The sequence below is a fragment of the Limanda limanda genome, chromosome 8 (genome assembly GCF_963576545.1).
Source record: "Limanda limanda chromosome 8, fLimLim1.1, whole genome shotgun sequence".
NCBI classification, from domain to species: domain Eukaryota; kingdom Metazoa; phylum Chordata; class Actinopteri; order Pleuronectiformes; family Pleuronectidae; genus Limanda; species Limanda limanda.
Window position 1 is genome coordinate 27,730,600 of NC_083643.1, and position 144,179 is coordinate 27,874,778.

General features: G+C 40.1%; 4 protein-coding genes across 9 annotated transcripts in view; 3 read left to right on the forward strand and 1 right to left on the reverse strand.

Annotated features, from left to right (window-relative positions):
* The first annotated feature begins 16,659 nt into the window (after positions 1-16,659).
* On the forward strand, positions 16,660-35,223 carry slc6a15 (solute carrier family 6 member 15). Its single transcript, XM_061076684.1, has 11 exons — positions 16,660-16,960; positions 21,303-21,460; positions 22,280-22,406; positions 22,558-22,739; positions 27,047-27,157; positions 29,145-29,386; positions 29,893-30,091; positions 31,096-31,288; positions 32,680-32,839; positions 33,307-33,469; positions 34,759-35,223. Exons 1-11 carry the CDS (start codon positions 16,660-16,662, stop codon positions 35,131-35,133), a joined length of 2,211 nt encoding a protein of 736 aa, XP_060932667.1. The 3' UTR covers positions 35,134-35,223.
* A 1,183-nt stretch (positions 35,224-36,406) lies between these two features.
* On the reverse strand, positions 36,407-79,831 carry lrrk2 (leucine-rich repeat kinase 2). Its single transcript, XM_061076089.1, has 52 exons — positions 79,696-79,831; positions 78,976-79,061; positions 77,086-77,195; positions 76,463-76,551; positions 74,916-75,050; positions 74,255-74,389; positions 72,087-72,218; positions 70,797-70,916; positions 70,440-70,600; positions 70,258-70,337; positions 70,009-70,115; positions 69,562-69,691; positions 68,992-69,116; positions 65,803-65,930; positions 64,025-64,169; positions 63,680-63,819; positions 62,868-62,996; positions 61,399-61,569; positions 59,302-59,566; positions 58,969-59,157; positions 57,528-57,643; positions 57,272-57,344; positions 56,438-56,631; positions 56,088-56,338; positions 55,248-55,396; positions 54,453-54,546; positions 54,177-54,363; positions 53,914-54,095; positions 53,405-53,622; positions 52,978-53,105; positions 51,972-52,190; positions 51,680-51,881; positions 50,920-51,008; positions 49,894-50,081; positions 49,618-49,772; positions 49,378-49,524; positions 48,255-48,446; positions 47,988-48,134; positions 47,780-47,892; positions 47,367-47,557; positions 47,005-47,165; positions 46,604-46,774; positions 46,020-46,120; positions 44,870-45,082; positions 43,239-43,432; positions 40,717-40,789; positions 40,346-40,536; positions 39,389-39,541; positions 38,972-39,189; positions 37,622-37,690; positions 37,390-37,522; positions 36,407-36,851 (listed from the first exon to the last, which is right to left on the reverse strand). Exons 1-51 carry the CDS (start codon positions 79,829-79,831, stop codon positions 37,398-37,400), a joined length of 7,617 nt encoding a protein of 2,538 aa, XP_060932072.1. The 3' UTR covers positions 36,407-36,851; positions 37,390-37,397.
* A 3,462-nt stretch (positions 79,832-83,293) lies between these two features.
* Positions 83,294-94,138, forward strand: LOC133008780 (proton myo-inositol cotransporter-like). 4 transcript variants are annotated; one of them, XR_009680523.1, is made up of 12 exons: positions 83,294-83,355; positions 84,426-84,889; positions 85,412-85,571; positions 86,185-86,393; positions 86,539-86,647; positions 86,937-87,100; positions 87,577-87,691; positions 88,531-88,656; positions 88,891-89,009; positions 89,304-89,456; positions 91,036-91,337; positions 92,789-92,840. XR_009680523.1 is itself a non-coding variant. In XM_061076085.1 (12 exons), exons 2-12 carry the CDS (start codon positions 84,451-84,453, stop codon positions 92,879-92,881), a joined length of 1,860 nt encoding a protein of 619 aa, XP_060932068.1. In that variant the 5' UTR covers positions 83,294-83,355; positions 84,426-84,450; the 3' UTR covers positions 92,882-94,138. The 4 variants fall into 4 exon arrangements, 3 of the variants coding, with proteins under 3 accessions (XP_060932068.1, XP_060932071.1, XP_060932069.1); XM_061076085.1 differs by having other exon boundaries at positions 91,036-91,208; positions 92,789-94,138; XM_061076086.1 differs by having other exon boundaries at positions 83,310-83,355; positions 84,423-84,889; positions 91,036-91,208; positions 92,789-94,138.
* Positions 94,139-100,580: 6,442 nt separating this feature from the next.
* The window catches only part of kif21a (kinesin family member 21A), a 56,295-nt gene continuing 12,696 nt past the window's right edge, over positions 100,581-144,179 (forward strand). For 2 of the 3 annotated variants that reach the window (XM_061076123.1, XM_061076124.1), the window contains exons 1-23: positions 100,581-100,895; positions 124,647-124,869; positions 127,256-127,438; positions 128,582-128,722; positions 129,079-129,210; positions 129,695-129,865; positions 130,395-130,510; positions 130,872-131,067; positions 131,225-131,414; positions 131,569-131,635; positions 132,651-132,854; positions 135,040-135,127; positions 135,223-135,337; positions 137,091-137,279; positions 137,760-137,959; positions 138,133-138,240; positions 138,331-138,399; positions 138,846-138,991; positions 139,297-139,441; positions 140,062-140,256; positions 140,581-140,682; positions 142,899-143,064; positions 143,441-143,461. In XM_061076123.1, the coding sequence (XP_060932106.1) occupies positions 100,852-100,895; positions 124,647-124,869; positions 127,256-127,438; positions 128,582-128,722; positions 129,079-129,210; positions 129,695-129,865; positions 130,395-130,510; positions 130,872-131,067; positions 131,225-131,414; positions 131,569-131,635; positions 132,651-132,854; positions 135,040-135,127; positions 135,223-135,337; positions 137,091-137,279; positions 137,760-137,959; positions 138,133-138,240; positions 138,331-138,399; positions 138,846-138,991; positions 139,297-139,441; positions 140,062-140,256; positions 140,581-140,682; positions 142,899-143,064; positions 143,441-143,461 (3,211 nt within the window). In that variant the 5' untranslated portion in view covers positions 100,581-100,851. The remainder of the gene's footprint in view (positions 100,896-124,646; positions 124,870-127,255; positions 127,439-128,581; positions 128,723-129,078; positions 129,211-129,694; positions 129,866-130,394; positions 130,511-130,871; positions 131,068-131,224; positions 131,415-131,568; positions 131,636-132,650; positions 132,855-135,039; positions 135,128-135,222; positions 135,338-137,090; positions 137,280-137,759; positions 137,960-138,132; positions 138,241-138,330; positions 138,400-138,845; positions 138,992-139,296; positions 139,442-140,061; positions 140,257-140,580; positions 140,683-142,898; positions 143,065-143,440; positions 143,462-144,179) is intronic. The other variant, XM_061076126.1, reaches the window with a different exon arrangement.

Consider the following 144,179-nt stretch of genomic DNA (forward strand, 5'->3'; position numbering starts at 1 on the left):
TGAAGGGATCTCATAGCCATTCTCCAAGGACTATTAGTTAAATACACCAACATCCATAAGAACATTTAAAATAGACTTATTGTTACTCCTTCAACTTTAATATATTGTTTATGAGTTTTGAACTTCTATGGTTTAAAAGCATCAGTGCATATACTAGACAAAGGACAAACAAAGCTGTACACAACAAACAGCTACTGACCTACTAATTTTTAACCAAGTTTTTTTCTCATGTCTTCAGTGTTTATATGAATTCAGATAACTGACTGAATCCATGAAGAGTAATATTGATACAGACTGGCTTATCCTGTTAAAATAGTGAAATGTACTGATATTGAAGCAAACTTTTATTTATACTTTTCTGGTTAACCAGTGATTTCCAAGTGTTACCAAGCACAACTTGAAAAATAAATTGTTTTTGCTTTGGATGATAGATAGACATTAAAAATGTGTAAATAATCACCTTGTATTTTTTTGGTAATTTGTGCAAGTGCATATCATAATAACTAAATGAAAGCATTAAATTATAGCATTGTCTATTGTAATGACATATTGTGTCAGTGATGGTAAATGGTTTTGTATTTATATAGTGCTTTTCTAGTTTTGATGACCACTCAGAGCTCTTTACAGTACAGTTTTACATTCACACACACATTCATACAGTGCCTCAGCCACAGCCGCCCTAAATGTTAATACTGGAACCTTAAAAAGGGCTCCAGAGCTGCAATAACCGACACCAACAGAAGGTTTTACATGTGTCAAAGATAGCAGGGTACTACGTAAGGACTAGCTTAAAGTGACTTTAATAATTTAAAATCTTTGAAATTCACAAGGCACGACCATTAATTGGCTAATGACATTAGTAACAGCTTCTCAGCGTCTTCATTTTAGACAAAGGAGTAAAGTCATAGCAGATTTAAGTCTTGTTATCTAACTTAAAGCAGTGTTCCACTTTCCGTCATTAAGCATCATGTTCCATTGACATCACTGCCAAGTCCTACACCGTTTTAACAACAGCTCAACTCTATCAGCATATATAAATGATGCCTGGATAAAGGTCTTTACACAGGAGGACACACCATTCCCCATGGTATCACAACTGGTTACATCACATTGTCAGTCTTGACGTGATTTGCCCCAAGGCTGTTCCATGGATCGGAAAGTACAACTGACTTAGTATTTGTAATATAAACACAATAGGCTAACACACCTTGGATTTGGACCACATAAATGGAAACCAACAATACATTCTGATTTGCACATCTGCCGAAAAAGTCCAGATATTGAATCAGATAAAGATATGCACAATAGGCTACATAAATATACATATGGAAATACCGGAATGTTCAGATGGTAATGCAGTGAAGTGTCCTCTTGTCACTTGCTGCACATTGTTACAGTGCAAAGTAATAATGATGTCCTCAAAATAACATGTAATATAGTCTACAAGTATCCAACAGTAATATCACTTAATTTTTAAATGCAGTCAAAACACACAATTACTATTATAGTATAAGAGAAAAAAGGATACCTTGCTCTCCTTGATCTTTAGGGAAACCTAGTGTGGGTAGCCTAAAAAAAACTCATTTACATTATGTGCTGACTAGTCAACTAATTTTTCCATGGAGACTGGATTTCTTTGGCTTTGACAAAAAAATGATTATGCTATTTGTTCTGTCGCTGCTAGGTCTGAAGTGTGGCGCAGGCACATCTTATAAATGATCAGTAGCCAAAAATGAAAACAATTAATATGGCATCGACCGCAAAATGCTTAATAAATCTTATTAAAGTTGAACTAAACCCCTAATACATGTTTTTGGATGAAACCAATATATCTGGATATTTAGAGAAAATATTTATTTTGGAATTCGGCCGTACATAATAAGTTGCAAACAGTGGTAGTTACCGTGAGTTACCCATCTTCCTCAAAACAGAGCAACTGCCTTTACAGATCAATGGCAGGTTCTGTTACCACCGGAAGTGCCCCTACGAGCTGCCGCTGCCACGATTTGAGCTTGCTCTCTCTCGTCTCTTGGCGTCGAGATGATACTTCCGTCTCCAAGGAAACAACGCTGTGAACTACGTGACCCCGCAAGGGACAAACCGTGCGAAAGGAAAAGTTTCAATGTAGCGTCGTGTCGAGTTTTAGAAGAGGAAGTCTGTATTGTCATTGTACACAACGAACTAAAATATGTCAAAAAAACACACAAAAATGAGCTGTGCACATTTACTGAAACAATAGACCAGAAAAACTATATAATAAATAAATAAATCCTAAATACTCTATCAACATATCACATTTATGAATTGGTGGCCCTGCAAGGGAAATAAACTGTCCTTGTTTCAATCATTTTATTTATCATAACAATGTAATGTAATGTAATGTAATGTAATATAATATAATATAATATAATATAATATAATATAATATAATATAATATAATATAATATAATATAATATAATATAATATAATATAATATAATATAATATATTATCCTACCAGAGTAACAGAAAAGCAGAGCAGTTGGATGCATAATTTTCTTTGTGAAAACAAAATGTAGGGTCACTGACTGCTGTGGGCATTCTGGGCCGCCATAGGAGGTCAGTGAGCCTGAGACCTTGTAGGTGAGTCACAGGACCAGAAGAACGAAAAACGTGTGGGGCTGTGAACAATGTACACTTTTTTCATGGCATTTTTGATCACAAAGACCGGTATCTCTCTCCCATGGTGAGGGCTGTGCACTCGTTCTGTACTCGATCCCTTTGAGGAGATTCCAGTGGCCCACACAGGCTTTCCCATACACATTCCCGAGGGCTTTCTAAAAGGAACCCAGTCTCCTTCCTCAGTTTCAAAGAGAAACAGCATGTCCTCCATCCCAAACTGTTTGGTCTGGAGACACTCTGAGGCCTGTTCTCCATTCTCGTGATGTTCCACGACAATAACAAAACAACACAATGGCGCCAGATCAGACTCATTTTTCCTTCAAAGGCCAAACTGAATTCCACAATAACAATGAAAAGCATCACATCTACCACACTTACACCTACAAAGTTCAACACCGCCAGGATCCTCACAGGTTCGGTATGGACATGCTCTTATAAAGGTCATTGAGGGTCAAAGCACAACTTCAGTGTTGAAGCTGATGAGCAAAACAGGACAGTTTGGTGCTGCCCTCGTTGTTGGAGTCAAACTGCCTGTCCCTTATGTTTCATTAGGTCCTCTAAGATTCATTGACCAAGTTCAATTGCTCAAAACGGCTCCATCAGCAAGCCTTGTCTGCTCCGATTAGGGCCAGGCCCTTTGTCAGTGGGCAAGGTGTCCGTCGCTTTTGTCCAAGTGCACGGAACCCAGACAGCAGCCAGACAGGACCATGGTGCAGATTTATACAGCAGATTACGCCGGTCAATGGTGGCCCCGGCTCTAAAGCAATGGTGGTTTAGATAGCGGCCATGTGTTTACACTGTCAAGGGTTTTCTGTTACTCGTCTGTAGCCATTATCTTGGCAGCCACTGGGCGTATCAAGCCTATCATTTCCATCTGGGGGCTTTGACGAAAGAAGGGATTGAAGGGAAAAATGACCACCACCCCAACTGCCCGTCATTCTTCTCTCACTGCACATTCTGAATGTACAGGTTGAAAGGCATTGATTTATTAATGATGCATTAAATTAACTGGTGAATCTCGCTTTTGGTTTGCAACACATACACGTGTCTCTTGTGTAGACCTGGTTAAATCCAGTTGTTGTATTTAGTCATTGGAAGTAATCACAGAAACCTAAAGTGTATGTTCAATCCTGGAATAATATGCTTTCCATGCATGAACTCCAGCTGACATTCCAAATACCAGAGCTGTAATGTGGATGATTCTTCTCAATGCCCTGAGCCAGATTATAGGCTTCTGCGAGTAAGGCAGCTTGTATGTGAACTGATCATAGTTAAAACATATTAAGTGCATGTGAGGGGGGGACATTTTCAAGCAAGCTAATCCTGCACGTGTGTTGCTGTAAGCCTGATCACAGTAGTGTTGCATTCTTGCGCTAAAAGTTACAGTTACACATTTGCAGCATTGTCTCAAAATGGGGGAGTTCACCTAGTTCATCGTCAGCAGCCTCCGACCTGAGATTACCTCTCCTCCGGGGGGTGACAACACTGCTGAATCAGTTGGACTTGGACACAGATTTGGATTGCCTTTCAAAGTTATCATTACGCTGCCAGTGTGACCTTAGTACATCTAAATCTGCTTCAAATGACTGTGGGATTACTGCAATCAGAATTCCAAGAGCTGGGGGCTGGGAATATTCTACCCCGGGTTCAGTGCGTGAGACAAGCATGTTACCAAATGTTTGTATTCATAATTAAGACATCTTTTCCTTCCCGATATCTGTGTTGTAAACTCTGTGCAGCAGCAGTACAAGGTTTACAAACGTTTTCAAGGTTAAATCCAACCATCTGCACACATACTCTTTGCAAATAGTCACATGCTGAATGCAGCTATTTCCCCAGAGGCTTATCAACAGTAACATTGATGGCCATGGGCAAATAGAAATGTGAGCTCTTTTGTTCTCTTCACAGGGAACATGAACACTGTAAATGTACAAATGATGTCTCAAGTTAAACTGGGTGTTCTGTGCACAGCCACAGTCTATGTACAGAGACTCACTGTGTGGAGGCAGAATGGCTCTCAGTGAACGCCCACAACTGTTGAGGACACTCTCTGCTGTCCCTTGATTAGCCCATGTTAGGTCCAGCTACCTCTGTCCTCATATACAACTGCACATATATTGCTTCTTCCATTATAGTGGGCAGAATAAACAAACAGGCTAATTCATTAATGGTCAGCAACAGTGGCTGTCTGTCTTTTCATTTTTCATTTGATAGGTTAATGGGGGCAGAATTATTATTATGAAATTATTTGTAGTCATGTTTCTGGCCACCTGATGTATGTTACATCAAAATTCATTCTATTTCAAGCTCTGTTTTGGCTATGTCTTACCGTTATATAAATATAATTATATATTAACATGGTAAGAGGAACTATTTAATCTGAAATATTGCATACATTAAAAACCATGTGTCAATTGCAGTAACATGTGGTGGACAAAAAGTAATAGGTATATGTGTTTCACTTATATTCAAATGCGATATTAGCATTGAGTGTTAACTCGATATCTAATGCATTATAATATCAACTGTAAAAAAACATGCATTGTATCAAAGGGGTTTTAGTGAATATCAGAGAATCGAGAATGTAAGTCTTTAGTGCAGTCATGTGATTTGACAAAATTCAGTTCAGTGACGTTGTTAGCACATATATTGGTATATAATATTTGATTATAGTGTGCCGCCGTGCGTGGTAAGACCCACTCCCATGATGCCGGGTTGAAACAAAGCATAAAGAGAGCACTTGGCCCAGGTCTGGTGTTAGTGCTGTGATGTGCTCTGTGGGTCTCATGACTTGATCTTGGCTTTGTGTCACAGTCATATTGAGAGCAGGAGGCTGTGCTGTGGTTAATCTTCTTTATCTTAAACAATTCTTTCTGTGCGGAGTTGCAGGAGGCTGGAGTCCATCGCTGACTATAGGTCCCACGATGAAGAGGACCGCTCGCTGGTAAACATGAATCTAAACAACGTAGGTTTCAAACATGTAAGAAAAATGGGCTTTGCAAAGGTTTTATGAGGAAGGAAATGTGTTCAATAGGTTCGACATGTCCCTGTTGTTCATGCATTTTGGTGCGTAACAATGAATGTAAGCATATGTTTTGTTTGTTCATATGAAAACTCTGCAGGGCACCTTTAATCAAGAGAAGATCTGAGGAAAAGACCTCAACAGTTCTGGCCACATTGTTGTATAACTTACTGATAAAACTTAGCTGACGCTTAGATGTGCACTAATGATCAATTCATGGGTGCAGAGATAAAAAAAAACAGTGTAAGCACTAGTAGAATGGATACAGCTGTTAGACAAGGGCACCAGAACACAGCCTGGGTCGGGAGTCGTACCAACAGCTGCACCTTCTGCGTGTTATGTGAGGTGGCAGGATATTACTGTGGTCAGCTGCTCGACAAAAGAAAGTGGACAGTTTTGAAACAGAGGCCACCAAACACCTGAGAGTAAAAACCGATGGAGAGTGACCAACATATACGCACCAGATCACTCTGACTTGGACGAGACACAACACTGTGGGAGCAGATAGCAATTATCACCATTCAGTGATAAATTCAATACTTCGCCGATACAAACTCGAGCCATCAGCACTTCTCATGGCCTCGCGCTCTCACACCAACCCTTATCAAGGCTGTCACAGTGGACGTCATGTGCACAGCACACAGGCCTCTCTGTTATTTGAAGCGGCTCCCAGACAGTACATGATACACACTCAGCGTCCAAGACAATAGCACAAACTCTTTGTTAGTTTAAGAGTTTAGTGTGTAATTATGATGTTATAAATAGTTTATCTAAATATAAATACCGTGATATGATTAGATAACAGTTGCAGGATGTTATCTTTTTATTTGTTTGAATACTGGCTTTGTTACACAAAAAGGTTTTTGGTTGAAAGTTCATCTTCCACAGTTTCACTTACATGACTGTAAACAACCTGCTTCACTTAATACTGGTAGCAAAATTAACTAAATACAATATCTTACATATGAATCACTTGTTTGAGTTGTATAATCAGTCAACTCATGGTAATCAATGGAGGTTGGAAACAACACACATATTGTGTTCAAGTTCATATTTGTACAATTAATTGAATTTAACAAAAACATTTTACACTTTACCCCAGTGAGTTTAAACATCAGGTGAATGAAAGGCATGTAAATACATTTAAGTATCTTGGTTGCCTGTGAACACAGTGCATCTACACCATTTATTTGTATTGACGATGCTTCATATCTTTCCCAGTTAATTTAGTGATGCTTATTACAAAAGTATCAAACATTTATCTGGATCAAATGGTGACAAAAATCAGAGGTGACGATAAATGAGAGAAAATCTCTTCATTTCTGAATTCACTTTCACAGAATAAAAACTCAATCTGTTGTGTTTATGTTCAGCGTTAGTTATTTGTAAATATGAATTTGTTATTTTATAGAGGGGCAGAATTAGTATTATAAAATAATATGTAGTTTCTGGACACCTGATGAACTTAACTTCAATTTTTCAATATTAAATGATCTTTTAAGCTCTGAATTGGCCGACTCCCTGTCCGGCTTTTTAGCATTTTTACTTTCTGTTTTTCAATCCTTTCTACTTAGTAGTTGTTTACTTGTTTTGCATCTGTGGTTTAGTGTTGGGTAGCCAGTAAAGAAAGAAAGAAGAGTTAAAGATACATTAATGAACCGATTTTAGGACCGCTACTACCATTTGATAGAACAGAAATACAAATATTTATTGCTGTAGCTTTAATTGTAACTTTTCTTTTCCATCTAAATACTGTAATAATTAAACGTGATAATATTATTCTCACAGCTACAAGACTTGTTTCTTATGAAGTTGTGTCTGAGGAGCTGAGGGGGAAGAATCAGTATCAGCATCAAGTCACTGACTTGTTCATTCATGTCAGCTGTGGGGCATTCCCATTGGCTGAGGGCTTTCATTTCAGTGACATAGTGAAAACCAATACGGCTTAACTTTCCACAGGTGTGGGAGGGGTAAACCCGTGACGTCCGGATGGCCTTGTGTTAGCAAACTCAAAGACAGCTCATGAAGAATTCAACAGGTCATCTGGGTAATCCACCATCTGTGAACAGCTCTGTGTTTACCATCACAAAATCAAAACAAGAACAGGGGAACACCAAGTACTCAACAGTTCATTATTAAAACCACCTGTTTTATTCCTATTTGAAAACATGCTTAGAAATTTGTGCTAGTTTTTCATAAACAAAAATTTTACGAAATTCAAATGGATAATGAATTCAAAATAAGGGCAGAAAATATAGACTTGTCCTGAGGCTTTCTCTTAATTTAAACCTACACCATATATTGGGTTTAAATACCACAGTGAATCCACTGAGTTGTCACAGAGAAGACTGATGCACAGCCTCCATGTGAGACAGCTGTGATGTAAACAGGTTTATCACCTGGAGAAACATTGAAAATAGGGTCTAACAAAACAGAAATAGAAAGAAAAGACATCATGAAGTCTCTTATTATTGTGTGTTTACCACAAACTGTGCCTGTGACTCACGTCCAATGTGATTCACATAATTTTCATACCAATCAAACCAATTTGTGAGCCCTTATGCTGTGCTGTGAACCTCTCAGGATACGTCTCATCCTACATGAAATTAATTAATTAATTACTTTGAATAACTACAGATTTGCAATGACGGTTCCCTCCAAGGAGACAAGAGGACCCAAACAAATTGCCTTTCACCACACTTGCCTTTGAAATAATGCAAAAGTGGGCTACTTTTTTTTTACTTTTATTTTTCCAAACCTGCCTCTGATATTTATTTTGTCATTGTAATTATGACCCTTGTGCCCCTGTCTGTTCAAACAATTGACATCAACTTGAACTGAATAGGTCAGAGCTTGTTATTGCTTAATTGTATGAGATGGAACACGCACACAGAAGCATTTGTGTTTGTCATGTTTTACTTAATCATGTTTTCACTTGAACTTATAATGTAGTGATGAACATTAAAGAGAGGCAAGATATAAAGGGGTTTCAGATCAATACATAATGATTGAATGAATGAATTATTTATCAACTATCTCAACTTTAAGAACCCAACCACTGAGCCACTCTATGTAATTGTACATGAGTAAATCAATCAATCAAAAATCTATATTTATCAAGTAGTATGCAGGCCATTGTAGACAAGATGTTTAGTACAGATTTGTCAATTTACAGTCATCCACTGTATTTCGCTGTATTGTGTCAGTCTGGTGGTACATGCTTCTACATGAACATAGCATTAAGGTCTGCTCTATGGGTGTGCCCCGCAGCCTCGTCCACCAAGTGTTCCGTGGGTTGACCCCACTTGACCTTTGGGAGATTGGTTTCTCTATTATTTTCCTCTTTGTCCTTGAGGTGTGAAGTGAACTAGCACAAACATACGTCAGCGTTGCAGTCAGTCTGCCTCATGCACCCAATCCTACTCACAGCCACACAATGACTTCACCGAATCCTTGAATGCCAAGCTGATATAAAAACAATGATAAACAGAAATACACAACTCATTTCAGGGAATGTCCCTGACACGTAATTCATGGGTGCTTGTCGAGATATGACAAAAGCTCTTATCCAATCTGTAAGACTGTGGCCTTCAGAACAATAAAATAGGAGAATGTTAGAGAATATAATTGTCATTAAGTTGGTTAAGCAGATGATAAGATCACAATTAAGAAAATATTGAACATGAGCCCAGCTATTAATTGATAAGATTGATTGCTAACCACTATTGCAAACAATATGGAATAATGAGAGCAAGTAAGATCCAACTTACCACAAAGGTGCTAATGATCTTGTTGTGCTGTCATCTGTTTTGTTGGTCAACTCTAATGTTTCTTTAGTTAGAATGATTGATTTTCAGGAGAAGCTGGATAAACATATTGTCATGTGCATGTCTTTAGTTCAGCTGAGATACTGACATGCAGGTGCATCATTCCTGAGGGGACGGGGTGGATTTTGTTTCCCTCTTTTGCTCTAAGCACTCTCAATGGCTCAATTAGAGGTTTCAGTTTACCAGAGGCTTCTCTCTCTTTGCAACCTTCAGCACTGATCAGACATTAGAGGACACGATGCTGTTCTTAAAGACTTCTTAACTTCTTGTCTGCAGTACTGTGGCAGAAACACTTTGTAATGCAGATTACGCAAAGATTATTTCAGTGAATTTCTCAAAATTAAATGGTGGGAAGTCCATCATAATCAGATCAATTGACAGATTCAACTTCTTGTATCTAAATAGATAGATTAAATTAAAATGTTTATCAATAAAAGTAAAATAAAAAAATATGGTGTTACTTTGAAAGTTTATATCTTCATTCATGTCAATAAACATGATTTGTTATTTGTTGTTGTCTTCTTGTGTGTGTTGTACTTAAGGCAATTTAGTCAAAATATGTTTTCTAGCCACAAATAGTTGGTTTATGTAAACCACTTACATAGTCATCATAAGACAAATAAATGACTTAAAGTATTGTTTACAATGTTCATCAATAAAGGTTCACCTCGAGATAGGAACCAGGGTTCATGGTCAGAGCCCAGGCCTGTGACACCAGGGAACAAGACATACTGTGTCCTCACCAGAGACATATTTGTTCTTCTTTGGCTCCATACATTGAGCACTTGTCTGCCTCCGAAGCCTCTGACAATGAGAAATCTTCATAATCACAAATAGCCACAACTACCACATTAGCCAAAGCCACTGGCTGCACTCCTCTGCTGCTGCTTTAGGAATTGACAAAATTCCGAACCGCCAGAACCTCCAATCACTCACAATCACCATCATACATAATACCACACATCCACTGCATTTGTTCCTAGTGGCTTGTCAGCCTTGTTGCTCAGCTCCCACAGGATTGTGTACTCTGTAACTTACCCACTGCATCTCATGAGAATACACAGAGGACGGCAACTGGCTTTTTAAACTTGTGCTGCGAAGCCTCAGACAAGCATCACCTTTCACTTCCCATTTCCTCGACCCCACATGAAACCACGATGTTTCGTTTTCACTGAAATACACTTTCCTCTCATTCAAAGATGAAGCTACAGAAGAAAAATAGTATTTGCCTTTCAAGAGAAAATGGTCATATGCGGTGATAATAAAAGGTCAACATCTTTGGTCCAGACCAAAACATTTCAATAACTTGGTTTGAATTTTATTGCAATCATAGTGGTCAGAGGATGAATCCTAATGACTTTGGTGAAACTGTTGACTTTAAGCCGAAATGCATGTTCAGTTGCAATTACCAACGGTGAGCATGCTCTACCTAAATGGTGAAATACTAAAACCTATGCCTGCTTAACATATTCTGCATATAAACATGCTGATGTTAGCATTTAGCGCAGATAAATGCTGTGCTTGTGCGCAATGTCATGGAGGTTTGGGCCTTCAGATTCTGAACTTGTAAGTGTGGAAATTCACAACACTGACACACTCCAACCTGGGTGCTGACCACGGTGGATGGTGTTAGCTACGGCCAGGCTAAAATTAACAACCACTTTTTTTATAGCTATTAACACCAAACCACGCTACTACCCTTTGAACAGAGCATGATTGTGTTATCATTACTCCTCTCCTAGGGGGCCCGCTGTGGCTGAGGTGGTAAAACGGTCAACTTCTATCCAGAAGTTTGGCAGATTGATCCCAGCAGTGTTGCCAGATATATGATAATTATGGAATTTATTCGATAATTTTGCCTTCAGTACAATGTATCATCAATAATGCAATGTACGATAATTTAATCATGTTGTGAATCTTAGCATTATCAGGTGTCAAATTTGGATCACGTCTATGTAATGTTTGTGGTGATGAATGTGCGGCATATACCCATAGTTCCTACCTACGGTGGGATGCACTGAAGCGTCACTTAGCCATGGTCAAATCAACTGCACTTTGACACAGCTTTGAAACGACAGCATTGAGCTTCTCATCCCTACCCTGATCGTGTACGATCATTTTGTTCGATTTACGATAAATATAAGCTTCAGGTGCAATACTTCAACATTTCCATCTGGCAACCCTGGATTAAAGTCTTCCCAATTCCGCATGCTGAAGTGTCCTGAGGCCAGCAAGATACTGAACACAAAATTGCCCCTTCTTATAGATAGATGTATGCTGCACACAGATGCACTGTATTATTGTGTGTGAGTGAGATTATGGCAATAACTGTACATCAAAGCACTTTGAGTGGTCATCATGACTAGAAAAGCTCTTTATAAATATGGACCATTTACCTTTCCTATTACGCCACACCTAAATGAGTGGGTATACACAGCTTCTTTAAACACGGTTAAACCAGCAAAAATTGACTCCTCTTCCATTGCCAGTAGAGAAGTTTGCCTTTCAGTTTTTTCCCCCGTTTTTCCCCGGTTCAGCATGTGACCATTCACTTCAGAGGCAAATGACAGATGTTAGCGAGTGGGTTTTGTAGTGGCAGTTACCTCAATAATGTATAAATAAACTACACTTTCATCAGTCAAAAAATATAATATGAGCTGACAGACGGCATAAGCCTCGGTTTCTTTCACTGCTCTCATGTGCTGCCCTGCTGCTAAGATGGAGGCTATTAGGAGTAATCAATAAGTTTGTTCATTCGGCAGGTCTCTCTAAGAGAGCAGGCAACGTCCTGGGCAATTTGTAGGGTGAGGAGAACAGGCTATACAACACAGCGCCTGAGATACATCCCTCATCAGGGGAGAGCTGTGAAGAGCAGTGGAAGTCTCGATGAACTGGAAGTAATCAGATTTGTGTGAGCATCCAATACACCCTCTCACACACACATTTGGGCCTGACAAAGACCTACTGACGAATAGTGTGAGTGTGTGTAGTCAGGTCTTTGGTGCTCCTCAGACACACAGTGGGTGGATATCATACAAGGCACTGGGGCAACTCAGGTCATGAGCGTGGGTGGTGTTTGTCTCTCATGTTCCATTTACACTTGCATGAATTACACAGAAAAATTGAGCCCAGCATCGAGAGAGAATAAGATAAAACAGACTATTTAGTTCTCTCCTCCTCGGATATTTTAAAAAATCAAAACAAGGCAACAGTTATATCACCTTAAATGTGATTCCTCTAACATGGCATCCTAACCTTTCCACTTCATTTGGACAATTTACGACCTGTGTGTCTGAGGTATCGTTCAAAACAAATACCAGTACATTTTGTAATGGTATTGATTTAAAGATATTTTATTAAAGAACAGGAAAACAAACATGAACAAATCGTGGGGGTAGAAATGTATTCTGTTGTCTAACAGTCTTTATGCACAAACTATTACTAGATTTAAAGTGAGAGAAGTGCGTCTTTGCTGTTTGCAGTCAAACTAATCCGTTTCTCCCATTTTATGAATTTGTATTTGTAATACTGTCATATGTAGTATTTGGAGGAAAATATACCTTTGTGTCTCAAACAAAAATAGCAGTTTTATTTGTTTCATGTAAGATCATGGTATCATCATCATAATTCTACAAGCACCAACAATGTCTTTGGTATAGATAGTAAATTGTATTATTTATTTATAATAAAAAAATTAGTAAGATAAGATTTCTTATTGTCCAGAAAATGCCTTCCTTTCTTATGCAAGGGAATGCTGTAGCGTAGCATGTCGTAGCAGGGAGCATTCTTCTGCTCGCACCTGCACAACTAAATAGGATGTTAAACTCAAACTTTGTATTATTTAAATTTGATCAAGAATATATTGTCTTGTCTCGAATACAGAATGTGACCATGATGAGGCCAAATCTTATAAATTAGCTCGTAGATTTATCAAATAGTTAAATTAAACATACAGACCATATTAAAATGTATAGACAAAAGTTATATCAGTCTTTTGGGGTTGCAGATGATTGAGACACCAACCATGTGTCCCAATATCACTTGCATGTGGCCCGTTACTTACCTTTTTTCCCATGATGTGGTGGTGAACAGGGAACATTGTTTTTGTTGTTGTTGCATTGTTACATTGTAATGCACTACGCTCTATTTTCTGTGTGTTCATGTACGCATGTATGATGCATTGTCCATAGGTTTAAATTGTCCCAGTCTTTTTAAACCAGAACACATTTCTTTAATAGTCTAGAAAATGCAGCCTCTTCCTCAGATTCTCTTAAAATCATCTTTTCCATGAATCTTTTCATTATCTTAACACGTTAACAATAGTGTAGAGTCAATGTGAATTGCATTCTTCCTCCTCTGAATTAGAAAATACGTCTCTGTCTGCTGCAGGATATATGTAAATGTGACAGAGGGGATGCGCGGGTGGATGATGCGCACAGAGTCGACCTTCATCAAAAGCAGTGTTTTCATCAGGGTGGACTCATGCATGTGTGTGTTAGGTTATGGGGACACAGCAGGGTCATTAATAGGTATGATGTCGAAATCTATACATATCCAAAGAGGAAATGAGCGTTTATAAACAGAGGCACATTGCATTCATCCATGAGCCACCCCCCTTCCTGGTAGTAGTGGAATGTACCAAGGAGGCTGGAGGGGTGGTTACAGGAAGATAATGCGCTGATTTTCAAATAAATCTTTGATTGTCAATACTTATAACATGTAATACCTTCTAGTGGGGAACTCTGGTTTCTCCTTGGTGACATATGGTGTGGATTAAACGTGACCATCGGGTGTGGTGTCCGTGCGTCAGAGGCTGAGCCCCCCCTCCCTTTGAGTGGGCCGCGCTCATATTTAGGCAATCTGAGGCTGAAGCTGCACACACCGGCGGGACTGGTCCACAGAAAAGCAAGTGATAATGCCTGCCCCATGCATGTGCTCTCACAATTTCATTCCTTGAGACCAATCATTTCTGGAAGAGGACGACTGTTTCATCCACACGGGTGAGTGCCCTCCACAGCAGGGTAAAGGCATGGCTGTGTGTTTCTGTGCGTGTGTGTGTGTGTGTGTGTGTGTGTGTGTGTGTGTGTGTGTGTGTGTGTGTGTGTGTGTGTGTGTGTGTGTGTGTGTGTGTGTGTGTGTGTGTGTGTGTGTGTGTGTGTGCGTGAGAGAGGCTGAGTGGGGTACCAGTGCGCCGGATGTGTCTGCATGGCCAGAGAATGATGAAACCCCTCACACGGATGTCATGTAGACGGTGGGGACGACGACGACTCTCATTATTGCGCCTTCCTCAGGGAGCGGCTCGGGCCACATGGCATCGCTGTGAATTCATTTCTTTGTGTGTGCCCAAACGCATTTTTCCCAAACCAGTCCGTTTCTTTTGACTCATCCTTCCTGAGTCATGTGCGGCCGCAGGAAGATGGTGAAGCGCGTGTGTCTTTGTGCGCCTCCATCAGCCCCCCCACCCGGAGCGTCCATCCAGGGACCGCGAGGCCGTGTCTGACTCCAGGCTCCATGATGAGTGCGGTGAAGGTTACTCAGCATCACGGCTGTGTGGAGCCTTCACTGGATCATGGAACGACGGCCTCTGCCTCACACAAACCAGGCCAATCTAGCAGCGGTGAAGGGGATCTATTCATCCACTGATCCGCTACACGGGGTGCGCATGTTGTTTCTGCCACCTCGGAACATTGATGCGTTTCATAGGAATTTTTTTTTAACATTTACATTTGTAAAATGTGCAACCAAAACGCCTTGTAAGGGTGATGAAATCCCGAGGAGAGAGAGATGATGCGTACTTCATCCCACCTCAGTCTGGATTTATAGTGTCCACACCCTGGAATGTTTTCATGCTGGAATCCAAGGGATTTGCATGTTATTATTATCCACAGTAAAACAAACCCCTGCACATTGTCCCGAAGAGATAGTAATAATAATAATATTGTTATTATTGAAAGTAGGCATCCGGTCATGTATGACGGGTTTGTCCATCACTCAGAGCCGTGGAGCAGCTTTCCCCCGAATATGATCCTTTAGTTGACAAGTGGCACCTGTCAGCTAAAATTTGTATTTAATTGAAATCCTTTGATATATTAAATGTTTCTCTATCCCTGACAGCCGCGTATCACTATGATTCCCCCGAAGACTATATAGACAAGTGCCACATGTCTGCTCATGTTATTATTATTTTTTTTTTATTGACATCCTTCGAGGTTTCCCCATCCCTGACAGCTGCAGACTACTGTGATCACTCCGAACATTATCCCTTGTAGAAGATGCATGCGTGTCTGCTCATATTGGTATTTCTTTTGTTTTAAATTCGTCATCCCCTCACATATGACAGGTGTCCCCATGCATCCCTCACAGCTGAGGTGAAACCGTGTTTGGGTTCGTATGCAAATGGCCTCCTGCCTTCAATTATTCAGAAGGCTTGAAACTTGATAGTCTCCACACCTCGACCGGTCACAGAGTCACCGTCCCCCAGGCTAATGTTCCAGAGCCTCTTTCTTTCCTCCTTCAGAACATCAACTTACAATAAAATGATCCCCATTCATTGATTCTGCTGCCCCAGCCAGACCATGTGATTTGCATGTGCACACAATTGTATGGACTCAAACACTCTGGCCTGGGAGAAGTAGGGAGGGGAAAAGTTAAGATTTAATGACTGCAGAAGAAACATATGATTGAAATCAGACTGAAATATTTTAATAATCAGGTTGGTGTGTACAGGTTTAATTTTTTTCTTTGTCTTCGTTTGCCAGAAACCCATCAGTCAGCAACTTAGTAGGGAAATTAAAGGCTGACTCACAAAACTCACTCAAACACACTGATGACTAGAATAAGGGTTTGTTCATCAGAACTGGTTGGGCCAGTGCTGTAACCACAGTTTTTTACTTTTAATTGTCCTGTTACTCACTGCAGTTTCCTCTTTTCTGCCACAGACATTTGGTGATAATGAAGAACTGAAGTCCTTTATCAGTCAACCTCTACGAACCTTCTTAAACCCCACGTGCCCTTGAACCCAAACTCCATCGAACTTGTAGCTGTGAAGAGACTGGGTTGAAATAGTGAGGTTTCACAGACGCCGGCCCTGCCCTTCCAGCCCACTGACTGAACAGACTTTCCACCCTTCGCCTTGATTGCTTTATCAAATGCCCAAAACCAGCAAGGCCGTCAAGAGAGAGCTTGACGACGATGTCACAGAGTCTGTCAAGGACCTGCTTTCCAACGAGGACGCCTGCGACGATTCCTTCAAGAAGAGCTCGCTGATCGTCAACAACCATGATGGGGAAGGGAAAGAGTGCGACGTGGAGGAAGGGGGCTCGGACGGCGAGGAGGAGGAGCGTCCAGCCTGGAACAGCAAGCTCCAGTATATCCTGGCCCAGGTCGGCTTCTCTGTAGGCCTGGGTAACGTCTGGAGGTTCCCCTACCTGTGTCAGAAGAATGGAGGGGGTGAGTCCCAGTCACAACATTAACACAATGAGCAGTAGAACTTTTCCAATGTTGATGGGTAACATAAACTTACTAAAAACTAAGACATTTACAAGGAACAGAAACATTTGAATCATCAAGTTTGTATTTGTGTCACAGTTTTGCACAACTCCATGTGTCATAATCTTGTCCATGTTTTTAAACTTAAATATATCCGCCATACAGTAGTTAAGACAGAAACTGTGCATGTACACAACCATACTCAGAATGAACTGGTTGGGTAATAACTACAGTTTGCTTTAGTTTTCTTGACACTGAGTGTTTAAGATTCTTGTCCCATCAGAAAGACAATTGTCGTAGTCTAGTGATTAATACAATTCCAGTTGTGGTTGTGTAAAAGAGTTTACAGCAGAAGAATAGACTTCGGTTACAAATTCAGTAACATTAATTAATTAGTAACATAAATAAACTTGATTAACATTAGAATGAATGTGTAGTAAACCTGTGAGTATTTTACTGTACTAACATGCAACAGAGGAGGATTTATCAGATCCAAGTTTACAGTATCACATCAAAAATGGTGGGTCGGAGTCTTAATGGAACTCTGAAAAAAAGAGATGACTTAGCTGCCAGTTCTTGAGGCTGTATAGATGCCTAAAAGTGTTGGCACATCTTTATGTTTCATGTATTATTAGTGAGATAAAATGTTGACTCAAGAAACCACGTGACTGAAAGTAACCAGAAGTTTGGCTTTACTCTTTTGTTGCTTTTTTTAATCCGTCTGAATATTATCAGAATAATAATTAGGCCCCAACTTTACAAAAAGACCAGGCAGTTTTTATTATTACACTGAGGTCCTTTCCAAACTTCTTTCTAATATTAAAAGAACTGCTGATAGAGTTTGGCCGCACATGACTCAGAAACTCCCAAAGTTCCTAAAATAGACAAATATACCTTGAATGACTGTGTGTGTGTTTGTGTTTGTGTGTGTTCCAGGACAATAATAATGTGTTGCACTTCCCACCTGGAGATTAGGTTAAGCCATTGACTGCCTTGAGAAAGCTGATTAGATGAAACTGTCTCACAGACGCTGGCCAGACAAGACAGAAGCTGTCGATACAAGTCATTTTAGTTATAAGATACAATGTCACAACGGGCTCTAAAACTAAGACCCATTGAAATTAAAAGATCAGTATAAAAGATTCCATGCCATTTCAAATTAAAGAGTGGGGGGTAGTTGAGACATTCAGTGGACTGAGGACTTTATTATGAGTGGTTATGGATGACAAATATGCAATTTCTGTGTGTGTGTGCTTGTGTGTGTGTTTATCCATACAAGTGTGTTCTTGTACATAATTTGCATAATATCCATCTGTTAATATCTTCCGTGTGTGTGTGTGTGTGTTCAGTTCAAATCAACACTCTTTCGACCCTGACATGTTTCAGGTCTGTTTTAAACACCTCTGGTCCCCCTGCTGTGTTCAACTGTATTTAGATTAAAATGTCAGATCTGGGGCTAGGACAGGTCTGTGTGCGTGTGTAAGTGCGTGTGTATGTTTGTATGTAAGACTGGATTTTGTATATGTTTTAGTAGCATTATCCACACACAGCAGGAACCTGTATGCTTCATGTGCTATGTAAAGTACATTTGTAGTGTTTTTCATAAGTTTATACAGATTGAGAATCAAAAGTTATTAATGAAACTTTGTTTGTACACTCATTTTTATGGAAACAATGTTAAACGAAAGTGCTTTACAGAATCCAAACACCCGACAATCATGCACAAACATTATTAACAGGGACTGAGGAAATGTTATCTTAAATCTCCTATATTGGAAATGCGGAAAATGTTGAATACAGGTAAACAAAGAAATATAAAATATTAAAGATAATAGAACAGAGACAAAATAAAACAGGCTATTTAAAAGTGAAAAAAATTCAGAAACAATTCATAGTAAATAAGTAAGTAACTTATTAAATAAGTAAGTAAATGATTGAATATCAAAGATTAAAAGGATGTAACTGTTGAAGATGTTTATAATAGAAGGTTTTTCAAGGTAGTTTTGATATGAATCATCTCATCTCATTGCTTATAAAACATGCATGCAAATCATACACTCCCCTTTTCACTGCACAAGATGCCTGACTTGCTATTTCATTATATTAAAGATAATAGAACAGAGACAAAATAAAACAGGCTATTAAAGTGAAAAAAATTCAGAAACAATTCATAGTAAATAAGTAAGTAACTTATTAAATAAGTAAGTAAATGATTGAATATCAAAGATTAAAAGGATGTAACTGTTGAAGATGTTTATAATAGAAGGTTTTTCAAGGTAGTTTTGATATGAATCATCTCATCTCATTGCTTATAAAACATGCATGCAAATCATACACTCCCCTTTTCACTGCACAAGATGCCTGACTTGCTATTTCACCTGCACAGTATAAGTGAAGAGGACTGCAGGAAACTATTTTAAGAAAAGATAGATTTGCTCTTATCAGGCTTATCAAAGTGTTGCCAATGTGTGGTTGTGTTTGGGTGTGTGCATATGTGTGAGTGTGCGTGCGTGCGTGTATCTGTAAGTGTCTCTGTTTGTATGTGTGAGAGAGACGCTGTCGACAGTTTTAAAAGACAATGGAGACCAGTGGGGGGTTTGAGTCTGACTGATGTTGAAGCCTCCCTCTACTCAGTGAACCAGAATTAGACGTTTTAATATTAGAATCCAGTGAGTATACTGTACAAACACAAACACACACACACACACACTGGAAACAAAAGATAGACAAAAAAATATTTACTTCCTGCCTGTGACCACTCCCACCTAAAGCAAAGCTGGGAGGGACAGCAGCAGGACTCAGGAAAGGATCTGAATGAGCGTCCGGCCAGATGAAACAATATACTCTGTCTTAACAGGGATGAAAAAACAATACACCCATGGTGGAAGTTTGAATGTTGTCATCAGTGACTCACACTGCACTTCATTGACTCACCTATTGTAGTTTTTGATGTTGGGATTGAGAAAGGTGAAAAAAAGTCAGATCTAGGCCTAAAAATATCATGTATGATGTAGGAATGTCTCACAGGTTTCCGTGGTGGAAGGTCCTTTCAAGACATGCGTAGAAAATAAAAACCTCCTCGCTGCAATATTCTTTGCATCACAACGTATGCAGCAGGAACTTAACAGCCACATAAATTCAATATCTTCCACTGCACACATGTAACCACCAGCCATTTCCTTTAAAGAAATGTTGAGGTTCTCTTAGTTCTCTTCAGAAGGTCATGTGCACAGTGGTACGGCTCATGAGTACTCTGACCGTCATGAGAGATGTGCCCCCTCTGTACTTCATTACATCACACTCATTACAGACGGTCCTAATGTTAGTCATCCGCCCTGAAACCTTAATTGTAGAGAGCAACGTCGTTTGTGTAATGTTGCCCAAAGTAATCCCACAGTCATTTAGGTAATTTCAGACTTCTGCATCGTTGCTGGTTTCCTGGATTATTTGATTGCACCACACACCGTGGTGAGACGCATTAGGTGGAAACACACAGTTGCAGCTCAGCAGTCGTGTGTATAGTAATTTGTGTGTGTGTGTGTGGGGGGGTACTTATGTCTGTGTACCTACTTATGTCTTTGTGAAGACCATTGTGAGTAAAAACGAAATGCAATGAGGACATTTGAGAAAGTCAGGACAAGCCGTTCCTCACTTTTTCAAAGAGCTGTTTGGAGGTTAAGACTTGAATTTAAGGTAAGGGTTTGGTTTGGATTAAAGTAAGGTATTTTGTTGTAATGGTTAAGGTTAGAGTAAGGAGCTAGGGGATACATTATGCCAGTGTTCTCACTGAGACAGAGGTATGTGTTTGTCCAAATATTGCTCATGTTGTGGGGATGTAAATCTGTTTATATTGTTGCATTATATGGACTTGACTTCCTTTTGGGGACACAAAGTAAGTCCCCACAATAAAAATCATTAGATTTTATGGTGGAGACATGTTTTAAAGGTTCTGTGTGTAGAATCAAGTGACATCTAGTGTTGAAGTGTCATGTTGCAGCTGATTACCTTTCACCTCACCCAAACATGAAAGAGAACCTGTGTTAGCCTTCAGTTGTCATACAAACTCAAATGGTGTTTAGTTTGTCCTGTCTGGGCTACTGTAAAAACTGTGATACACTGTGATTGTGAATTTGTATACAGCGTGCCGCAGATTTAGAGATGAAGACCAGTTACAAAGTCTGTTGTGCCCATGTGCTCCAGGGCTGATTTCAGGAGCTAAAAGTGGTGTCACCTCACAGTTCCAGTTTCCTCTCCTCGTGTGTCCTCTGTCTAACTTGCTGTCTGTATTTTTTCGGACTTGCAGGAGCGTACCTGGTGCCCTATCTCATCCTGCTGATATTGATTGGCATCCCGCTGTTCTTCCTGGAGCTCGCCGTAGGCCAGCGTATCCGCAGGGGCAGCATTGGGGTGTGGAACTACATCAGTCCTCGGCTGGGGGGCATCGGCTTTGCCAGCTGTATGGTGAGTCTTGACACTGTGTATTAGTTTTATTCCTGAAAGGTAGAGTTGGTAAGTTGTTTCTGAACCACTAATTATCTTTTTATGGAAATCCATCAATAAAGTGGTCTTAAAAAAAGCCTGTGTCTGTGGCCCTCACATGACTGAAATGAACACAACCAATCATTCAATTTGTACTGAATGAAATAACTGATTGGCTGACGTACCTGCCTGTCACTTACCTGCCAGCCTGCATGTGCTCTTACTGCACATGACCGGAGTCTTCAGCTGGAGAGACATACACCACTGAAACAGAGAAGATAATCAGAAGTTAGTAAGCGGGTCACAGAAAAGTTGAACGAGGCTTAGCTGTTGAGCACTGCTATTTTGATAAGATATTCTTCATTTTGTTTTTATAAACCTATATGGAAATGACCATTAAAAGGAATCTGAATCTGACTTCCAGCAGTTGTCAGTCAGTGCACGTTGATGTGTTTTGGGGGGGTAGCCTTCACGAGAGGGCTGACTGGATGGTGTGGGATGTATCAGTTGCATATTTGCAGTGCAGCCTTCTTATCCAGGAATACCAACCCTAGCTTTCAAGACAGATTCTTTGGGACAAATAATGTATTTTGAAAATAAAATTTTTTTGTGGAATCACAAATGGGAAACCATAAGGATAATGTCCATTGGTCCTTCATGTGAAAAATGGAAGTAACTCTTAATCATCGAAGGGGATTCCAACAGAACATCATGTTTGTTACTATGTAAGAAGGTGATAACATTAAAGAATCCTGTTTTTGGTAAGTGTGTCTGAAGTCAACTCTGCTCTGTTGCCTGTAGGTTTGCTTCTTTGTGGCTCTCTACTACAATGTCATCATCAGCTGGAGCCTCTTCTACTTCTCCCAGTCCTTCCAGCAACCTCTGCCATGGCATGAGTGTCCGCTCGTCAAGGACAAGAACAGCACATGTGAGACACATAACAAAGAAACCACTGAGCAATTCATTGTCACTCTAGCTTCCAACTCCCTGTCATGCTTGAACTGTGAAACCCAGAGCCTATAAGAGCGGCTAATTTTAATAAACAGGTCCAAGGCAACTCTTTACATTTCTGTCCGCAGATGTGGTGCCGGAGTGTGAGAAGAGCTCGGCCACCACCTATTATTGGTACCGTGAGGCCCTGAACATCTCCGACAGCATCTCTGAGGGAGGAGGCCTCAACTGGAAGATGACGGTGTGCCTGCTGATTGCGTGGTCCATGGTTTGCCTTGCCATGATTAAGGGAATCCAGTCTTCTGGGAAGGTAGGCACAAATTGGATTTTTGTTAGCGTTTTTCATTTCCTCAGTAGATTCTGTAGTCAGAAAATATATTTTTGATGGTTAGATAGCTGTTCAGCTGCCCTGTGATGGCTTGGCCAGCCTGGCGTTGATAGCCGCTTAGATGCAACTCTTGGACTCTTTAAAATGACAGAAACAAATGGCCATTTCTTGCCAAGTGTTTTGAAAAATCCTCTCACATAATGAGCTCACTTTAAAGTAGAGGCCTTTAAAGGGCAAACAGAATGGGCGCCTGGTATTAACACACTGCTGGGTGACTACTGTAATGTGACTTGGCTTGGCTTGTCTAATGATACAGTCTCTGATATGAGCTGGGAGCTCATGTGATCTTTAGTGGGATTCTGGCTCAGCTTACTTCAGTGTAGTATAGCGAAGCTGACAGTAGCGTGACTAGCATCCGGAAGGATTAGCCCACTGGCTAAAGGTTGGCGTTTGCTTGCAAACTCGCCCTGCTGCTCTTCTCTTTCTACCGGTGATCTTTATCATTCCACACTTTCTCGGATCATATGATAAGCATTAGCCGAGGTCACAGTCAGGCTGCGCTAATTGGAGAAATGCTTGCGCTCTTAAATGTTCCCAGAGTAATCTTTGATGCAGAAGTTATTTGATTTTGATATTATCCCAACATCTTACGTTGGGCATCGGCTTGGCTACGACAAAGAGTGGGGTCAACATTAATCCGGTGTATTTCTGCGATTACATTTTTTTCCCCCTTTCCAAAAGAAAAAGGTCCTGATGAAGTTCATACATGAGCGGGAAAGAGCTTAACCCAATGAAACAAGTCTTTCCAAAATCATAGAGAATTAACATCCCGTAGCTCTATTGGGCTTTTCAGCCTCTTATAGCTGATTATTTTGGTTTTACAGCACATTAAATGTATGATTTAGTCTCAGCTGCAGCTGTAGGGAACTGTTTCCAACACAAAGGTTCTGAAAAACCTATTGCGTGCAACCTGTCTGTCACTAGATAGACAACTTGGTGGAGACCAAACTGGAGTTCTCAGAAGGTGAGCATATTGAACTGACATCTAACAACGACCTGGAAACATGGACTTATGGGATCCTCATGTTGCACTCTGGCTGTTGAAATTTAGGTTGGCAATGGTTTTAGCTAATGTAATGTTAGGTTGGTGATGGTTTTTGTTGTCTGCCACTCAGTGTATTGCTGCCTTGGTGTCAAAAAAGTTATTAATTATTCACTTATAAACTGGATAATTTCTCTCTATTAGGCGATAAATACAACTGACTCAGCTCCTGCAAAAAAATATTTTGTTATATCAATACATCACATGAAAACCAACATATCTTCATATCACATCTCATCAACTAGCATTTCTCCTCCTTAACAAATGATATGGATATGTTGTTATTATAATAAATATCCAAATGAGGAAAAAGTGCCACCATTATCTACATTTATACTGTACTTTTTATCTAAAGCAATCATGATTGATAGCCTTGAGGATCAAAAATAAAAATGTATTGTATTTTGTACAATACTGTGACAATAAAGGCTCTCAATTGAGAGACCTTGTTTGCACTGCTGTGTGTTGTTCTACCTTTATGTTGAATAAACTTTATTATTTCAAATGTACAAAACAAGACTGGGAGCAAGAAAACAGCAATAAACTAGAATCATCTTTTTTGACCGTTAATTGTGAAAAAAAAATTTGACAGCTTTAACATTATTGTCTTCAGGTTTTTAAACAAATGTGTTGAATATATTTTAGGTGAAAAGATTCTACTTTGTGGAAAATAACAATATAGAACCCTCTAGAAACTGTCACTGTAGTTTCTTGAGATGGTGTGATGAACGTGGCTGTCACGTTGGCCTTCTGCAGCTCATTCTCCACAACAGTCTCAGACAAAACAAGATAGATGTCTGCAGCAAAAACACAGCTTTAACACCTGATTCACAAAGCTCCACAGTCTCATTTCCCTTGTCTGCCACATACTGCTTCCTGGCAAGAAATGTCATAACCACAATCACTTTCACACTCACAGTCACCACTGCCACTCTGTCAGAGGAGATGATTAGAACTAATGAGAACTTCCATTGCCATTGTGAAAATAAAATGATTTGTTAAAGCGAGAATATACGTTTATTTTGTGGTTTATGAAAAAAGAAACCCAAGCTTCTGGTGAATTGTACATTTGGAGCTCAATGGTCGTCCTCCAACTACCTGGTGTGTCTGGATGGCCTCTCAAGTTGGCCAGAATAGAAATGGGAATGAACTTTCCCCTGAAGGGGCCAGATTCAAGTGTCTTTGAAGTTCAGTCGAGGCCTCGTGGTACAAAAGAATAATAATGTCCCCTCCACCCATGTTCACACAAAAGCCTTTTCCAAGGAATATCCCTAACCACGATCTGCATTGCTGTCCCATTTGTGTGTGTGGGTGGGCGTGAAAGGGATCAGACTGTTTTGGTTGCCATGGTTATACGCGCTCTTTTTGGCTTTGTTTGATTGTCAAGAGTGTGGCCCAAAGGAGAGGGAGCTTTTTTTTTTTTTTTACAACTTATGGTGAGGGAGAGAGCAGGCTTGTCATAGATGAGACGCATTGAACGTTGGTCTTTTGGTTGTGAAGCAGTCTGCAGAGTACTGGCTCTTTGTGTATGAAGAACGATTGCGTGTGAATTTCTGTTCTCAGGGGGAAATCAAACTGTTAATGATAAAACAGTGATAGCAGTTCTCAGAATATGACCTTTGCAGGAAGGAAATGCTGTCTAACTCGACACATTATGTTTCAAAACATGACAGAACATTTAACTGACATCATGAAGGAGCAGATACAGTATATCTGCTTATCACAGAGAATAGCAGCCTGTTTGACTTAACTGGGATTGTGTTCTTATAAACTCAAAACACAAAATCAGTCTATCTGTTGGTTTTAAGTTACAGAATGTCTTGATGTCAGATTTCTCGCCTATAATCCATCATGTTACAATTAACAGAAAACTATTTTTGTATCTGTGATGTCATAAATAGATTGTGCTTTAAGGCATTTCTTTGAAACTAAAAGAAAGAACAACTTGTGATCACTGCAGAACAGGAAAATGCCCCAGAATGATTTCCTTTGGCAGTGGAACCCTAACCCTAGGTTTCAAACTGTCTATAACCAGAGAACATAGCCATGGGACACTTGCCTCACAGTGAGTGCCACAAAAAACTTTTGTGATCACTGATTAGAGACTCTGAGTTTGGTGAAACTTTCAAATATATGAATGAATCCCACTTAAATGCATTGTCTACCTTTCCCTTTACGATGTGACACTATGCTGCCTCCCTCAGTTCTACATATGGACCACCATGTAGGAGACGCAGTGGGTCTGAATCACCAACTCTGCACATGACTCAACCCCAAACCATCTCCCAGTGCCCACACCCCTCTGTTAGTCCTGTAAACCCACGTGTCGCAGGGTAGCGCCTGAGTCGGGCTCTCATTACAGCTCTCAGTCTTTAACTACGTTCTTGTCTATACAGACGGTGGCCTCGGGTTACAAAAGTGTAGTGTTCAACTCAAAATGACATGGGGCCCAGAGTCTGATTAGCACAATAATGAGAAAAGGGGCTTGCAAAGACCCTGGAGCTACCAGTTATATCAGTTAACTACCTTGCATGGTGCATTCTTTAAAAATGATCAAAAGAGATCAGATATTTTAAAACATACCCCAGACTCATCTCTCAGCTGCCAACCTAGATCCGAGACCGGGATATAAATAGGAAACAAAAGAAAATGTAATGGCCTATCACCATTTCCCCTTCTCATTTACCAAGAAGAACACATTATTTATTTTTACAGCTTTTTAAAGGCATAGGCTACTCACTCTCAACATGTGATCAGGAACTGAGCAGCAGTTTGTTCCCCCTTCATAATCCAGAACTTAAAATGTTAAACTTTGATGTTAAAAAAAGGTGAATAGTAAAACTATTTAAGAGTAAAACTTCCATAACCAGCCTGCAGTTGGGATAGTGCTGTTGTGCCTACTTCAAATCTGTGCCGGCCAAACATAATCTGGAAACAAGTTCATAGCTATGAACAAAACATTTATTTGAATTCAGCTTTTTTTGACTTTTAGTATCTTGTGTTCACTCAAAACTGATTTGGTCCTCATACAGCTGTAAGTGACAGTCTTTGTTTTCGCTATGTATCCATGCTCCTAGTTTCCAAGACACTATGTAACTCTCTTGACATCTTGAACAATGCAAAGTGTCTATTGAGGTACAAGCTTACAGGAAAGTGTTTTCTAATTCAATGATGTGTTTGTTTGCAGGTGATGTACTTCAGCTCCCTGTTCCCATATGTTGTGTTGATATGCTTCTTGGTTCGGGCTCTGCTCCTGAAGGGCTCCGTCGATGGGATTCGGCACATGTTTACACCCAAGGTAATGCAAGTCAGCATGTCTCTTTACTCTTAAAATACAATTCAGAGCAACACTACTGTTGGGAAGTCAATGAAATTTACTAAGGTGGAATATTTCCACGTGATATTTAACCATTTGATTGTTGTTCTTCAAGTAAAATGTTTCATTATCAAATAATCAACCCATCCCTTTGTCTATAAAATGTCAGAAAGTAGTGATTATATTTTGTCAGAACCCAGGTTTACATATTTAAATGTCCTCTATTGTGCAGCTCAGTCCAAAACCTTGCAGATAACAACCAAAAGATTAAAATCTCCATTTAAAAAAAACAAAACCATAACCACCAGATCTGTGTCCTGTTTACTTGTGAAATGACTGAAACATCAATACAACTAATCTCAAATTAGCTTTATTTCCTGTCAATAAACAAACGGATCACTCGTTTACGTTCTTCATGAGAGAGCAGCATGTGTCAGAAATGTAGAAATGCTTCTTGAATATTCCCACCTGCAGGTCAAGTTTTTTTAACCAGCCAGTCTCTGTTAAATTGGATCGACTTCAATGTGTCGCACTCCAAAATTCAATCTGCAGCGTAATAGGCCGGCTCCTCTGCAGCATCAAGCCAATGGCACTTTGGGCTGTGAAACCATGTCACCATGGCAACAGGAGTCACTGAGGCTTTATGTAAGCGACCAGCCCCAGACGCTCATCCACAGCAGAGTGTGTCTGTCATGTCCCATGTGTCGTCTCAGTCTCGTTGGCTGATATTTTACAATTTTAGCCAACATGTGCTGCCACCGTCTCCCGCGCACATCAAGGTCCTGCTGCGAGCTGCGAGCAGTGTGAAACCTTTTGTAATAGAAATACCAGGTGGAAACTGTCAAGACACCAGCTGTCATTTGGCAAGACACAGTGTCATGAGAGGCTGCAAAACACAGACTAATAGATGTTGATTATTAAAAAAACATTGTTGGATGAACAGGTGAGTTTAAAGCCACTTACAGTAGATCATTCTGTGCACTCAAGGATTATTATTGTTTCAATTATTAACTTTTAACCTTATTGTTGAAGGGTTTTTATGCTTCGCAGCAAGTGAATCATAGACCACACACAGTCTTAGTCATAATACGTAATAACATACACAAAGCAAGGAACTACACTATGTAAAACATGTGCTCACAACCCCCCCTTGCCAGCCAAAATAACACAATGTGCTTCACTGACAGTGAAGCATCATAGTCCCATCCAGATTTTAAATACTCTTTTTTTTATTTACAAATCTTCTAAAATACAACAATCAGTTCATGTATTCACAGCTGTGGGTTCACGGTGCCTCAACTGTCACGGAGTTACATCATCAGTTTGTTTAATGACAGAAAGTCACACTATAGCACCACATGTTAATGTTATCACTGTATACGTGTGAGTCTTTACAGATTTTGTTCAATCTCAAAACACAAACCTCACATCTTATATGTTAAATGTACAGAACAGTAAATCTTTTATCACTGACTTTTTTTTTCAATAACATTTTCACCTTTGTTTATCAGTAATACAAATTCAGAAGTAAATTCAAGGTTTAAAATATATGTTTTTAATATTTACAATCTGCTCATTTCAATTAAGCAGCAGTTTTATTAACATGTGTTAAGTGCCTTAAGTGTCTATGTTAAAATTATTTAAAATAATAAAAACATCATAAAAGGTAGCTCATTTTCAGATTAAACATCGATGATATCAATCAATTTAGGCTGGAATCGAACAAACATTCAGCCAATCACTGTACGCTCCATTGATCATGTGACACTGGCGTTTCTAATTAGGGGAAGTGGTCAGCTATGTCTGTCGAAAAGTCAAAATGCAACTTAGCTGACCTCTTACTTTTAACTTTTTAACATTAAAAAATAAAAAGAGAAGATTTCTAAATCTGGTGAGACAGATTTACTGCCATAAAAGACATTGCTAAATGTGGACTGTGTCACTGAATCTGTCTGCGCTCTGTTTTCAGTTGGAGATCATGCTGGAGGCCAAGGTGTGGCGAGAGGCGGCCACGCAGGTGTTCTTCGCCCTGGGTCTTGGCTTCGGCGGCGTCATCGCCTTCTCCAGCTACAACAAGCGGGACAACAACTGCCACTTCGATGCCGTCCTGGTGTCGTTCATCAATTTCTTCACCTCTGTGCTGGCCACCCTTGTGGTGTTCGCTGTGCTGGGCTTCAAAGCCAACATCATGAGCAGCAAGTGTGTCGCACTGTGAGTATTAACTTGTTACATTCAGATATTTATAGCTTTGTGTCTACTGTCCACCAGTAAAGAGCTGATCTGAGAGTAAGCGTCCCTCACGATCATACAGTTAGATATGGTGTTGCTCTTTGAAAAGCAAATCAGACTTCTAGTGTTTGTGTTTTTCACGTAGGTAGTGGAGAAAAAGAAACTTTTTTAAGTCTAAATTTCAATTGTATGAATAAAACATAGGGCAGGGCAATAAAACAGTATCAGTAATTATTGAAATATAATAAAAGTTCAATATATACTGATATATTGCTCATTTACTGCTCAAGTGTTGATCATTTTCTGCTCATAAAGAAGAGTTTTATACATTAACTTAACTCTCAGCCGCCTAAATCTCTCTTAAAACAGATATTTATTGAAAACTCATGTGAAAACTTTTATCTTGATATCATTTTTGGCCTTATCGACCCAGTCCTATCAAGACATGGTTCTTTTTTAATCATCACTAACTTGTGTCTGTTTTTTAGGAACATTAATAAGATTGTGGGGTTGCTGGGTAACGGCATTGAGGAGAACCTGATCCCGCACCACATCAACCTCACTAAGGGTGCTCTGGTAAGTGTGGAGGACTACGGTCAGATGATAACCATCTTCAAAGGGGTGAAGGAAACCGACTACCAGAGCCTGGGTCTGGACTCCTGCAGCATCGAGGACGAGCTCAACAAGGTTTGTGCAAAAACACAGAGAAAAACACATCCAAATATTGATCGACTGGAAATGATCAATATTTCTTTAAAAATACTTATTTGTTTTCTTAGAGTTAATTGAGAATCCAGTAAATGTGAAGCAGGGGCACCCATTTAGATTAGCTCCACTCAAACACTGTCAAGACAGGAAAACAAAACAAAAGCATCGGTAAAGCTCACTCATTACCATGTTACAGCTCATTTGTTTAGTCTCTACAAACACTAAAGGGGGAAAAAAAGGGTGCTGAGGGGTCGGCAGCACCCCCTATTGTCAAGGGGTGTTATTGACATATCAATTAAAAAACATTTCATTTTATTTTCTAAGAGTAACATTTTAAGAGTAGGGCAAACACTTTTTGCTTCAGTATTTTTTTGACAATATTTTCTGTGTGGCCAATCTGATGCACAATAAGATAACATGAGGCTCCAACTGAAGGGATGTCAGTTGTTGTAGTTCTGGGTTAGATCTTTCTTTAAGGGCCCAAGAGCCAAGTTGCAAATCGCCTGCTACATTACATTACATTACATTTAGCTGACGCTTTTATCCAAAGCGACTTACAACCAGACACTACTCCAGTACAACGCTTTCAATGATGACAAGCTGCTGATAAAATCTAGCACTTTCATGATTTTGTATTAAGTTTTTCATTAGACATACAGGAAAGCCGTTCTCATACATGATCTCTGGAGAATGTCTGCAGAGTTTTTACCTGACTTTTTCCTGAGTTTGCTTTTTCACTCCCTCGTGGTGAATACTGCAGAGGATCTCCTGCTGTTTTGTCACATTTGCTCATTCGGACATTCTTTAGAGTTTTTACTAGAGGGCTGGCCGGAGAAACTCTTACTCAGTACTTGTCTGAAAGGAGCTATGAAGACTCATAATGTATATGCATTAATCTACCCCAAGTAAAGGCCTGGATCTTAGTTTAAGTAAAGTGAAGATGCTTACTTCCTTTCCTTCTTCTTCTTCTTCAACCCTGACAGGCTGTCCAGGGCACAGGCTTGGCCTTCATCGCCTTCACAGAGGCCATGACCCACTTCCCAGCATCGCCCTTCTGGTCCGTCATGTTCTTCCTAATGCTGGTGAACCTTGGCCTCGGCAGCATGTTCGGCACCATCGAGGGCATCCTCACTCCGTTGATTGACACTTTCAAAGTCCGCAAGGAATTTCTCACAGGTCAGAGATGATGAATAATGCACAACAATGTTCCTTCTTTCTTTCATACTAAGATCAATTTGACCAAGTAGCCTTTTCAATCAAGTAGCATAACATTTGAAAGCGTTTTGTTGCATGTGCAGGATGTCTAGGGGCTGTAATTGCCTGGGTTGTCGCATAATCATTCTTTTATTTTCATATTTATAAAGATGATCATCAACAAAGCAATGACAGTTTATCAAACGTCTGTCCTTTTCTAGCACTGCCCTGGTAGATGAGCACCAACAGTTAGAGAAGATGAGAGGGGAAATTGGTTTATTATAATGTTACGATTCCAGTACAAAGTCTCAAACCCTCAGCAATGAGACTTTCTCTTAATTTTGGAACATAAATGCTACTTTTCACTGACATCAAAAGCTAAGACAGAAACATTGCCACAATTAGGGCCATGTTGAAGTGAAATGCTGTGAGATTTCAAAAATAAAGGTCTTATATTATGAGAAAAAAGTTGCAATTTTACAAGAGGTAAAAAACATTTTTTTAAGGAACTTAGCAGCTACAACTCCCTCTGGATCCAACGCCATTGTCAAACTATGAAACCTCATTAAAACTCACACAGATGTAATGTGGGAAAACCTTACAGTTGTTTTCCTCCTCCACAAAAGAGTTAACTTCTATGTGGATCTTTCTTTAGAATAGATTCAGTTTCTTACGCAGTCTTTACAGTCCAGATACTTATGATAAAGTGGTGCTTATGTGACAAAAGGTTGAGTAACCTAAAAAGATGCTCCACATTCCTCATTTTAACAAACAGCAGATTGATCTTCAGATATTTCCCCTCTAAAATGAGACATACCCAAAATTATGACTTTATTATGATGATGATTTATTATTGTCATCCCTGTAGATAAAAACATTAATCTCTTAACATTATGACTTTGAAATATTAGATTTGTTTGTCTTCTACGTTGGCAATAGATATAAACACATATTGAGAATAAACAAAATTTAAAACTCTGCCATAAGCAACTACATAACTGTTTGATAAATGAGGCTTGAGGCTCAATGGCCACTGCACACTGCAGTGAACAGATCTGGGCCATGCGGCTCCTCATTGGCCTCCCACAGCTTTAAATGGTTCCCGCTCTAATAAAACATGTTGCATTTTAGCTCTGTTCATTGGTGTAAATTAATGACAATAATTTACGGTACAACCAAAAAATATCATTGCACTTACCAGCCAGGCAAAATATACAAGTTATATGTATGCATGTATTGGCTGTTCTGAGTGCTTCTAATACTTCTTATTTGAACAATACAATCTGAATGTGAACTCAGTGACCCGCTCTGTAATGAAGAGTATCTGCGAGTATTCACACTAACTAACTGCAGTACCTGCATCTCTCCTGCAGTGGGGGTCTGCGTGCTGGCCTTCTCCATTGGCCTCCTGTTTGTTCAGCGCTCAGGGAACTACTTCGTGGCCATGTTTGACGACTACTCGGCCACTTTGCCTCTGCTCATCGTGGTCATTCTGGAGAATGTGGCCGTCGCTTGGGTTTACGGATGTGAAAAGTACGTACACAATATCATCATCTGCATATAGTCTGAAGTTTGTATGAATTACGTAGCATGCGAAAGTAAGCACGTATGTGCAAAATCTAACTTTGTACTGGCAATTACCCTTTAAACCAATTAAAAAGCAGATCTTTTTTATCACGTTTCTAAGTGAGATAGTGTTGAACAAAAAACTTTCATACAGCATTCTGATGATGTCTTGAAGAAAAGCCAAATTGACTATGATCACATATGCATTTTGTATTTTGGCAGTTTTGCTTGGAATATTTTTTAAATAATTATTAAAACATAAATACATCTGTCGTATTCGTGTACCTGAGTTTATCTATTTGAATGAAGCCGTGAAGGCAAGACATACACGACATACAGAGGCCATCAGGTTTACAAAGAAGAAACGATTTGGGATTCTTTACCACAAACTTCTGATCTCACCCCCCACTGCTTCGCTGCCGCCGCTCTCTCAGGTTCTTTGAAGACCTGAAGGACATGCTGGGCTTCACGCCGTACCGTTTCTATTACTACATGTGGAAGTACATCACGCCCATCCTGCTGCTGGTGCTCCTGTGCTCCAGCTTCGTCCAGCTGTCCATGACGCCGCCCAGCTACAGTGCCTGGATAGAGGAAGAGGTGAGTAAACGTCTCCGGCCGGTCGCTCCCGGGACCAGAGATCAAGGAGGGGGGGTGGAAGAAGTAGAAAGCAAATTAAAGGGTTCAAAGTAAATGAGACGTTAGCTGAAATAGAAAGGCAGGGGGATGACCAAGTTATCACTGATAAACACATGTTCAGGCATCCTCTAACCCAGGGAAAGTCAACAGGATGTGTAGTCTACCACTCAGACACACAATGTTTGATCACAGAGCCATTTTAAACCTTCAGTAAGTAGAGCAAAGGACAAAATGGGACGTAGTGTCCCGTCCTGTTCTCCTTAATGTGCAGTGATGCTCACACTACTCACCTGCAGAATGATTGGGCATCATTTTGATTTAGGCACAGACTTTCAACATAGCTCTCATTACAATAGCTTTGATTAATACATGAAAATCGGCAATGTAAGATTTTTATACAAAATGTATAAAATCCCCAAAACCATTTGATAGTGTCCAGGGTGACATCTTTATATTCCTCCTCAGTCCAACCAAGAGTCCTGAAAACCAAAAACATTCATGTTGTCATATCAGTGATATGAATGCAGAGGGAGGCAGCAACTCCTTGATAAATCATTGTACTGTTGACTCAGTGATCAATGGCAATTTATCAACATTTAAATTCTCACATAGCAAAATTGTTTTGGCCCAGATTCGGCTCATGTCCCTCACAACTGGGCAGGCTGCTCTTGTTTGCCAGATCTGGGCCGCAAGGAAGCCGTAGCAATACAGCATGTCAACCAAAGGTGGACCGAATTAGTTTTGTGCTATTTGGGACTTATTCACCATCCGCCTCATGGAGCCACTTCAGCTTTGCATCTGTATTCCTCCTTGTTAAGAGTGATTGGATGTTTGCTAAAAGTGACCCACATTTGCTTTTTAAAAAGTAAGCAACTTTAGGCTCACATCCATTTTGTTTTGGCCACAAAGCCAAAGTGCTGCATCATTGCCTAAAGTGGCCCACATCTGTTTGCTACATATAGAACAGACTTTAATTACATCAACTTCATGGAAAAAAGAAATAAACAATTAAGTGATTATATTTAATAGTAAATATATTGATTGATTACAAGATTGGTTGTTTCACAATCTGGATGGTTTACCACCTGTCTTTTGTTGAGGGAAACCTTGTTAATGAGTCACTGTCCACTTGCATTGAAGCACTGAGAGGATTTGACTTGTTGTCAACTCATCATTATATTTGTTATTCCACATGTCCGTCCTCCATATTTCCTTCTTTATAACTTGTTGTCCTCATGTCTGTCCTCCAGGCCAAAGAGCACACTGTGATCTTCCCGTTGTGGGGCATCGTGGTCTGCATCTCCCTAGTGGTGATGGCCATCATGCCCGTGCCCGTGGTCTTTTGCCTGCGCTACTTCAACATCATCGATGAGAACACCAGCAGCATCTCCACCGTCTCCTACAAAAAGGGACGCATCATCAAAGAGACCGCCCTCCCGGGGGAGGATGACGACACCAGCCTGATTCAAGGCAAGTCGCCCAGCGAGGCGCCTTCGCCGATGCCCGGCAACAGCATCTACCGCAAGCAGAGCGGCGGCCCTGACGCTGACACCGCACCTAACGGCCGTTACGGTATTGGTTATTTGATGGCCGACATACCGGATATGCCCGAGTCAGACTTATAGACTGACTATAATAGTAAGCTCTATGCGGCCATACCGGCAGGCCACTCCCCCCCTCTGTGTGTGTTTAGTTGGCTGTATCATCAATGTATATTTCACTTGTACTATATATCCTTTGTAGATATCGTAGCTGCTCTCTATTTGTCGTCTCTGAACCTTTATGTGATTGTCTACTTTACAACAAGTGGGAGGAAACATCACCCTTATCTGACCCATGCTCCATTCACCCGGCTGCGTCCCAAACTACTCAGCGTCTCCTGCTCCCTCTGCTTCCTCCTCAGTGCAGATCCTGCAGGAGGGAACAGGTGTAAGCAATAAGGTGGATGTCCCACCAGGCCTACTTGAACAAGGATCTGCATTTAGGAGTCTGCAAAGGAGCAGTTGCGAGGGTCGAGAGTTCCTTTTTTAGATCGAGCCTGTATCTGTTGGGGGGTGTGTTAATCAAGCCAGCGTCTAGTCCTGCTGCAAAAACTGGGCATGTACATTATGACCCTTAACTGCTGGCTTAGAAGTCCTGAGATTAGCGGCAGTGTATTAACACTGCAAGACTGATCCTCTTTTTGTTGGTGAGAGTTCACGAGTTGAGTTCAAACAGCGAGAGGATGGCCTCTGGAAAACACTCCCATGAATGTTTGAGACAAAAGTGTGCCCAAGTAATTTATATTTGTTTATAGAATACATGATGGACGCTGTATATTTAAGGTATTCTGTAAATATAATATAAATATTATAAATATATTTATCTTGATAGTTTGGATATCAGAGCACCATGTTTTTAAGGTTCAGAAGTACTTCAAACTTCCTTAACTCTCGTCTTTGTTTTTTACTAATGTGTTGTCAATGTTTGTGAGGAATGAATCCCTCTTGTAAATATTTTTTCCATGAAATGGCTTCAAATGCAATGTCTTTTTTTCCCTGTCGAGATTAAAGATCAAAATGGTCCACACCCTGCCACAGATGTTGCTCTTCTTTTTTGTGTTTGTCTTGTCTGGTTATTCCCAACATGGCTGTCACCATTCCTTTACTCTAAATGTTAGTAACAACATTAATTAAACAATATGAATCTACACATACTAAGAATGAAGATACTGGTAACTTTAGAATTAATTAGGAGTATTGTATAATTGTTTAAGTCAATAAACTAAAAATATGTTTTGAAGTGCTTAAGCCTGTGATAACCATTATATTCCATCCACCTCTCTCCATTCACCATGGTTCTTTCTGAAAATAATACTCTGACAACAACATGTACACAGGGCCAGGACAGTTCATAAAATATTATTTAATTAGCCCTGTTTGACACCATCATGAACACAGTGACTTCAGGGAACGTAGTAAAAAACGTAGAAAGCAGGCAGCACTATGAGAAGTCTGATGTGGCGTGACTGAGCTCACTGCTCACATAGACATGATAATAAATAATCACATATACACTTAAAGAGGCTTTTTTTCCTTTGGCTTTTTTCCTGTTTCATCCTCCAGCTGAACAAGTTGCATTTAGAGGAGCAGGAGGTCGTCCTGAATGACTGCGGTGCAACACAAAATAAATCGTCCGTGTCCCTTTTAGAAAAATGTCCATCTGGGCAAACGTGGCACATTATTTCATTAGTGTTCATCTTAAATAAAAAATCGAATCAGCTCCTTAGGTGAACCCTCCCCGTCAATGTGAACTGCTGACACGACGATCCACAGGAGAGATGATCCCTTTTCCACCAGCAATTCTGTGGAAAATAATGAAAAACAAAAGACTTATTACTGCCACCACCACTACTACCACTACTCCATCCATATTGATGAATAGCAAATGTATGCAAAATCAAACATGAAATAACTCTAGCACTCATTTCTTTATTTCTTTCTTTATTTAATACCTGCTTGGAAGCATTCATTTGGACCATAACATATGTAGCATCACGAATAGTAGATAAAGAAGATAAAAACACTTTCAGTTCCCATGTCAATATGGTTTTTTGGGATTAGTTTTTCCTAAATCTTGATGGGGGTAAAGAGAAGAGGAGGCCACACCTTGTTAAGCCCAAATGATTTGTGAATAACTTTTAATAATACAATACAGATAAAATGAGATAGACTGATTGATTAATAGGGCTGACTGCAGCTACAAGTACATCTGACTGTGTTTGTGTTGGTACAACCACTGCTACTGCTCTCATGACAGCTCCTGAAATGTGTTAAGTTCTGCAGTGTTATGATGAGAATTGAGAAGTGGGAAATAAAGGGAAAAAACCAGATCATGCAAACCTCTGGGCTCAGTGGTGCTGAAGCTGCTCTCTCATTCTGGCTGCGACCAGCTCTCTCTTCTCGCAGTGTCTGTTCAGGTCTCTGACCTCCTTCGGCATCGTGCCGTTCCACACCATCAGCACCGCCTCCTCGTCTGAGGGCGAAGGCAAACGTGAACGTTTAGGTCGACACAGGGAAACTCACGGCGGGACAACTGACAAGTGTGAGGTAAACAATGAACCATCGGACTCACCACTCAGACTTTTACCTTGTGGGTGTCTTCTGCCCAAAACCAGCACCACATTCTTCCAGTTCAGTGTTGCTGTAGATGGAAAAAAAGATGATTACACCTGGAACAGTTCATGAACAAAGGCTGATATAAATACAGTGTTTCATGTGAAGATTACATCAACAAGTCCAAAAATATCAGGGCCACAGGAAAATAAACATGATACACAAAACTTTAAACTGTGCAGCATGCTGGGTTGTTTAACACAATTCTAAACACAAACATAAAACCTCAGTGTGTGAAACTAAAACGAAAGAATCCCCCAGCTGTTTAAAGCAGGTTTCTTTACCTATTCAGCTTCATTCTTCGATTTCCCCCCTCACTACAAACTGCATGCTGTATCTTATATTTATTCTGAGACCAAATACTTCAAGGGAAACAGAGGCATCGCCATAAAAACTAGTGAAAATAGTCTACATGTTAGAGTGGGGATAACCGACCCTGTCAGCCAGGACCCGTCAGACAAAGGTTTTTTAAGGTTAATCGGGATTGGGTTGGTTACATTGGCTGGTCTGATATTTAACACTGCACGTGTCTATAATCAGGGAAATCAACAATAATCATGTGTAGGAGGGTTACACAACCTCAGTGCAGATTACATGGACTGCTTTGGACTCAGAAAGGCTCAGTTAGTTTTCTCTCCGGCTCGGACACGTTCACAGAAGAATGTGGCCTGAGGTGAACTCTAGGCTAATACATATGGTTTTAACGACCAGAGGAAGAAAAGTACTGCGAGAAAATGCTAAATTATCTGTGGTAACGCAAAAATATATTCTTCGATGTGACCCTTTGGGGGCTCCGTTAGAAACGAGGAAGGACACCATTAAAGATTCTTATTGCAGAATGTCGTTGGAGTAATGAATAAATCTTGGACTTGCATGTGGATCAAAATCTAACCATCCTTTCTCTCATCTTGTGGGTGACAGTCTACCACAGGGCTGACTTAGAGTGACAAACAACACCTGAAGCTCACATTCAGATCTTTAGGTTCTTGTTAACCACTGCACCACAGTGCTGCTTTCTATAATATATATTAATTTATATTATTTAATAGTGTAATATGAACCCCTTACCCTTCAACACAGGGTTCTCTATTCTTTAATATTCTTTCTTAACCAAAATACAGTGAGATCATTTGGTGACGCGTGCCTGTGCTGTGAGTATGAGGAGTCTCTCACAATAAAACAAATGTCTGCCACACAGACAACCTGGCAACATCCCATAATGACCTGCACAAGAGGCACGTTGTGTCTGGTGTGATACAGAATAAAAAATATATACATTCAGAGATAAACAGGTAACTTGAGGACCCACCTATGAGTGCGGAGGCTATGCAGCGGATGGAGTCGCAGCGAGGGCCGATGACCTGCAGGGTCTGGTGTTTGGAGAGCTCCAGCAGCAGCAGGTGGCCCCCTCTAGTGCCCACCCAGAGAGCTGCAGCGCTCTGCACCAGCAGGGACTTCACTGTGGCCTGGGAGGGGGCTGCCTCAGCCGGCAGGTCGGCCTTGCTGCCCTTCCTGCCAGAGTCGTGTCTGCAGGGAGAGGACTCATTAACACTTTGCTGCTGCTGGTGAAAGACAGTGATGGCCTGCACTTTTCACCTTCTGTTCAAAGCAGCATCTATCTTCAAATGGTAATGACACAAATCAGTTGAAATGGCATTTTGTGTGTGTGTGTGTGTGTGTGTGTGTGTGTGTGTGTGTGTGTGTGTGTGTGTACGTGTGTGTATACCTAATGATCTGAGCACAGTCGATGGAGTCCACCATCCTCTCACTCCTCTTGTCCCAAACTTCAACTGTTGAGGAGCCAGCTTTGCTCAGGTATACGTATTTATCCACAACCATTCTTGATACACAAGCCTCACCACCCAATGACCGCTGCTGCCTGGAGAGCACACACACACACACACACACGCGCACAAACACACACACACACACACACACACACACACACACACACACACACACACACACACACACACACACACACACACACACACACACACACACACACACACACACAAAACAACACTGTTAAACACATTACTGTTTCAATCTAGACAGTTGACAGACTTTATTTTAACTTTTAACTCAGGCTGCACTTACAGGTTCATTGTGTAGGATTTAGATGAAGGGGATCTATTGGCAGAATTTAAATATGAAATAATCCAGGAGATGTTCTCACTGGTGTGTTTCATCTAAATTGCACAAATTGTTGTTTTCTTTACCCTGAAATGGGCCTTTATAAATACATACTTTATATTTACCCAGGGAGCAGGTCCTCTCTACAGAGGCCACCATGTTTTTTTCACAGTGTACCAGACTGGACAAACTAAACACCTTGTGAGTTTTTATGACAACTGAAGGTTTCCACAGGTTCTCTTTCATGTTTAGAAGGGGAGGCTGAGGTGAAGGGCATTCAGCTGCAGCATGAAACTTCACCACTAGATGTCCCTCAATCCTACACACTGAACCTTTAACTACTAATTCTATTATAATGCAGAACCTTCAGAAAAATATGTAAACAAGTCAAAGTTCTCAATATTTATGACCTCCTTAGAAATATTAGTTATGAAAATCCACATTTATGTTTGAGGCAACATGTTTCTCTGTCCGTCTTCATATTTGAACAAATTACTTCTCAGCTCTGCTACAGTACAATGTGAATATGATTGTGACATGGACTCACTGGAATACGAGGCTCTGTCGAGTATCTATGGTCTTGGAGACATCATAGTCGGCCGCGAAGGAGCGGATCGTGGTGCCGCAGCCCGCCCACACCGCTCGGCTGTCCAGGGGATGCACCGATTGGCTCAGACACATGACAGGCGTGCTAGCGTTCCCCACACAGACAGTTTTCACCGGTTGCCCGTTTTCCTTCTGCAAAGAGGGGGAGTAGGAAATAAATATCTAAACTTACATAATGTGTCGTTCAGCATGAGAGGACACAGCTGGAGTAACATCTCAACGAAATGTAAGAATATCGATGGCTTGACAAAATAAAATCATCCTTTCAGATTAAAAAAAAACATGTTCTTTTATTTAATATCTTAAGTTTACCTTGAGAACAGAGTCTTCATAAACAGTGAGAAGTCCATTGGCTGTCCCCACCAGCAAATAATTCTTTCTTTGGCTGAAAAAAAAAAAAAAAAGAGATTAATACTATTTGCTGATTGTTTTTTTCAACATAACCTTACATGTTACACTGTGATAGATACAGTATTATACAGATCATTCCAGATTTTAGATCTGTACACGGAATATGTAGTCACAGCAGTCACATTGTATTTTACTGGAATTATTATGGATTTCTGGCCATTCCCCAACATAGATAATCATCTATTTTTAAAAAAGTAATAAATGTATGCTTCTAAAAATTCTGCATATAATTAGACTGATCTTTTACAAATATACATAAACATTTGCTAGAGAGTGTTCATAATATCAGTAGACGTGTAAAATTACAACGTTACCTTTAACCATCCTACAAAACAATCTGGCTTTTTTTTTCTTGTTTTTTTACCACATTTACTTAGTCATTGGGTCCTATTGTTCAGTCTCACAATGTTATTGGATCGTACATTTGTTTATAAGTCACGCCTTCTGGCCATGAACTCACACAACCTCTCAAGGTTTCCTTCCAACAACATCTATTGGTTTCATTGGACTGGATTCATCAGATGCATGTAAGTAAAATGTCTTTTATATTTTTTTTGGTTGTTATTATAATGTCTAGAGCATGTACATATGTAGTTAGTGTGGAATAGATGCATCAAATTTCTTTTAGAGCTTATTATATAATTGTTGCAATTATACAACACTGGGTGAATGTGGTAGTCAAAATAGCTGGCTTGTTGCAGTGGGCTCAAACAGGTTGTGTTCCCTCCACTACACCACTGCCTGAAACAGAGTATTTTCTTTATACATGGATAGTATACATTCTACCCTTGTGTTGTGTTCTGGTCAAATTTGACTGATTTAAAAGTTTTATCTCTAAAAAATGTTTTAATTTGATCAGCCTGACCTAAAATTCCATGACTTTGTCCATGGAACAATTCAGTTCTGGGGACAGGAATGTTCCTGAATGTGGGGTGTGGATGTAAGGGGGGGGGGGGGGGTGCATGTTTTCCTTTTAGTATGATAATTAGAGCCATTAAACCATTTACATTTACATTTAGGGAATTTAGCAGACGCTTTTGTCCAAAGCGACTTACCAGGCAGACAGTATTGTCTGCATGGAAAACATTTCTACCCTGAGCACTTGGTCCACCACCCTATCTATTCCTTCAGGTTATTTACTACAATATATAAAACATATATTCATGTTAATTAAATGATATTTTATTTTCAGAATGCCACCAGCAAGGAGAGAGCCGCGATACACGGTGCAGGATGTTATTGACCTGGTCCAAAATGGAGAGAGTGAGGTTGAGATTGAAATCAGTGACACAGATGAGAGTGATGAAGACTCCGATGAAGATGTCTGTAAAGAAGTGGACAAAGAAAACCAACCACCCATGGTCTTTCCAGCTGATAATTATGTGGACATCGAGCCAAAAACAAGGAAAACACACCATGCCCCGTGACAGGTATCGCTGGCTGAAAAAAGATTTCATCAGTCCCAACACAGATTTTTCTGGTCAGGAAAAATCTGACCAGAAAAATCAGGAAGCCCTCTGAATGCTCAGAAGAGGCCATCCAAGAGATGTGCAAACCTCCCATTGGATGTACGCAAGGACCTAGTTGGTAATTTCCCAAGGAAGACAGGGAGAGGACGCTGCAGACAGTGCAATAAAGGATACACCAACACGCAATGCAGAAAGTGTGATGTTCGCCTTTGCTTTTTAGACAACAGGGACTGTTTTTGGGACTTTCACCACCAATGAAGGTCTTCATGACCAATGTCATAAAAAGAAAAAAAGAGGGAAAAAACGCGCTTTTTAAGAGTTTTATCTTGTGTAATATTTTTAATAATTTTAATAAATGACTTCATAAAAATATGACTAATGTGTGATTATTATTAATGTTATATACCGTTATGGGGCTAAGTAAGCAATCAACCCTGCAAATGAACCCTTAGTCGTTCTGAATTGTTCACACAACGTGAGTACAAATACAGAAATCCTGCTCCCAACTAAGCCCAATGTTGCAATATTACAACATTTCTCTAAAAACGTACATAAACTTTTTTTTTTTTTAAATCTTTCATTTCCGCATCAAAGGCCTCATACAACATGATCTGAAAGGTCAAATAATTTTTTTTTTAGGTTTTTCTATATTTGGGTCTTACAGGGTTAACTGTATTCAGATTTGGATGTTTAGCATTATCATCTTCAAACATGTAATACTGGTTCTAATACCAAAGTTGGTTCGTTTACAAAAACTTTGATCAACATCAAGATATTGAAAAAAAATATGATTTTATTAAATGTTTTCACCATGTATCCCCTGACTTATATTCAAGTGTCCCCCACCAGGCCAAAGTGTACTTTTTAGTGTCGAAGGAAACAGACCCCAGATCTCACTGAGCACCTTCACCCACACTTGCAGAATCCGTCTGTGGTGTTTTTACAGATACTCACGCTCGACAGGGGTGCACATGGAAGTAGAGCGAGGTGACAGCGTCCGGGACACTCTGCAGGTGGTGCCCAGCTGACGGGTCCAGAGTGCTGATGACCACCAAAGAGCCGGACTGGGTGCCGGCCACCAGCCAATCGCAGGCCTCGTTTGGGATTTGCACTGTCACAAGACACAGGACGGGACTGGTGTCGATCTCCTGTAGGAGGCAGAGAATTGGTCTGTGAACATTTACGACAGTACTGATGTGTGTTTGTACTCTCTGATGCTCTGATACGCTTAGGTCTAGTATTTTTATCATTGTAATTATTATTTTATGATCGTTTTAATTTGATAAATTATTTTCTCTATGTATTTTACTTGTGTGTATTTTATTTATGAAGCACTTTGTTACCTGCTATATAAATAAAATGATTTAGATTATTATTTTTATATCATTAAGACTGACTGATGAACAAAAATGGTATGTGTCTTAATGAGTAACAACATCACAATAACATTGTGTAATAGAACGTCTGTTAAAGCCTCTCCAGTGTCTCTGCCCACTAATGTCATGGCCCAGGAATCACATACAATCCAATTGTTGACGTCCTTTCAGTTACCATGCTGGGTAACATTGCACAAGTCTATTAAAACATATGTATTTAATGTGAGAGTGTAATACAGAGTGATAATTATTCAACTGAAACAGGTCAGATTAGTCATGAATTATGATTAGGCCTTATATAAACCTGGACATGTCAATATTAAACTTTATTTCTAGACTGCCTTTCAGAACCAGAGTTACATGGCGCTTTACAAAATACAAGTGCAAACATAGCAAATTGTAGGAAACCAGATCCTACTCAGCAAAGCAATTAAAACAGATAAATCATCAATAAAACAATAAAATACAAATCTTTTTTTTAAACTATAAAAAATAAAGGCTACAAAAAATGCTAGTCTATAAAGTTTTAAACTGATGCACTGATTCTGCGGATCTGATGTTGAGGGGGAGTTTGTTCCACAGCGTAGGAGCTAAAACTATAAAAGCATTATCCTCCTCTTTCGTGGGACTTTCAACAGCATCTGATCTGTGATCTCAGTGGTCAGGGTTTAGGGGTTCGGAGCACAGTAAGGGGTTAAAAGGCTGATCCAGATGATGTGGCGATTTAAAGTGTTCAAAATAATCTTGAACTGAATTCTGAGGATGGGTATCCAGTGTACTTTGGCTTGGAGTGATGTGTTACCTAGGTTCAGTGTTTATAAGACATCTTTTTGCATTCTGTTTAGAATATAGGCCGGGAACTGCTGCTTCATTTACGCTGGTTAATAAATAAATTGCAATTGAGGAAACAAGGATGTGGATATGTTGTTCTTAATCAAATTTAATGGGTGCTAGACTCACTGAATTATTATTTTATTGTTATGATAATAGAGGCATAATAATGAAACTATTTAAAGTTGGTGCACTAGTGAATTTGAATTTGATTTATGTTAAATACAACACAGATATATGGAAATGTTTACATTCTGTATACTTCCTCAGGTTCAGAAGGGCAGGAACATTAAAATGAAATTACCTTTTTTAGCTGAAATATGTAAACTCCAGTAAGGGTAAATTGTTGTTCCACAATGTTCAATCTGCTGTCCATACCTGAGTAGTGACTGTGTTGCTGTCCATGTCCACAGCTGTGATGGAGCCCACCCTCTGCGTGCTGCTGCCCCCTCCCAGCCAGGCTGTGTGGCTGCTGAAGGGACAGTCGCTGCCGCCAGAGCTCACTGTGAGGCACTCTGCGTTGAAGGCACTGGGAACGAGCAGCTCCTTCATCAGACACAGCATCTCCCCTGACTTCAGCCGGTCAAACACCTGCACACATCACAGTACACAAGAGGTATTTCCAATAGTGTGTAAAATTGGCTGGATTTGCCCAGAAATCATGAAACCTGCTTGAATTATAGCAGCCCTGGTATCGTGCATATCCATCTGCCTTGCCACTATCATTGTCGAGCAATTCAGCACAGCTCGACTGCTCTGAGCCAGCAACCGCTACAGACTGTGTTTACATCTACACTACTATCCCACTTGTTATCAGGCTTTTAAAGAATCCTATTTTTGAGTGTAAGCATGTAAACGTCATATCCTGGTTTCAGTATCCTGGAGAAATCAGATTTTACAGCTGGAGTACTCCGTTAGCAAACAGGACAGTGGTGCATGAACACATCTTGTTCTTGTTCCTGACCACTGTAGACTGGTTCTCGTACTGTTCCCCAGCTCTCATGAACGGTTCAACTTTGAAACAGCCAGTAACAGGATGCCCTTATCATGTGGACATTTTCTCTCAATTCGCTGTCACTGATCTCCGACGATCCCACCTCACTTTTCACAGTGGCGTATATCTTCATCCACTGCTTCCTGGTTCTGTGCAGTGGAAGTGACAGCAAGAAACCAACCAATATGGATGACAGGTGTAATATTTGCTGTCACTCTCGTCTCCCATTGCTGGCAATAAGGTGGATAAGCCAAATCCGAAACACAATGTTGGCATTTAATAGAGCTAAGCCAAAGCCTCATTTTCATAAGGCACCAAATAGGAAACAATTGCCGGTAGGCTGTGCTGTGGTTTAACTGGCGTTATGTTAAACATCACAGGCGCCTGCACTTACAGCACACAATTATGAGGGACTAAAATACTTGCATCCACCAAGAATAGGGTGAAATGAATAACCAGATTTCGTAATGTTCCATGTAAACACCACATCCCCAATATGATCAAAATTAAATTAAACGGTGTTCAGGCTCTAACCTGAGTGGAAGTGGGTCGATCCTGTGGACTTTGCCTCAGACATTCCTTCATCAGCACCTGGAAGCCCGGCCACGGTGAGCAGCCATAGTGTTTCACTGGATCTGTGTCGAGAGAGTGAAGGAAATACTCTCTGAGTATACCGTTGATATTAGGTCTTTCATTTAACAAAAAACTAAAAAGCCCAAACAGTTCCCGGAGCTGGAATTACTGTTAGACATTTATTGGAAATGGGTGGGAAGGACTGAATTTGTAAAATAAAATAAAAACTGAAAGGAGCAAGTTTGCTGATGTTTTTTAAAGGTAAAGAGGAGCAAAAAACCCGAACCTTTAATGAACAGCTGATTAAATTCAATTTATATGTATTTTTTAACTGATATGTCCTTAATGACGCCATCACTACGTGTCACATTCAACATAAAAAGTGTACAATATAAGCAAGATTGATAATATAATGCTGTATGACCCCTTGTGTCAAAACATGGCCAAACTAAATACTCACGCTTATTTATAACATACAGCAGAATTGATTTAATTTTACAGACGTCTTCTTAAATTCACATCGACTCTCATATAAAATAACTCACCTGGTAGTTTCCCCTGCACTGCCACTTCATCGAACTCACTGGGGAACTTCATCCCATCAGAGATGCGCTCGCCACAGGTCAGGAGGTCGTAGAGCAGCAGACCGAATGAGAACACATCAGCCTGCTGGTTATAGATCACGTTACCCCGGGCGACCTCCGGTGCTCGGAACCCTGTGTGGTACACAGAAATCACAGCTTCACATACGGGGTTAAGCTCTCTGTATCTCTGACCTCACTTTACTGATAAATACTATTGCAAACACACACTTAAGTCAACATATGAAACTTCATTTTATTAAGAGTATTAAATGTTCCAGTACAGTTTAGCAGCAGCTCTTTACATACCCAGGTTCAATGCTAAATAGAAACCTATGAACTATCGGATTGAGGAGGTGTCTGACCTGGAGTGCCCTCTGAGCTCCTCACTCCCATACTGCAGCAGTACTGGGAGATGCCGTAGTCTGTGATCTTGGCGATGATGTCGCAGTCGGTCTTCAGGTTGAATAGAAGCACGTTGTGGGGCTTCAGATCCCGATAGATGATCATGGCTGAGTGGAGGTACCTGATCACACAGATGATGGATTTCTTTTCAAATTAGCTTGGTAAAGTTATCTAGTTTGTCTTGTTATGAGTGACGACGCAGCACACACACATCCCCAGCCGTTTTAAACCACTGTGAGTTGGGAATCATCATCATGACAAAATAGAAAAAAGAAAAGAAAAACAAAATTAGGAACCTAAAACAATCATCCATATTTTCTACCTGAGTCCATCAGCCACTTGCAGGGCGATCCTGTGCTGGAGCTTCTGGTTGAGGCTGCTCTTCTTATGTTCAAAGAGGGAGTCCAGTGAGCCATGCAGAGCCAACTCCATCACCAGGACCTGAGAGGCAGAACCAGCTGCCAGCAGGCCGACCAAGCTCGGGTGACGGAGGCGACCCAACACCACCAATTCCTGAAAAAAACAGGGACCAATGAAAAGAATTAAAGTAACTTAACCACTTTCATTTCTCAATAGTGCATGAAAAACTCAAAAATCAATCAGAGACATTATTTTAATGTTGCTTAACAATATTATCTCAGTGCCATGCTGAGTTTATTTAAGCAAGGCACTTAAGTGAGGACACAGCATCTGTAGCCGCCCCTTCGTTTTTTATTTGAATTACTTCAGCGGTACCTGTCTGAGGAGTCTGTGGATGTAGAGCTCAGATGCATGCTTGTTGAATATCTTCACGGCTACTTCCTCATTTTTGTAGACACCTCGATAGACTGTTCCAAAGCCACCGTCCCCTGTGGCCAAATATACAGTGTATCATACTTCAAGAAAAACTATTTACCGTTTAAAATGTATCCCACAAAAGCAACACAGGAAAATAAGAGTATACCCAGTTGGCTTTCCTTTGACAATTCCACATGCAGCTCTTCAGTGTCCAGCATGGTTGCTGCAGACTGGTCACTTAGTACTAAGTCAGGGGCGATCTGAGAGATGGGCAGTGTGCACCACGGGTCCTCTGGATTCACCAGCAAAAAATCTATGACCAAACATAAAATATTTCAGGTAAATTGCTGCATTTTGTACCGAATTTTATGTAGAACCTTGTTGAAATTACATCAGCAACAGAGGTGTTCAACTTCCGGAGTGATTTATGTACCATTGTCAAAGGAAGTGAAGAGGTCCTCCAGCAGGATCTTGCTCCACTCCTGTCTGTCATCGAAGCTGTACAGAGCCCACTTCTTCAGCAGAGCCTCACCGCTGCCGTGCATGTCCATGTTCAGCAGGCCAGGAAACCACTCTTCCAGCAGGGAGTCGATGTGATCCACCACCTGACCCAGCAACACATGGCCTGGAGGGAACAGAGAGACACAGGTGAACATCGAGCACAGCAGCAACAACAACATCAACCCAGACGTCATTATCACAAGCTCTCCAGAGATCATAATTGTCAGTGTGACCATTGAAATATAAATGGTATATGGTTTTGTATTTATATAGCGCTTTTCTAGTCTAGACCACTCAAAGCGCTTTACAGTTCAGTTTTACATTCACCCATTCACACACACATTCATACAGTGCATCTATTCGCAGCACTTTGTTGTTCTATGGTGGGCAATTCAGGGTTCAGCATCTTGCCCAAGGACACTTTGGCATGTAGATGGGTCAGGCTGGGGATCGAAACGCCGACCTTCAGGTTGGAGGACGACCATTCCACCCCTCAGCCACAGCCGCCCACATATAATCACTTTATCTGAATATCTTTATCCAAGTGACAGCTGATGAAAAGTTGAAGAAATTCCCAAAAGCAGTCTTGAGGTACTGTGTCATTCAAGAGGCCAAAAACAAGTGTTTTTTAATGCCACAGTGACCTTGACCGTTTACCACCGAAATTGAATCAGTTAATCAAGGAGGTCAAGTAAATTATACCAGATGTAATGAAATCCCCTACAATCAGTTCTTTATATCTCATTCACAGGAGCAGGAGGTCACTGTGACCTTTGACCCCCAAGCATTGAATGTAATCACTTCATCTTTAAGTTCAAAACGTTTTGTACCAAATTTGAACACATTCCCTCGAGATTAAAAGCAGTTTTCATACAATCGAAAGGTTCTCATTTCTGCATAGCAGCCAATTTTGCCAGTTAATGGTTCATTTACATTCAGATGATGTCGTTCCTTCCTGAGAACCCCTTCCATCTCTTGTATATATGGAGAAATGTCCAGTTTTCATTCAATTGTTGTGTGACAAAACTTTTAACAAAATTTTTTCTAAACATTACCTTTACGTGAAGAGGGCACAGTTATTCTGACGAAGCTGGAGGGATTTCCCTCCTCTGAGGCAGCTTCCACCAGACAGTACGCCTCAGGGCACCAGCTCAGGTAAACGCCTCTCCTCCAGTAGATCCGGTTGGGTCGCGTAGCTTTATCTGGACAATAAATCGTTTTAGATAGTCTTTCATTTTTGGGGGGGAAATAGTACTGATCAAACAGTGACTGTGTCTCTTATACTTGTATTTTACCTCTTCCACAGAGCAAGTAAGAAGAAACATCCAGTAGGCGGCTGATGAGTCGAGACCAGTAATCCATAGGGAAATACGGCATCTCATAAAGACGCACAATGACCTCTGAGTTCTCACTGTGAGGTAGCTCTATGACCGGCCTGTGTTTGGACAAACTTCAAACAGATGAATGAGGTGTTAGGAATATTTATTAACTTTCTACTTACTATAAGATTTCAACACAGAATCTGGTCCATAGAAAACACAAGAGATCCATAGGTGTGAATCTAAACGTACTTGTTGGGTACCAGCAGCTGGTCCTCTCCGAACGGCAGCGCGATCTGGAACTTCTCCAGCAGCTTGAAGAACTGCATCAGGTGACTCTTGGGGAAACATTTGGTCTCAATCAGGAACTTTTCGACCACCGAGCGCTGAACAGTTCCTTTAGGCTGCTCCCAGAAGCCACAACTCTTAAATGTCAGTTTCTATAGAGAGAACACACAACACATACAATTCAATATAACAGGCATGTACCTACATATGAGGGTTGATGAATAATAGGCATCTCTGAATATACCCTAGGATCAGCTGTTCAGCAGAGCAGCATTCGTGTGAGGGATTAATGTTTTCATTTGAATAGCATCTGTTGTCAATTTTATGCAGATGATATTCAGTTGTATTTATTATTATGATTATAAGTTACTTCCTCTATTAAAATGATTGACCCCTTGTCCAACAGCTCACACTGTGTATTAAAAATCGTTGTGTCCTCCTAGACATTCCTCTTCATTTTGATAAAGACCTGGAAACAATGATCCACGCTCACTGTACATGGGGCTGTCTAACTCTTTCACGCCTTCACCCTCAGCTCCCCTAAGCTCTGGAACATTCTCTGGCCCCAAATTGATTATTGACAACAATCTTAAATCCAATTTAAAACCAAACCTTTTAATCTGGCTTTTTATTAAGCCACATTCTGTTTTATGATTCTGTTGATGTCTGTAAAAGCACTTTGACTCAACTCTTGTTGTATGCTATATAAATCAATCTCAATATATATCCTCTGAAAATCTACAGTAGGATATGCTGATGAACAATGTCTTGATACATGGTTTAAAATAATAACAGATATTATTTTGGAAATGTTGATATTAAAAAGGCAATAACTATAAAATGGACACAAAATTGTAGGCTGCAATCTCCTATTCAGCATCAATATCGAGTCCAAAAAGGAGACTTGTATCTTTGATTATGCAGAGTCAATTCAGTTAGCCTTAACATAGACACAAAGCGTCTGTGTGTGTGTATCTGTGTGTGTGTTACCTGGGAGATGATGTTGCAGAGCCACTGTGGGTCGATAAAGTAGAGCTCTTGGAGTTGAAGTGCTGGATCGTCAAAGTGCAGTAAAACCCCTGCAGACAGAGAGACAAAGTCCCACTTGGTTTATTTACTGTGGATCCAAACAGTAATAATAATATTTAAAGTGTAAAATACACCTCAAACTTTAAATTTGTGCATGCATAATTCAATTACATTACAGGATGTAACTGCACGGTCATAACAAAAGGAAGATTTGAATTCATACAGTCACACATCTCTATGTCATCGTGTTCTCTGCCTGCTACATGTATCAATGCATTTCTTTCGATGATATTTAAAGGAAGGGTGGGTAATTAGTTTTTGTAACACTTTTGTTGAAATACACTTTACATCCAGGTAGCCAGCAATAAATACAGTCGTTTGAAAAAAATCAAGCAAAAAGCCAGTGTCTGTGGCCCTTGCAGGACTGTAATAAACACGACCAATCATTTCATTCAGACCCTATGAAATGATGAGGTGGCGTACCTGTCGGTCACTAAACATCATGCCTGCCTGCATACATCCTGAGCTAAGTGAGTAAGTCATGGAAAGGTCGTCTCAGAAGTTGCTATTGCACGTTTATATGTTATAGGGGCATAGCTTTGACCAGCGGGCTAATGGGAGGGCTTGGGATGTATCAGTTGCATTTTTTAAAGTGTAGCCTGCTCTTGCAACCTTCTCCAAGATTTTTTTTTTATTTAAAGCAGCCAAGAACCAGACTGACCTGCTTCACTCAAGAAGTGGACGGCGTGGGGCATTTCAGCTTCCTCCAGTTGCAGCTGACTCTCCTGGATGAGCTGCAGCAGCTCCAGGCGCCTGAGGACAGGGAACTCTGGGGGAACCCTGGTCCGCTCCAGGAGAATGCGGCGTTCCAGCTCAACATAGCTGTCTGGAACCGGCTGTCCCATCACAGGCTGGCCCTGGATCTGTGAGAAGGAGGAGAGGTGGTGAGTCAGGAGGTTAACTCTGGACAAAGGAAAAGAAAACATTTAACCTTTCTGCTTTTGCCCCTTTACCTTGAAGCTGGTGACCTCTCTAACGATGGCCTTCCGGAGTTTGGCAATGGAGTCCGAGTCCTCGCAGACGGAGACCATATGATAATCCTTGATGGTTGGGAAACCCTGGTGGTTCAGCAACTCCTTTCTGATCTTGGTCAGGCAGTCATGAAGCTGCTGCTCGTCGCTCACATCTGTGTGTGTCCCCACCAGGATGACCGGGGAGAGCGGAGCCACTGCCTGAAGTGAAGAGGAGTGCACACTTAGACTCTACCACTGCTAAAGGTTTTCTTCTATTGCAGTTGTTGGCTATTACAGTTATCTCAACATAAACACAAAATATATAGAATTCTAGCATATAACTATAGAATTTAAAAGATGATGTAAATGAATACAGTACTGTAACAGCTGTTTCACTACAGACCCTGCTTACTGTGGCAGATGAATTTGATTTGAATCCATGTAACTGATTCAGGAAGTATTTAAACGGAGCTACATGAATTAAACAATCTGTCCAATGAGGAATCTTCCAGTCAGAATTTTTATCAGTAACAAGAGGTGCTCCACAGGCTCAATATTAGGTACTTTTCACAATTTACATTAACACCATTGTTTCATCTGTATGTATCCATATGTTTTAACTTTACATATCGATCATCTTGATTCCTCTAATTGGTCTAATCCAATGTTTTTCTTAATGGCTTTTATATGGGTAAATTGTAAAACTTCTTATTAGTATAACCCTATGTTTTTGCTTATTCCCTCCTATTTTACCGTCTCTGGGATTTAACTTTATTATATAAAATTAGGGTCACCCCTCAATGATTTATCCAGTGTATATTAAGGTAGTAATCATTTATAATGGTGTAGTTTTACTTTGATCAAGAGGATCAATATATTTTAAATTGGATTTTAAAAAGCTCATTAAATCTCAACCTACTAGCATCTCAGCTGAAGTTAGACCAGAACATTTTATTTACTAGAACATATTTATCACGACAGGATGAATCTTTGGTTCATGACTTACTTTGATGTTGAAGAGCCATGGTTTGAGGGTGTCCACCTGACCAGCTCCTTTGCTGAGGTTGTAAACCACCAGGTAAATAGCTCTGGAGGTCAGGAAGTGAGGGTGAGCGCCACTGAACTCCTCTCCACCTGGGTAAGGAAGCAGAGAGTGAAACTACACCACAGCAGCTGAATAAAATACAGAAATTTCACTGTCAGATATGAGATATCAGTGTCTTACAATATGCCTATGTCGTGTAGTAAACTCCATTGCACACATGCCTGCAGTTGCGACCTGACTGCTCAATAACAGGATCTGCTGCCCCCTGTGCCATGTGTGGGTTAATGTTTCTAAGCTGCTGGACCACTTGGCTATTTGTGATTAATACAATTTCTTTATCGCACTGCTTTGCATATTAATTTATCAAGGTTTGAAAATGCTGGCAAACCTGAAAAGTCCCAGACATTCATCACCATCTTCTTCTTGTCTCGTTCGCCGATGACCCAGTCCCTGATATCAACGGTGGTCCTTTTTGAGTTCGACTGGCAGCGCTTCAGCTTCATCAACTGCTGAATGAGGGTGGTCTTCCCGCTGCCGGCATTCCCCACCACGATGAGCTTCATCCGATAGTAAGGCACTGCCTTCTTCAGCCGCTGCTGCAGGAACCTGGGGTGAAGGGCAAAGTAAAAGCAAGGCTTATTACATCCGCCAACAAGGTTATGTTTTCATGGGTGTTTTTAGTTATCAGGATTATGCAAAAACTACCAAACCGAATTCTATGTTTGATTCTACGTTTGTTACGAGACATCTATCCTTCAATAAATTCAACAATGAGCAACTATAAACTTTGGTTTACATTGAGCCAATGGGATTTAATATGATGGGGTGGTGGCGAAAAGCTTTTAATATTTTTATGAATATGTATAAAAAGCACCTCAGAATTGTAAAGCCCCTGACCTGACTATGTCTTTTGTCTTGTTGCCAATTAGTTTAAGGTCCAGCAGGAGCCGAAGACCATCCAGTGGCAGGTCCCACAGTCTGCTTAGTTTCCCCATCTCATCCGGGAAGTACCGCAGGTTAATGTTACGGCTCACATCCAGGGAGGTCAGGCCTTCCAGGAGGCCAACCTGTGGAGGAATCTGGAACAACAGACATTACATTACATTTGCAGTAATGTGAATCTTATTTCTTATCAAGCTTTGCTCTAAATTTCCCTTTACCTCACTGAGGTTGTTGTCACTCAGGTGAAGTTTCTCCAGTCTGATCCATTTGGAGGTTGGCCCGTTCAGATCCAGAGCTGCGATACAGTTCTGACTGAACATCAGCTCTCTGAGATTGCTGGATGCCCAGAATCCCGGGCCGGGAAGAACGGCGATGTGGTTGGTTCTCATGTCCACAGACCTTAAGCTAAAAGAGGCAAAAAACATCCGCTCCATTACAACACACTGACTCACAAAATCCTAGAAACAAGAAAAGTAAGTGTGAACTTGGCTTACTTTGGAAGATCAAGTATAGCCTCAGAAACACAAGTGAAGTTGTTGTTTGCTAGTTTTAATGTCATGATCTTGGACGGCAGATTCGAGAGGCAACCTGGAGAGGGAAGTAAACTCATGATAACAATCACTGTGTTCACTGTGTTAACATAGTTAAAATATTGCCCACACTGACCGCGTTTCAAACTGCACAATGATATGTTATTAAACTTTGTGTGACCAATATTACAAAGTACAAAAAAGGCAAAAGAGGAAGTCACAAAGCTCCTGAAAGCAAGATCCTGAATGCAACAACTAGGGTCTGGTACTGAACTCTGTAATTTTAAGGGAACCTGTACTACCGGGGACCGATTCACATTTAATCAATCTATGACAAATTTAGTTACTGGAGAGGGCATCTGGGTGGGAGAGTATGTATACGTGACAAGAGAGAGTACACGTTAGTTAAAGAGTGAGAGAGCAAGACCATGTGACTCACGCCTGGAACTTCATTAATTTCTGATCATGATCATTCGGATGTTTTTACCCAGTCTGAGTTTACATGTGTCTGATCATACAGTTTGTGTGTATGAGTTCGTGAAGGCACGGGAGACAAGCTGAATTATGAATGAATGCGCAGCTATGAAAAAAGATTTGACTCATTAAGAAAAGGGTCAATCATTATGTGGGAATGTTAAAAGTGAAAGGTACCGTTGGGTACCGATACAGAATTCCAGCTACAGGTAGCAGCTACAGGTAGCAGCACCAGTAGCGGTTCAAATGTGAATTGTACCCAACCCTGGCAACAATAGTACTCACAGATTTTGTTCATAGCGGCATTGAATGTTTCCAGCTTGGGGCAGCCTGTCAGAAAGTCTGGAGAAATATTCTCCACACTGTTCTTGCTCACATCCAGCAACTTGATCTCCGACAGGTACAGTGGCGTGCACAGCTCAGTTATATTGTTCCTGAAAAGTTCGAAAAATGAAGTTATATTCACCATTGTGCCGTTAGATAAGTGGACACATGATAGAGTCATTAAATAACTAAAGCTATAAACTTAGCTACTGCCAAGGACACTGTATGAATTTAGTTTAATTCTCCAACTTTCTCTCAAAGAAACTTATTCAGATCATGCTGGAGAGGTGTGTCATGCATTAAGGTGGATATATTAGTGTGGAACATTTTTAGAGTAATTCTTTACACTGTGATTTATTTGAGCTTCTGATATAGATGTTTTTCGTGTGAACTTACTCAAATACGGCCCTATGCTACGACATACAGTAATTTTGTGTTCAAGTTTACAGTTTTTTGTAATTTAAAATGTTCTTAACTGGTGTCAAATGTTGTTGATCACTCAACCTAATATTAAAATCACAAATGTGGTTATATAGACTTTCTCTCAGCATCCCCATCCCTTGTTTTTGTTGTTTTCATAGCAACAAACACATCAGAACAACAACACAAACATATATATATGGTTGCATCTACTTCCTCTCTATCAGAATGAGGAGTCTCTTCTCATAAAAACACTACAGTACAAGTGAATTGGATATATTCACTTCACAGTATGAAAGAACTACTATCGTCCATTTCCAACACTTTCCTGCTCATCATAATATTCAAACCCCAAAACTGCTCTGTTTTCCACCAGCCTACCCTTCTAGAAGCAGCTCCTCCAGGTGATCCATGGCACGGCCCAGCTCGTGAGGAAATGCAGTGATTTTGTTGAAAGAAAGGTTAAGCTGCCGCAGTGACGGACAGATGGCTGCAGGGTCAAAGGTCAGAAGGGGACCCACACAGTTACGAGAGACGTTCAGCGTGCCAAGCGACGGCAGAGACAGCAGCTCCGAGGGTAGTGACTGGAGCTGGTTGCCCTGCAGGTCCAGTCGCGTCAAACTGTTCAAACTCTGTGCCAAAACAAAAACAATAATATAAGCTCTAGCGTAAATATCTTTCTTTTTTTATCATTTAATCCTTGGCAATTCAGTAAAGATCAGATCCATCACCTGGCAAAGAGCTGAAGGAAACTCTAGCAGACTGTTGTGGCCCAGGTCGAGGCGGAGGAGATGCCCCAGCTGCTCCTGCACCAAGCCGCTGTCCATCAGACAAGACAGAGAGTCCAACTCATTCCCGGACAGGTCGAGCAGGCGGATCCTCTCCCTCTCTCTGAACAGAGCAGAGTTCTCCACAGACCCCAGTGCTGAGGAAGTGGCACATATGTTTTATTATTTCGTCCACTTCCAAAAGATTCACCCTACACTTCTTTTTGCCTAATTTCATTTGATACATCCAAGTTCTATAGAAATACAGTTTACTGTATTAGAAGACAGTTGAGGTGGTTCGGGCATGTAGTCAGGATGCCTCCTTGGCGCCTTTAATTGGAAATGTACTGGGCCTGCCTGACCGAGAGGAGACCTTGGGGTAGACCCAGAACTCAGTGGAGGGACTACAGGCCTGAGAAAACCTCGTGATTACCAGGATGAGCTGGAAAGCTTGGCTAGGGTGAGCAATGTCTTGGATGCTCTACCTGAGCGACCGGAACCTAGATAAGCTGAAGACTGACAGATGATTGTTTTGTCTACCTAAATACTGACTCCCAGTCTCAAGACGTTAGAGAGGGAAAGAATGTCACATGACAATGATCCAAAAACATGCACGGTCTCAGAGTTTTTAAAGAAGAAAAGAAGTGAAAACTATGACTAGGCTAAGCATGTTCCCTGACTTGAATCAAACAGAAAAACTTTGAAGTAGGTTACAGACAAACATCACAGTACACATCGAGCAGCTGTGTCTGCAAGAATGACAATAAAGCTTAACTGCATTCAATTTAATGGAGTTACATTTTGGGGTGGAGCCATTCCTCACATATCGCCTGTGTACAGGTTCACAGTGTTCACTCTCAGTCTGACCACTCTGGAAAAAGACAAAACACATGAGAGCAAAACCAACAGTGAGACAGCAGGCTCACATTTGAGATTCCTAATTCAGTATTTAGGCTAAGAACTGCAAGGTATATAGTTGAGTTTTACAGCTGTAGTGCTGTAAAATGGTATCACCCTGAGCATGAAATACTAAATAAATATGAAGAGCTTTTACCTCTGCACTGGCATGTCTGTGACGCCTCTGCTTTCTACTGAAGGACCCCATCTTCAGCTCCTCTGATGAATTATTATGTGGTTTGGGAAACAGAGCCCCCGACAATGAATCACTCCCTGCAGAGAGAAAAGCACACAGGAGAACAACTGATAAGTAACAGTGGTGGTGACAAGTGTATTTTTCCTTTTAGTTGTGAGGTTCAATTTAGATCAAGACAAAACACTTTAAGTGTAACAGTGGCAGATCCAAGTTTTTTCTATATCAAAAGGTGTAAGTTATCATATGTAAACAATTCTATGTTAACCCATTGTTGACACTGTTGGCTATACATTTATACAAATTTTAATATATTTTTTCTAAATTTATATATCTTATTTAAACTAAGCAGAACACATTGAACGTGCCTTAAAGCTAATAGGTCAAATGTAAAATGAACAAATGCGTAACACAATTACACTAAAAATAAACAGAGACTAATCATGGGTCAAAAATATCCATAATGAATCAATGTGACTCTCTGAAGAACAAGAGACATTGTATTGAGCTGAGTCGAATATAATGTGTATGATCTTCAGTGGTATTTCAAATACAATGACAGTGAGGGGATATTAGTGCTTCAGCTGCTGCAGTACAATAGGGCTACAGTCTGAAGTCCAACATGTTCAGTCAGTAATAGAACTGCATTGTTGTCTCAACAGCACTGCTGTGATTCCAGGATATAAATCTAGTGTCCTGACTGTGTTGGAATTGTAGTGGATAATATGAATTTACAAACTTTAAACTTTTAATTCATTTAAAAGGGAATTTGGTTATTTTTCAACTAGGGCTCTATGTTTATAAATGTGGGTGTGTAGCTGAATGGTACTTATAAAAACTTCAGTCAGCTGTGACTCGGCGGCAGTAGTCACAATGTAATCTTATTGGCTAGCCGAGACAATAAGATTGAAACATAAAAGGCTCAAATTATTTTTCTGGCATCATTATTTCACTTTCAACTGTCATGAGAACTGGGTTGTTGGAATAAGACGAGATGGAAGAGTTGGAGAGAGGAGTTTGGCTTTAACTGAAGGAAACTATTATGGATGAATATTTTTCCGATGTGGACGATGTCCATGAGCCATTTGATGGCAGTCCCTACTTGTTCGAGCATGAGTGTGGATGAAGAGCATGAGGAGGGTGAGAGTTGGGCGCAGAGCAGGGACAATTAGCTGCTGGAGAGTTGAGAGTGAGACTTCTCGTTGAGTCAAATGTTGCAAGACTCTTAAGATTGCAGCCATTGCAGCGGAGACGATCTACTGGACCGATTTCAAAAGTAAATTTGATTTACTCACACATTTATAAAAAGAGGGCCCAGGTTGAAAAATTCCAGTTTAAAAACTTAACTATATCTACCATAGATGAATACACAGCAGGATCAGCTCCAACAACTCTTGAACCTTACCGTCACTTTCCATGTCGTCGTTGAAAATCAGGCTGTCCTCCATGGAGAAACAGCTTAAGAGAGAGTCGTCACTCTCGTCAGAAATGTAGCCAGAGGTCAGACAGGAGTCGGCCAATGACCTGGAAGGACCACTGATGCTCTTGGACCTCTGGATAGATTGAATGTACCTGGCTAAACTCATGCCTTTACCTTTAAAGAGCAAGAGCATTGTACGTCAAAATCATGAAATTTTCCCATTACAACTGCACCTTTAAATAATTTCTTTTGTCCAAAATCCAAAGATGGTGAATGTACAATAATATAAAAGAGAGAAAGGCATCAACTCTTCCTCACCGTTACCATAGCGGAGACTTTGCGTTCTTCCTCTTTCGGCAAACAAGGGGCCGAGCCAGTTGGGATCCATGCGACCGAGTTTGAAGCCCCCCAGACACAGGGCACTGTTGTTGAGGTCCAGACCCAGACGGCCCAGCAGCTGAATGACTGTGGGCCCATCACACAGCTTCACACTCACAGCCAGAGCCTTGCGGAGGTGCTGCTCGTGTGCACCTCGGCTGATCAGGAGCTCCACCAGCTCGAGAGGTCCGCCTAGCTCACACACCTGCAAACACAGCACACAGGCCATGACGGAGAGGCAGGCAGGGCTGCAACTGATTAATTTATTCTGTCAATGATGCTATCAAACCTCAATTCTTCAAGTTCTGGGACCCATAGACCACGGACCGCTCTACTGCCCCGGTCAGAGAGCGTACAGCTCTGCCACAGAGCCACCAAGCCACCAAAATCAGCTGGCAGTGATCATTTTGGGTCTATTCATACATATTGGACTCAAAAAAATATGTTTTTTTTTAAGTTTAACCAGGTCTGTCAGCAATTTACTGCTCCTCTCTGCGTCTCTATCATTTCTGCAGTGCACTGCCAACCGAATGGAGCCGCTGGGGCTCCGTGCACACCACTGCGTACCCCCTGAACCACTTTGCGTACCCCGTACTCCAGTTTGGGAACCGATGGTCTATGGCAGGGGTCACCAACCTTTTTGAAACTGAGAGCTACTTCGAAGGTACTGAGTAGTACGAAGGGCTACTTGTTTGATACAAACTTCCTGAATAACAAAGTTGCAAAGATCACATTTTAATAATAATAATAATATATGTGAAGAGAATGTCTGATCACATCAATTTAAATTATTTCTCGCAATAATCATTAACAACGATTTCCACAACAATAATGGTAGGAAACAGATATATTAAAACAGGCTTTATTTTTTTGTTAAGCTGTTTCAACTTTGCTTAAATTCAACCTTATTGAAGTACTTTTGGTGCTATTTATCACTACATTCCTCCATCATTCTGTTCTTTTTCAAAAATAGAGAAACAATAAATTAAATTAGAATCACTTTGTTACAACGATGTTGAAGTTCAACCAAAAATAACACATGCATGTGACTGGGGTGTAATGTTTCTAAGTGTCTTCTTAATTTGTTGGGTCTCATATTGTCAGCTGTCGGAGTTTTCAGACCTAAAATATACACTAGTCTCTCCTCATCCCCCCCTTCATTCACTGTGAACCCAAGAGCAAGACAGGCTTCATCATACGTTATTTTCAACTTGGTTGGCGGTTTTGAATTTTTTTTTTTATTATTTAAAATTTAAAAAAAAAATAATAATAATAATTTTTTTTTTTTTTTTTTTTAAATTTCAAGCAAGCCTTGCATCCGGCGGGCCAAGCTGGACCCCCTGGCGGGCCGTATCCGGCCCGCGGGCTGTATGTTTGACACCGCTGCTATAAGCGGTTTCAACTCTATTAGAATTTTATTGGGACGATCCATATATCAGCAAATATATCTTCTAACATGTTACAGTGTATTGTGTTAAATGCTCAAGTAATGAATAACAACAGGGGAGGCCCATAGATGCAGTCAGAGCAGTCAGGCAGCATTAGACCCCGCCTTCTGCAGCAGCAGCATCACTGGTGAACACCTGAAATGCACTTTGAGACAACCGCTGAGACTTTGAGGCTACACTCTGCAAGTTCTTTTACTTTCAATGCTTTTAGCACAGTATATTGAAAATAAAGTATTTACTTACTTTCACTCAAGTACAAAGTGTTACTTTTCATTTGACTTTGGTTATGATTTGTCTCTTTATTAGTACATTTAATTAAGTAAAATGTTTGAGTACTTCCCCCATCACACTCGCTTTTCACACATCATTGGAATGTCAATTTTAGATTTTTCACATTTCCTATTTTCTCTGACCACTCAAAGCTGTGTTTTTTAGATCTGTAGCATTTTGGCAAGTTTGTGGTCAAAACAAAATCACAAAATCAAACATCTTGACAATTTATGCCAAAACAGACATTGTCAAGTTAACACATGACCTGCTGGATTCTAAAGGTCCCTCATTCGGCCTGTGATGCTTTGTGAACTCTGACCTGGTAGATGAGAGACTCTTTCTTCGTCTTCTGGTTGACGTCGGCGCCCAGCTCGATCAGACACTCAGCCATCATCGTGTCTCCATCCCTGCAGGCCTTTTCCAGCATGCTGTAGTGTAGCTCCGGGTCGCACCACATCTTGGACAGGGCCAGACACACTGACTTCCGCAGCTGACGGCAGACAGAGTGGGCGAGGAGGAGGTTAAAGGAGGTTAAAGTTGTCCTAAACAAATCTGTTTATTAAATTATGCTGAGGGTTTCCAGTGTTCCTCGTGGTCATTCTAAGTGCTTAGCAAAAAGTAGACAAGTGGCCTCTGTTCTTAATCTGAACAGTATATAAATGTGTCTGTACATCCTGCACAGTCTTTGTGTACTGTATGTTCCTTTTTGTGGGGACTGTTGGTACAGAACAGCATGTGTTTTACCAAGACTGTCTGCTGATCACTATAATTCCTGGTATTCGCAGTACATTCTTAGAAAACACATTGATCTCATTTGTGAGAGCAGTTTGAACTGAAGCCAGTAATCTGGGGCCTTTTGAAAAGAGAAGCAAATATTCAACAACATTTGAGGTCAAGTGTAAAAATAAACAACTCCAAGTTGTGTCAATCATGTTTATACACCAACTCCAAAGCTTTTGTCTGCTACAGAACAGGTTAAATTTCCTGTGTTTTTCACATCATTAAGAGATGTTCCAGAGAGTTGTTTGAACTCTTCAGGATAAATTGTATCCCAGAAATTTGTTTTCTTCTTTTTAATGTGCGATATCAAACCGGCCCTCTGACATCCTGAAATAGACTTCGGGAATTGGGATTTTTTCAGTTTCTTGATCAGAAGATGGAAGATTGGATGGAACCAACAATTTATTTTTTATTTTATCAAGAAGTTACAGGACCGACCACAAAATTATCCTCACCTCTCGATTCCATATTTTTTCCTACTGCAAATTTTCATAACAATAAAACGCAGTGTGTCATGTTTTGGTGCGTGAAGATTTCAATTGGATGATGGATTTATTTTGAAATGCATTTGAGAAAAACACACTTGGTGTGCAAAGACTTTGAGAGTCTGTGGCCATGCAAATAATACTATGGGGCTATTGTACACAATTACTACACTTGCATGGACATCTATATTACAACTATAGACCTTTTTCAATGTGTATATGAGTTGCTATTAGAAGGTCCCATTCATATTCCTGTTTACATGTTACAAAGCAGAGCCGGATTTGGACTCCCTCTCGTTCACACTCTAACACGTACGATTTCAAGCAGTTAGTAACTGTCATATGCTGATGTCACGAAAGGCTTCGAAATAAGGATGTCCCAGGGGATCAGAGTGATTCCAATTCATTCTGATAAGAAAATAAAAGGTCTGTTTAAAACTTCTCAGCAGATCCATCCATAATTGTGGAGACGTTTTACTCTTATGCGAAACAGTGTCACCCTCATGTTGGTGGTCTGACTCACAGGGCTGTTGCTCTGGTCGGGGGTCTCCTCTCTGAGCTGCTGGAAGATCTGCCTGTCGAAGTCTTCTCTCTGCAGCTCAGCAGCTGCTCCCGAACATGCATCCAGCATCCTCAACGCCACCTGGAAACACTGTGGGACACAAACAGAGAGCTCAAATATAAAAAGCCCCAAATCTTCAAAACCTTTGCAAATTGTACAAATACAATACCCCTCTAATCCTCAGATCATACACAGAGACACACACATGCACACACAAAAAACATCTGTATTTAGGAGCATGGACCGTTTGCTAGCAGGACTTCACATACATAGTTTGAAGTTAGAGTGCAAAAACTAGCATTTTTCTTTTTTACCTATATTCACCAATAAGTGCATACACATAGGTAGTGAGACACATTAAGTGGAGATAGAGACATACAAACAAAAAAAATAAATCATGATAGTAATACTAATGATAATTGTAAAAAATTACAAAGAAAAGAGAACAATGAAAAAAGTAATTTTTTCAGGTTTGTATATATCCATGGGGCTTTACAGGATGCGTGTGGTATTTTGCTCAGTTCATTCATGTATATATCCACATTTCCATTTCCAATACACATTTTTTCGTTCCGTTCCCAGTTATATGCTTACATTCCTTTAATTTTAACTTATATATGTTGTGACATTAATTCGGATTAAAGAAATTGCTTTTGACAACCTGTTGTGTTCAAACCGAATGAAAAAGCAACTGCAGCATATTGAGTAAGGAATGTTTTGTAGCAGTCTCTATACTGTCCTTTTTTCAAATGTATCTGTGTCCTATTTCTGACCTTCAGGAGCATCTCAGAGTCGCCGCTATACTGGATGAGGGAGACGACCACAACAGAGGCCAGAACGGGCACGATCATCCTTGACAGCTTCTTTTTGGATACGAGGCAGCCGAGCAGGGCCAGACCCCAGTAGTGTATCTCTGGAGGAAGTAAGTGTGGGTACAATTATTTACTATTGATACTGAACATCTGTATAATCAGTTTGTACCTCCTGGCAGTCAAAGGCAGTACAAACGTATTACTTAATAAATAACCCAGCAACTATTACACAAATATATCAGTTCAGCAAATCCTACAGATAAATGAATAAGATGCTGAAATGTAATTCATAATTGTATACTGCACCTCGTTCCCGTGGGAACATCTGTAGTGTATGTAGCACAGTGTCTATGGCCCCCTGCTGGCAAAGCAAGTCCACTGCACCAGAGCAGTCAGCCAGGGCGGACAGCACCTTCAAACCGCACCTCTGTATGTTGGAGCTGCTGATGAACTGAACACACACATAAACAACAGCACTGAATATCCTCCTGGTTGTCATCTCTTTCAGAATCTATTCCTCATGCTGTACGATTCACTGCACAGCATACATGAAAAAATAACTTGTGAGGTTATCGCCAGATGATTAACTTTTAGAGCTGATCAGTCAAAGGTGAAAAAAAAAGAAGTTCTAAAACACATTAACCGAGATATTTCTACAAGAATATCCAAAGCTTCTATTGATCAGAAAATTATTCTCCTTCACATGATGTTAGAGGGTAAGTTATGTTGCAAAGAAGTGCAAAAATGATGTAATTTCTCTGCATCATTTAGGACTATCGACATGACCTTAATAGAGCTTATTTAGATTCACCAATCATTTGTCATTTGTATGTTATTGAGGGGATTATTACAATATAAAAAAGTTATGCATCATCACTCCCAGCCTTCAGTCATTCGTAAAATGGATTCCTTAATCTAAAATCAGCTATTCCATTCTCTGGATAACAATATGCAATATGTGTACAAAAAGATATGCTGTCCATAAGTTACTATGTGTGAGATGTACTACCATGGAGCCCAGTAACAGTTAGGCAGGTTTTTGACCTAAACTAGAAGTACCACCCTGTAGTTGTACGCCTCAGCCAATTTCAGTCCACTTACATTTCTTTTTCCAGGCTTATATAAGGTCACTGTGACTTTTAAGCTTTGACTTCAGTTAATTTTTGAATCCAAGTGACAACTGGTCAAAATTTGAGGAAATTCCCTGAAGGCAGACTTGAGATAAAAACATGTTGTTAGGCCAACTTGACCTAAAACCACTCCAATCTAATCAAGTAATCAGCAAGTCTAAATGAACAACTGTGACAAATTTGAAAGGATTTCCTTGAAGTGTTCCTTCGATCTCATGTGCTCAAGGCAAGAAATGTGCTTTGTGGGGTCTCAGCTACGTTGACCTTGACAAAATCTCATTGGTCATCTGAAACTGAACATTTGTACCAAATTATAGAAAAATCCCTCAGACCTCTCTAAAGTCATTCTTGACATACTGACCATCACCAGTACGGAGGCATACAGATGTAAAATAAAGATTAAATGTAACAACAAAAACTGTGTTGCTGTAAGTCATCATCAACATTTTTATATGACATCTGATTTATACCTTATTTTAGAACAAAATGGCCATGAAAGATGGTTCAAATATGAAATATGGTTAATTTAATGACTTTTTGTCCCTCTCCTTTTCAGATGCCATAGCATTGACCATGTCGCCCACAGGCTGAGGGCACCAACAACCACTGGGGGGAAAAAAAGCATGCACACCATTCATTCATACCAGTAAGTATTGCCAATTCTTTTTAGAAATTAAATTACATACCTCCAATGTTCTGGTTGCAGACAGCCTACTGTATAATTTCCACAATGAATGGATGAGCTGTTGTTTAATTTAGGTAATGACTGAATACTATATGTGCTGTTTATGTGTGTGCAATGCTTCTGCTTTTGTGGAAAACGAAATACACTGGGTTGTTTTCAGACTCTACCATCTTTAGGGTCTTTTTGTATTGTTGTCATCATAAATATATAACACAACAAGCCATATTTAAGGATTTAAAAAAACATTTGGGCAGTCAGTGTGCTCGTACCCTGTTCAGAACCTCCAGGTAGAGCGTGTGAGCTCCTTCCACCACACACTGGTTCTTCAGGACTTTCAGCGACACGTCGGCCATGTCCGGGTCTGCGACAGAGACGCCGTGCTCCCGTAGACTCCTCTCTGGGAATTCAAACATAACAAAGGAACATGTGAACATACAATGTAGACACAAACGATCTGTTGCTGATCACTAATCTAATTACGACTGTTACAAGTGTAGCGCTGGGAGCAGAAGCCGAGTACACTGCAACCTCTTATTACAAACAAGCTGCTCCACTTAACCAGCTTTGCAGTCAACTGCCGGACAACGGAAACCAATTGATGCTATAGTAAAAATTAAGAATAACAGCTAATGTATAGGAAGTTTGTCTATTTGAAAAAATGAATGTATTTGTATTCACACAACATTTCACACTGTATGTAGGGAATAGCCTGCATGAAAAGTAGAAATACACAAAAACTACTGAACTAGGGATGTCCGATAATATCGGTCGGCCAATAATATCGGCCGATATTAGCCTATTTTTTTAATATCTGTTCATATCGTTATCGGATTTTCCACCGATAATGAAAACCGATTATAATGCCTGGGTTGCGCTGCTGCTTGTTGGGTCCTGACATTTACCGGCGCGCAATTGATGACATCAACAAACCGCACCTGGAACCAAAACAACAACAGAAGAGTGTGGTTAGTGTGGCTAACAGGTTGCCCGCTAGTTGCTTCACAAAATGTCTGCGGTCTGGAATATTTTAAACGTTTCACCTGCGGATAGCAGATTTGCGGTTTGTAAAGATTGTGAGGCGCATGTCATGCGAGGGGGGAGCAAGGCTTCGTCATTCAACACTTCGAATTTAATCTGTCACATTAAGAAGAACCACCCCGAGGCACACGAAGCGTTTTTGCAGCAAAGTAAGGCAAAACAACAACGAGGAAAGGACTCCCTGCAGAAAACAACGCAACTGTCGCTCAAACAGTCAGCTTCCCTGCTCTTGCCCGTGTAGCACGCAAGTACCTCACTGCACCCTGCACCAGTGTAGACAGCGAACGGCTGTTCAGTGCTGTCTCGCATGTCATCGACGAGAAGAGGAATCGTATACATTGCGACAATGCTGAGATGCTTATTTTCATTCAGAAAAATCTCCCTCTTAAACAGTAGTACGAGGATGAGAATTAGAGCACTTTAAGTCGTTGCACTCTAATTTATGTTTGCTTCTTTCAACTGAAGCTGTTTTTAGTTTTGTGCCTTTTTTATTTGCACATTTTTTGTTATTCATTATGAAAGAGAGGGCAGAAAGAAACGGTTTATATTTGTAATGATTGTTTTAGCCAAGTTATGGACAGTTACATATGGCCCATCAATCTTTCAGCATAATTTTCTGGACAAAAGGAGAACTTCGTTTACTACTCTGGAAGGTTTGAACTGAACTGTGTGCCTTTCTTGTTTTTATTGCACACCACATTAATATTACAGGTTGTGTTTTTGCTCATGTTTAGCAGGGCTGATTGAGCCCAGTTTATATTTTAAATTGACAAATACTGTATTAGTCCAAGTAATGGGCTAAGGACTGAGTCTGTCTCTAGGCTATATCTTTGCACTTTTATTTCCTTTGTGTGCACTTTACCTCATTCCAAAAGTGTTGTTTGTTGTACCTCATAGAAATTTGTTTTCAGTAGGCTGTCCTACACTACACATGTTTACTTTAAATGCTGTATGAAGTTGTACAGGACAACAATGTTGTTGTTTTGTTTTTTTACAATTTGTGAAGAAATCAGATTTGTCCTAGTTGTAATGGGCATTGTCAGGATGATCTCAGGAAAAGTATGATAATCCAATCTGTTGACAAAATGTTAATAAATATGGAACTTTTCCATAAGTTGAAGTAGTTTCCTTATTTTTTTATAGACAATGTATGGCAGAAAATAATGTGATGGGACCTAAAATTAGTCTGGGGGAAAAAACGCCTGCATATGTATATCGGTATACCATATCGGTTGAAATCGGTATCGGAAATTAAGAATTTGGAGAATATCGGCTATCGGATATCGGAAAAAAGTCAATATCGGACATCCCTATACTGAACCGATTCCGTGAAGCTTGGTGGATGGATGTGTAATGGGTCAGGGAATAAACCATTTCACTTTTGGAGCAGATCTGGATCAAGGGGCCGATTTTTTCGTTTTCTTTCACATTGTGAGATAGGGCGTTTTACATTTGGCTTTATTTCTCAGAGAAAAGTCATGGATGTTGATGAAAAATAAATCAAATCAGGGGACGGATATGAATGAGTGTGCGTAACTTCTGCAGAGCCAAAACAAGTACGCATCTAGTGAATATTCTCAACTGAGGGTCATTCTAGTTTGTGGCGAGACAGGGTCTGTTTAGAGGAGCTTTTCTGCTAAAAGCAGCTGCAAGAGGCAAGGACGGAACCATGCAGCAAATGGGCCATAAAACCAAATACAAAGCTCAGTAGTGATCATCACCAGAAGCAACTCATCGCACATTTCACAGTCATTTAATTAATTGCCAACATAGAACATGAGCATGGGCAGAAATAACAACCGTGGAGAAACAAAGAGACATAAATAGCTTTAACTTGATCAACAGAAAGAAGGGAAGGAGCATAGATTAGATTTGGAGTTTTCTCTCCGGGTCAAACATAAACATCACAGTACGAGCACCCAGATGTTGACTAAAGGGAATAAGAAAAGAGACTCTGACAGATCAGATTCAGATGATCAGATCTGGTGTTGCGATCACATGTAGACAGCTCTAACAACAGGTGTGAATCCACCCAAGGCACATTGAAGACACATGTCATGCAATCAGAGCTCATTAAGAGACGGTCCCTGACATATGTGGCAGTGGCAACATTCTTTGATCTGCGTGAACGCAAAGGAGTCCTGGGCCATGATTGAAGGATCACATACTCAGGTGATGTAGTACTTTGACACTTGTGTTTCCAATACGTTGTTTTATTAATGGCCACCTCCATAGTATTTAGACACATGGACTGAATGGTCAGATAAGTTAAAAACAACATCATTTGTTTTTTGTGAACAGAAATAATGTGCACGTTAATCTGGCTATAGAGAAGGGAAGTGAGATCAGATCAAAAGTGATCACTGGAGACACATGTGGAGATACGCACTAATACATATGTACAGGCTCTTGAACTGTACCTGGGCAGAGGAAGACCAGGCTGGCCTGCAGAGCCTCCAGCTGAACCTCCGGCTGGAAGTTGTGGACCTTCATGGTGCTGAGGATCTGACTCATGGCCATGTTCAACTCATCCAGACTGGCTATCCTACAGATGCAGGAAGGAAACATCTGTGTTACTGTATCTGTACATTCTGAGAAAACTAAACCATACTATAGCTGGGGCTTGTTCATCTTAACAAAATAGATCCTGCAACTGAGTTTGTGGAAGTATTTAAAAATATTTTATCATTTTGTTTCAAACAAAAACTATGGAATGTAGAATGAAGAACCAAGATGGGATTTTCTTCTCCCCATCACTTAGATTGAAAGCATATTAAGAATTGTATTTCACCAACCAGCATGAGCAATAATATGGGCACCTGCCTGTTGTTCTATGACAGGTTTCATACCTCAGTGTAAAAAGATGAATGATCTTAGAGAAACAACACACTACCACCCTAGCAGACTTGTTTTTGTTATCTTGATGTTACATTTTCACCTCATCTATCAGTAAAACCAATAGAGAATGAAAATAATGCATTTGTACCCACCTTCCCTGGAAGAGCAGATTGAGCAGCTTGCAGGCGCTGATGGAAACCTCCTCTGAGGTTACATGTCTCTTCATCATCTCTACCAGGTTGACATGGAGGCCACTGGACAGCAGCAGAGAACACATTTTACCTGCAACCAGAGCAGACGTTGACTGTACAAGCCAACTAAACAGCAGTGTATTTATAAACTGATGATGCCATTGGGATTATAGGAGAAGTGAGGTGTTTATTGGAGTCTTTAAAAAAAGCTCAGAGAAAACGTTCAATTATAAACAGTAAACTTAATTACCTCCGGCAAAATAAAAACCACCCTGGCACTCTCTATTGTCTACTTAATTAAAGGCTGTTGACAACATGTAGGAGACAACATGTGGACTGGTTATCCAACAAACAAAGCACACCCCATCCCTGCACACAAGCTGTTATTAAGTGCTGTTCAACACTCACTGTTGTGAGTAATGAGCATGGCAATGGCACTAGTAGCAGCTTTAAACACGCTGGGAGAGGAGGAGTGGAGCAGCATGGCCACCATTAGCTGTCTGTGAACAGGAGTCCTGCAAACAAACACACAATACAAACGTCATTACATCCTGTCCTTGGTTAAACGTAGGGTTGGTAATTTGTCTCGTCTGTTTAAGCAGCTTTAAACAGTTGAATATAGTAAAAGAGGAAGTGTGTGATATCTCCTTGTTTCACCTCTCTTCCTGGTCCTCCTCTGACTGGCTCACTCCAGCACCGTGCAGTAACAGATTGTGGATGGCCCAGCTTGCAGCTTCCTGACGCAGCAGAAGGGAGTCACACAAGTTTGAATATTAAATATCGTATACCTCTTTTAATATTTGATAATGCGGTCGTGGGCAGGAAGAAGTTGGACTGACCTGAACTGCCGGCTCGGCGGCGTGGAGCTCAAGTGCCATACAGCAGACCTCCATCCAGCCCAGGCCCATGTCCTCTACCTCCTCTTTACCCCTGTTCTCCTCCTCCTCTCCTTTCTCCAGACCCTGCTCGGCCACCGCTTTGTTCTGCACGATGGTCGCAGCTGCCACAAAAATACAGTGTAGTCACATAGACTGACCCACAAATTGTTGGGATATAGAAACAGGCTCAAAGTATAATTTGGTGCATAAAGTCCCTTTTTTTACCCTAATATAATTCTGTGTCTCCAACACTACTACAGCTGCATGAATATACATAAGTTAATTTATATTTAATATGTGGGGTGGGTGTGTCCTCACTGAGGTCAGCCAGGCAGGAGAGAGCGGCCGCCTGCAGCGTGGCGTTGTTGGGGAAAGTCTGACAGGCTCTCACTGCAACCCTCTGGACGCCGTTCAGCACCAGGATGTTGTAGTAGCTCTCTGCAAGATGGAACACGCAAAACAAGTCGACAGTGAATCAAGTGTCTCTGTTTGCCAACCGTCAGCCTGCAAACAGGTCGGCTTATCAGAACATGTGAAATCTAAACACTGCTGCACCGATAGTGAGGATTCATTGATTTCACAAACAGTGTTATCAGGATCTAATGTCAACATGTGACCCGATGCTCCAGAGTCATTCACTGGCTTGCGGAAATAGGCAAGCAAGTATAAAGTAACGTCCAGATTGTTAATATTTGGACAGTTACTCATCAATTAAATTTGTACCTCATTACCTCTTTTTTTCAATTGTGTTAATTTTTAGGATGATTGTGTGACTGTTAGCAGCACTATCTAAAATCTTCTGGACAGATTACCTTGGAACTGGGTGGAAGGATGTGGTGTGGGTTCACTTTGTTTAAAATTGCAAAATAGGGCAGTTTTAACATTTGTGTTGCTTTCTCAAAGTTTTATGTGTGTATCTTGATGGAAACATTCAAACATATTCCTGGGGCTATTATCGATGAGTGTGTGCAATTTGTAAAAATCTGATTTAAAATGTGGCGTATATGTGGAGTATATGGGACTTTTTCCAGCTGCTGTATGCTCACAAATAGAGCTAGTAACCTGTAACTACCACCAATGTGTAGCTGAGAAACATAATGTGGCCTTATCTATAAAGCTTGTTTAAAAGGGGAACTGTTGCTCCTTTGCGGAAGTATGCCCTCTTATGTGTGACATTCTAGATTTGAAATTGAATTAGGCCAATAAATTCCCTGTATTATTACATTACATTAAATGTCATTTGGCTGACGCTTTTATCCAAAGCGACTTAAAATTAGTGTGGGGTCTGTATTTACCTCAATCAGGCATTGGTAACTTTTATATACTTTAAAAAGGCCATTTCCTAATGATGTCATCATGAAATAATTTATACTATGTGATGACTAGTGATGGTTCATTTAAAAAGGCTGTAGATAATGTTATTGGTTACAAAAATGAATTGCTACAATATGTGATGTCATTTTTCTGTCTAAGTGATGTCACAATGTTATCCTTCATTATTATATGATCATTAATGCATTTTTAATCGTTATTAGATATTGGAGGAGGTATCGGGTTATTAAAATGTTACAGAAATGTTATTGTTGACTGTTAAAATCTTGACCTGACCTGATGTAAACTTCCTGAAGAGGCAGCAGGCCGTCTCCTGCAGCTCCTCCACCTCAGGGAAGGCGTCCATGGCAGCGATGATCGAGCTGTAGCACCGAGCGCCTCCCGACATCAACATCTCCACGTTACTGGCTGGAGAAGACAAACTCATTAACTCCAAATGATGGGATTCATTCTGCTTCTTAGCAGATTTTCAGATTTCAGATTTTCATCTTAATCTTAATTTTTGTCTCCAAAAAAAGTACACGCTTGTCTGCACCGTTAGATTACACACTAGATATGTGAAAATGCATAGTGGGAATAGCAGGGGTAATTTAATAGGATCTGATTTGCAGTGTGTTAGAGTGTGTTCTATTGTTGTAAGTGAAAAATAATATTATATATAGCTTACATGGAACGTGTCTTTCATGACACACTTATAAAACAAATGATAAAGACAATACTCCCAACACTTTTGTGAATACACATTAAGCTATTGCAACCTTATACTGTACATACTGTTCTTTGTGTTTTGGGGGCGTAGCTTTTACAAGATCTGAGGGGTTGGGATGTATTTGTTACATAATTTCAAAGTGTAAACGGCTCTCACTAGTTTTCCAGGATTACCAACCCTAGCTTCAACTTTTTCTGAGAAGCAAGAGAAATCATTTTAATTGGAAACATCACAAACCATGGCACAGGACAGCTCTGCAGCGCATGATTAAAACTACCAAGAGCAACATTGTTACCCATCTGTGGAGCATCAGTGATACTGGTGGGGTGAGGTGTCTGCTCAAGCCCAGGGGATAAAGACAATACTCAGCCCAGCCCCTTCTCCACCCCCACCCCTTCAGTCTCTGTACACAGAGCCCTGGTCAAGTTCATTAGGGTTAACTGCTCAATCACATCCTGAACTTCAGCATCCTCTACATCCAACCACCACCAGCACCACCAGCAGTGGAGAGGTATCCTGAACCACGCACAGGCTCGCCCATCAATATGACCATCAAATACTCTCACAGTTCTACTGAACACAAGCCATACTTCACACTCCAACATGAAAAGTTTTGCTTTTATTATCAAATTATTTATTCATCCATTATTTAAATTAGATTATTTTTTTTTGTCAGTTGCAGAAAGTGTAATTACACAATCTTCTGTTGCATAATGATCATTAAAATGAATGTCGTTGAATCAAAACAACTGAGAACAGGTTTGTTAGGCGTCACTGCACTGCCAACCGGAGTTTGTGTGCTTTCTCCAACAACAAATAAAGTAAAAGAGGATGCAACTCACAGAACAGGGGATCTGATGGTGAAGCATTTCCTTCTATGACTGAAAAGGTCTTTCTGAAAGTATTGAATGAAGTTCTGAACCTTTTTGTTAGTGAAAAAACACGCTCTACCCTCTGACCCACTATCCTGTCCTGCAACTGTTTACTAGTGTTTAATATGATTGACAAGCCGTTACAGTGACAGCACAGTCAGGTGGTAAGGTCAGAAATAGACTGTGAGAGCAGTTGGTGTGGTATGTGCTTCTTTCATGATCATAAGGATACTTTGAAGTGCTAACACTGTTCGTTAGATGAGTAGGGAATTAAACTCAATACATCTGTTTCCGGACATTCACCAGAGTTTCCCTTTCACATTATTACAAACGCTGCAGGCAATTCTTGGCTCAGACACGTTCACAACCACAGCAACATTTCAAAAGGATTCAGGGTAGAGGTGGCACAGGATATAGAGGCAGGATGTAACGTATTAATTCCACTGCAGAGTTTTTATTTACGTCAAATCAACACAAACTCTCTTGACATCTTTGTTGGGGTCTTCTATGTGTATTGCTCCTCATTTTCAATCTGAGATATTTGTTTGCTTGTTTTTTTCATTTTTGCATCCATGTAAGAAACATCATTAACACATGTGTTCTCACATTCAGCCCCTCCGGAGAATGTCTGGAGATTATCTGGTGTTCAGTGCATGTCTGAAAGCAGCTTATGTTTCCAAACCAAACCTTGACTATATTTTAATTAAATATGTTGAGAGCTCAATCAACCTGAGATCAATGGATGTATGACAGAAGTCAGACATCAGTTTTGCCCTTCTTACTAATCAAATATCAAAGTTCTTGAGTTATTTGTTTAACCTCTAAGACTTCATGAACATTATTTGGGTGAAATCAGGTCCTACCAGGACGAGCCAGTGGGAGCAGCACTTTCATGGCCTGCAGCAGCAGCTCGGGACTGTCGGGGAACATCTGTAGAGCAGCCAAGATCACAAAGTGGTCCTGGATCTCCACAAACTCCACCAGGTGGTCGTCACTCACTGGAAAAATACACAACAAAGAGATGCAGCTAAAAAACACATGGTATACATACAGAGGGTATGATACATATAAAAATATTTCACCTTGGATTAATAAAAAATCCATTCTGATGATGTGATGCTAAACTTGACATTCTGTCTTAAGTCACAGATAATAAAACATAGATAAACTCATTATTTATGTAACAACATGGAATTCCCCTAGCAAAAGCCCCAAAACACTTTCCATATTTTCCCCACTCATGGAAATGCTAATGCTGGTATGCTTCATGTAATAAGCATTACAGCCTCATTGGACTCCAGGCACTGCTAGAAATTGTCGGGCTATTTTTTTTACTATTTAAAATGATTTACTACAAGAAAGTTTGCCTAAGTAACATGGAAATGATTCACTGTCAACTAAATGCTTCACAGTCCATTCTGACACACAAGCTTTGCATCAGGATGCATGAGAGCGAACATTCAGACAATGAGCATATTAATTTGTACAACAGTATACAAGATGTAACAGCATGTGTCTACCCACCTCTCTGCAGGAGGACTTGCAGAGCTCTGCAGCCTTGGAGATGCACTTCTTCATTAGTAGGAAACATCTTCATCGCCTGCACCACCAGGCCGAACACATCCTCTTCCTCCTCCAGCACCAGAAGGGCAATTATATCTACATGGCCATGAAAAAAACAGGCTTAACTGAACTGAACAAGGCTGTGTTCTGACCATTACAAATGGCAATTAGGAATGGCAAAATGTTTTTCATCAGTGAGTGATTGATTTTTCCGTTAGGGGAGCTACATTTTGCAGGAGGATGTGCAGAGAATCATTAAACTTCAATGCATTTTAATTTAAATAGATAAAAAAAAAAATGTTAAACGGCAAAAAGCTGAAGCTGTATTCTTGAAAACACACTACATCCACAAATAGTTGTGTTGCCCACGGATTAACTGTAACTATCACCACACTTTTGGTTTTCACAGTTTGCAATGTGATTTGTGTTGAATATCCCTTAGCAACTGCACATAAGAGTTTTTCTTTTGGGGATTATTTAAATATGTCTTTAATAGAATGTTCCTCAGAGGCAGGAAGTGCCTGATTACTATGTTTAGCAGTACAGTCATTAACATTGTACTTTCACAAAGATTTTTTTGGACCATGTGACACATTGAACTCAGCCTTTTTCAGTAATATAGGGCAGCGCACATTAGATTAGGGCATAACCACAAAGATTTTTAAGGAACAACGATAAGTTGTTGCCGTGAAATTACACAAAAAAATTACAATGGTTTTTTTGGTGTGGAATTTTAGAGGGGAACCCCACATGGCACATGTGTAAAGATACTGCAACATTTACATATGTGTCCTGCAATTCTTAGGGGTTAAATAAAGTTCAAATCTCTTATATATTTGTACACTTTATACTTCCTATCTCTAGTCTTTATGACAAGCTCATTTTCAATAATGAGCATTTTCTTTTGTATTGGCTTGATATATGGTCTATATGAACATTATAAAAAGAGAAAATAATGGCTTTTGTGGTGTCACACAGTAAAACAGACTTGTTTTAAATGTGTTAAGACTGAGTTGTTATTTATTATTTATTTGATCTTTTATGTATTCTTTTATGGAATTGTTCAGTTTTTAAAATGAAATTCACTGATAAAAACAATCATATGGCTGAGGGGTAGGATGCTGAACCCCGAATGGCCCCCCCATAGAATAACTAAGTGCTGCGAATAGATGCACTGTATGAATGTGTGTGTGAATGGGTGAATGTAGAACTGTACTGTAAAGCGCTTTGAGTGGTCATCAAGACTAGAAAAGCACTATATAAATACAAAGACATTTACATATAAATAAAATCATAACATAAACCTTCTATGGTGCTGATCATCTTTCCAATCAGATGTAAAATCACCATTAAAATCAGTAACTTTAACCTGGACGTCACAGGAGAGGGTGTAACATTTATTAATTTATATATAATATAATGTTTGTGGTGGCATGGCATCACAAAGAACGCAGTCATAGAAGTAATGCTCTGATGTGCTGTGGCATATCTCCTGTGTAGTTGTGTACCTGAACGGAGCAGCAGCGCCAGGGCTCGTAGTCCCACCACAGTCACCCTGCAGTCTGCGCTGTAGTGACACAGCACCTTCAGGATCTGACTGAAAAAAACACATCAACAAAGGCAGGAAGTTAACCATTCATTCTAGTGTCTGCATGCAAGACGCAAAAAACAACAAATATAAAGGAACTAAGTGGGCACAAAAAATTGCAGGTAAAACTGACGCAATAGTAAAAGCCAGAGACGGTGACTTACAATAATCAGGAAGTGAAAACAGAAAGGAGAACATTTAAACTGGTTCAGACATATTCAAGAGAAAACCCGACTCATAAAACAGTAAAAAACTACAGAGGAAATTCTACCATTATACTTACAATCCATAAGACTGAAATATAAAATGTTATATTGTTCATAAACCTGCTGAGATCTCTCATCTTTGTGGCCTTTTCATTGGTTTTGATATAACATCAAACCCTTTTCAAAACCACAGTATGTGGTTTAGTTTGGACAGTGTTGAGAATTACATTAATATGTTCTCAGTGAGAAAAACACAGCTTCTTTTAGACACAAATGTTGTGTCAACTGGATATTGATGTGACAATAATTAACTCCCATCAAGTATGTTTTTACTTACTGGTGCACTCCCAGTACCACCCACTCATTGGCTGCCTGCAGCGGGGGAGTCAGCTGGTCCAGAGTAGCAGGGCATACTTCCATCAGCCGACACAGTAACGACCAGCCCACCTGTACCAAGAGATCACATCATTACAAACTTCATATTAAATCTATAGGTGAACATGCCCAACAACAAGATTCAACAAAGTGAAAGTGATAACTCTTAGATAGAAAGTCACACCAGCCCCTGGTGGACGTGCACTTGATCCTGCAAATGATTTGAGCCAATGTCTTTTTTTGATGTAGGACACCATCCATCCGTCTGGAATGTGGGAGGATTTCAAAGTACAGGGAGAAAACCCGTGTAGACAAAAGGGAAAACATGCAAACTCCACACAAAAAATACCTGGTCAAACAGGTTCTGAACCTTCTTGAACACAATCATTCAACTATCCATCTCATGGAATTTCCTAAATTTGTTTGACTTCCTTGAAGCAGAGCCAAAAGCAATAAACACAACTAGCAAATAGCTGTTGTCGCGGTCTGGTGTGTTCTTTGAGCAACCACTGAATCAATGAGACCTGCAAGTGAAGCAAACAATAAAAATATGTTTAAGTCTAAATCCAACAAATGTGGACTAAAAGCAGAGGTCTAAACAGGGGGTCCCCGACCCCTCAGTGGTCCGCGGAGGTACTGCAGGGGGGGTCGGGAAATTTGTGGTTGATTAGATAATTTTTGATATTTTTACATTTTTTTCCCACAAATTTAAATAACTTTAAATATACATTAACATGAATCCAACATATTGTAGCGAACGGATAAATGGAGGCAGAAGATGTTATCTTTCAGTCAGCAATGCACACTGCAGCTCCTAAACCTTGCACATGTTTCAAATAAAAAACATGAATATATTAACCTGTGCATTAATTGAATAGCTTAGTACTGAATGCACAATAACAGGGTAGCTATACTTATACATGGCACTAGGCCCAGTTTAATATAAAACAAAATATTATACAATGTTCAAAGAAGGGGGTCCCGGCTCCATCTCTCTATTAGTTTGGGGGTCCTTGGCCTGAAAACGTTGAAGACCCCTGCTTTAAAGTATTCAAAGTATCTGATGAGTACATTGCAGGTCCTGTGTTGTGCTCAACCTGAGGCAAAACGTCAGAACACTCACGATCGTATTATTTCATCCTTGAAACGGGTCTGGTTTACCTCAACAGGCATATGAGTCTTGCAATCTGAATATGGGTTATGTGTTTTACTGCAGCCTCACCTCTGATAAGCTGCAGAACAGAGCAGTCACGAGCTGCTGTAAACATGCTGGGTCAGCTACACAGAGCTGAAACTGTCTTAGCAGGTGATGCTGTTGTAAACCTCTGAATACATCTCTGAGTCTAGTTAAAGGGAAATGCAAAACGGTTTCTGTTTCCATAAGAAACATGTTAAGATTAAAACTGATGCTTATTAGTAGAGCTGTAAGTCAATCACTCAATCAAAAGGCAATTAATTGACAACTTTTATGACGAATGCCAAACATTTGCTCTTTGCAGTTTCTTAAATACTTGTAGTTTAGGATTTTCTTTTCACAGATCGAAGAATATTGAAATATATTGGGTTCAGGATAATTTACTTTTTTCACATATTTTCATATTTTCACTGTTTTCTGACACAATAAACCACATGATTCATTTACAAAATAATCTGAAGAATAAATCAATGGTGGGAATATTGGTTGGACCAGCTCTACACATTTGTCACTGAAAAAAAGCCTTCAAGTGCCATTGTGGAAGTCAAAGTTAAAGATGGCCCAGTTTGTTGTGTAGGAATCTCAACTTTTGATGGGCAAAGCAAAAATAAAGAGCTCAATCGAATGTATGTGGTGGTGTTTGGTGCCTGGCAGTACCTGCTGTACTCCTCTGCTGTTCCTGTGGGACGACAGCACTGCAATGAGAGGGACGTGGACATCTTTGTCTTCAAACAGGTCAGCTGCTGCAAAAAAGAAGAAGAATGTCAAGCAATAAAAATAATTCCTGAATCAGAAGAAGAGGAAGAAGACAGAGTAGATGGCTGTAATGCAGATGTTGGTTTATAAACCCATTAGATAAGAAGAAGTAAAAGGTGCAGGTATTGGTGTTTGATCCTTTGCAAAGAAATGAGTAGTGCTCCACGAAGACAGTGATAAAAACACACTGATCAGAAAACATACAGATCTTTAATTATCTCCAACTAACTAATAAGACTAGAAATATTTGTAATGTTAGATGGCTATAACGCCATTTTGACTAGTAAAAAGAATATCTCAAATTCTGTGCTGAGGTATCAGAACTCCACATCTTGACTAGTAGATTCTGACAAGTCCAAACTTGATTGAAGGTATCTTGTATTGAGGCAAATTTAATAATTGAACTTGAATCTGGCCAAACTGTTGTGACTACATTGCCCGGAGGATTTGACAAGTCAGGACAGAGCTCTGTGTCATGATGTCCTCAGAATGAGAGGAGATGAGAGATGAAAAGGTGCATAATACTCCTCCCAGTTGTGTTTTTATATTTTGTGTTAAGGTTGGGATGAGAAACATGTGTTTTGTTGTGATGTCTAATCGCGTCCAAGCGGGGTTCCTCACCGTGGTCTGCGTGCGCCAGGAGGAGCAGATCCTGGATGATCTGGATCAGGGTGCACAGCTGCCGGTCCTCCTGCGGGCTCTTCAGCCTCACCACGAGCTTCTTCAGCCTCTCCTGCAGCTCCTCCTGGTCCACCATGCTCTCTGGCCTCCGCCGGACGACCTGGCGGACATTGACGGGGAATCCGTGCGCTGCCTCCGAACCGACCGAGGGCAGCAGCTGGGAGGAGACGAGCTGAAGCGTTCACTTGCTCACTGCGGCGGATATGGCGCAGTGGGATATTACATTAGCCGGGGTACAGCCCTACAGACTATGGGTACAGCTCGAAAAAGACCCTGGTGAGTTTGTGGTCCGACGTTGTCATCGCTTTGCTCGGCTATCTGACGTGAAGCTGGTTCTGGTTGGCGGCTCCAGACCTCAGAGTTGGGTATGTGAGAAAGTTTCTGTTCCCTCCTCCTCTGTCACATGACTGAGGGGGGCGGGGGAGGAGGGGGGAAAGAGAGAGAGAGAGAGAGAGAGAGAGAGAGAGAGAGAGAGAGAGAGAGAGAGAGAGAGAGAGAGAGAGAGAGAGAGAGAGAGAGAGAGAGAGAGAGAGAGAGATTGTTACTAAATTTGTCATCACACAGACTGTACAACAACTGTACAAAAACATGTGAAGTAACTATACATACACATGAGCAGCAACTATACATACACATTTTACTACTATTCAAAAACATGTGCAATAACTATACATATACATGTGCAATAACTATACAAACACATGTGCAACAACTATACATACACATGGGCTATAGTATTCACACACACTCCATCAAGTTATAGTTGTTCCTTCATTTGTGTTGAATGTCACAACGCACCATTGAATGTCTATTGTTAAAATGTTGTATTTGACCTCTTTTGTTATAGTCTCTCCTTCTACCTTGCTTTTATTTCAATTCAACTATTGCAATGCACTGGTGTCTACTTATCCAACACATTTCATTGTACTGTACGTATATAAAATAAAATATATAATCAAGGGGCTATTTCTTCATTTCCTTTTTTTATTTCTTAACCACCCTATTTTTTGTTCCATATTTCTATATTTTTCTTTATTTATAAATGTATTAACATTTGTAATTATCTGTTTCTACAAGTTAATATTATTAATATATTTATTTTTAAATGTATTAACCAAAATCTTTTTTTTATATGATTCTATATTATTTATTTATTTGTATACCCTTTTATTTCCCTATTGGCAAGGACCTGTAACAGAGAGCAAAACAAGCTTACCAAACATGTCAATAAAACAACTTCTATGATAATATTTTGGGAGCTTTCTTTTATTAGATTTATTTAATCTTATTTAACGCAATGATTTTCATTATTTGTGTCGCCTATCTATGGAAGCCCATTTCCGCCACTGTGATGGAGAAAATACAAATCCTGTATCTCATTATTATGAGATACTGACTGCTACTACTGACAGATACTCTGACCGCAGCAGCGCAGGGAAGCCATGGTTGAGAGACTTGCGGTCAAGCCAGCCGCCTCTCTTGTTTGCATTGTCAAAACAGCCGATTGCACATTTGAGGTAATCATTGTGAAGCAGTTCTGAGGTTTAGAGGAGCTGTTTTTTGTACTGACACTGTGTAGTTTTTGAGAAATCTTGTGTCAAAGTACCCTCCACAAAACAAGAATGAGCTACTTCTGCTATATTTGATGAAGGATTAAAAGCTTTTTTACCATGAAACGTAAACTGAATCATGAAACTGATATTGTTGGAGTACTAGTTAGACTAGTGCTACAAATACTAGATACTAATACTAATACTAGAGATAACAGTCAGATTCCTGACGTTGGTGAATGCCAGGTTCTGTCTGCGGGAGTGTGCGTTTCTGTGTGTGCTCTTCTCTGTCCCTCTTCACACAAACTGATAATCACATGTTTTTAGTTATTAATCGATGATGACGGATCACAAATCCAGATCGTTCTGTCACTTTAACCCTGAAGTGCTGACTGTGCTCGTCACCTTTCTGTTGTGTGAAGAGGGGCGGCTTCTGGCATAGGCGACATGCCTGTGTGTGCATCTGTACACAGTCCAAAAGTTCTTGGGGATGCGTGACGATTTGACAGGCTATTTGAGAGGATGTGAAATAAATAAAGTATAGAATCTCCTCACATTTTACATATCCTTATGTCAAACCTTGTTCATATTGTATTAAAATGCAGACTCCAAATGGATTCTGTTGTGCATTTTCTACACATCCGGTATTTACTTTTCTTAAAGGGCACATATTATGAAAATTCCACTTTTGTAGTGCTTCTACACGTAAATTTGGGTATCTGGCATGTCTACCGTACCAAAAACTCTGGAAAAAAACAACTCCTGCGATTTGCTGTGGTTCCTCTGGGATTACGACCAGAATTGCTCGCTACACGGCCCGGCTCCACCGGCCCGGTTAGCTGGCAGCCCGGCAGTTAGCTCGCGGCCGGCCTGGTTAGCTCGCGAGCTAACACTAGCCAGGGAGCCGGGCTAGCGTTAGCTCGCGAGCTAACCGGGCCGCTGGAGCCGGGCTGTCTCTCCCCGGAGCCAGGCCTCGGGGAGAACGATATCTCAAAACGATATGGTTGCACGATTGTATCTTCGTCTCCAGTAGCCATATTTCTACAGAGGTAATGGATAGCTAAAAATCTGGGCGCTTGTATCTCGTGAAGGAGGGAGGAGGGGTGAGGGGGGGGGGGGGCACTCAAAACAGGTCAATCTGAGGAGGGCTGTTTTAGACAGGGTAAAAAGGTGCTGTTTTAAATGATCCTTATGGTATTTTGACCAAAATATGTTAAAGACATTTCATTAAGACCCCAAGGAACCGTATCAACTGTGGTGAAATGAGCATACGATGGGCCCTTTAAACAATGTTTTAGTTAACTTGTTTTATTAACTAATGAATGTAACCTCTGGAGTGAGGGAGGTTGGTGGGGGCCAATCTGAAATCTCACCTAGGGCTCCAACATTGCCAGGGCCGGCCCTGTGTGTGAAGCAGGGGACTGCGTGCACACGGTGTTTAAACATGGGTGTCATGAACTCAAACAAACACAAAGTAAACGTCAGTCCTGTACGTGTCCTACTACCTTGTGATCAGTGCTGGTGTTTATTGATAAAGTGTAAAGTGAGCGCAGGTCAGAGGGAAGTGAGGAGGAAACAGACTCCGACACACACAGGACGACCGGGCCTTTAATGAGGTTCTGTTCTGATCCTGGAGCAGCGCTGGTTACAGTGATGCAGCGGCAGCACATCGCTCAGAGACAATGAACGGAGCAGAAAACATGGATCGATTCTGCTACGTCTCTGCCTTGATGCATCGCCGTCCTCAGGCAGCCTCTCAGCCACGCCTTCCCTGCTCTGCTGCGCCCCGCCCACAGTCAGTATTTCATATTTATGAGATCCGAACTCATAATTATGAGATAGTAAGTCATACAAAATAGCTACCTGGTCATAATAATTCGATACAGGATTTGTATTGTCTGCATCACAGTGGCGGACATGAGCATCCCAGTGTCACGTCACCACGGTCACCACACGCGGGCGTGTTTACGTCCCTGTATCATGTGATCTGGGACAACTGCTCACTTCCTGTTTGTACCGAACTCCAGCAGCAGACACAAGCTCGTCTCAGGTATTTATTCTTATTCTGCACACACACATATTGTCTGTTTACGTAAAGAGTTGGTTTGTGTGTCTGGGTTTCATTGCATCTGCCGTGAGTCGCACTTTTCTTTTCTGTGCCAGCGTGTATTCCCCCTGTGTCTATCAGCTGATCGGTGACGACCTATGCTCGTTGGCCAAATCTATGGGACCAGTTGTTATGACTTTATTTTAGTTGTGTCTTTTTCGGATTAAGCCTTTTAACATGCTGCATATAGCTGCACATTGACTTCATTAACAAATCCAAGGAATACACCTCGAAATCTGATGTGTGGAGGTGTATTCTCAGTATCTCCAAGCAGCGGCAGCATTACCCATCACTTCCTGCAAACAGAGCCCACATCTTAATCCAACCATCACTTTTATATAACAATACACGTGTTAGTACTAGTACCACTACCTACGTTGTTATAAGCGGTACATATTGAATTTCTGATAATGACTATGAGATAACGACTTATTTCTATAGCACCATATATATGTATCCATTATCTTCCCAGGATCCCAGGATAAATAAAGACTCACACAATTAGTAGACTTTTGAAGGGAGTTTGGCGCTGCATTCCTGAGAGATGACAGAGTGCCCATAAATTAACTAAGCTGTAATATTTTGCATTGTATAGGTCTGGTTGTGGTACAGTTCATTATATTTAAAGTTGTTCTTTACTTATGGAGTGCCAAAGTCAGGTGAGGACGTTGCGTAAACATGGTGGGGGAGTAAAGATATCAGAAACCGAGCTACTGGCTATCTCTGTCGAGCTGGACCTTTTGTATACTGAATCAATAAAGTTTTATCTTATCTTATTTTATCTTATATTAAGGTAACATGGTATGTAATACCGCAGTCACATGATCTACCTTGTGTGTGGGGGGGGTCTTCCCTCAGCTCAGCTGTGTGTAATGGACGTTTTAAACTCTGTCATTAAAGGACAGCATCCATGCAGACCTCCCAGCCGCCTCATCCTGGTGTCAGAGGAAGCTGCTGTTGCTAAATGAACCTCTGCTGATCTGAGCCCTGCTTGTTTCCTCTGTGTCCAGCAGCTCTGACAGGTACAGCCGCGAGCACATGAGCAGCCTTGTGGTCAGCAGGAGGCAGAAATCAGAGAGTGATGGAGGGCGGAGTCTCATTGAGGACTCAGCCACCAGTGGGGATCGTCTCTTGGACCAACATGCATCCACACCGGGGTTCGTCTACGTGTTGGCCTTCTTCTCTGCCCTTGGAGGATTCCTCTTTGGGTACGACACCGGGGTGGTTTCTGGGGCCATGCTGCTCCTGAAGAAGGAGATGAACCTGAGCGCCCTCTGGCAGGAGCTGCTGATTTCCAGTACCGTGGGGGCCGCAGCAGTGTCCGCCCTATGCGGTGGCTTCCTGAACGGCTTGCTGGGGCGCAAGGTTTGCATCCTGATGTCCAGTTTCATCTTCACCATCGGCGGCATCATTTTGAGCTGTGCCCCAGACAAGGTGGTCCTGCTTGTCGGCAGAATCACTGTTGGTTTGGGCATAGGTGAGCTGGTCTTTGCAAATTGTGAAAAGGGGTAATTTGTTAATACACAGTCTTTACCTGTGGGAATCAATTGGGCGGATCCAGGGGTGGGATATTTTATGTTTAAATTCTAAAATATCAAAAATCATTGTTTTAGTATCATAAAGGAGCAACAATATTGAATGTTTCTAATTAATCTGACTCCTAGTAATAGTAATAATAATATTAAGTAATAGTAATAATAATAATAACTTTATATAGCACCTTTCAAAATAGGCATTACAAAGTGCTTTTAAGTAAGTTATGGAACACCCCCTGGTATTTAAACCTGCTTTCACATTGCTCATGAGCAGATACAAACTCTCTCTCATCTCATCCAATCTGACCTGCTGCTCCTGATCCACTGTGAGGTTAAAACCATAATCATGTTACAGAATCAAATAAGAACTTTAAGATTAACCAAACTATAGAGACAAAAAGTGTGCAGGTTGAAGTCATCTGTGCTTGTCATAATGAAACCTGATCTTTTTCTTTGCCCCTCAGGTATTGCTTCAATGACAGTTCCTGTGTACATAGCTGAAGTTTCCCCTCCACACCTAAGAGGTCAGCTGGTCACCATCAACTCCCTCTTCATCACTGGTGGCCAGTTCATTGCCAGCGTGGTGGATGGAGCTTTCAGCTACCTGAGACATGATGGCTGGAGGTATTTGCTCCAGGTTGTCATAGCTTTTCACTTTGGTTTTGTCTGTCATGGCTCTCCCCATTTTGCTTTAAGAGAAACCAAAAGACAGTGCATCTCTTATCTTGATGAGTTACCTGCATCAAGCAGTGACACTTGCACTCTTCTTTAATTGAATGCATTTGATCCTGTGTAATGTCATACACAATCTATACATCAGCAAGCCTGTTGTTAAAAACTTTTTTAACTCTCAAATATCAAGACAGCTTAAGTCGTGTGCACTGTCATGTTTGTCTGCTCACAGCACTGAATTGCTTTAGTGCCTCAGGGGTCATTTTGACAGCAAAAGTACACAGGACAAGCAAACGAGGGATCATGAATAGATTAGACTTTTAAAGTGCAATACTGATCCTAAAATCTTAGTAAAAGCAGCGTGCATATCCCCGCCACGGTCCGAACAGTTCTAAAAAAGGACATTTTTCTTTAAGGTAATCACACAGCTCTAAAACAACTCCCTGGAATATTGTCAAAGATCCCTGCAAGTCTTCAGACCTGAAATTAGGATTCAGCAGGTTGTCTATTTTCTCTTCCTTCAATTCTCCTCCTCCTCCTCCTTCACCTTGTCCCTATTCTGCAGGTTCATGTTGGGTCTGTCCATTGTTCCAGCAGTGCTGCAGTTCGTCGGCTTCTTCTTCCTCCCGGAGAGCCCTCGATGGCTTCTCCAAAAGGGCCGGAGCCAGGAGGCTCTTCAAGCTCTGAGTAAGATAAGAGGAGGCCAGAACGTTGAGGAAGAGTACGACACCATCAGAACAAGCATCGAGGAAGAGGAGAAAGAGGCTGGTGGAGGTGAAAACAAATCTGAAAACGCATAACCTTGAATTCTGACAAACAGAAAAGTAAAAACTAATTATTAAAATCAAATACAGTTACAGGATTTGAATTTGTAATATGTCATACAGACTTTTGGTTGTTTTTCGTTTTTTTTTTTTAGGAGGTTTTGTTATTTTGCGGATCATTAGCCATGGTCCGACTCGCAGGGCTCTCTTCGTTGGCTGTGGCCTCCAGATGTTTCAGCAGCTGTCTGGGATTAACACTGTCATGTAGGTCGTCTATTTATCTTGTTTGAGCTCCCTCTCACAGTAATTATCTCCCTCCTGCCTGATACCATGGGCCACCACTGTAAAAGCTCAAATTATTAAAAAGAGCCTGTGTTTTTTAACTATGTCGTGACATGAGCAGTATAAATGTAAAACCTTGAAATGCAGAGTTGTTGAGGCTGGGTGCTGACCTGGAAACCACACCTATCAGAGAGCTAAGTCTGTAGATGCATAACTCACTTGGCTGTAAAATTGGTTTGACTGTTCTGTGACCCTCTCTGCCCACATCCAGGTACTATAGTGCAACCATTCTGCAGATGGGGGGGGTGCGGGACGATAAACAGGCGATCTGGTTAGCTGCTGCAACGTCTGCTACCAACTTCGTGTTCACACTGCTTGGAGTCTGGCTTGTAGAGCGAGTGGGTCGCCGGAAGCTGACCCTGGGCAGTCTTTTAGGTTGGTCATTTGAATAATGTTACAGGGACTTTATTTGTTACAGACTGACAGATAATAGGATATTGTAATCACTCAAGTTTAATCAAACATATAACTTGTCATTGACATTCATTATTTTAATTTACTTTTTTGAAGATTTTTAGGCAAAATTATTAGTTATTAAAAACCGTTAGCATATAAATCCGTAATAAATTAACAAATCTAAAAAGACAGTAATGTACTTATTGATCTTTTATAAAAACACACAACAGACCAGGAGATATATATGATACACATCCTTTCTCAAGAAAGGAAGATGGTGCAATCTTTATTTATTCATAATTATTATCAGAAATGTATTTACTGTTCTTATTCTGTCAACATATTTAAGACTAGACTGAAGACTTTAGATTTTGGATTTTGTCTTATTTGATCTTACAGCACGCTGTCTAACAGTATCTAAAACAATTTGACTTGACTTATTTTTTCTAATGCAGGTACTGGTCTGAGTCTCACTGTGTTGGCAGTTGGGTTCTTGCTATCTGCCCAGAACTCCCCGCCCGTCACCCTGCACCCAGCTGAAGCTCAGAACTCCACCTGCAGACAATATGGGTAAGAGATCATCAAGCAGCAACATTTCAGTAGCTTCAGTCCATTGTTTGATGCATTAGTGTATCGTCTCATTCACTCGGACAGCGTACGTAGGCAATGAGAGAAGGTACATGTAAAGAGTCAGTTTTTCTCCACAAGAACATTTCTCACCTGGCTGTATTTTCTATGACCACACATAACATATAAACAGCCAGGCATCTTTCAAAGGAGCTGATGAAAGCAAATGTAGAAAATTACAAAGAGATCTTTAGGAAGAGTGACCTATCACACTGACCCCTGGAGGCTGATGAGAAGATTCTTTTAAGGATGTTTTTTTTTTTCATGAAAAAGACTTTAAATAGCTGTCAAAAGTCAGAATCTATAATATAAATGACAGCAGCTGTAGACTTTTCTCAGCTAACGAATAGTTTTATAACACAATTAAATGTGGGAATATCCAAAGACCTTTTCAAGCTACCCCAATGATCAAAACACATAAAATGAAAGTGCGTAAGTTCTGCAAAAAGTTACTTCTGGAATTTTACCATTGTTCTATTATGTGACCATCAATATTTTTCCTGCCTCTGTGGGTGTAATGCATCTTTCTGCTATGTGAGGTTTCTGGTATAACATCTCTATTTTCTTGAGTAATAAAAATATTTCACAATAAAAAAAAATTAATGGATTCAGTCAGCAGTCCCTCTAGAGTGCTTTTGCTGTGAAACGGGCTCAGGAGGTGTTGCAAATATTGAATGTGACATATTCAACAGATAGTCATTGATATTGGCATCTTTTGCTCATGCTCATTTAACAGCGTGATGGGCCCTGGGAGAAGTTTTACAATCAGCTCTGTCCTCCAGGTTCTGTGAATTCTGCATGTTGGATCCCAGCTGTGGATTTTGTTACCGTGACAATGGAACCGACGTGTACAATTCCTCCTGCATTCCTGTTAACCAAGCATCCACAGATCATGCAGCGTGGGGAAGGTAAGAGGGATACATGAGTGTCACAGTACAAACTTTACACCCCAATCCCATTTAAGTGAATATCATTATTGCAGTTGGATCGTTTTGTACATGAATAGACTCATAATTCACTTTCAGCATCTTTCAACTTAAAGCTAAATAAGTCACATCCTTGTGCTGGATGATTAGGTTTTACTCTGCAAAACCTGCAGAGTAGAGTCGGTTTCAATTTCTTGCTTTTGTTTTATCATGTAGTTGTTCCAACCAGACGGGGGCAAATGACAGTTCACTATGGGCGTACAACTACTGTCCCACATCCTACTCCTGGATCGTCCTGTTGGGGCTCATTCTCTACCTTGCGTTCTTTGCACCAGGTTTGAGAAATCTTACAAGCATCTCACAGCTGTAGCTGTAGATTTAATTTTAAATGTATAAACCATAATATAGTCATCATGACAAAGTTGGAAATTCTTTCCCAACTTTATTAACACTTAAAAAGCTCCAATCTATGGCCCTGTTCAGACCTTGTATTATGCACACAAATAAACAAAGAACAACAAATACCTAATATACTGCTAGGTCGCTGATATCAAGAGCGATAAATGCAATGCATGTTATCCATGTGAATATAAATCAGGCTCTCTCCACTGTGTGTGTCTGTGTGTCAGGTATGGGCCCGATGCCTTGGACAGTGAACTCTGAGATCTACCCACTGTGGGCTCGCAGCACCGGGAATGCCTGTTCAGCTGGGGTCAACTGGATCTTTAACGTACTGGTGTCTCTGACCTTCCTTCACATCGCTCAGTTTCTAACCTATTATGGTAAGATAATCAGAAGGTCAGGGGATGTTGGATGTGTAATTGGCTGTTTTTAAATATTCTCTCCAGGGTTTCGGTGTCCAGTTTCCATTTAAACTCAACTTTACGTTGTTGCCAGCTCAGCTTTCCCTTGTGATCAGCGTATGGATAGGTGTCCCCTTTCTGCATCCTCTGTGTCCTTGGGCAAGATATTGCCCCTGAAGGCTGTGCCAGCAGTGCCTGAGTGATGCGTAATAGAGAAAGTGCTGCACATAGATGCACGGTGTGAATGTGTGAATTGCAGGGATGTTCATCTAGAAAAGCATTACATAAATGCAGATCCTTGGCAATAAGTTTCAACATTTTCCTGGTTTATCTTTTCCCTTTATTTAGCTCTGTTATCTAATATATATCTTTGTTTTTAAAAGTAGAAATGTAAGCGTAGGATTGTCTGTGAAGAACTTCCTGCAACTTCAGAGGGAGTTTTTGCTTCAGCCTGATCCTCAAATATAGTATTTTATTTTAACTCCTTATATAACCAGGCGTGGTCACTGTAAACACCATCTTGTTTATAGCAACAGTGGCAGGGGACATGAGATGAACTTCAACTGTTTACAAGTTTAGAATATTTCTAAGAAGGACTACAATCTTCACAAGCTCACATATTGGTTCACCCATAGGAAACACAGCAGCAAAAACTGGAATGTATTCTCCTTATATTAAAACAAGCTGCACCAAATCTCACACACTCATAGATCTCAGTTCCCTAAAAGCACTTGATCTTTTTAAGTAGGATCTATGAATTATTCTCTTGGAAATCTGTAAAAAAAATGACCTCACAAAAAATCATTCCCCTATATGCAAATTGGTTCAGATCCACAACAAAATGTAATGTTTAATTTTTTTGGGCCCAGTACATTTTGCGTTATGCTGACAAACAAACAAACAATCGGACAGGGTTGAAAACAAGGGGTGGTCATAAAGTGCCCTGAATATCCTTCTATTGTGCAGTCGCTGGTAAACAAGCTGCCTAGAATGCTGCCATTGAATTTTTATTTATGATTTACCAGGGTGGGCATGAGATCAAGTCTGCATTTTCAAGTAGCACATAGACAGTTTTTTCTTCAACACCCCAAACAGTATGTTGTCACATAAACCTCACTTTAAAGTGAATGAATTTCATTATATTAGAATCATTAAACGTCATTGAAACGATTTTAAAGCAAGATAACACAACCACACTCATCACTCATTGATCTTTGAAGCCTCTGTCTTTTAACCTTTTACACTTTGAGGGAGGAAGGCTGTGACGTATACTGTGGCTGTCTCTATGCACACAAACAACTCTTGACCTTTTCTCTGAGCTCACTAATGCCCTCCCCTTTAATTTATCATGGAAGCATATAAACAATTGCACTTAAATGTTAAGAGTAACTGAGATTAAACTGTCTTAATACCTTTTTGAAGCCATTGTATTTCTACCACTTTTATCTTTATTTGTTATTTTTTAAACGCATACAAATATCTAACTGTTTTATTTTCACTATGGCAACCATTGCTCAGAACTTAACAGTAAACATGTGCTTTTGAATCTCTCCTCCAGGGGCATTCTTTCTGTACGCAGGCCTGGTGGTGCTGGGGCTCCTCTTCGTTCAGGGCTGCCTCCCGGAGACCCAGGGCCGGCAGCTGGAGGACATTGAGAACTTGTTCACCGGTCCGCTCTGCTCCTGTGGAGACTCCTCACACGTCGGCAGTCGCCACGTGCAGTACATCCGGGTAAAAGGCAGCAACGTCCTCCTCTCTGACAATGAAGCCTCAGATGTAGAGTAGACTGGGAAGACTGTCCTCTCTGGCTTTGGGTGTTCCTGTCTTGGAAAGACTGCTCATGTGGGGATGGGAGGAAAGGTAACTTTGCTCTCTGGTAGCTGCAATCAACCCTTAGCCAAAACAAAGGCTTGAACTCTCAAACGAATGACCACATCTGGTGCTTTTCTTTTCTCTGGAGACTCATAAGTTGCCTCTGTTGTTTCTTTCAGAGTTTTTCTGTGGTTCATTCTCCTCATTTCCCACCGTTTCCTCTGTCATCATTAAGAGTAACACTGAAGTAGTGTTCATATGAGATAATTATTATCCAGGGAAAGTTACAGTTACAGTTCAGACTATAGGATTTGGACACAGAGATTTAATGTATTTGTTTGAATACGAGCACACAGACCTATTGATAATTCACATTTTGATTCTGAATGTCCTGAAGCACAGGGCCTGAACAACAAAAATATGTTACTGTCCAAATACTTAAGTCTGGGTTTGTGTTTAAGAAAATGAAAACTGAAAACATGAATACTGTTTTCAACCAAATTTAAGCACATGAACTTTAAGGAATGATATAATTTTTTCCAGCAAGTAGCATTTTCCTTTCTTCAGTCTGTTCAGAAACCAAATAACCTGGTTGCTGACTCACCTTTTCCTCAGCCTTTCCTAATGTCAAGACAATCTAACTTCCAGAAGAAGAACACTTTACATGATTTTAGTTAGATCATTTCGTCTTTTGAAAGCACCAGCATACCAGCAATGATGTGTTTGAATACCAGCACACAGACCTATTGATAATTCACATTTTGATTCTGAATGTCCTGAAGCACAGAGCCTGAACAACAAAAATATGTTACTGTCCAAATACTTAAGTCTGGGTTTGTGTTTAAGAAAATGAAAACTGAAAACATGAATACTGTTTTCAACCAAATTTAAGCACATGAACTTTAAGGAATGATATAATTTTTTCCAGCAAGTAGCATTTTCCTTTCTTCAGTCTGTTCAGAAACCAAATAACCTGGTTGCTGACTCACCTTTTCCTCAGCCTTTCCTAATGTCAAGACAATCTAACTTCCAGAAGAAGAACACTTTACATGATTTCAGTTAGATCATTTCGTCTTTTGAAAGCACCAGCATACCAGCAATGATGTGTTTGAATACCAGCCTCATAATATGTAGTTATAGATTCATAAAATATAAAACCTTATGAACATTTTATATCTTATTTGTTGAAATCCTCTTCATATTCCGATAACCATTGATTAATAAAATTGTCTTTAAAAAAAATGGAAAAAGGTCCTTGTGAGAATTACAACCAGTTATTTAATTCAGACCAATTTAGATGAATTGCTGGCGTTCCCTATAATTTCCCTATAAAAGCTTTGCTGGTGTGGCTGAATCCGGTGATTGGTGGTTGCTAATGTTGTATACACAGTGTGAGAGTTTGCACTTTATGAACCAAAAAGGTGTGTTTTTACATTTTTTTAATATATTTTTGTATGTCAGAATATAAGAATGAGTTGCCTAAATCTTTGATTTTCTAGCAAGGTTCGGAAAGCAGCTCGGCACAGTATGGAGCAGTGGGGTCAGACAGTGCCATAGCCTATATAACTGTGAGTACTGCATCAAAGTGCTGAGCGCACAAAAAACTTTGCTAAATGTTTACTGTAATGTTCAATCTCTTGTTTCCGCAGCTGAGATAATGGTAACGAAGTAGCCCTGAACACAATACAGGGAACGCCTTTGTACGCAACGTCCTCTTAACACTTGGATATTTATTAGCATTTAATATAATTTCTTATGATTTTCTTGCTGCACTCTGTTTTTGTTACAGTGCAATATAGAAGTTGCCTTGTCTGTATGACCTGTAATGTTCCTTTTAAATGTTTAATTGAAGTTTCTAATGTAATATTGGATTCCAGCAAACATCTGGAAATGTCTGAACTGTGGTGCGTTTAATGTGTGAAACCACAAATGGGAACAAAAGATGTCCAGTGTTCATAACTACATATTTTGTGTTATTGATTTAATGCATTGCCATGTTGTTCTGTCTGCTATAAAAACTAATTTGTAATGAGATAGCAGTGACAGGACCCAGCTGCCAATTGTACATGATCACCCTCTTCCATGAGATATTGATAAGGAAAGAATATTTTTGCATTGTGAAAATGCACAAGTTTAAATATGGTGACAGACATTTTAAATGGTGACACTTTCATTTGGTACAACCGAATCAGTTCACCAACAGGGGAACAGACATGTTAAGAATATTAATGTTAGTGTGTAGGTTTAAAGGCCGTAGGTTCATTTGAACCTAAAGGCAAATAACAGGTGTGTGCATTTAATTCTGGTACTGTGTCATTCTTATCTTATTCATGTTTTCATGCTGTGTATGAAATTACATTCCATGTGTCTTTGATCAAGCTCTTTTACATCATGTGATGTTTGGGAATTAAACACACAACATAGTTGTAACAAGTGGTTATTTGAGTTACTGTTGCCTTTCTATCATCTCAAACCACTCTGCCCATTCTCCTTTGACCTCTGACTTCAACAAGGCATTTTCGGCCACACAACTGCTCCTCACTGGATATTTTCTCTTTTTTGGACCATTCTCTGTAAACCCTAGAGTTGTTTGTGCATGAAAATCCCAGTAGATCAGCAGTTTTTGAAATACTCAGACCAGCCGTCTGCCACCAACAACCATGCCACGTTCAAAGTCACTTAAATCCCCATTCTGATGCTCGGTTTGAACTTCAGCAAGTCGTCTTCACCACGTCGAGATGCCTTAATGCATTGAGTTGCTGCCATGTGATTGTCTGTTTAGCTATTTGTGTTAACAAGCAATTGAACAGGTTTGCCTAATAAAGTGGCCGGGGAGTGTACATCTCAAACATTAGCTGTTCTTGTAAGATAATCATGGGCTCTTAATTAACTGATACATTTTGTTCTCTTTAAATGTCAGGAAGTAGCCAAATATTTAAACTGCATTTTTCCAAAGCCAAGTACATTGTCTTCAAATGGCTTGTTTCATCTGACCAGCAGTCCAAAACTCAAAGACATTTTTGTTTTACTGTTATAAATGTTTGCAGGAAATCACCAGATTTGCAGATGTAAGTGGCTGAAACTTGAAAAAGTTTATCTTGAAAAATAACTTCAACATTGAATCAATGAATAATTGAAAAACATTTTCTCTCCCACCTCTACTTGTATTACGTCCTTCTGCTATTTTTCTTTTGACCAAATTTTTATTATTTTATAATGTTCCACTTTTGCATTGGTAAAGAAGAACACAAAAAAATATTTAGATATAGTTGACTATGTATATCTGTCTATCTATCTAAAGATATATCTATAAAAAAAAAATATATATATATATATACATTCATTTAAATACCAATGCGCAACCTTGTGAAAAATGCCAAATTAGGAGGATATTGAATATGTACAATCATGTATATAGTCATTCGTACGGATACAGTCATTATCCAGAAATAACCCAACATAAGTGTATCGTGTGGTCGAACTATTTAAAGAAAATTCTGTTGGTATTTTATTACATACAGATATATTTCTTTGGAATTGGGAAATTTTAAAGATTGTAATACAATGGACGCGAATGGAATTTCATTTGTTGCATTACAGTTTTTCACAATTGTTAACACACGTTTTTCAAAACAATAACGGCTTTCTCATAAATGCACACAGAAAACTCAAAACCTCACACACAAAATGCTAAACCTGACACTCCCTTTGCAAGATGGCTCTTTGCCATCAAATCTCTTCACTGTTCACAAAATAGAACTCGTGTTTTCATTTGGTACACACAGCCATATTTTCAAATGAAACACACATACCATTTATTGAGTACGCACAACTAAGCATTTGCTTGCACACTTCCAAGCATTTACAGCACACTGAAGTGCAAAATTGATAACACAATCATCGAAATGGAACACACCATATGAAGGACAATGACTCTGGAGAATTAGCCATTTCTCCTTTTGTAAACTGTCTCAGTGTAGGCCTACTTTTTTCGTAGTCAAACATAAAACAGCACACAAATATGCAGCAAAAAAAGGTTTATTTCGGTACACACAGAGAACAGTACAGTACTGACACAGACAGCGTGAGAATGCAAGTTACAGTATGGACACAGAGAGGTCAACACAATGGGCTACAGTGAGACACTGTAGAAAAGGAACAATATTGGATTACAGGTACAATACATGCATGTGTCAGTGCTGAATGTTTGGTACTAACAAGCACAAACTCTCGCTGTAACTCCTTGATCGTCTGTGTTCCGTTCGAATGGGACCCTGTATACCTGTTTCCTCCGCATGGCATTCCTATGAAGAATACGGTCCAATGTAGAGAGGCTGACGGTCTGGACGTTTCTAAATGTAGCATGGTCAGCCAGGATCTTTGTTTTTATTTGTCTGAGTGTGATAGCGTTGTTCTCATGAACCATATCTACAATTTGAGTCTCCTGTTCGGCTGTGAAAATGCGTGTTCTTCCTCCACGGTGTGGTTCTCTTTCAGTCCTGCAAAATATAAATACTGTGAGCACACTGTATTCTATTCTATTCCATTGTTCATCAAACAAAACAGAGGCTGAAGGCACTTTAATGCTGCAGTCCTGATTGCAAATTGCTCAACAGACCTGAATGTTTAGAGATTTGAGGATTTGTGTGTTGTAGGTTGATGCTTTGATATTTTACTTGAGAAGTGTGTGCAACAACTGAACATTGTGTGTAGTGTTTTGACAACAAGGTGATGTGTAATTTACATCAGAGTGTAAAGAAGGAAAGTGAGAGTCTAATGAGCTAAGGGAGTGTGAAGTAGTGCCAAATTGGGTCAAGCTATTGGTACATGAAGTGAATGTTGTGCAAATTGTGCCGAATTTTTGCTTTTTGTGTGTTAACAACTGAGAAAAACTGTAAACCTGGACTAAGACCTTGTTAACCAAGTAAAGCTGCAATGGTATTTCTGACCACAAGGAGACCCTCAGCCACACATTGTCCATTTTATTGGGTCAGTCTGTGATTTCTAGCTCAGAGTTTGGACATAAATGTTTCTCATGTTCAGTAGTGCAGCCACCATGCAGTCTGTGGCTTCCCTTCACTGTACTGCACACTGACGTGTCTTGTCATTAGTTGTGTCCTGGTTCATGTCCAGTAGTGCTCAGATTAGACAGAGATTGAAATACATCAGGGTGATTCTGTAAAGCTATACATATATATACACTCCACTTACACTTCATTAGATTACCAATTCAATATAATGCAATTCAGTAATGTAAGTGTGATTTAATATGATAATAGTAAAAGGGTGGAAAACCTGAATATGTATTTAAGAGGAAATAATACAGCATAAAGATATTTTTGAAGATGTCTGTATGTATGACATATCTCTCTCTCTCTCTCTCTCTCTCTCTCTCTCTCTCTCTCTCTCTCTCTGTGTGTCTGTGTGTGTGTCCTAAATAAAACCTTAATCAAGTTCAATAGCTCTACCACCACCTCTAAACAGATAATGAATGAAAATTATTTTTAAATGTTGAAGCAAAACATTAGAAAACACATCGAAGTATAATGCAATATGGTCCAGTTCAACACCACTGCAAACTATAATTGCAGAATTAAACATATAATTAAATGAATACCTCTCTGAATTTCAAAAGTAAATTTGGCTGAGATCCCTTTGGCCTAACTTTCACCGGTCTACCTAATAAAGTGATCTCTATATGTACCTGTGTCGTACGCAATCAAACAAGTAGTTCTGTGTCAGCTCCTAACAAACATCCTAAAAATACAGGTAAGTTCTTTGTGCTTAAGATATTGTACAAGCTAGACCTTTCTTATGCTTTCATAAATTTCCATGATGGTTCATGGCGCTCAAAGGATTTTGGTCTATCAAGGCTAATTTCTTCAGATTGCAATAACCTGCATTTACTTACACACTTAATTTTGTTTTGCATTCAATATTAAATAGAATAAAATTATATTTGTAATGCTTATTTATTTTATTATTACTTATTTTAATCTAGAGTAAGACACTACACACGCTTTGACCACAAATGACTGCAATTCAACATATTTAAATGGTAAATGGTAAATGGATTTGTATTTATATAGCGCTTTTCTAGTCTGATGAAGACCACTCAAAGCGCTTTACAGTACAATTTCACATTCACCCATTCATACACACATTCATACAGTGCATCTATTTGCAGCACTTAGTTATTCTATGGGGGGCCATTCAGGGTTCAGCATCTTGCCCAAGGACACTTCGGCATGCAGATGGTTCAGACTGGGGATCGAACCGCCGACCTTCAGGTTGGAGGACGACCACTCTACCCCTCAGCCACAGCCGCCCTTTGCTCAAAAACAAATGATCAAATGTGTTGTAATCATGGACGTTGTGATGCAGCAGACAGATTAGTCCCATGGAGCTGTCCTGAGAGAACTGTAATACCTCTATATACCACTAGATGGGGCTTAATGCTTTGTCTTCCAACTGGTTTCCTCTATATAGTTTAAAACTGCCTTAAAACACACTATCGCTAAATAATAGTAACTACAGAAGCTTCCATAGCCACGGTAATAGAAACTAAAAGAGAATATTTAAAGGTCCAGTGTATAATATTAAGGTGAAAGGGATCTATTGGCCAAAATCCAATATAAAATCATCCTAGTGATGTTTTCACTATAGTGTGTAATCACCTCAATTGAACAAATTGTTGTTTTATTTACCCCAGAATGGCCCTTTATATTTCAATATTTTATATTGAGTTCAGTAGCAGGTCCTCTCTACGGAGGCTGCCATGTTTTCACAGTAGCCCAGACTGGACAAACTAAACACCTTTTGAGTTTTTATGACAACTGAAGGCTGCCACATATTCTCTATCATGTTTTGAAGGGGATGATGAGGTGAGGGGCATTCAGCTGCAGCATGCAACTCCACCAATAGATGTCCAAAATTCTACACACGAAACCTTTAAAGAGGGATGACTTTAAAATGTATTTATTGTATTAATGTTCTAATAAAGTTAGTCTGTGATAAAAAAAAATGCATACAATTCTGTTGCTGTGGCTCTCTGTCTATAAGGAGAGACGTTTGATTTGAATATATGTATTTATTGTTACTGTGGGCAGCATCTTTCAATATCTTCTTTTGAAAGGCTAGTTGCATTCAAGCGTCATTAATGAGATATTAATGAGAGCCTGGTGGACTCTTCTGCCTGTGGAGTGTCCACATGATGTCATCCAGTGTGCCACAGCCAAGATTCATGCTGCAAGGCCCCAAATGTAGCAAACAACAAGACAAATATGCTTGGATGTACATTTGTGTTTTTTCAAATTATGAGATTAAACTGACGATATAACTCAATGAGTATAAAAAAGAAATGAGTAAAACCATAATAGTACTTAATCAAAGGAAAATTCAGTGTAAATGCATTATAATAACTGAACTGACATGTTTCCAAAACTTGTGAAAATAGAAGCAGATCCAAAATAAATTTCCAAAACCAAGGCTCTGTGGAGGGACACCTTGAAAGGAAGGATAACACGGATGATTGATCCTAAATACGCATCTTTTATCTGAGTCGTTATCAAATGTTTTTGTCCTTAGATCCTCACTGCAGCTCAGGAAGATACTAATAACTACTAGTGTATTTTCCTTACTGTGCTTTTTTTGCTAGGTAGAATTTGTAATGCAGCACAAAGTGTGGTCTTCAGTTCCGTCATTTCAATTCAATTCAATTCAAGCAACCTTATCTATCCAACAGGGGAGAATTCACAAGGGAGCAAAATGAAGGATAAGAATATATAAGAATGGATAAGAAGTAAATGACAAAGGTAATGACCATAAAACATGTGGAAAAAACGTACGTAAGATCATATGTAAAATACGGATTGTAGATTGTAGTAACGATTTGGAGTTGTGGGTAATTTTGTAAGCAGGTTAAACATACTGACATCCTGATAGCAACAAGGAAAAGTTATAACATGTTCAGAAGACAATGTGCTTTCCAAAGGATTTGTTTCACCTTACTTATTTTGATGATCAATTAACCTGCCATTACTCATTTTAGTGAGTAACTGTTTTATCCACAAAATGCCACAAAACAGGAGAAAATGCCCCGACGTCAGAAGGTGACATCTGATGTCTTGGTTATTTATTGTATTATTGTTACTTACAATTAGCGACTTACAATTATTGCATTCAACATCTATGAGGGGCCATTTTTTAGGGGTTCAGTATCTTGCCCAAGGACACTTCGGCATGCATAGGGATGAGTGAGGATTGAACCGCCAACCTTCTTGTTGGAGGACGACCACTCTACCCCAAGGCCACACCGCCACAGGGCAAGCAATCCCCGAGATGTTTCTCTTTGTCTCATTATTATTATGATCTACATCGTAACAAATCGAAAGATATCAGTTTAACTTTGTGTTTGATGAGATAGAAACAGCAAATACTGATGGGTTGGCTTAAAAAAAACAAATAAAAGGTATTATTGATTTTATTCTCTATCATTAAAACCGCTGCTGATAAAAGTCGAAGAACTGATTCATTAATTTACATATTTGCATTAATTTACATATTTTTGCTGCACCGGTGGAATTAGTTCTTTACTGAGGTAATCATTCTAAACACTTCTTCCATCACTAGGTTAAATAATAAACTGAATTAGTTTTGAAGACAACACTGAATACATTTATATATATATATATATATATATTTATTTGTCACACAAGTTATTTAAAGATTTATAAAGATAAATGTGTAGCTCCTATGCCCAACAACTACTCTGAATAAAATTTAAAAAAAAACAAAAAAAACTAACCACTTTTTGAAACTAACACTTTGGTAGCACTAAAATGGCACTTACTTATAGCACTTTGTAGTTTTGCTTTATTTCGAAGAAATTGTTATGTCTTGATTCTTGTTGTTCTTGGTTTGTACCCTCGGGGTTGAATGCACTTATTGTAAGTCGCTTTGGACAAAAGCGTCAGCTAAATGAAATGTAATGTAATGTAATACTCTACTACAGTATTCTTTCTTTCTTTCCTTCTGTTTTCCCTTCTTTCTTTCTCTGGATATTCCTTTCCTTCTTTCTTTTTTTTCCTAACTGTCTTTCCCACTTTCTGTCTTTCCCACTTTCTGTCTTTCTTTCTAATGTGCAGGATTACTCTCACGTTGTGACGTCACCAGGCAGCCAGTGCTTGGTAGTGGGCGTGGCTTGCTGACGCATTGCGGTTTCCTCCCCGGTGCGTAAACGGAGCGGAGAGACGCGGCCGCGCGCGGGTGCATACGCTGGTGATCCATGTGTGTGCGCTCGTGAACGTCCGCGGGGCAGCGCGCAGCGGTGTGTCTCTGAAGTGACGCCGGACTGCGCAGAGATGCTGATGTCATGGTGAACGCACCGCTGAGCTCGTTCCTGTGCGTGTTGCAATGGCGTTGTTGAAGTGGAGGTGAACTGCACCGTTGCTCGGGGGGAGTGCGCACTCTTTTTTCCTCTCCGGTTTTCCAGGGAAACGACCGAAACAGATAAATCCGCTTTTTGCTCCTTCTTTTCCTGCGGGTTCTTGCACGAGGAACCATGACGACGGGACAGGATGACAGCACTGTCCGTGTGGCGCTGAGGTGAGTCCCGGTCACATCTCCTCATTCTTATGTGGGTTCATTAACCGGTACCACCTGTCAGTCAGGGCTGCGGGCCTACAAACTCCATCATCTGCTAACACACGCAGTCTATATCATCAGCCTCACGTCCTCTGAGCACGCTGCTCCAGCTCCAGCCCCTCTTGATGCTTCTCTCGACCCTAAAGGACATTTTCCTCTGTCCTCTCTGCATTGTCCTACAGTTGAAGCACAGTATGTTTCCTGTGCAGGGACCCGGTCACTGCACAGGTGTACACACACGTGCCTCGCCTTCTCCACGCTGGCGTGCACCAGCAGGGACGGCTCCCTTTGTGAGGCCGAGCAGTCAGAGGAAGAGACAGATGCGATCGGCCTGTTTTCTCTCCTCTCCTGCAGAGAGACAGCTAGTCAATGAAAGAGGAGCTTCACTTGACAGCCACGTTTCACGGAGAGGGCAGTGCAGCTCCTCTAACACCGTCACAGTCTCTCTGGAGCTTGTGGACGGTCAGTCTGCAGCCCCTCGCAGTGATTAAAGCCTGTGAACAGACACAAAACCCAGCTCTCTGTCCTCCAAGTCCATGCATTTAATAAGTGTGTGCTATTGTGTTGAGGTGGGCCACTCCCACCCAGCTGGTGAGGTGGCACAATGAGGTATGATGGCACAGTGTGAAACCAGTCTCTCTCCCTGTCTCTTATTCAAGGCCATTCAGAGAATATTATTAAAAAAAGGCTTATTGCCACATTCATCTTGCCTATTTCTTCTACATCTGTTTTTTTTTCCAAGTTGTCCTTCCTTGCCTTTTCTCATTTGTTCCTGATCATCTCTGTCACATGCACTTTCTCACAAAAGTGCATCATCATTGGGTGAGAGGAGCGTTTTTGTCCGGAGCTTCCTGATTCTATTTGGAGAAATCTACATTTTGATCAGATGCAGCTGACATTTGTGAGCTGCTTTTGTTGTTTGGTAGATGACTTGTTGTGTTGTTCTAAAGGTAATGTCTTTATGCAGACTCTACGTGTGAATGTGAAAAATCATTCAGGATCTGATGGACAGATTTCAGGGTTGGAGGCCCTCACGTTAGAAGGCTTTGGTTGCCCACAGGCAAACAGTCCATGTGGAGAGTAAAAGAGATTGGACACGTTGACCAAAATGCATGGGCGAGTAGTTAGACAGAGTTTTGGCCTAAAGGTCCAAAACACAGAGGCTATTTTGTCGTCGGGCAATAGCTGATGGGCTCCAAGGTTTTCCAACAGTGGCTTCAGATAGTTACAGTAAAGCTTTTATTGGTCAAAATAATAGCTAATCAAGAAATGGCAGATTTAGGTGACATTCCTCAAAAATCAAAGTGTGAATGCTCTTCGCTCTTTATAGCCAGAGATGACATTTTGTACGATTTGAAGGTCTGAAGCTGCAGGGTCAGAAAAACCCTGTTAGGACGGAGTAACCAGAGAAATAACAGCACAGCACTCATGTGAGAATACACAATACAACTGTCCTGCGATTAAAATAACCACATTGAAAGTTCAGGTTATGTTGAGACTCCCCTGGTGTTTTAACCAGTTCTGGACTGTAATTTAGAACACACAATGTCCTCAAATGATTTATTTGAACAATGTAAATGAAACTAAAAAATATTCACAGTTCAGAATCTGAAAGCAGAGAATATTTACTTATTTTTCTTTTGATTAAATGTGCAACATGTAACTTCAACCACAAGGTGTCTTTCAATCATGCAACTTGTGCACAAATCAAGTCTTATTCATGTTACGCAGCAAATGGCAGGGAAAGATTGCAATCCATTACGTGTGACCAAAACAAACAGTGGAAGGAAAGAGGAGCTGGCTTGCTTAGTGGCTAGCAGTGTGTTTTTCTGTCGTCATAGGTCATTTCCCCCGGAGGTTATAGCAGAGACAGACAGAGTCACAGGTGAAGTGGATATGCAAATAGAAGGCGGCCAAAATGAAACGTCTTGTCACCTTGAAAAAAATTGGGCTTGCTCGGGGTTTCAGCATTGTTTGGAACTTTTTGGATAATATAAGAACAAAAGTCAACAAAAATATATAACAAAGAAATTTCAATGAAGAATTTTTACATTTTATATCTTGTCGTTGCAGCTCTATTTGTACCAGTTTATTTTTTTAAACCAGCCTCTAAAGCTCATACAGTCTAACACAACAGCACAGCAACAAATCCTCCCTTCATGAGGGTTGTAATGTTCAGTTTTTATTGCAGTTGTTTTAGGGAGGTTTTGCTTCAACTGTGCGATCATTGTGGAGGCAGTTTGCAGTGCTGTTGATTAGTACTGTGTTGTACAGAAAGGTTTGTCTGACATTCAGTCTACAATTAAAGCAAGGTGGACAACATAGATACAAACACTTGTGACACCTAAAGTAGAGACACACCTGTTTCAACAAAAAACAGAAAAGCATATAGAGGTTCATAAAAGTTGTTTTTCTTTGCATGGCAGCTTTATTAGACAGGTTTACGTTTTGCCCCTCGTATCAGAAAAACTGGCATTAAAAAGTGGACATTACAATGCAGTATAACAAGGCCACAAACTGCTGCCTCAAAACTGATCATTGAGCTGAAATCTCACCAGTCTGATTCCAGGTCTCTAATTCTGTAGAACGTACACAGGATGTTTGATGGGAAGGTTGAACTGCAAAGCACACCATGGCCTCCTGCTATAAACTGACGAAAAGTGTATAATTATGGGTTGAAATGACTTGTGCTTTCCAAAAGCGTCTAGCAAATTGCAACAAAAGTGTGGACAACATTCATCCAGTGAGAGGGGGACAGGAACTAAAATGTTCAGCCTCTGATTTTAGCACACTACATTTCACTTTGTCATAAGTTTTCTAAAATAAAAACCACACACACTGTCTCTCTCAGTAAAATGCATGTAGTAATTTAAGGCTTTGGACCTATACTAATAATCATTTTTGAAGCATTTTGTCTCTGACGATGCCTGTAAAACCATTGTTGTGATTAGTTTACACATTGCTTTTCTCTGTAAAACCCAGTTTGCAGTGGCATGTTATACCTGCTACCAACTGGTATAACACTTCATCAAGACTGTTGACAAGTCTCACCGTGCACGTGTACAACCAGTTCAGATTGGGCGCGACACTTCATTCTCTCAGCTGCCTCAATTCCACGTAATCCCAAATGGCCCCCAGATAATTGGGCATGCTTATGCTCCTGGCTACACAGGAGTTGCTGTGTGTCAACAAAAAGCCTCACATGTAAATGGACAAAATGTTTAGCTTATCTTAGAGACCAGCAAATGAATGTTGCCGTTTAAGGCACTAGACCTGATCCTGGCTTGCTCATTACCTTAAACAGGATCGCCTTAAGGACTGGGATGTCTGGCTGAGGTTGTTGAATCGGTTTAAGACCCTAGCTTATTTTAACAGAGGCTGTCCTGTACTCACAAAGGAGCACAACGGTCAACACATTAGCTTTAATGTGCCTTTGCATCAACAGCATGTGTTTACCCATTCACCGAGCATGGTCGGTACATTGAGAGGGAGTCACACGGTGAGCCTCTTAGGCTACAGTATAGACTGCACTCTAGTCGGCTTATTTGCACAGTGCAGGATGTCACAATGACTGGTTTTAAATGGTAGGTGTACATTGAGGGGAAGGGCTTAGGTGGAGCCAGAGACTTGTCGAACCTGCCTGCTGAGGCAATTACTGCATTTCAACAAACATACGGCTACCCTTTATTCTGAAGTTGGTGACAGATGAGCGGCACGGATCAAAGCGTGGCGGAGGAACTTTGACTTTGTTTATATCTGCAGTTGAGCTGCTGTTGCCAAGCTCATTAATACCTAAATAACGTGAGGCAGCCCACTTTATCAAAAGACACATCTCATCATGGAAATTCCGCCTTTCTTCTTCTCTGTGAGGACTTGTTGATTTCACTTCTCAGCTGAGGGGGCATAACAATCATGATAATGAGATTAAATGGGTCCCTAAACCTCTTAAGGCTTAAGTTACAGGCGTACCTTAATGTAATAGCATGGAGGCATGCAGCGACTGGTCTTAATCTCTAAGATTGTCGCTCCTGAGCCAACTGTAGAGGCAGGGTTAATGGTGGTAGAAGGAGCTTGTTAAAATGAGCTGCACAATTAGCGCAGATATCTTCTATGACTTAAAGAGCAGAGCAGGCTGTAACTCAGCTGACAGGAGACAACAGGTGACAATAGCTGTGGGGGTTAACAGTGCAAACAGAGGCAAGGGGGCCTCTCAACTGAGATGATATGTGAGGTGCAGATTAGAAAACTGCTGAAAACATGGTCATATAGGGAATTGTGAGCGTTATGAAGCAGTCACAAGGTTCAGCTTTTAAATGCATGTAGCCATAACATGAAGACCGGCCGCCCTGTAGTGCCATATTTAAAGTGGAACTTCTATGCGTCTCCACTTTTTTGCCTTTGGGACCTCTTTCTTAAGATTTACCACGATATATTTCCAGAAGTTTGAACTTTTAATGGAAGGCAAGTTTATTTTTATAGCACATTTCATAAAGGGAATTCATAGGGCTATATATAAAATATAAAAGGCATCATGACAAATTGTAAAAGCAACAGACAGAGAATAAAAAGACAAAGTGATAATATTATCAATAAAAAGAGTAAAATTAAGATGAAGTTCAGCAGTAGAATAGTTATTTGCTGCCAAAAACATGGGCATGGCCAGTGGAAGACTGGCAGAGAACCAGTGGGAGCTCAGATATGGGACGTTTGAGATGCGCGCTCGTCACCCATGGCAGCACCATGAAAACACAAAGCCCCAACAGAGTCTAAAGCCTCTCCAGACCCCGTGCTTTGTTCGCATCCATTGAGCCAAGTCAGTCTGGAGTTCACCGCTGACCAATACCCCTGTGAATCTGTGTGTGTGCCTCTGTGTTTATAAAAAGTGTGCATTGGTCTCTAGCTCCTCTATTTCTTCCCATTGTTTTACCTTTTAATCAGTATTTATACCCATCTGTGGTGCTACAGATGACACTTTAATACTGTGAACTGTTTTTAAGCCAATCCCTGTGTTAAACACCTGCTGATGGTAGGAGGCAGGAATGTGAATTCTGCCAGTCACCTGTAACCTGATACACACAATAACGGTTTTATGCGGCCACAGAAACCCAGTCTGAACTGAGCAAACACAAATCCTCATTTAAATCCCTGCATACGACTCAGGTGTCTTCTACTGGATATAGCAGATGTTTTTGAAAGAAGTGCATGTTTACTGCATTACTCTGTGTATCCTAAATGTGCAGGTGAATATGAATTAATCCACCCTATGTAGATGTTGTTTTGGAAGTGGAAGGATATTAGGATGATTGTAAACCCTTAGAGGCCATTTAATTGTAGTAAACCTGAAAACAAAACTAATACAATTATTTTGATAGTTTAAAGTTTAAGTTGATTTACAAACAAATGAGATGAGCATTAGCTACTTTAAGTTTTTCAAATATGAGGACAGTGTTTTTCTTGTCTTGCACACAGGATGACTATGGGTCCAGAGGTATTTGATCCCCTGTTGCATCATATCCGTTTTACCCATGTTTTTGCCCTTTTCTGCTACAACTTCAAATAGCGTGTGACAGAGGAGAAACAGACTGTAGCCAGTTAGCTAGTTAGGTGTCTGTTTATTCCTTCCATTATTTGTATTGTTCACTTGTATTGGATCTCGATTATTTATTGCTGTTTTTTTACATAACGTGAATTATATTTAATTATATGACCTAATCTGTTATCATTATTTGCGCCTGAGTAGATTTTTTATCACCATTGGTGGTAAAGACATCTCCAATGTTCCCACGCATCATGACATCATCAAACTATGTCTTTTGTTACTGCTTTGATTTAGACTCCTAGTGGCCAAAGTGACATAATGTATATCAAGAAAGTCTTAAAATAATTTTTACCAATAAAACGTATTTTAAAGTTTTAATTGTCTTAAATTCAGATTGGATAGGTCTTAGTTTTTTCTAGGCAAATCACTGCCAAAGAATATTTCAAAAAAAGGTATTTGCTAAACCAAACCAAAGAAGAAAGATTTATTAGTAATTAGTTCTGGTTCTGGTGTAAGCCAGCCTGCTAGCTATGGGGGAATTGCAAGTTTGATGATAAGTGGCTGGAGAATGACGGGAACGTGTAGTGCCTGGAATATCTTATGAAGCCAACTGTGCTGTGGTGAAATCTAATGGAAATATATGTGTTCACTTTTAGCATATTTTCATAGAAAAGTATATTTTAACTAGTAAATTCAATAAAAGTTATTTTATTTATGTTAGAAATGTCATGTGCATAAAAGCATGAATATGTATCGTCCACACTAATTGCAACAAAATACAGCATACCTCATAAATCATACAATATCCAGAAAGCAATTGGTTGTGGCAAGTGCAGCTTATAACTAACTAAGTAATAAATAAGAGTATTAAATAAACTTATCTATAGATATAGACACCCTGTGTTCAATTGTGAATTAAGTTTTTTTCTGTAAGACGAAACAAACTAGAAGCAATTTGAAGCTCTGGGTTTTCGGAAGTTGGGAATTTGTATCCATCCATTGTCTTCCACTTATGTGGACTCGGGTTGTGCAGATAGCTGTCTAAGTAGGGTATCCCAGACGTTCTCCCGAGTCGCCCTTTCCAGTTCTCCCTGGGGGAACCTAGGGGTTTCTCAGGCCAGATGGGATATGTAGTATAATTGTAATAATACAATACAATTATGGCAATGGCAACTTTCCAAACATTATAAGTCCTGTTTATTGACTGTAAAATAGGTCTCTCTTCTGTAAGGTGATGCCTCTTGTATTCAGCTGCGGAGACACCAACTCACATCAATTTGTCTCATTACTTTATTTGCATTGCATCACAGAACAGCTCCAAGAACATTATTAACTGCATAGTCGATACAATATGAAGAAAATTATTAATTATGTCACTGTCTATGGTTCATGGTTGTTTTAGAGTATGTGGAGTGACGACCTTTAAAAAACATTGCTCAAGCATAACATCAGGGTTATTCTTTGTTGCATTGTGTGGAGCGATGCTTGTTGGCTTTGACCTGCGTTGTTTTCCTTCCAGCTCTGTGTCCTCCTGCCATGATCTCCATTCATTTGTGAGAGAAATAGCCTGAGGGGAGCTCACACCATGCTGTATTACTTCTCTGCTCATGTTGCTTGTCTTCTTAAGCACTAGCCAAAATGTTAAAGTGCTAGCCAAGTAACACGGACGGAAGCTATGAATAATACCCACTTTGCCTGAGGATATAGCTGAAAGCGGAGCGGGAGCTCAACACAGTCCAGCTTTTAATAGACTGCTTATTACGGTGTAACATAGCTGACCTTACTTCATTTGATGGTGAAGTCAATATAGGTTTATAGTGTCGCAGTTAAAGGTGCTCATTGTAATAGACTTGTGTGCTGTCTGTACCTGGGATCAATGCATTCGGGTGATATACTGTCCTCAGTGCAACAGTTCACTAAGTTTACAGTCCATTCTATAGATTATTTAGAAATATTGTCAAACCTTTACGAGTATCCAGAGCTTGAGGCAATTGATCTTTGTATGGCTGTTTTGTTCAAATGCCAATCCAGAACCCAAACATATTCAATTTAGAATGATACAAAACAGAAAACATCAGCAAATTTTCAGGGAGTAAATGTTTACAAATATTTTGCTAATGAATTGCTTTAATTGTTTATCCGCTTTGTCAATGAATCCTCTTTTATTATTATTATTGTTATTATTATTATTACTATTATATCTAAGCTAACTAACTTATGAGCAGCTAGAACTGAAACAATCAATTAATTGATACAATTTTAATAATTACTCAGTTTCTTAAGTCAATTATCAAAGATCCTAAACATTATCTGGTTCCAGCTTGTTGAATGTGAAGACTCTGTGTTTTCTTATTTTATATTTTGTGAATTAAATATATTCGGGATTTAGACCTACTCAAACAAATCATGCAGTTTTAAGTAATTATTAATAATCAATAGGTTGCAACAGTAGAGGAACTCAAGGAGAGTAGATGTAGGCAATGTAGCCGGAGTATAAACTTCTTTCCATAGCTAGACTTAAATATCCCGACATCTTAAGTGTTAGACTTAAGTGACTGGTTTCCCTGTAGTGCCAAGTTAAACTTCCATGCGGCTCCACTGTTTTGCCTTTGGGACCTCTTTCTAGACAGAAGGCTCCTCCATTCCAAGACGATTCTAAGCATAGCCTACACTTAAACTCAACTTCCCCCAGAATAGATTCATGTCGGCATTGCTGGAAGACCTCAGTTATCTATATCGCAACCTCTAAGGAGTCAGCACATTTCTGCCAGTCGCATCTGTACCAGTACCGAGAGCCCTCGACTGTGGAGCCGCATGCACCACATGTGGACATGTTTATGACAAGGACTAGATTTTTTATCACCACCACCACCCTCTTAAAATTATCCAGCACTTACGAAACAAGTTTTTCATGCTAAATAGATTGGATGTACTCAGTAATTATACAGCAACTTACATGCACACCACACCCATTGTAATGATGTTGTTCACTCTGCTGCAGTTATTTGCACTCTACTCAGTCTTTTGCCATTTTTCCTGCACCTTGCTTAAGTCTCCACCTAAGACTCCAGCATATAGCTCTGCTTGATGTTGGCCACTTCCTCCCTGCGCAGACACGTCCAGTTAAGGGCTAGAGGCTATAACGGATTAGGTCTAAAAGTGGAACTGGTGCCATAAATACAATTTGGATGTAACTTAACTTCCATCATCAAACTGCCAGTGGAAAGTTTCAAATAGGCCTCAGATAGTCACAAATAGCTCTGTTTGCATTGTGAGCTGCCACCCTGTTATTTATGTCAAGACACTGTCTCTGCAGTTAATGGGAATGGATGTTTTTTCTCTGTTCAAGTGAGCTGCTAAAGAAACTGTATCTCTCCGTAAACATGATATGTGAGGTTATATCTGTGTATAACATCAGTGGCTGGATTTGTATGATACATTTTATTAAAACAGTCTGTTTAAAACTAAGGGGGCTTTCACACCTACCTTGTTTGGTCTGAAACATCTGACTTTAGTCCGTACCAAAATAACAGGTGTGAAACAGAACAAAATTTAGTCAGACTCCAAGAAGCCGTCTCCGTCTGGATCAAACTGAACTGTGGACCTATTCGTTTGCAATGCCATTTTGTTTGTGTGGATACTTTGGACTTGAGGATGAATTAAAAAGTTGAGACAGAATTAAACAATAGAAGAGATGGAAGCCGAAGCAACTCGCAGGAATGCTTAGCCTCCAACAATATAATGTTTCAATGTAGAGGATGCTCATTTTGCTGGTTGTAATACCATTATAATATAACAGTGGCAACCAAATTAACAAAGTGAACTGGTCCATTCATTTTCTCCATTCAACATTTTCCAGTTACAGCTGCTCAAATATAAGGGGTTTTCTGCTATTATTTCTTAAAACTGATAATTCAGTATGCAGTTATTGGGTTCTGCAATAAATCTGCAATAAAATCTATTTGTTGAAATATTTTTATAGAGGTGTTTATTCAACCGTGTTCCCATGTTGGAGGCTGCAGTTTGTGGTGCCATTAAATTGTAATGTGGTTTATTGATCTCTCAGACAGGTGACACTATTGTTTTGTCAACCCAAGTTACATCACTGGTGCAAATCAATTTAACATCATCAAAGAAAAAATTCTAGATGCAGGTGTACCAACTGTAATACACTGGCAACTAAAGCTGCTTTCAGACATGCACTGAACTCCAGATAGTCTCTTGAGAACACAAATATCACAGTCTCCAGATTTTCTGTGGAGATTCTCCTGCCAACCCCTGGTATAAACTCTGGGGAGTGTCCAAATGAGCTCATGTGGAAAACAGCAAGAGACCCTCTCGAGTGAAAACTTTGAGATCATGATGTGTGCAGGCAGCCACTTCCTTCACACACCTCAAATTGTACAACGAGCTTGTCAGACTGTGTCTTGCACCTAAAATGCAGGCGCTGATAAAACGCCTCTGAAGGAAGCATATGCAAATGAACCCTCACCACCTGCTGGAGTCATGAAGCAGCTGTCTGATCTGCATATATATGAGATGTGAGTCATTTGAATTTAGCGTTGAGTGGCCACCAAAATGGAATTGCACATCTGACATGAGATACAAACGGTTAACTGCAGAGCCAAACTGACTTCCACTCGACCTCGACTGGTGTGTTTGCCTAACCTATTATCTGCTATCTGGCTGCCTTGAAAGCTGCAGATGGCGGCGAGCTAATGTGTCCCTCACTTTCACACACACACACACACACACACACACACACACACACACACACACACACACACACACACACACACACACACACACAAACACACACACTCTCCATATTTTCAGGGGTAGCTTTTGTGTAGTTGGCTAACACAGCGATGGGACTCCTGTGTCAACAATTCATGGTTGAATGACACTGCAGTCCTGGCATGACTCGGTCATATGAGCCCTGTGGAGCAAGTGGAATTATTGAGGAAACTGCTGGCATGTCACAAAATTTTGATCTGTAAATTGGATTGTATATTGAACATTTCTGGAAGATTGTTTCTGAATATAATGCGACATTATTATTTTCAAAACTAAATTTTAGATAGAAGTTATTTTTAGGAGACAATGAGCGACTAATTTATTTAACTGCAAAGCTTTTAAATCACGAAGCAATGTCCAATCACAATAAAAGAAAAGTGTTTCTTGGTTTCCATGCAGCTGAGGACCTTTGTGGTATGTTATTTTGATCTCTCCCCCTACTCCTTTACTGGGCCCTCACTAGTGTGGGCTAACTATTAAATCCCAAAAAGTGAATATTGAAAAGAATAAAAACAATTAAATGAGAGAAATCCCAGTTTTGAATATTGGTATTGAATAATCCATTTGATCCATGTTTTGAAATTATGTAGATGCTCATTGTAAGCCTGTGCTGTATAAGATCATCTCATAAAGTAAGAATATTGTAAAAGAGTTCAATATGTTTCTACCGTTCTTTAAGAAAATTAAAATGTTATATATCCCTGACTCAATAATTACTAGCATTTTAATTTCAATAGTTACTGCTTCCAAAACAACAGATGATTTGGGGTGCTATGTCATCTGCTGGTGCTGGTTCACTGTGTTCACTGTGTCCAAGGACTATAAAGCTGTCCACCAGGAGATTTTAGAGCACTGCATGCTTCCGTCTGCTGACAAGCTATATGAAGAGGCCGATTTCCTTTTCCAGCAGGACTTAGCAACAGCCCACAGTGCCAAAGCTACAACTAACTGGTTTGCTGACCATGATATTACCGTGCTTGACTGGCCAGCACACTCGACTGCACTGAGCCCCATAGAAAATCTATGGGGTATTGTCAGGACAATACAGACGAGCTAAAGGCTGTCATCAATACCATTCGGGCTTCAGTAACTTCTCAGCAGTGCCACAGACTAATCCACACCACATTGATGCAGTCTTTTTTGCTTATACTAGAACTGACCAAGTATTGAGTGCATAAACGAAAATACAGAAATTGGACTGTAAATTCTTTATTAATTTTATTAAGATTTCCTAAATTTACTTAAAATTAAAATATAAAAAAGTATTTCACTTTACACTGAAGGAATTATGAAAAAAACAACTTTTCCACAATATTTAAATGTATGTACTGTATAGGCAAAGAGACTCAGGAAGAACATGTTATTGCTGTCTGAGAATGTTTTTCACAAATCTGCTCGAACAGGAAAGCAGCTGCTGGCTATACATCTTTAATAAATGCTTTTTATAATGTGTTTGGCAAAGATAAGTTATTGTTAAACTAATGTTTGAATTACTTTGAAAGCCTTTAAGAGAAACAGAGAAGCCAGTGATAGCTCGAGGTGGCTTTGTTTAAATGTGTCTTCTTTGCCAGCAGGTATTTGTATACTAGTTGTATTTATGTCTACATGTGCAGTTAAAGTTTCATGCAGGATCAAAAAGCCAGAAGATTGGGATCTTGTCGTAATAAACTCCTTGCTTATATTTAATTCTTCTTCATCATAGTCAAATAGTGATGAATCAGCCATAATAAGGTTGAGTGAGATGTTTACTGGTTCAACTGCTAATGACTGTTGCTGTTGCTTTTAGGCCCTGCTGCTGTTATATGAGCTGTTTGGCTTCACTGTGTCTCCAGACCTGCTGTATATTACTGATATCAGATAACTGTACACTGTGTTAGTTTATTTGTTGTGCTATGGTCAAAATTAAATGTGTAGGTGTTTGTGTGTGTGTGTATGCATGCATGGGTGTGCTTGCACTCCTGAAAAGGATGTCACATTCATAGTACACTGATATAGTGTGTCAGCCAGACTAGAAAAAGGGGGAGGCTTTAAAAACATCACTCTACCATCAGTTTTCATGTGATGATTAAAAGTATAAGTCTTATCTATCTTTGCTTTGGTAACTTTTTACGTTTCAGTCAGGTGCGAGTGATATCAAATGTAACAGCATTGACGTGACCTGTCCTCTTTCAAAAATACTTTATAATCAAACACTAAATTTTGGAAACAATGACTTTCATCCTTAATATTGTTCGTACTGCAACTTCAGCTTGGGTATCTGAGTTGGGAGACAAAACCTGAATAAGAAGCTACAACGCAGGCAAATTCAGCAGAGCGAATGGTGCCATCGTTTTCATACAAAACCGGTCCTATATTTAGATATAGTTCTAAAACCATTGAAGATACATATAAACTGCTTTTCAGCTACATGTTGGTGGTAGTTACAGGTTTGTTACCATACAGCATCAGACAAATTCCTGTCCCCTACGAAACCACATCAAGATTTTTATTTGGATCTAAACCAATTTGCGCAGAATCCCCTAAATTTGCCTGAATTTTCTTGACTTGAAATAGACCAAAAATGTAAGGTCTTGGGTGGAAGTAACAAGGATTCAGCCACAGTTTTAATTTTACAGTCAAATTTGTGGTTACTTTGGATAATTTGCCTCTGCCCCAATGAAAAAGACCATGAATACTAAGGGAAAAAAGAAAAAAAACGGACAGAAAACACAAAATCTTCGACACATGTATTATGGCTACTCAAAGATTTAATGCTGTGTACATCTGCCAATGAGCAATAAAAGGACTAATGTTCCCTCAAACACTGGCCCTGGCCTGCCTGGTGGTGTTCCTGTTCCATGTTGACAGGTACAGATGATCCCTTGGTGACACCTCCTGTTGCCGGACCTCCCCCATCCCACCCCTGATGATGATGGGGTGGTCTGCTGCCTGACCCCTGACCTGCAGGAAACTGTAAAGCCGTTATCAGCGTTCCACAGGGATTCGCTGCAGCCTTGTTTGTTTTTCAAAGCACACTTTCCAAGATCAGTGTGATGTCCACGCATACCCACAGCTTTATTATTACAGCATGATGAACCAATGAACTCAGGTCAGACAACAGGGTTGTCTCTGCCTCTGTGAACTTCATGTGCAGATTATGTAACAGTTTGTGTGCCCTGCCAGACGTCTGGGTGTGTCTCTTGTTGTTGCAAGCTCTGGCCTCGTGTTAGGTTATGTGATGAATTCCTTCTCTAACACACCCAGAAATAAGACTACTTTGATAAATGGGTTCCATGATGAGCTTTTTTATAAGGCTTCTCCCCACAAGAGGGTAACCGGGCTAATTTTAGACCCGATTTGCCCCTTCGGACAATCGCGGGGGCGTTCCCAACTAGAGGTCACTCTGTACTGATTATCTGCTTTACAAGTACCATACTGCAACCTAAAACAAGGATACAATTCCTACTCCCCTCCAACAGAACACATGTCTGCCCTCCTCCATTTCTGTCTTCTTTGAATTCACATAAAATGACGCAAGTGTTCCACACTGATGCACCTAAAAGTTATTTGCCAACTGCCATAAAAAAAAAAGAAGAAGAATATATCAAGACTGGACAACTAAGTTAACTCACCCTGTAGGGTTTGGAGAACTGATACATTGCAAAATAGTAAAACTTTTGAAATTGGTAGATGTTGCTAATATAATAAATATGTACACTTATATAACATTATAAGTTCTGTAATGTTTTGCCATTAGAGTCTGTCAAGAAGAAGGCTGTTTGTGGCAATATACTGTTAGATTCCCTGGGTCTTTGCTTCACTGTGTGGAAACACCTTGATTTAACATCTCTGGCAAGGAGGTTGTTTTCCCACCTGTCTGTTTTTGTTGGTTTGTGTAATAGTTACTAAGATTACACAAAAACAAATAGGCAGATTTCCATTAAAGTTTGTGGAAGGATGTGGTATGGGTCATGGAAGAACACATTATGTTTTGGTGCCGACCAGTCGGCGGATCCGAATCTTTCTTTCACTTTGATGATTTTTTTTTTTACATTTCACAGATTTCCCTCGGAATAATTAATGGATCTTGCAGAAAAATTTGGCACATTTAGGGAACTAATATTAATGCGTGTGAATTTGGTGCATCTCGACTGAATTTAAGGAAACTAGAAGTATGTGTTCTACTGATGAATTCTATGTCTCAGCTGAAAAAATAAATTTATGAGGACTTGGCATTCAGGTTCTTCTCAACTCTGACTATTAAATGACACAACATTTAAACATTTCCTTTCCATTATTTTAATATTAAATAAAAGAGTAAACTTTTTAAGTGCATATGCTTAATAAAATGGTATAAGATCATTAATATGCTGTCATATTCTTCTGATTATTATTGAGAAATGTAAGAGCGTTTAGAGTTTTAATAAAAGCATTAGTGTCAGGCCCACTTTCTCAGTAATTTCAAATTTACGTGCAGGGGTGATCTGGTGTCAATCCTTTACTGCAGTTTTTAAGCTTTGCAGGAAGGATGAGCAAGGGTTCACGCCGTCTCACCAAAGAGGAATGCGCTTTTACATGTTTGAGGATTAGCCTCTGAACTGGTGTCAAACCAGCCTTTGTTTCCATTGATTTAATGGGGAAACAGACTGTTTGGACTTCTAAATTTGTGTTATGGGTTACACAGATCCCTGATTATTGACAGTTCTGATATTTGGATACTTGAAAGTTTTAGAGGCAGATTTATTTTCCTTCTCTATCTGAATGAGGGCTGAGCAATATGGCCAAAAATTTGATTAAGATAAACATCGAGAGATCTGTTCAGACCAAACCTTTCTTTGTTCCCCAGTAAAGGTTATGGTTTTAAACATTTCTTAAAAACCCATTTTTACAAGTCTGAAGAAGATCCTATTTGTTATACCTCCTCACTGTGCTGAGTGTGTTTTGAATGATCAATAATCAAATTAAATTGGACATTGTCATTTTACCAGACAAACAGTTGTTCAGGCAGAATTAAATGATGTTTCCATTTGTGAGCTCACACAAAGAAAAAACACATTGTCCCAGAGTCCCATCTATTGTTAATATTAATAAGCATTTAATGATATACAATGTACTTTTGTTATCTAGCTGTTGATGACAATTGTATTGCAATAATCATACACAAGTATTTGCTCATCACTCCCATCATTCCTGTGTAATCATAATGGGGAGTGATTAAGTTGGAGCCTAGACGCCAAGCACTAAATATGTTGTAATGCTGCAATAAATGTTCGAACGTGAGTTGTCTGACTTAAATGAACATATGACTGCTGTTGGCTCTTTATGGAACAGAGAGGATAACAAAGGTCTGTTGTGGTTGACTTGATCAGTTGCTTGATCAGTAACAATGATCCCTGTGGGTTAAGAATAATTATATGATAAAAGACTGAGGAGACGTCGACTTACTCAGAAGTTGGGGCGGCACTCTGCAGTGAATTAACCTCATCCTGAAGTATATTACGGGCGGCAGTATACGTAGCAAGTTCATCTCTACAACATGCCCCTCCCCCTGGTACCCTTTAGTCTGCCAGACCGGCATTATATCCTGCTGTGATCGGATTATGACGTTAACTCTTCGATTCCATTACCGCTTCTATTACCAGTCGCCATGGCAACCCCATTCTTTATATCACAGAGTGCAAAGTGTTTCAGGCCAGCATGAACAAAAAGACCCGATGATACAGTTTTTGGGGGAAACATTGAATGAAAGCTTTGATAAGTGCTGGATTTGTGTTTGACTATGACACAGATCGCTTGTGCTTATGGTTTTTCCTGCAGGTCGTCGTATTGCAGCCTGTTTTTGTGAATGTTAATGTTCAGCAAAATGAAAAAGCCCAAATTCTGTGGTAAAGGCAGTTCATGTAGTCTGGCCGTTACTTCTGCATCGTTGTAAGTGACATCACAATATCTTGAATTTGTATTATGCACGCCGGGTGGCTGTAGTCCGGCACATCCTCTTAACAAGGTCCTGTAAAGGGAAAATGAAGGTCATTTCCTACATGCGGGTGGTCCAGCTGGCCAATGAGAGCAGGCTGGGCTTTATCGGGAGGGGGACTCAAAGAGAAAGGAGCTGAAACCAAGTGTTTCAGACAGAGGCTGATAAGAGGAGCTGCGGCAGTGGACAGAATTTAGGTAGAATTTTGGAGCATGTAAAACTTAAATGTTAAAACAAAGAACCTTAATATCATGAGCAAAATGAGTCTCCTTCAAAGGGTCTTAGGGTCTGAATTTTCAGGAATGATTGTCAGGAAGATTTAAATATAGTTAAAAGGCATTTAAGTGCAGGCTCCTGATTTGCAAAAAGCTATTGTGATAGTTCTGAACAGTCCTGATGTGTTAAACAGAAAAGGTAAACCCCACCGTTTTGACGTGTTGGTTCTGTTCTTCAGATGTGCCGTTTATATAGTGAGTAGGTTAGAATAAGATGTGTGTTTAAAATTGATCCCCTGTGCTCTTAAACCTTCAAGTTGTGCCTCCCTTTCAGACAGAGGGAGGCATAGATGCTGGCAAGCAGTGTCTGTCAACGAGCCAAGTGTGACAGAGACACAAAGCCACACACACACTTTCCCCCTTATTACTTTCTCTCTTCTGCACACCCTCTTTCTCTTTGTCCTTCACTCTGGCTTATCAGTGATTGTCTCCTCTATAAAGGACAGTGAGTTGTTACACTTAAAGTTGAGCGGACAGCCCAGTGGCAGCACATGACGTCATCTCAAGCAGCCACACTGCTGCTCTCAGCAGATCTCCACACAAAGATCTGTCCTGTTTACTCTCCAGTCTGCAGAAACCACAGGGAGTGAAGCTTTGCTTTTGTGTGCCGGGCTTTGATTTTTGGCTGCGTGTGCATGAACAAAGGTTGTTCTCAGTCTTTTTCTTTTCACCTCCTTTTTATCTTGGCACAAGCCTCTGCTCTACAGCTTAGTCTTTGTAAACACAAATGAAGCAGAGCAAAAACATGTATGGTTTAAATATTTAATATTTAATATTCACCTGAAGCCCATTTTTATGTTGCATCATTTACACCATCATTTACATTTCTTTGTTTCACATTAAAATAAAACAGGCATCTTGAGTTCTTGAGACAAAACATTTAAAGACATCATCTTGAGCTGCAGGAAAATCCAACACGTTTCACTATTTTCTGTTGTGTTTCAGACTAAAAGGAATACAGGAGAAGATAATCAGCAGATTAATTGATGATGAAAATGAACATTGCTTGCAGCCCCAGTGGCCATGTTTCACTGGTTTGACAAAATAATAGGCTGGTAATCTGTAGTCACAGCCTTATTGGACACTGTGGCACAACCAAGAAAATATGTCATTATATTTGTTCCTTGCTGAAATTCCATGCGTGTCCATTGTTTGACATTCTGATGATATTCAAGTTCACCAACTATGACAAGGATACAAGTTTCCTGATTATTAGTCATCGCTTCAAATACTTATGTTTTCCATGTAACATCCACTTACCTCATCTCCTTCATCACCTCTACATAGCAGCTGAATGGGATGTGTAGCCGGATGAAAGTAAAAGCATTTCACAGATTGGATCATACTCACACCTCTGTATCCTTCACACACATTGAGTGCAGTGAGGAGGTGGTTTTAACAGTGGTGTCACTGGGGCAGGTTTGAGTGTGAGCAAGAAAATAATAAATTGTGAATAAAGGAGCAGAAATAACCTAAAAATCAGGTAGTGTCTCTTTTCAATTTGATCCTTGATTATTCAGTTACATGAGATAAATATGGGATAATGTTGTATTAAGTATCTCTCAGACTTTATCCTGAAATATCGTGGATACTTGCACAAATGTTTGCCTGTAAAGTACTCATTTTTTACAACTAAAACATGACACTTACATCTTTAATCTATCTGTACAATACAATAAAACAAACCATTCACAACAGCATTATTATTATGTATATTTATTAAAACACAGACTGTCAGCAGCAGATGCTTTCACTAACTACAGACCTTCACTTAAATTATCACATACAGGGCAGAAACTGAGTGTGTGCTCACTAATCATCTGCATTATTTGTGTTGACAAGACATCAGGCTGATATCTGAGTGCTGGGCTGGTGTCTGCTCCTCGGCAGGGACCGACTGAATAAATATTGTATCTAGAAATAATGTTTCTTCAACAAAGACAAACAAAAGTCAGATCAGTGCGCAGAGAGAGAAAGTGAGAAAGTGAGTCAGCCATCCTGAGTCACAGCAATCCAGTGAACTCTGGTAGTTATTTCTACACAGACTGTAATTATATACCTATCATGCTGCTTCATATAGAGACATGAAGGTAATATGGCTGAAATCAATATCTCTTAACTGAAAAAACATCCAACAGCTCATAGTTTGCTCTCCATCATTTGGACAACAAACATTTGAATTGAAACACTAACAAATCAACATGATACAACCCAATACTTGGGAGAGCCTGCTCTTGACTAGCTCTAATAACACAATATTCCTGTATAGCTTGTTTCTTGTTGTGTGTTTTCAAAGAGGATTAGCTCAGAAAAGGATTGTGGATAGTGGAACTAAATAGTTTAAGCATCAGTGTTTCTTTAACAAGAAAATGATCTGCAACAAAATCCAGACAGTACAATAAAAAGTGAAAAGTGTGTATACTTTGGATTTGTGCGTGTGTGTGTGGGAGCGTGATGAAACAGACAGGATTACACACCCAATTAGTTTGTTAAATGGTCTGAAACAAAGACCCCCCTTGTGGTTTGTGGAAAGGATTAGATTTCTAGAGCATTCTAACAGGCCAAGAAACCATTATTGGTTAAATACTATGGATTTGACAAGGAGGCTAATTGATTTCCTGACTGGAATCACGTTTATTGTGCATTACAACAGTACCATGAGATCCAAATAATAGAAAACATCAGCTCTGTAGATTAACGGAGAATTGTTCTATAATCTTGTTAGGAGTTGTCTTTTGAGCATGTAAATGACTTTGTGAATATGATGGAAACAAACTCGAACCTGAAGGTTCTTCGGCATTGTTACAGTTGATTTGTCTTGTTACCACTAAGAACCTCTACTGTGCTGGTTTGCTCACTTCGACCAGGGATGTGGAGTAGCAGCAGGGGGTAGAGCATGTCCCCTGGGAGAAAAAAAAAAGGCCTTAAAAGCACAAATTTGGTGACCCCTGGCCCATTCAATTTTATTACATTGTTCATGAGTTTGCCAGCCCAATGAAAAGCATGTTATTGTAAAGAGAGAGAGTCAAATAACTATATATATTTAAAGCAACACTTATTCCTGACTGATGTGCACATTGGAAATTAAGAATCATTAGACCTAATATAAATGAATATAACGGGGAATAAGCACCTTTTATTTGACAATAAACATTCACGATGTTCAACATGCAAATTACTCAAGATTTAACTCTATTAACATAACCCATAGGAATAACATTTCATTTAGCTGACACTTTTTTTCAATGAAACTTACAATAAGTGCATTCAACCATGAGGGTACAAACCCAGAACAACAAGAATCATTTAACTACAATTAGTCTTCAAAAAAGTCAAACTACAAGTGCTACATGTAAGTGCAATATATAAGTGCAACTTGCCTTTTTCATGTTGTTTTTTATATATAAACACCAGAGTTGAAGATAGTTATAACTAATTAGACATCATCTTCTTATCCAGGATGTAGTTGTGGAATATGTGGTTAGCGCCAGATTTCTAATATTTAATAACCTATGAGGATATCATTAAAAAGCTGTACTCCATACTTGATTCTTCTCAATCATGTCTCACAATTTTTACTTGGTTTGGGCTACACTTTTCCTTATAGCCATGTCATTTACAGAGCGTATTTTTATCAACATATTTTAAACTGTGAACTTTTTATATCCATATTTGCTAGCGTGCACTCTTCTTTTTCCTTGCCTCCCTGCAATGCTGAATCTCTTTCTGCATCAATGCCACCAACTGTTAATGAGAGGAATAGCATGAAACTGCCAGAATAATATATAATTTATAAACAAACCCACATGCAAAAACATGGCAGTGGTCAAAAACTCCTCCTCATGCCTTTACCCGGCCTTATAGGCCTTTTCACTGAATTACATTTTAGTGAAACAGACACAGTACAAACTACAATGTTACTCAGAAGTTGCCTCTGCTAAGGCCCAGCCGTCCCCTTCAATTAGATCTAGTTACTCCAAACTGGTCATACTCAGTTCCCTATAAATGCCGGGAACGGAGTTAAGATTAATCCAGTATTTCTTGTAAAACTGTGTGCAGGAATGATGGCCTCAATTATTAGTACAACTGCTTCATGAAGTGTGGGAACAGTTACTCATCTATACTATTCTCATATGTTTATATTTTTACTGCAGGACTAATACCTGAAGTCAAAATTGTATTACTTTGTCAGGTGCAGAATGTATCCTTCAGGCTACAACTGTATTATTATATTGGAGACAGCTTCATGATAGTTTACAAGACCAAAACATCGTGCACCTCTCTGTGCATCTTTACAAGCAAGCAGAGACTTTGCATATTCCAAACACAAGCAGCAGCAGACTGAAGAATAGTTTGCATTTTAAGGTTGTTTCTTTCATCTTTGGCTTCACTCAGTGACCGTTATTCACGGACATGTCATGACCTCCAGGCAGGACATTACCTCTCCTCCCTCGCCTTCGTCCAGCCGTGTAATCCTGTAGCTGTGGCGTTATAGTCAGCGCTGGGATCCAGTGTCACAGAGAATGACACAATGGCTGCACTGTACTTGGCTCTCAGCATTGTTCACCCCTGATCTTTGGGGGCACAATGAGGCCTCTATCCGCTAGAGGCAGAGAAACTGGCAGTCTTGCTGTCAGGTGCTTTTCTTCCAAGCTTAATTGTGAGCTGAACCCATGAGGAGAGTTTCTTTAAAGTGACAGAGTGATGTTTCCTGAAAGACTTGCCTGTTTGGTCACAGTTAACCACTGAGTGAGGACAGGGCAGATGCTAAAATCATTTGTTGTATTATTTGCTGCTGTGTTCCATGTGGGTTTGAGAGTTAAACAACGAGCTGAGGCTGAAACTCACTACAAAGCTGTAAAGTGGAGGAGAGCTGCAGATTCAGGCAAAAAACAAACAAAAAAACAGATTCCTGTACATCAAACTAATGTTTTGGTCCCTGCAGATCTTTTTGGGAAAATTAGTCTTAGACTCATACTCAATGTCTGATGGTACTACTGACACATTAGTTTGATGAACTGGTTCAATAAATGTCTGGATTTTTATTTTTACTTCAGCCTCCTACTCCTGCAGACTAATAGAATCCTGCCTTCTAAAAGCTGTTGAGTTTGGGTTTGTTCCATCAGTGCATCTGTCGCTGCACAGTTGATGGTTGTGCTTTCCAATGTTTAAGGTTTTTAAGTAAAATGGAAGTTTTCCCAGAAATGTTGGGTTACTCTGAGAGCAGTACAGTCAGTACATTGCGCTCCTGTTTTTGTAAAACCTCTGCTATGTGAAATGCGTGTGCCTTTTTTGTTGGACGATTAGTCCTTCTGATCATCTTCTGATTCCTCGTCTGAGTTGTCCTCGTCAGAACTGTAGGTTGTTGTAGAGAGAAGTCTGAGTGGTCTTTTCTTCTGAAAAATTAATCAGGAGTTGCTGAGCAAACAGGATTGTCGGCATCCTGCCTTTTTTGCCTAAGGAGCCCAATGTCACTCACTCACTCCGGATAACTTCTAGTAGGATAATCTTCCGACCTTTTGAACCCCAAGATGGCCTCATAAAACTCTGATTTTCGGAGGATTTGTTTTGAATCTGCAAGTCTCAAAATGTGGTTTTACGATGTTGGACACTTGCCTCAGGTTTTCATCAACAACCGTAGGAAACCAGAATTATTCAGGATGTTCTTTTTTTAATGTATAGTATGTATACCTTTTTAATGAAGGTTGTTTCAGTTATATAACCTTCAGGATGACATTCAAAAAGTGCTTACGTTTGTATCCACACACACACTAACACACACACACACACACACACACACACACACACAGAGTTCCAATGTCCCTCTCCTCTTCCTCAATTACTTCCACATTAAACCAGTTAATCCCTGGCAGATTTTCCCAGCCCTAATATCCAGTATTTCAGACAGACACTAAAGCATACAGCTTTATATATTAATCCAGCTGGCAGCTTTAGGAGATAAAGTATTGGGTCAGACTCGGATGTTGACCTGGTCAGTATTGTTCTACATTAAAACACATCTGCAACTGAAAATCTGCAAAACAATTTGTGTACAATGTTTATAATGTAGTCAACAATTTTATAATTTGCATGTGGATTAAGTTTGTAGATCATAGGTAATGGCTGCCTGCCAAAATATGCAGCTATAAAACTGCTTAATGAAGCAGCTCCTGGAAATGTGCTGATAACTTATTCACCATCATGCAAAGATTGACTCACAGGTTTGATCCCAACAGCAGCTACAGTGACTTGTCAGCAGCTACAGTAACTGTGCTTCCTGTTATTTTATGTCCTTGAAAATAAATAGGGGAAGGGATACACTTTAAAAACACTCTGCAATGTAAATGTTAGGAGAAGTAGTTTCCAGTTGTTGGTAAGACCCGTTTGTAGGTCCGTAGACTGTTTAACTATTGTGGCATATAAATATTTTGTTGTGGCTTTTTGTAAATTCTCAATTGCCATAAGGAGTCCCTACCACATTTATACGATAAATGTGTGTTTTAAATTTTTTTTTTTTTTTTAATTTAACAATAAAAAGCTATGTGGGTTTTGGGTTACATATTTTTACATTGAACACAGTTTTGCTTTGTTTTTGACTGTCTTCTTAGTTTCAAGGCAATAAGATGCACAGATAGATCAACAAATCGTGTTATTGCTCAGGGCGGCAAATTGGAATAGTTGGTAGCACTGTTGCCTCACAGCTTGTCGGTTTAGTCGGGGTGTGTATGTGTGGAGTTTGTTCTCCATGAATCTGTGTGGGTTTTCCCTAGGTACTCTAGCTTTCTCCCACAGTCCAAAGACATACAGTGTTAAGTTAATTGGAGCCTTTAAATTGACAAAAGGTGTAAATGGTGAGCATGAATGGTTGTTTGTCTCTGTATGTTGGCCCTGTGATACAATGGTGACCTGTCCAGGGTCTAAACCGGGTCTCGCCCAATGTTGGCTAGGATTGGCTTGACCTCCCCCATGACGCTCGAAGGAGTAAGCAGTTTTGATAACTATTTTATAAGTGCATTTATTTATATCATTCTTAATTTCCAATACTTGTAAATTTTTGCCAGTTTTACTAGAGGCCTCTTCATGTACACAAAAACTAAAAAAAAATCTCAATTTATCAACAAAATCCTCATCCATTGTATCTGCCGCAGGATTCGTCCGCAGCTGGCCAGAGAGAAGATCGAGGGATGTCACATCTGTACGTATGTGATGCCCGGGGAGCCTCAGGTGATCCTGGGGAAGGATAAGGCCTTCACCTACGACTATGTGTTCGACATGGACTCCCAGCAGGACGCCATCTACACCGCATGCACAGAGAAGCTCATCGATGGCTGCTTCGAAGGCTACAACGCCACCGTCTTCGCATATGGACAGGCAAGTTTTTGTCCTATGTGTCTCAGCTGCAGCGATGCTTTATAGCTGTGTGGATGGAGAGAATTTGTCTCTCTGCATGGGTGTGTTTGAAAGAGAAGGGGTGCTGGAGAGATGGAGTGTTGACATTTATTTACGAGGAGACTCAAGGAGACTGTTGTGGAATGTTTGAGCCTCTCTGACCTTGTATTTGTCCAACCATACCAACAGTTTGAAATTTAGGGAAATACTCTTGCTTTCTTACAATGGAGTATACTAAAATACCAAGTTATAGCCAGGAGAATGTTTACATAGCTTAGCATAAAAGCTGGAAAGACATGGCAACAGCTGCCCTGACTATATCCATATACTATATGTGGGGGAAAAAAGCTATTTAACACATTACTTGTTGAGCTTTAGAAGTGTTGGTGACATTTGGATGAGGCCAGGTTAGTTGTTTTCCCTTGGTTTTCATGTTCTAAGTTAAGCGAAGTAAGCGAGTAAGCGAATAAGGATCACAGCCCCCACACCCCCCATTTATCAGCCCCTAAATGTGCCTGGATTTTTTTCATCAACGATAACTAAGAAATACTGGCTCCAGATCCACACATAAATGTAAGCATTTCTTCCCTTACTATCCTTCCACCACTTTTTGTGGTAATCCATCCAACAGATTTTATTTAATCCTGCTAATGAACAGATAAACGCAGATGAAATTATAACCTCCTTTGTGAAGGTAACACATCAAAATCACAGAAGTATGATTCTATTTATTATCAGTACTCAAAGCTGGTTCATGTGTCTGAATTTCCAGAATTCAGTTTATTTATTTATCTGGTGATCATGCGAATCAGTGGGTTAAGTCACCAAGGAGATCAGGCTTCATAATCCCACAACATTCATGTGTCTCCATAGAAACGTCTGTTTCCACTGCACGCACACCAACTCATTAGTGCCGCCGCACATCGAAGAACACTTCAGGGATTTACTTGTGGTATCGATAGTCGTATTTGCATTAAGCTTACTGTTTTAAGATGTATAACAAATGTGCAGGTTATATATTTTTATGTCTTGATGAAAGTAAATCTTAGGTGAATTGATAAATTCTGTCTGAGTTGAAAAATCTTTCTCTGTATATTTTTCAGTTTTTTAGATTTATTACAACAAATAAAGAAAGACATATAGTCTGCAGTTAATCACTAATCGCAGCTATTCTTCTCTCATTCTCCTGCTTAACGCACCATCTTTATTTCCACCGTGTTCATTGCGTGCGCGTCTGGTCCTCTTAACCCACTCCTCCGCCCTCCTCCTCGCTGCTCAGGTTGCCGTGGTGATGGAGCTTCTGCTGCGTGGCACTGGCCCGATTCAAAAACAGACCTTTTAGACAGATATGCATCTTAAATGTGTGTCCATATGAATCCACATTTCCCTGTTCCTGCCTCTATCACTGTTGTCCTACTTCTGATGCTTTGGCCTGGATCCGACTCGTTTGCCTCTGTGGTTTTACAGGGACTAATCTAGATTTAGACCGACCCACTCTGCTTCAGCACAAGAACTTAACCCAGTGTGATTGCAGAATATAATTATGTGGACCAGATAGATACAAATCTTATCAGAAGATCAAAGCCTGGATTTAGTTCATTTGAAGAAAGATATACAAAAATAGAATATAATCTTTCTTGGTTTTGTCAAAACATGTCAGCTCAACTTTCTCAAATATAATCAACACAGTTTCCCGTCAGTAGCCTTACTTGAAGAAACATGCTATGTAGTGTGGTGGCTGAATTCATCCTGAGGAGTCACTTATTTTATCTTGAATAATTCTCCATCTGCATGTGTAGCTCCCCACTTTACTCATGCCCTTGTTATATGTGGTATTAAAAAGAAGTTTGGGAATTATAGGTGTCTAAGGGAAAAAACTGAAGAAAAGTACATGACAGATTAAGTTCAACAATTATTAAATATATGACAAAAATCTTAGTAAAACTGAAAATTTCAACAAACAAAAAAATGGTAAATATCATTTATCATTCAGTTTATTGACTATTTGTAATATTGTTGAGAAGTAAATTGAGATCAGCCAAGTGTTATAGTAATATGTTATAAAAGAAGAAAGGTGATACATTTTTAATGGGTTAAAATGATTAAATTACCATAACACCAAGTTACAATAATGAATCAATTAAAATTGATAGATGCGTTTAAGTAAGTTTCAAAACATTATTTTTGAATTTTAAATACTGAAGTGAAATTGGTATCCTGGTCCCAGGAAGGTCATTGTTAATCTTCGGTGCCTCTTTGTCAAAGTTATTTTCACACAGTTCTCAGATTTAGTTTAGGTGCTTGTGGAGTACAGTGACCCAGCATTGTGTTCAGTTCTTTTGAATGATGTTTTCATTTCCCCATACAGACGGGTTCAGGGAAGACCTACACCATGGGGACGGGATTTGATGTCAACTTTGTGGAGGAGGAGCTGGGCATCATCCCCCGCGCCGTCCACCACCTGTACAGAGGCATCGAGGAACGCCGACAAGCCGCCCAGGAGCAGGGACGCCCTGTCCCAGAGTTTAAGATCAACGCCCAGTTTCTCGAGGTTCCACACCCAATCCTACTGCATCATAATCAATAATGTTTCCTCATTTTACCTGCTGCTTTGAGCCAAAAGGGATTAACTCAGTAAAACAAACAGCATATAATCTTTCTCTCACTTTGCATGAGGACAGGCCTTACAGAGATGTCATGGGTCAGGCTTATATTGTTGACACTGTTCGTTTAACGAGCCCTGACACTGGTGCTCCATCACTCGGAAATATCCACTCTGACAATTGAACTGCAGCAGCTGTCTTCGGGGGGTTAGGAGATGTGGGGGGGGGTTGCGTCTCAGTCTGGACAGGAAGAGTTAACAGGAATAATGTGAGTTGACAGTTGTGCCGCTCCATCAGGCTGTCGCAAGGTTTAAATTCCTCGACTTGGAACTGGGGATGTGGAAGATTTGTTGTGGCTAAGACTTTTTAGATATGAACAGAATTCACACATTATGCGATTTTTCATTTCACACATGAGGCTTTAAGAGGTCATATTTAGCGCTGATCGTCGGTGTTGACTTTTTTTCTTACATGTCAATGTGTCATATTTCCCACTTAAAACAAAGACATTGAAACTTAAAATAAAGTACTGAAAAATTAATTAAACTGTAGTACAGAGAAAACTCGTTGTTATTGGCATTGGATGACAATATAATATTAGAGGATCATTGCCTGAAGATAATTTAGTTTTTGGGGATTTCATTTTTTACCACCATTTCTTGTCCAATAATCTTCTTGGGTCACTTTGTTCCCATGTGCATTACAGCAATAGTTAGTAGATTTGACCTCAGGGCTGAATGGAGGTGGCAGAATATATTAGTTGCCTTTATTTCAGTGTAGCCTGCTCATGCTGAGCTTTTCCTTGATTACCGAACGTAGCTTTAAATTTATCAAGGCAGACGTCATCAAACACAAACTTCAGTCTGATACTAGTGATATACTAGAGCTTATGATGTAAACCATCTCAAGGGGCATTGTGATGATTCCAGTTTCAATCAAAAATGTATACACCGCCTTCATTGTCATAATGAACTGCAGTTTTGATTCTTGCTTCTTTATTTTGTTTTTTACATTTTCTCATGAATTAAATTGAAGGTTGAGAGATCTTGTAGTGATGTCTCTTGTGTTTCTCGTGTTTTGCCCCAACGCAGCTTTATAATGAGGAAGTTCTGGACCTGTTTGACTCAGTACGAGACACAAAGCAGAAATCTCACATCAAGATTCACGAAGACGCCACCGGAGGAATCTACACTGTAGGAGTGACCACACGCACCGTGTCCTCCGAGGCTGAGGTACAGGAGAAAGACAGTGTGTGTCTGAATCAGTTATTCAAAGACCAGGACGGGGTATCTTGAGTTAAAATAGAAATTAAAAACCTTTTATTTATACGGTTTCCGCTATTCCACACACTGTTGCTGTCTCGTTCTCAAGCACTGGTTAGTTGATTAAAATGTATAAACATCTTTTGCATTATTTAGAACATTTATTTAATACATGTATTCTGGTTGTGAATCTGTTTGCCAGCTAGAGGTGTTTACAAATAACCTTTCATGAATTCATTATTCATTACTGCACTCATGTTTACTCTCATGAATGGCAGAGAGTATTTGTTGTATTAACAATTAAAACTCTTTGTCTGCCTCTTCAGATGATCCAGTGTCTGAAGCTGGGTGCTCTGTCTCGCACCACCGCCAGCACTCAGATGAACGTCCAGAGCTCCCGTTCTCACGCCATCTTCACCATCCACCTGTGCCAAGTCCGCGTTTGTGCCTCTGACAATGTTAGTGCACTGTAACACTGAACAACATCTGAACAAGCACCATGAAGTGCCGCTCTTTCTCAGGGCCGGCAGATGTGCAGGTTAAATTTATATATGCAGCATAGATGCTCGAGGCTGCAGGGTTGTTTTTATCAGACATCTTTGTAAAAAATACATCTTAATTCAACTACAAGGTTATTTTCGGCTCTTACAATTGTTCTCAAAAGACTGTACCTTGATTTAGGTTACTATTGTTTAATGCTTTTGAACTCTGTTTTCAGCTGGAGAACGTAAAGCTGTAAGTAAGAATGTAAATATAGAAAATACTTCAGCCTCCAATGCCTGTAGAGTTGACATCATATTTTCCAAGTAGCTGGAGCCTCATATTTCAGAGAAATTCTTAACAGGATATAAGGAAAAAACCTTGTTGGGATAAAGACGCAGGAATCACATTTAATATAATGCTGAGTCATGACTGGAGTTTGTGTGTGTTTCTGTTACTCAGCAAGAAAATGAGACTGATAACAAAGTCTCCAACGGAAACTCTGAGCTGGACGAGTACGAGACGCTGACGGCCAAGTTTCACTTTGTGGACCTGGCGGGTTCCGAGAGGCTGAAGAGAACCGGAGCAACCGGCGATCGAGCCAAAGAGGGCATCTCCATCAACTGTGGACTGGTGAGTTTCTTCCTTCTCGACCTCTCACAGGCACTGAGGCTGGGATATTCTAGAGTTGTACTGCCATCTAGTGGCAAAAGTTCTTAACTCTAGTGTGCAACAAACCAAGGTTATTAGTGGATGATTCACAACTTAAAATTCAGTTTTTCTGTTTCGCCAACAAAAAGCTCAACATCTTATTCCTGGAGTGCTACCAGAATTTAGGAATTTAGATAAATTATTTTAGCACAACATTTTCTTTTAAGTATACATTTAATTTCGCAAGTATTCACAAGAATATAAGCAGTTTAACAACATACTTTTTTGTAAAAAAACATTACTCTCTATCTTTTTTCAATGATGAAAATGTCTTGGACAGTTTCCAGCCATTGTCCCTGACTTAGGGAATTTGCATTAAGCCAAATACTGACTGTATAAATCATCTTCAACCATTATATAGGATTTTATTTGTAAAGGCATACAGATATTCTCAGATAAATTCCTGAAGTGTAAGCAGCTACGTCTTCTTCTCCCCTCTGTTTTGCTGCAGCTCGCTCTGGGGAATGTAATCAGTGCTTTGGGCGACCGAGGCAAGCGGTCTGCACACGTGCCTTACAGAGACTCCAAACTCACCCGGCTCCTACAGGACTCGTTAGGAGGAAACAGGTTTGTTTTTTCGCCTTTTTCCAAAAATGGCATCTCTATAATTTCCTTGTTAGTTATGTTGTCATGCCGGCAGAAGTCTTGCTTAGTTAAAGGTTTCAACTTGAAATCAGTAAACTGTCAAAACAATACTACACAATAATCAGACATAATGCCCACAACATGTTACTGTAATATTAATGCAGGAATGAATTGGAGATAAAACAATATGTTCTGTCTGCAAATTGAAGATTATTCAACAAGAATGAGACTATTAATAAATCTGCCAGCTAACTTTACTTGAAAATCTAAAAATGTAATTGAAGCCTTTTAAAGAATTGTGCTTCTGGACCAAGCATAACTATTATCCACCTCCTTCTCAAAGCCAAACAGTGATGATCGCGTGCAGCAGCCCTTCTGACCGAGACTTCATGGAGACGCTGAACACATTAAAATATGCCAACCGAGCCCGGAATATCAAGAACAAGGTCATGGTGAACCAGGACAAAGCCAGCCAGCAGATCAGCGCTCTGAGGACAGAAATAGCTCGACTGCAGATGGAGCTGATGGAGTACAAGACGGTGAGGAGAGAGTATTTGATGTCAGAGATGTCTGAAACAGTTTTTGAAGTGTTTATCTCCTTTCTTCCATTGTAGTTGCTATTCGTGGCAAAAGCCCTGAAATACATGCCACAGTTTGTAAACATGTTCCTTCCCCCCCCCCCCCCCCTCCTTGCAGGGTAAACGCATGGTGGGTGAGGAAGGTGTGGAGAGCTTTAGCGATATGTTCCACGAGAACTCTATGCTGCAGACAGAGAACGGCAACCTGAGGGTGAGGGTGAAGGCCATGCAGCAGACCATTGATGCTCAGAGGGGGCGGCTCACCCAGCTGCTCAGTGACCAGGCCAACCAGACCCTCGCCAAGGCCGGTAGGAGTGCTCAGTCAGACTCTTTAGTTAGGAAAAGTATTTACCTACAAGATTGTTATTTTTTCTTCTTTTGACTACAATGATGATATGTTGCTTTTAAAATAAGAAACAGTTTTTCTCACGCAGCACAAATCTGTCTTGTTCCCCCTCGTAGGTGAAGGAGGAACAGAAGAAATTGGAAAGATGATTCAGAGTTACATCAAAGAGATTGAAGAACTAAGGTAAACACCTGCGTACGCCACTTCTCAGTCAAACGCATCTATAAAAACAAACTTGTGTGTGCACTTGTATGCTAACTCTGACCCAATGCATACGGATAGTTTGGAGACGGAAAAAAAAGCAGATGCAGGTGTGGTGGTGAACTGAAGCCAGATTATTCATCCACTTCATCATCAACATTAAAACCAAGAGCGTTATTTGTGCTCGTGCGACACAACTGTTTTATAAATGAGCGCTGTGCTTTATTTCCGTCTTTGTCATCCTGTCTGAGTCTTACATCAGCTTTTTGAACTGCAAACTAAATTACACGACTCCTCTTTGATGAAATACATTAATGCAGGTTAATATAATAAAAATAAAATATTTATTATCAAATTTTTTTTAAATCGATGGTTGAACAAGGCTCATTACGCCATCTACTGTTTCAAACCGTCTTGGACCTTACAGAGTCAATACTGATGCCAACTGTTGGGGACGTTTCTACATAAGGATATTTATAAATATTTTATATATTTGAAATGTACCACCCCTTTTGTATTTCTTTTAGAAATATCTCGACTCTTGATAAGTGTTGTTTTTTAAATACAGTTCAACAGCACCATGACCTAGAGCTACCAAAATGTTAATAAAAAGTGTTATCAACACCTTTTTTAAACCAGTTTCAACACAATTGAACAATATTAACTCCATTAAGGATACATTAGGTTTAGAAAATGATGCCTAATAAACTCACAGGGTGCTTTAACTTTTTGCTGACAGATTTAAAGACTGCCAAAAGATGTAACATACCTTACTTTTTGATCAAGACTATTCCTGGGTTTTCAAAGTTAGACATTTTATGCCTAAGTGTAAGAACTGTTTGAGTGAAGGAAGCAGCAGAGGACCTGGAAATCAAGAAATTTGCACATCCGAGAATTGCCACACATGCTAAAAATAAACAATAAGAGCATGTGGACTACAAACAGTGTTTATCCTTAGTCTGATGTGAGTGTTTGTGTCCCTGGACTTCTTCTTCAGAGCCAAACTCCTGGAGAGTGAAGCTGTCAATGAGAATCTGAGGAAGAATCTGTCTCGTGCCTCCAGCCGTCAGTCGTTCTACGGAGGGTCCGGCCCCTTCTCCTCCCCCATGCTGGCTCCTGAGAAGGAGACGTCTGACATCATCGAACTGGCCAAGAAAGACCTGGAGAAACTGAAGAAACGTGAGAAAAAGAAAAAGAAAAGGTAATACTATTAGCTGTGGTCATTTATTATTAACAATACATGTAAAAGAATCTCTGTCTGTCTGTGGCTCACAAATCTCAGGAAGCGTTTATCTTACTGGCTTCACTCTTGTGTTAAGGCCAAATGAAGTACGTTGTTGAATTAGGTGCAATTGGAACACGCTGTATGTTTAAAAGTTACTTTGTCAATAAAGAGGTGAACAGCTCTTTGTGCAGCAGCTGTGGTGCAGCTTCAGGGTTCTATGGAGTGAGTCCAGCAGTCTGTCTTGGCTATTGCTCAATTACTGCAGGTTGCTTTTACAGTTTCAGAAAGAAACAACCAGCATTACCACAGGCCAACCAAAGAGCACATTGCAATGGTATAATGGCTACTGCACTAGTTGGTGAAATTTTTAAAAATGTATAAAGATGGTAAAAACAAATTGCCCTTTTGTTTAGATATGCCTAAAATATGAGTTAAGTTTATTTTTACAACAATTTTCACACACACAAGAGTCAGAAAAGTGCATAAAGACACAAGTCACCTGAATGCTTGTTAAAACAGTTGTTTCTTTACATGCATTTTTAAACAATTTCACTGAATCTGCAAACCTAAAATATGTGGTTACAGCATTCCACAACTTAAGTGCAATGGGTTGCAATTGAATCAGTTCTCTCTTGGTGCATGTTCCATCCATCCACAATGTATTGTGGAAATCCATTCAGTGGCCCTTGTGTATTGCTGCTGAGACATAAACAAAAGGACTAGGACAAAAATATAATGTATCAACATGTAAAGTAATGCATGTATATCAAATTTAACATTATAAACAATTTCACTGCAATACTGTAAACCAGCAGAAGGTCAGAGGCTCCAGATTGAAAATTATCAGACTTGTGCTATTCAGGCATGCAAGTGCAGAGCTTCCTCTGACCAATCTACCCTCCACTCTTCCTTCCTTCGTTCATCTCTTGCTTTCTTGTGTCGTTTGACCCTTCACCCTCCCCCTGAAGACTCCAGCTGCTGTTGGAGGAGAGAGAGAGGGAGGAAAGGGAGGAGGTGGTGGAAGAGGTTGGGGATGCCAGGTTTGTCAGAGCTTCCACCCTCCTGTTGACACTCTCATCCCCTCGCTTCCCCTAATTCAGCTTTTATTTATTGTAGGCACCCGGAGTGAAACACGCCTCAGTAGCAGCACTTCACTCTCATAAAATAACCTTTTTACCATTTAACTTAACTGTAATCTCTCTTTGGATCTTCTGTGTGAATCCCATTGCTCATCCATTTATCCTTCATGCTACATCCCTGCCCTCTGTTTCATATTTTTTGTTAGATTTACTGACATTCTGAGTCAGATTTTTAGACTTGTAGGTCTGAAACATCCCAAAATGTCTTGAAAGTACGGAGCTTGCGAAAGTTCTTTGCAAATTGTTTTTTTGAGAGTAACATTTGTGTTCCCTCACATATTGTTTAGCGTTCTCTTGCAGTACCCCAATACTTTCCTTTTTTTTTTAAAAAATATTGTGAGGTAACGCAAAACATATGTGTGCAAACGTAACGTTACCTTTGGGGGCTCGGTATGAAAGCACCTTATCATTGAACACAAAGGCAAAATATAAATATTCATCAATTATGACTGTGTTAATCAGTCTTTGTGCAAAATGTTACAAAAATAATGTCAAATCCTTCTTTGTTACTCTTTCTGTCCAGATGTTTTTGTGACGAGCCACCTAAACCCTGCTACCCCCTCTGTGTTTGGATAAAATATTTATCCAACAGATCTGCTTTGTTCACAAATTTTCTGTTTTGCTGCATTTCCCTCCACCCTTTTTTGCCTTTGCTGTTTTTTTTTTAGACAGAAATGTCTTTCACAAATCAACTGGGCAGCAGTCACCTTTATATTTTGAGGTTTTGATGGTTCATGTAAAATATGCATTATCTCATAAGAAAGTATCTCTAAATTAAGTCCTTAACTGTTCTATTGCTGCACCAAGGTGACGTCCATTAAAACTGGTACCAAGCAAAGACATGTCACTATTAGCCACAGAAGTGTTGCTACAATCAAATTCTGCTTAATGTACTTGTGTACTTGTGAAGCTACTTATATACCACTTGGGATAAACCAAGTGTTCTGCTCAGAAAGTGTTTATGGCACAGTCACAGCAGATATATGAGGTGTTTGACTCGTCTCCATGCTGGAATCTTACAGTGTCAACAAGGAGGAAATTCCTGACAACGAGCAAGAAAAGGGAACGGAGAAAGACTTGTCAGAGCGAGCCAACGAGGAAGCAGAAATTGTAAGACTGACAGCTCTTGTCTTATCTTTATGTTGAATCAGCATTAAAGCCGACTAGAAGAGCATTCTGATATTGTTTGTTTGTTTGTAATGCAGGAGGTCCAGGAGAACAGCGACCATGAAGAAGGAGAGGAGGAAGAGGATGAGGAAGAGGAGGAGATGGATGTGGAGGAGAGCTCTGATGATTCTGATTCTGAGTCAGACGAAAAAGGTATTGGTGACAACATCGGACTCCTCACTTTCTCTCGCTCCATTTTTCTTTCCCCTCTTATCAGATGCAGAACTGTCTCTAAACAACTTCCAAACTCACTCAACATTTTGTTCCTGCAAGTCACTGTAGATGATACAGTGTTAAGACCCTAGTTTTCTTGATTTTAAAGGTTTATTCCACCCAAATATTTCGTTCTCCAACCACTTACAGTTTTAAATGTTTATTCCACCCAAAACGACTGTCAGTCTTGCATTTCTTGGTTGCTGAAAGTTTTATGCTGGGCAATTCACATCAAGTAATCACACACCCATTGACGTAGTTTATGTCTTGAAAAATCCAGTCCTTCATTGGCCTAGTTGGTAACATCAGGTGGCGAGAAAACCATATGCTACAAGAAAGTCAGTCCTGAAACTGCAGCCTCTTTCGTATTATTGGAATCCCCTACTCAACTCACTCACATTTAGCAGGCTGCAGGTTGTCCACATGGGGGAGCTGTGGAGTCACCAGCTCAACAAATAAAAAAAAACCTTTCACAATATCACTTAAATGTTAAATGATTAATTTATTATTATTCATTGGTGTTTTTTAGTAAAAGTCTATGGTATTTGATTTAATGTATAATTAAAAACTAAAGTAAGATTGAATGCATGGAAAATATAGTCACTGGTACAACCTCAACACAACAAACATAATAAGACCTGTGATTTCCAAGTTAATTGCATGAATGAGGTTATAAAATAGCTTCCTCAGTGATGGCGTGGGTTGTGTCTGATGCAACATGGCTCCGCATGGTGAGGAGCTGTAAGGGAGAAGAATATGAGACTGAATAATGATGGAGGTGCATTAGTTAGCAGAGTTTAAGCAAGATTTAAAAAAGTCTAAAACTTAATCATCTGAATTTTGGTCCCTTAAAAGTCTTAAATACTTAAAGATATAACTTAATAGATCTTGTGTTTAAGTAGGTCTTAATTATGTTCATGTTATTTTAATGGTACTTCCATCACGCTTTAAAGTAGTTTTTCATTTTAAGATAAATGTTTGCATAGTTTGTAATGTCGTTGTGTGTTAAAGGTATTAGTAATAGAGATATGAGCACGCTGTAATAAAAGTAAAAGAAGTCAATGGAACTGAAATGCACTCAACTTGACTGTGGAAAAGATTGTAGACACCTACTGTCTCTGTCTGTGGTTTGAGAGATTAACTGTAATCTTAAGGGTTTTTCCACACGCTACTTTACCTTATCCTCAATTATGGAGAAATGTAAATAATTCTGGGAATGTGATATTTCTTCTTTTCTGTTGTAGGCTAAGTGAAATGCAAACATCTCAAATGTCTTTATTGTGCATTTCAAAAGGTCTTAAAAAGTCTTAAATGTATCCTGTTGAAACGGCAGAAACACTGAGTAAGTTACTGAACATGAGCAGAAACACAGTTGTGACTGTTGAGGAGGCACAGGGAGAAGCATGTGACCAGTTTTTGACTTTGCATGAATTCCACCTCTATGGACTGCTTCAAATAAAAAATGTATTCATCACAAAATGGAGAAAAAAAACAGCAAGTTTCAACTTTGCCAAAGAAATTAAAACAGAGCCAGATGAATGTTGACAGCACATTCTTATTTGGGTCAGGTTCATTGTGATTGACGCGGAGCCGGGCACCACCACATTGACTGCACAGAAATACTTCCCCAAAGACGAACATTGTGTAGACATGTGCCTGTTAACACCATTCTGCATTTGATTGTCTGTCTCAGAGAACTTCCAAGCAGATCTGGCCAACATCACCTGTGAGATCGCCATCAAGCAGAAGCTGATCGACGAGCTGGAGAACAGCCAGCGGCGTCTTCACACGCTCAAGCAGCAGTACGAGCAAAAGCTGATGATGCTGCAGTGCAAGATCAAGGACACGCAGCTGGAGAGGGACCGTGTCCTCCAAAACATGAGTAAGACAACTCTGCCAGAAGGGGGAGTCATGTATCAGTGGAGGAGCAGCGTACTTCCTTTATCCATCATGCTCAGGCAGTTTTGATAAAAATCTGTTTGGTTTTTAATATTGCTGTCTTTTTCAAGTATATTTGAGTTCTTACTTACTTGGAAGAAATGATATCTTATCCCACACGTTTGATCTCAGATTTTCTTCTTTTGTAATAAAAGACACTGCCGATACAGAATCCTCTGAAGCCAGTTTTAAATGTTATCTACTGATGACCGTAACTTTTACATTTGGCAGCACTGATGCATCAAAGCTTTGTATGATGCAGGTTTTTAAATGACACAAGACTCAAATACAGATACAAGTTTCTGAACAGATCAACCATAAGAGATAAATGCTTCTGAAACTCCTGAAAGTGAAAGTATTTGAGTCATGTACGATTATAAAAACGTTTTTAAATTATTTTTTGTTTGTGTGTTGCCTACTTCAGATTCTGTAGAGAGCGGCACAGAGGACAAGTCTCGTAAAATAAAGGTTGAATATGAGAAGAAGCTGAGCGTCATGAACAAGGAACTCCAGAAGCTCCAGTCTGCTCAGAAAGAACATGCCCGCCTGCTGAAGAACCAATCACAGTACGAGAGGCAGCTGAAGAAGCTTCAGATGGATGTGGCGGAAATGAAGAAGACGAAGGTATGATGCGTTTGATCGTGGTCATCTTTTTCTGTTTGGAAGCTTTGTTTAACAACGCAAATTACTCAAAATCCAGGAATTCACTGCAAAGGATGAAGAAGAAAAAGTAAATCCAACATCTTTTATCGATATTTGTGTTTAAAATTTGAATGTTTGTGATTTGATTACACCAGGTCCGTCTCATGAAGCAGATGAAGGAGCAGCAGGAGAAAAATAGGATGAATGAATCTCGTAGAAACCGTGAAATTGCCACCTTGAAGAAAGACCAACGCAAGCAAGAGGTAGGTTACAGGATGGTCCTCGACAGCCTCTTTAGCTTCAGCTGGTCATTACTATTCTTTTGTTGATGCTGTATTTATTTTCTTGCTCAGCATCAACTGAAGTTACTGGAGGCTCAGAAGAGGCAGCAGGAGCTCATTCTGAGGAGAAAGACTGAGGAGGTGAGCAGCTTTATACACTTTCATCTCAACTTCACAGGGTTTGTTTTTATGATTGAGAAACTCTTCTACTGCTCCTGCACAGGTACTGCTGCCTCATAAGTAGTTTCACTTCAAGCCTGCAGAAACAGATCTTTGTATTCATCTGTGCTAGCAATAGCCAGTGGCTACAGGCTTATGTTCTCAGGTTGTCCGTCCATGTCTTTCTTGAGACTTGAGAAATTACTTTAAATCAGTTTGACTCACATATGAACTAAAGGGCAAAGGTCACTTAATCTCACAATCTTGTAAACATTCACCTAGACTCAAGAATGGGAATTAGAATGTGGTGTTCAAATGTCAAGGTCACTGTGACCTCACAAAACCTTTCCCTCTTAAACATGTTATTTGTATTAGAGTGAAACTGCATTGTGTGTGTGTCCCTTTGGGTGTGTCCGTGTGTGTTTCAGGTGACTGCTCTGAGGAGGCAGGCCAGGCCCACCTCTGGTAAGGTCATCAGGAAAGTCAATCTCCAAGAACCAGTCCAGGACTCCTCCCACAGACCCCCATCTGGACGCTTGTACTCCTCCAGCATCACTGGTCCCAACGGAAACCGGTCAGTCTATATGTGTCATAGTGAACATTGTTTCCTGAAAGTCAGCTACTGAATATATGTCCAAAATCTAAATCTTAGAAATCAAAAGTAATATCCTCTTGCATCTACCATGAATTAGTCCTTTCTCATGGCTTTTTTCTGTTGTGTTTTGGATTGTTTTTCTAATATAATTCTGCACCAAGAATCAAAGTAGTCTCCTTATCAACCACCTTAGAAACTTGTTTATTAGCTTGTTACAACCTCTCAAATTTGCATAGATGTTTTAAAATTAATCAATAACATTATGAGCCATACTCTGTCTGCAGTTTTTCCTACAGGCGTACAGTCGGTATTTACTCAACCAGAGTGGCTCGTAATAAATGGCAGTCCCTGGAGCGGCGAGTCTGTGATGTCATCATGCAGAGGTTGACCATCTCCAACATGGAGGCTGACATGAACCGCCTCCTTAAGGTAAAGTTCTGCACATTTACATGTATGGACCCTCTAGAGTTTCTATCAAGTGCAAAAGTTCTTCAAGCAGCATAAAGACCCACAGGCTTGCTGCTGTGTCTCCCAGCAGAGGGTTTATCTGTTGTCCTTCGGGGGTTTCTTTCGTGAACGGGAAATCAAAGGTGACATGTTAAATTGTGGGAAAATAATCCTCAATATTGATTGGCTTTATGATTGGCTACATTGATTTTCATGTATTCACTTTATTCACTGATAATTCAGAGATCAGTGAAGTTAGATTAAGGACTCAGAACCCCGAACTGGAGAATCAGTTGTCAGCGCCATTGTTGCAAACTCACCTGTTGTTGTGAGCAATGTCAATGATGGGTCCCAGCTGCAGCCCCAATGCTGGGACCCATCTAAAATATTATTAAAATAAATAATAAATCCACTTAATCCAAAAACATTGTGTCTGGGGGCAATGTTTCGATCCCTGTGGTTTTTCTTAAGGCTGAATCTTACAAAACACTAAAATTCTGTGCATGTTTTTGTTGGTTTTCGTTACTAATGTCTTTATTTAAATTCCATGTCATGTCACATCATCACTCACCATCACCATCATCGTCTGGCTGTGTTTATAGCAAAGGGAGGAGCTGACCAAACGTAAGGAGAAGGTCATCAGAAAGAGGGAGAGGCTGGTGAGGGAGGAGCCAGAGGCAGAGAAGACACTGCCCCCCCTCAACGAAGAAGTGGACGCCCTGACGGCCAACATCGACTACATCAATGACAGCATCGCAGACTGTCAGGCCAACATTATGCAGATGGAGGAAGCCAAAGTGAGAAAGCTTGATGAGTAGATCACAGTTGGGTATAAACAGTTTATTTAGCTATACTGTTTGATCAAATAGATTAATAAGGTCAAATCAGTAGAGAAAGTGATTTTTTTTTTTTTTTTATCTTATAATCAGCTTATTTTGTCCTCTTAATAAGAACCGGGAAATGCTGATTATAATTGATTGTTACACATAATGTTAAACAGACCAGGGAGCCGTGGTAATAAATAGATGTGGTAAATTTACCCTATGGTTCAGGTTGACCTGTGAACTAATGCTGACATGTATTACAGTTATACAAATGACCATATTGGTGTTTGATTCCAGGAGGAATGTGACACAGCGGATGTCTCTGCTGTGATTGGCTCTTGTACCCTTGTAGAGGCTCGTTTCCTCCTCGATCACTTCATCTCAATGGCCATAAATAAGGTACCAGCACTAATAATGATCAGGTGTCCAAGTCTGTTCCTTCACATATCACCTACCTACTCTATACATACCTGTGACAAAAGGCATTACTATCTGTGCATTTGAAAGCATTACAACTAGGGCTGTCAATAGATTAAAAAAAATTAACTAATTAATCTCACATTTTGAAATTCATTAATCGCGATTAATCGCGATTAAAAGTTTGTTTTTCTTCTAAAGACTAAATCTAATGAATTAACGAGTAATCACTTCAGACAGCCTGTATTTTACACAATGCTGTGTTTTCGAAGAGACTCAGGCCTATAACACCTACCTATAAAGTGGCAGCCAGGTCGTTAAATATCATGTATGATAAATTGTGTAAAAAAAAATATTTAAAAACAACAGTGTCCTTGGAAACAATAACACTGCTTCTTTCTTCAGTGAAACATCCAGATTAGTAAAAGGTAAAAAAAAAAAGAAGGTGTACTTGAGACACCATTACGAATACGTATTCTCCACATAGGCTTGAGTGGAGAATACGTAATTTACCCTCCACACCCGACATTGAACGGAGTGCACAGCGGAGAAGTTCTTGAAGATGGATGACATTAAATTAATAATTGAAGTGGAGAAGTAAAGTGAGCTGTATGATCCTCAGCACATATGAGGCAAAAATACAAACGTTGGGACGCTGTTGCAGTTAATGTTGGAGCAACAAGTAAGTATATGCTTGAAAAAAATTATTAAATGCGGTTTTTACTGCAGGCTGATAACAGCAAAAGTATGTGATATTATTGGCGCTGCGCGGCGCTTCAGCAGCGCAGAGTAGGACTACACACACGAACAGGCGCACAAACACACACACAGTTCGAGGAAGATTAAAAAAATGCACATGAGAGGACGGAAAGAGTGGAGTTGCCTGTGTGACGGTCTCTGTTTGCACTGCTGCGTTCTTCATTCACTTCACTTGACTCAGGCTTAGTGAAACAGTTTAACTTTATTTTCTGTAACATATAACGGGACACAGTCACAGTTATCTTCAAAAGAAAAGTTGCATATTACTAAACCAGTTTCATGCACTAAAATAACCATTAGAAACTAACTAAAACACTAACAGACAGAGCGACACAACTCACTCAGACCGGGGGAATCTGCTTCTGAGATAATAAAGGGTGCGCTGCTACACTAATCCCCAGAAGTTCCTGCTGTGGGCCTTCAAAATAAGACAAACACGGCAAAATAAAAGAAATATAGTTCAGCCAGGGCTGAGCCAGGGTAGCAGCGAGCGGACCCTTGTTTCGCTGGATCCGTTTGATAACCTCCAAGGCAGAATTCCACCGGGTGGCAACATCTTGAACTAGCAACTCTTTTTGCTGTCCTTGTGCAGTTTGCTGTGCTTTCATTCAGACGGGACTTATCATTTGACCGGCTGTGTTTAAAGCGCGACGCTGGCAGCTTGCTCGAGGAGCTGAATTTTCTTCCACCGGATGTAAACAAAGCTGCGTTAACTTCGTTAAAATATTTTATCACATTAATCTAGGTCACAATAATCTCATAGATTAACGCTTTAACTTTGACAGCCCTAATTACAACAAACAAGAATAAAGAAAGCCTGTGGAGAGTAACGGCATCTTTGCAGATGTATGGGACGACCAAAAGAACGTTGTAAAAAAGGGTTTTCAACATTTTACAAAACTTAATCTACTTGATCTTCTTCCAACTCTTGGACATTAACAATATAATGACATAATGTTTGTCCGCCAAGGAGATTATCTTTTCATCCCGTTCAGGATTATGCAAAAACCTGTCGATGGATTTCAACAAAACTTGGTAGAAGGATGCAATAGGGAGCAGGGAAGGACCCCTTTAATTTGTCCGTAGATCCAAATTGGGGGGGGGGGGGGGATTTGATGAAAAAATGCAGTCACGTGTGTGAAATTGTGTGTTAAATTTGGGGAGGGGCTTGATTGGATTTAAGGGGGCTGTTTGGCCTTGGCTGAGGTTTGTGCTCTACTGAGTGACAAATGTGAAGCTCATTTTAAGTGTTTTTTTAAAAATTTAAGTTGTTTTGTAACTACAGCAAAAGTACAGTAGAATATTAATATCTACATGACGATTACCATGTATTATCTTTCAAATCCAACAAGAAGTGTCTCGTACAGACAAGCTGTAGGTGTGACTTTAATGGCACAGCGAACACAAACTCTATTTAATGTGAGTTCTGATGTGTCCAGGGTCTGCAGGCGGCTCAGAAGGAGTCCCAGGTGAAGGTGATGGAGGGCAGGCTGAAGCAGACGGAGATCACCAGCGCTACACAGAACCAGCTGCTCTTCCACATGCTGAAGGAGAAAGCAGAGTTCAACCCAGAGTTGGACGCCCTGCTGGGGAACGCCCTGCAAGGTAAAAAATGGCACCCTAACCCTAGGTTGAGGGAGAGTTACTGGTCAGCTGCATGACAGGGACTATCGAGATGCTCTTGCCTGTTGCCTTCTGCTGAATAGAAGCTGAAATTATTATCGTATACAATCATTCTGAATTAATTTGTCCTCAATGGTATGACATTAACATTTAATATTAAGTATTGACCCTTTTGTTCAGCCTCTGTTCAGTATGATGATTGCTTTGTTTACAGTAGATGCTATTTATTCTTTTGTTTTATGTTTTATTTATTTAGAATTTTGGGGGAATGTGTTTTTGATTTGTGCATTACCTTTTTTCTGTTCCCCCATGTTTTCTTTTTTTTTTTCTTTTGTTTTGTTACCTTATATTTTCACAGAGCTAGGTAACATTCCAGCTGGTAAGTGAACCCATATTAGACTCTTACCTGTGTAATGGATGCATGGTTCCTTCCCTTTGCACTTTGAAAACTAACTTAACGCAACATGAGCAGGCGCATGAGGTGCAATGCAACCAGGCTTCCCTCCATCTGTCTGCCAACCCTTCACTTCCCTTCATCTGGACACACTCTCCCTCCTCCTCCTCCTTCTCCTTCTCCCAGCTCAACATGTGCTATAGCCTCCATGCTTTAACCGCAGACCCTTCCACAGGAACCATACAACATCTTGTAGCTCTGTTGGACGCCTGTAGGTCAGCCGACCCCATCAGGAGCAACGGACTAATGATTCCTCTCACTCCACCACCTTGTTGACTCATATCCAGTCTTTTACCTTTGCCTCAAGCCGCCCACATGTCTTTCTTTATAACCATCCCCCACCTGACCGCTGTCTGACCTCTGACCTCTCACTTTTTCAATCCATCCGATCTCATCGAGCTCAGGGAGGACCAAGTTTCTGTTTGTTGATAAAACAGCATGGCAATGTGCTGATATCATCTGCTTACCTTGTCCATCTTTTCTAAAGCCAGCTATTGCCCAGTTGTTCATAATCACATGAAGAATAGTGCTTCATCCTTTAGTGAAATAGAGAACAATTATAAATAAATCATTTGAAGGAACAATGTACTTGCTAAGAACTGATAAAAGACATGTAGCAGTAACTCAGTCTTATTAGTCGAGA

Bases quoted from the DNA above. Each gene is read 5' to 3' on its own strand.
- slc6a15 (XM_061076684.1), top strand. From the start codon at position 16,660: ATGCCCAAAACCAGCAAGGCCGTCAAGAGAGAGCTTGACGACGATGTC. The intron at 16,961-21,302 runs GTGAGTCCCAGT...TCGGACTTGCAG, and splicing joins GTGTCAGAAGAATGGAGGGG to GAGCGTACCTGGTGCCCTAT. The intron at 30,092-31,095 runs GTTTGTGCAAAA...CAACCCTGACAG, and splicing joins TCGAGGACGAGCTCAACAAG to GCTGTCCAGGGCACAGGCTT.
- lrrk2 (XM_061076089.1), bottom strand. From the start codon at position 79,831: ATGGTGGACCAGGAGGAGCTGCAGGAGAGGCTGAAGAAGCTCGTGGTG. The intron at 50,082-50,919 runs GTAACACACACA...TTCTCTCTATAG, and splicing joins TCTGCAACATCATCTCCCAG to AAACTGACATTTAAGAGTTG. The intron at 49,773-49,893 runs GTACGTTTAGAT...ATCTGTTTGAAG, and splicing joins CAGCTGCTGGTACCCAACAA to TTTGTCCAAACACAGGCCGG.
- LOC133008780 (XM_061076085.1), top strand. From the start codon at position 84,451: ATGAGCAGCCTTGTGGTCAGCAGGAGGCAGAAATCAGAGAGTGATGGA. The intron at 85,572-86,184 runs GTATTTGCTCCA...CCTATTCTGCAG, and splicing joins CTGAGACATGATGGCTGGAG to GTTCATGTTGGGTCTGTCCA. The intron at 89,457-91,035 runs GTAAGATAATCA...TCTCTCCTCCAG, and splicing joins TCAGTTTCTAACCTATTATG to GGGCATTCTTTCTGTACGCA.